General features: G+C 37.0%; 1 protein-coding gene across 1 annotated transcript; it reads left to right on the top strand.

Annotated features, from left to right (window-relative positions):
* Positions 1–55,694: 55,694 nt before the first annotated feature.
* On the top strand, positions 55,695–124,588 carry ST18 (ST18 C2H2C-type zinc finger transcription factor; the record flags this gene model as incomplete). The annotated part of the gene is made up of 20 exons (XM_080610901.1): positions 55,695–55,749; positions 57,641–57,671; positions 75,188–75,378; positions 79,550–80,347; positions 83,104–83,238; positions 85,005–85,095; positions 86,594–86,698; positions 88,089–88,294; positions 91,344–91,555; positions 100,168–100,413; positions 106,434–106,546; positions 109,562–109,624; positions 110,446–110,514; positions 115,575–115,637; positions 115,733–115,813; positions 116,843–117,064; positions 119,070–119,158; positions 120,547–120,650; positions 122,934–123,077; positions 123,875–124,588. 20 exons carry the CDS (start codon positions 55,695–55,697, stop codon positions 124,013–124,015), a joined length of 3,159 nt encoding a protein of 1,052 aa, XP_080467027.1. The 3' UTR covers positions 124,016–124,588.
* Positions 124,589–144,179: the final 19,591 nt, after the last annotated feature.

Here is a 144,179-nt window from a genome sequence, read left to right as displayed (position 1 = left end):
TGGAGGAAAACAAGATCACTTTTCACATCAATAACTCCTTTTTTAAAAATCATTTTGCCTTTATTTACTTTTAAAGGAGTCTCAAAAAATGCCTGCAGCATGACCCAGTGATAGGAAGAATTAAGATCACATTGGAGACAGGGAAAGGGATAGAAAGGAAATAGGGAAAAAATGTGACCTGCTATCATTTTCCTCTTGAATGGGTAGCTCATATTTTCAATCTGTATTCATATATTTAATGCATAAGCTATTGAAAATTTGAAGTCACCTTATGAGCAAGCATGTACATTCTTAATTCTTGTAATAGAGAAACAAATATTACTTAAAGCATCCGAAGGCTGGGTGTACTACGTATAGCCTTGTGTTAGTCTGACAAGGGTTTCATGTCAAACTGGGGAAATTACATTGTCCCAGATTTTCTCCAACAAGACATCACAGTAGATTATCTGGCTGCCACCACTCATCAGGCTGCAGCTGCTACCCTGCTCTGTTTGTCTGAACTAGCTCCCTGTATCTCTGCTGAAGTCAGATGAGATGCAGAGCGTGCTCAGAAGCAGGTTGGATTAGCAGTAATAAGGAGGCAGAATGAGCAGCCAGTAAAGTGTTGAACATGACTGGTAGTGCAAATCCAGGCTCACGGAGGCTTTTGTTTGCTGCTTTGGTACAAGGGCTGCTGGGGTTTATCCATCACAGCATTAAAAAAAAAGAGTACATTGATGGTTTTGACCTCAACATTATCCCTTTGGTTTAAGTTTGACCTCCTAATTTTGCACCAAAGGGATATGGTCCTGCTTAAGCATGCCAAGAACTGAGAATGTAGGGAGTGCTAACTAGAATTTTGTAGTAATGTGCAGAAGCAGTGTATTGCTGGTGAAATGCTACAGACTCTCTGTACTTCAAAAGATTTCATAATTCTGCAGCTGTACACAAATGATCCATTTTGTTAATCTGAATTCCTAGGGTCATTAAATTTTTTTTTCTCTCCTCTCCGAAGTAGTTTATTACTTTGAGAGAAAAAAAACCCGTTTCAAGCCAGGTAAAGGAGGAAAGCTGACAAAAACATAAATTAGAAGAACTTAATTTAAAAAGTGTCAAAAAGGATAGATAGTCTTAGTCCAATAATAAAGCCTGGTTCAAGAGCCTTCTATCTTTAAATAAAGCATTTGAGAACTCTATTACCTGTATACAACCAATCTTTGATTTCCAATCTAAGCCTATTTCTGTTTCTTATGTGATTAGCATACAAATGCAACACACACACAAAAAAAGTGACTACCCTGGTGACACCTAGGGCATGTTTTTGACTTTCATGTCAGTGTCAGTGAGAGATTCTGTATGAGCAATTCTTTTGAAGGTGCATAAAATCCTGTCGTGGTTTAATCCCTGGCCGTAAATTAGAACCACGCAGTCTACTTCCCCCCCACACACCTTTCTTCCCTCCACTCCTGGAGGGATGGGGAGGAGAATCAAAAGAATGCAACTCCCATGGGTTGAGATAAGAGCAGTCAAGTAACTAAGGTATAACACAAATCACTACTGCTACCGCCAATAATAATAATGATAAAGTAAATAACAAGGGAAGAGAATACAACACCTCACCGACCAATACCTCACCCCCACCCCGCCGTGATCCAGCCCTTCCGGGTAACTCTCAGTTACATCCTGGGCATGACATGCTGTGGTATGGAATACTTCTTTGATTAGTTTGGGTCAGATGTCCTGTCCCTGCTTCCTCTCGGCTTCCTCTCCTCACTGGCAAAGCATGAGACTCACAAAGTCCTTGGTTAGACTAAACATTCTGACCAGCAACTGAAAACATCGGTTTTATCAGTACTGTCCCAGGCCAAAAGTCAAAAACACAGCACTGTACCAGCTACTAAGAAGTTAAAAAACCTGACTGCTACTGCTAAACCAGGACAATCCTTCTGTTTTGCTTGAATCAAAATTTCATCGAGTCAGGTTATTTCTATATTCCCTGGAATATATCATGCTGTACCTTGTGTTGCTTTACAGATACACTAAAGAATTTTTGAGAATTTGACCTTTTCTGGGTTACCATACTGTGGGCTGATCCTGAATACCTATTGAAGTCATACATGTGCAAACAAGTCAGCTATACTTGGAGAGTAGAAACAGTATCCACAATTGCATAAGCATCTCTTGCTTTCCATAGGATTTGATGCTTCGTGGAGGTCTCCCTGAAAGAATATCCCTCAAGGTAGTACCTGTAAGTTGCAGCCCATTATGAGACTCTTATTTCAAGATATTATATTCAAGTATAATAAAAGCAGCATGCTACGAAGTTGAGGAGAGATATTTTGCATTATTTTCTGATAAACATTTTGATGGTTCTGGTATTAAAGACTAAGCATAAATTTGCCTCCCAAGCCAAAGATCAGCACCAAAGATCAGAATCTGTAGACCCAGAGGTCAGAATTATTATGCTAAGACAAATCTGAGGTAACTCTATTGGAGTCAGTTGATTTCCTTCGAATATGCATCGATTTATAGTATGTGACTCAGTACATTCACCATAATCAAAATAAGAAAAATAACAGTTTTTGCAATTCCCCAATTTGGTGTAGAGGGATGATAGCCCCTTGAAAGTCAGATGTGTTGTCCACTGCTAACAAACAAAACAAGTTAGTACAGATAGCGAGAACTGTGAATTCCTTCTTCCTGATCCAAGCCATCAGCTTGCTTTTCACATAGTGGGGCCAACTGTAAGGAGCAGAGGTGCATAATTACATCTCTGTGGTTTCTTTTGGCTTTCTGCTGAGATTGAAAATAAAGATGCTTGTTATGATGGTGAGATTTGTGGGGTCTGTCATACTTTGTTTGGAACTGGACTAAGACAACAAATATATTTCACATAGACTATGCATTGAAATTGTTCCTTTTTCAGTACCAAGAGCAGTGGGGCCTGAGGAGTTTGCAGATAACTCTAATCTTCAAATCTCAAAAAAAACCCAACAAACCGAAACCAAAATACAACACCCAAACCAAAATTAAAGCTGTGGGCTATTTGGTTATTTAATTATCTTTATAGCAACAGCTGCATCATTTGCAAACACTCAAATCTGATTAAAATTAAAGATACTGAATTTACTAGCCAAATATTTCAGACTAATGATCACTGAAATGGCAGTTAGCCAAAATATTTAACAATTTAATTTCTGGTAGTGCATGTTGTTTGAATTCTCTAGGATGCCTCATTAATACTTCATTTGTGATGAGTTTCTTAAGTTCTTTGTAGCTAAGTAACAACGTCATCAAGCTGGTTACTCTGTATTTTTTCTTATGAAGGAAATTCTCTTGGGGGATGATAATTAACTACTTGGGTTGGTCTCTGAAGATGTTCAAGGTCTTCCAGTTTTTTTAAAAGCTGCTCTTGTGTCTCTTTGTAATTCCTGTTGTTCTAAAGTCAATATGAGTATCCAAATGGACTTGTGCTCTGAAGTTGCTCTGCTGCAGTGAGGTGGCAACCCTCTTGAGGGAATGCTGAAACCTGCTCTTCAGAAATACGTCCTGTGGTATGGGGGTATTTGCTCTCTTTTTCTCTAGTCTATCAAATCAAGAAATGTAACTGAGAAAGTGATTGCCTTCTGCGAATACCTAGGTCAAAACAGCTTGCATAGGTTCTACCTAAGTTTTATTTAGGTGTCTGTATTATTGTTGCTGTATGCCTTTACCTTACTGCATAGCTTTCGTTGTACAATTTTGTTCTTTCTTTTGCTTTGACTATCTCTTAGTTCCTTAGATCAGGAAATGCGCATGTATTTTTGTTTGTGCACAATGACTGACATAATCAGATGCCCTCAGAAAGAGACAAATAGGTGTTATTAATATAGAGTTCTAAATAATGAATAATGACCTATCTAGCTTCTCCCTTCAATCCTTTTTCCCTATTTCATACACTATTTCACTTCTCAAACATTTACATTTTCAGAGACTAATTTTTAACATTGTTACATTCTTTCATTGGTCCTGTCGTTTTGGTTGAAGGAACTTATGCTGACAGATGCACAACTATAAGAAAATGTGTACTTACAATGGCAGTCTAGCAAAACTTCTTCCGCATTTTTTTTGTTCATTGTTTCTTCTGTTTTTTTTTTAACCCCTAGGATTTTGGTGGTACAGCAAAATGCTGCAACCTTCTTGGCAGCTTGTATGAAAAGGATGGAAAATAGTTTATCTATGGTGTACTTAGGTGGAGACAATATTCTTACTCTGCTCTGTTCTTACCCGGTTTACAGTGAGCTTTACGCTTACTTTTTGCCATTGCACTAGTTGCTGTTTGGGGCTGGGAAGAATTGTCTCCTTGACTGCTGAACTGGTAGATATAGATGAGTCTCCTCTTTTTCTGGGTTTAGATGTGTGAATAGCAAAGGTTACAATCTCTAGCAGAGATGCTTGTTCCTCTATCTAGTATATAAAAAAAAACCCAAACAACCAACAACAATTCAAACAACCTAAAGGTGGGAAAAAACACACAGGGTTTATGACATTCATACTGTCAAGAGACAATCATAAGCAAACTTGCTACAATGGGACTTAAAAGAGCTTACTCTTGTCCTTCCCTGTAACAGCAGCTCATGAGTTCTTACCTGATACAGCAGCTACCTAGCTGTGTAATTCATGGCTTTCACCTAGTCATTCCCATCTGTACCTAACTTGGAAATTTCCCTCTCATTGATATCTTATAAACCAAGTCCATAAGTCAGATGGACTCTTAGAGGACTGGTTAAGGAAACAATATCTTAGAGGGTATGGATGACAGCCAGTTGGCTTTCCCAGATGTGTTACCAAATTTATGGCTTCAGGAAGCTGCATTTTCGGCATCTGAAGGTGCACTGTCAGATTTCTAGTTGCTAATATCTTATAGGATCCTGAATTGTTTGTGGAGGCACCACCATTTTTTGCTGCACAATAGCAAGAGCTTCATCTCTCTTAATTGAAAAATAAAAATAAATCTGTCCAGGTTCTTTGTAGTGGAATATTTTAAGCAGAATATAGAGCCTACTTTCAGTCTGAATAGCTAAGTTTTTTACTGAATACATAGCTAATAATAGTGATTTCTGCATTTACAGTAAACAAGGAAGTTTTTAAATATAATAACCTACCCCATGAATACAATACCATCATGAACAGAATGTAGAACAGAAAAGAGGGTTAATAAGGCAGACATTATAATAAATACAGTTTTATGTGCAAATCAAAAGATCTAAGAAGAAAAAAATTACCATGCGCGAGAATCAGCAGTAGAAACAACAGAGCTTTAATCTAAAGTACACTAATGCAGCCCAAGTATAATCAGGGTTGAATAAATATTCATTACCTGTACTTTATAACACTGTACTCTGAAGAGGAAGGTACAGAAAAAAGTACAGGGCTATATTAAAATTCAGGTTTTGGCTTTGGAAGCTAGTTCAAGTAATTAATTTATATGCAGCTTTATAGCTAAAGGCTGACCAGTATTGCTGCTCAGAGAATGTTGTGTCCTGTTAAAGTCAAAACGCTCCACTAAAGTGGCCAGTTTTGCATGAATTCTATTTGAAAGGGAAAGGTGCAGGGGAAGATTCTATTTCTGTCAGAAAAAAAATGGTTAAAACATTAAATTCAAGCTGATTTTTCTTGTTGACATTTGGCATTGTGCCTTAATACAAAATAATACAGTTGCAACTGAATTTTGAATAATCGGAAATTAGCATTTGAGTTTTTGGTCGTATTAGCCTTTGCTTTTTGGAAAAGAGCTTCACTTACAATCTTAATCTTGTTAGTGTAGTTTTAGTTTCCTCTTCAGATTAAAATAAGGAGACATCTGACCTTATGAGAATAAAACTGGACTTTTTCTCAAGGCCTGAGAAATAATTTCTTTTGTTTCTCAAGGCCTGAGAAATATTTTTTTTTATTTTTATTGTTTTACAACAATGTTGTTCTTTTCTTAATTCTGTTTCCTTGCTGTAGTTCTGGTATCCTCTTTCTGCTGAGTAACAACAAATACCTTGCACCGTTTTAAGTCTATTTTTTGCTTAGAAGCCAAGAACATAAACAGTAGAACTGAGGTTGCTGAAGAGAATCATTCAAGAATCCTTTACAAAAATGACCCAGTACTGTGCCCTGGAAAGCCTTTTTTTATTCACAAGCTGATTAATAATAATTAGAGATGAAGCACAGAGAAAAGTCGTAAAGTTGTTCACCACTTTCCAAGCCCCTACAGACAACATTAATAATGAAATCATACTGCATCTTCCAAAGACTTGTGTGTGCTCATATGAAAGGACATTGAGAGCCTGGAATTTTCAATAAGCTGAGATTCCAGAAAGAAAGGATGTATTCCCTACTGCTTCATCACCTTGGTTCCTGCATTGGCTAAGTGAACCTGAAGAGTGCATAAAACACCAGCTGAGGATGGTTTTCATGGCTTTACATTTGTCCTTCCAACCACTTTGCTCTCATGTGTTTCAGGCTGATTATTTTTTAAAGTGTCAAGTAACATCAACAATAGCTAAAGTTATATACACTTAGTCACTGTTTTCACTCACTGGTGAAAGTTCTTCTCACACAGACCCTTGGGAAGCTGAAGTGTTATACCTCTCAAGAATATTGTTTTTTTCTAGCGTTCTATTCTTCTGAGACTCAGTTAATTATACCCATGTTACTACAGTCGCCCTAACTCAAAGGTAGTTAAAGGGTACTCAGTTATTCACTGGACTATGAATAAAGCTCATAGCTTTTCCTAAGGTGAATGTAATTAGCTCAGAAACGAGTCATTTCTAGGTAGGGAGGTGAAAACACTGTGAAAATAGTTGATGATAGGACTACAAGTAAAAACCAGGTCATCTAGTTCTTGATCCTCTACCTAAAATATGAGATCATTCTTCCTTCTGTGCTTTGAAATGTCATCCCATTCATCAAGTTAAATATACAGTGAATTAATGATATGAGTGTGCTCTAGCCAAATTATTTCCCTTTTGAGGTTCTGTCATTGTTAGTGACAATATTATTCCAGTAAGCTTTCATATTCTTTGAAACAATAGCAAAAAATTTTGGACAATATTACAGATATTCATCAGATCCTTTTAATGCAGGTTTGATTTACAAATTGTTTGTTTCTTTTCTTCTGTAGACAGATGAATCTATTATTGGTGAATAAATGTTTCCATTATTCAATTAGTTGCATAGATAGTCAAATAATATTTAATTATGTGATCTATTCACATTTTTCCATCAATTGATACTAAAATCCTCATGAGTAATTATTTTCATCATTCAACCAGCTCTTTAAAAGATCAAATAATATTATTAAGCTAAATTCAGTTATTATCAGAAAATGAAGCAATGGGTATTAAAGTATTGTTTTTCATTATTTGCCTCAATGCATTTACCTATGCCATGAATGTGCTTTGGTAAAAGTAAAATCTTTTGTACATTCACACCATGTTTCATCTTCAGTTCCACACTAAGATAAACTCAGACCGAGGAGACTGGGGGAGAACTACTTCACTTGTCCGCTGTTGGTATGGAGGTTTGACCATTTCCTCTGACCCATGATTCTGACAGTAGTTTAACTGATACTCTTTTTTCTCCAATATAAAGAACTGTAGAAAATCATTTCAATAGACACCCAACATTTGTATCTTAGTGATGTTAATGTAGTTAGTTGGAAAATTTTATTTAGCCTAAAAGCAGGTTCATATGCAAGTTACAGTCTCTGTTTCGTTTTTCCAGGACAGTTTCCTGGATTTCCCCACCTCTATTTTTATTTGGCATATTTTGTTTTTAGTCTGACATTGTGTTCAAAACCCACTGCTACAAATATGAAATAATATTAGTATAGGACAAGAATGTTGCAGTGCACTTGATGGATGGAAAAGGCTTACAGTGAATCGATCATTACCCTCTGGTGGAGAACAACACTGTTCATAGATTAATGTCCATTTTATTACAGCCACATCTTACCCTCAATCTGTGTATAGAATTCTCTCTGAAGTCTTTTTGATCTGTGAGCACCAATCAAGGGTAGTATATGACACTTAGGACCATATGTCAGCACCTGGAATCTGGAAAGCCTGCATCTCACTTCAAATATTTATTTATATGTGCAAATATGGGTGGTTACAGAATGTTTTAGTGAGTGAGATAGTTAAACTGGTGGGTTTGTAAAATTCACTGATTAACTATCTACATTAAGTTCAGGCACAGACCTAGACAAGGAGTGCCTAATTTGAACAAATGCCACATTTTTTCCACTCACAATTTCATTGATAGCTATTCTATTTCTACATACTTTCATTATTTTACTACAATAGAACCATCCTCTAGCTACGTGGTTCAGGATAATATTTATTGTATAGCAATTTCATATATATATATACACATATATACATATATATACACATGTATACATACATATATACACATGATTATACACTGGTTTTGGTCCCACGTTCGGTGACAAAAAGAACTGTCATGGTTTAAGCCCAGTCAGTCACTGTGTCAGGTGTCCTGTCTCTGCTTCCTCCCCGCTTCCATTTCTCCCTGGCAGAGCATGAGACTCACAAAGTCCTTGGTCAGACTAAACATTACTGACCAGGAACTAAAAATCGGTGTTATCAGCGCTGTTCCCAGGCTGAAAGTCAAAAACACAGCACTGCACCAGCTACTAAGAAGGAGAAAAACACAGCACTGCACCAGCTACTAAGAAGGAGAAAAATGACTGCTACTGCTGAACCCAGGACATACACAAATCCAGTTAGCAATACCACAGTTTTGAACAAAATCTTTGGGTTCTATGAAGGCTTATGTTAACAATTATTTCTCAAAACTCTTGTAAAATTTGAGAATTTGGCAATTCCTATTCTTTTGATACAAGTAACTGCTGTTTATCACCATTGCTGGTAGCTCAGACCTAAGATAATGTTGGTAAAAAAGGGTTCCCTGAGACAAGTCTATGATAATCTCATACTTTATAGCATACAGTGAAATAGAATAACAGTTTTGCCTACACTTGCTTAATACGACCTCTACACTTTTTTAGATCAGCAAAGACATAAGATTTTGTTCTTCTAAATCAATATTACTAGAAAAGTCCTCTAACTGTTGAGTTTTGAGAGAAATAATTTACCGTCAATATAATTTCCTGTATCTCCCTTTGTGATGCTGTAATGAAGTTATTATAGTTTGGGCCTTCAGCCTATGACAGATTGAATTTTCCATGACTTGATGATGTGACAAAGTCATTGCTCAAAGGCAAGTATACTTTGTAACTGATAAGCTAATGCAAATTAATTTATACTTCAACTGAACTTTATAAAAAGGCTTCTCAGTTTATTTTTTAACTTGATTTAAAAGCCAGGCAGCATCATAATTTAATGGTCTCAAGAAAGCCATAAGTACAATCTGTGATGTGAAAAGAAGTATTGCTGCAGGATTAGGGAAGTTTCAGAACTTTAATCTTTCATTTTCTATACTGTTGGACTATGATGATGACCAGTGTGTTTTAAAGAAACTTGAGCTGTATCAGAGGCCTATTTAGTAAAGAATGAAGAACTGGATGCAAAAGTAATTTTCTCTTGTCATGTTCATGCAAAGAATATGTGAATTATTGCTCTCAACAACAAAAGCTTTACCCAGATCGTCAATTTGCTTATTTCATTGCCTTTAGGCCAGAGCTCTGGACAAGGGTTTGGTGCTGTCACATATCCTTTTCCATCTCATTTAAGTGATCTGGCCTCTGTTTTGGGAATGCATTTTTATTGTGTTGTTAAGCCCTGTGTCCCTTACATGAATATTTCATATATCTACTAAGTGCTTTCACTGAATATATTAGCCTCTGTTTTTCTCTGTTTATTTATTTATTTATTTATTGTCATGCCTATTGCCACCAAATAAAATGGTAATCGTGGCCTAAATATACATGAATAATTCTTTATGGGATGGGAATTTTCAGATGCCAATAATAGCTACTTTGTCTGGTTTTGGCTAGGCTATTGAAAATGTTTAAACAAATCTGTCTGTCATATTACGTAAGCATTTTTCTATTTATATCTGCCTTTACCAGTCCACAACAAACATAATGAGCAATAAATGAAGCAGTGGCCAAAAGACACGTTTATGACTCATGCAGATGCCAAGGGACCATCCTAATATGGGCACTGGTTGGCATTTCTGCTTGCAACAGACCAGAGTGTAACTCTGGTTTGACAGCATTTTTTAAGTTTACATTTAAAGCCCTTAAAATTTACTCATCTTAATGTAAAGTAATGTTCAGTTTCAACTGACTTATTCCACTTAATATGACAGATATCAAGGGGCAGACAGCCCTGGCAGTTCAAATTAATATTTTGCATCCAAAGCACAGTATAAACCAGAACAGAATTTGTCCTGTACCATGGTAAAAGGAAAACATGTGAGAGTGTCCATCGCTACTATTCCAACTTCATCCTTTACACTGGACCCAAATTAAATTAACATTGGACTTCAGCCACACCTGTTTTCCAAGCACTTAGTTTGTTTATGGTAGCAGCAAAGATTCATAACATCATTTCACCCATTCTTGTGATAGCTAGACTATTTCTTAACAGCGAATCTGCTGATGATTTATGCAGATTGCATCTGAGCTGAAAATATATGTGCATCTCCAACCAGAGATTTTGAGATAGGGATGGAAATGGAGCAAAGAACAAGTTCATAGAAGTGCAATAAGGATACCTCATATCAATCTGAGAAGAAATGGTCCATGTTTGTCTGCCTATGCAGAAACCTCCTTCCCAGGTATAGTAACCAAAAGTTTACAAAGAATGTGGTAGGGGACTTTCAGCTCTTCTTTTTCCTCCTTTCACATATTGGAATAATGAGTCAAATGTACAAGTGCTCCAAGGGATGTTTTTGGACTATCTGGAAGTGGAGTGCATGAGGGATGAGCAGATTTACATAAGCTTTTTATCCTGTGAAGTATTTCTTATTTTGCAAGCATAGTTAAGCATCTCTTTACTGTTAGAAATGGTGCCAGTCTCCCTCTTCAGAAGGCATTGCAGGAACCACTTCATCATTATTTAAAATGGTAGTCTTCTCTGTTAAATGAAAGCTGCATGTGCAAGGCTTAGAAGTAATACAATGAGTTTACTAATGCACAGTTCTGAAATAACGTATTTCTTGGCTACACAATGGAAACCTATGCAGACTTTGAGTCCTCTTCCATTGGTACAGAACTTCAGAAAAAAGCCAATTATATGATAATACTTCTGTCTGACAAATAAAGTGTTTTGTGTAAAGTCCACTTATGCTGACAGAAACTGCTTGGTTGATTCCCTGTTCTTTCAATGAAACCAACCTCCTTTATTTAACATGCAGAACCCCTTCAGCAAGAAGTTTACATGAAGCTGTACAGTAGAATGTGATCTTCTGTTAGGCAGGGAGTCAACTAAGCAAGACAGTTTGCTGGATAAGAGTCCATATATTTACCACCATCCACGTTCAGAATTAGTTGACATCTCTACTTCAGGCTGGAGTTTTGCAGCCACTTTATACTAAAAGCTTGAAGCATGCTGAGTTCAATAGAAGCTTTTTTCATTAAAACGTGAGTGCTGTGTCTCATGCCCTAGGTGTTTATTTGTTGACTTTTCAGAAATAAACACAAGCCCTCCCTGATTTTAAGGATGATAAGAGGCTCCAAATAATCAAATCACATTTTTATCTATATGTTTTATTTTGTATTTATTTTTCAGTCATCTGCATTTTAACATTTTATTAGCAACTGCTTGTTTAAGAGAGCATATCAGGTTATCTGGCTGGAGATAACAAAGCATGCTTTCCATAGAGGCTTCCAGACTAGAGGCTACACAGATGTGCCTGAGTTAAAAGTATTTCACTGTCTACTTTGAGAAGTGTAGATGGCTTCTGTATTTAGAGAAAACTCATCTGAAGCATCATAAAATAAAATGTACGGAAAATATAATATTCCATAATTAAGATTTCTAATGAATTGCCTTGTTAATCCATACAGTGTATACATGTTGCAAAATTTTCCTGGTTTAATTAGTGCACTTGCTGATTATGTTTATTTCCTCATGTACACACTGATTAAGCATTGTCCACACACTGAAGCTTGAAGCGGGATCGGTCTACAAAACAGTACCTAGTCGTTTAACCGGAGACTCAGAATGCAAATAGATCAACTTATGTAAAATTAAATTAGTTCTAATAGAACCCATTTTGACTGAGCAGCTGGTGACACATTACAAACAGAATTCTCTTGTTATGTGAAATAGAAGGCTTCTGCTAACAGATGCTTATATACTTTTAAGCCACAAAAAAGAATGTCATATTATGTTTAAGGTCTAAAGTTAATGAAACAAAATAAATTCTGAGCTTGTTAGGTAACAGTTCTTCACTGAGTCTCAGCATTGCCATTTAAATAGAGTATAAGGTCAGCTAGTCCTTTGCAATGCCTTATGCCGGGAACTTAAATGTGAGTAGCTGCTAAATCCTTAGTCTCACAGATAGCACATTAAACCTGTTCTCTTCAAAAAACAGTGGTTATCAGCTGACTTTTGAAAAAAAATGCCAATTTTTAAGATGTTGGTACTGTCCCTTAAATCTTAATTATCTTGTTCTTTTGATAGAAAAGGACTACTCTGTCTTTACTATTCTTTAGGAACAAAATTTTGGCCTGGTTATAGCACTCAAACTAGTCATTAAGCGGTAGTGGTGTGATGTTCCTAGTCAATACTTGACAATGAATGGAACTTTTTTTCCTAGGAATGTGTCAACCACACTGAAATATGTTAAAGTCCCAGTGACAGGCCTTTTCTTAGTGACAGAAGGTCTAGTGGAATGTATGAATGAGGTAAGTGTGTTTAAACTCCTGGATGTACAGTTTATTTATTGAAAGTTTAAGCCTCCAAGACAAAGAACAGAATAATTTTGACATAACTAAGTAATTAAGCGAGTAAGACATTAAAACCTAGATGTGCATTTTGTGGCTTTAATGGATGTAACTACGATCATGGATTTATTTGAAGATGACTTTATACTGAAACTTACCAGCTTTTTGGTTCTTGTTCTGTGTTCAAACAGTGAGGTAAGCAGAATTTCTGTCCTTAACTGACTTTCTAAATACAACAGCGTGCAAATTAATGCAAATGGATGCTTTAAAACATCATAAAATTAGTCATATCTTTAGTAAGTTAATTGGGAAAACAATCAAATGCTCCATTTTTATTCCATTCCTGGTGCATTTCTGATTTTATTTTGGTTTTGAGTCAATAGCACCTACTATGCAGAATTAAAAATATCAGTTCATGCATTCACAGTCTGGTAGTTTTTTCTGGCCTTACTCAATTTTACTTTAATATCAGTGGACTCTATGGAGTTAGAGGTTTACAGAGCTTAAATCTTAATTTAGGCAACTCTTGCAGAAACTAGACAAGTATAGATAAATGCAAATTGTAGTGATTTAAGTCTCTAAATCTTACCATCATTTAAATAAATGAGCACTAAATCTGGATTCAAGGAGCTGCACTTGTACTTATTTTCTTAGTGCAAGGTTGAACTACGAAATTGTAGATTTTCAACGAGAATGAATCTTATACTGAATTTGCTATTTTTGGACAACCCGCAAGATATGCTAGCTTCACATTTAAATAATATTATCTGAATTCCTATTTCTTCAATTACTTATTTTGTGCTTTCTTTTTTTTTTTTTTGAAAAGAGAAAGTTATATTTATTTTTTTAGTTAAGGGACTTAAATTTTTACCCTCATAATTTAGGTCACACTGGTTTTATATGGAAATGGGAAGTCAATGTGTTACATACATCATCAGACATTATTTTCACAGTTGTTGCATGAAATTATGCTTTAGATAATTATAAAAAGTGTTGAAACATTCTGCATATAGAACTTATTTATAAAACAAAAAAAGGTATAATGTGGTGCTTGTGTGGTTTAATATTTTATGACTAGTAAACGGTCTTCCAGACATTTGATTTGAACAGAAAAAAAGTTTTATTGCTTCTTCAAGACCTGAGACATTTTTTCTTTTCACTTTGAATGCTTAAACCAGCAAGAAAATATTCTTTTTGGGTATGCAAAAAAGCATGATTCCAGTTTTCTTTGCTAGTAATGTAACAGCACCCTTTTTCAGTGTGAAATGTCACTTTTGTTTTCTGAACAACACTTTTGAACAACATTTCTCTTTTCAGTAATATTTGGAAAGGATAAACTCAGGAAGAAAGAATACTCATGAATACATGGTAACAAAATACATGTATTATAGGTTTAGGAAGTAATGTTAGGAGACATTTTTAGAAGTAAAATGTAAATTTTATCTTCAGATACATTTCTTTATTCCATAGTTTCAATTAATATGTATGTGTGTGATAATTACATTTTTAAACTAATTTCCTCTATAGTCCCTTGCTTAAGATTTTAATACTGCAGAAAAGAATTTAAATGCACTAGTCTTTTAGCAATGTTCACTGCTATATTATTGTTCTGCTCCAGAGTTTCAAATCAATAAGAAAAAACATGCCTCTTTTGTACAAGTGAAGTTTTTTTGTCTACTGTCCCGAAAATGTTGAAAGCCTTTATACTCAATAGGTGTGCTTGTAAGTATCCTAGACTCTTAAACTTAATGCCATAATGCAAAGCTCTTAAATTTGGAAGGATGCTCTGACCTATCAGTATAATGGAAGCATTTAAAAGTGTTAGGTTCACTAATAATAGACATAACATAAATCCTAGCTTGATAGGTTTTTGCAGCTATTAGTAGCAATGCAGCAATAGATAAAAATGGAGCTTAATCTACATCAAAATTTTGGAGACCAAGCCATATGTCTCGCTTTACATGCACTTAAATATTTGCTCAATGGAAGTCTATTTTATCAAATCTTATCTCTTTTGCACTCTCCTGAAGACACAGAAAAAACTAACAAAACAACCTGATTTTAAATTATTTAAAAACAACCTGAATGTATGCTTACATAATCTCATTCACTTAGTTGCTGTTGGTCATTTTTCAGCAGCTTTTAATGATGATGAAGCAACCAGCCAACTAAAAAATATTTAATGTTCGTTAAACCTTTGTGCAATAGAAACTGAGGCTAATAATCTCATACCTGGGCTCTGGTTATTATGATTACAGTTTACATTCCTGAGACAGTCTCTGTGGTCTCCCCCATTTTATGTCCAGAAAAAGTAAAACCAGCCAGCACTCATTCCAGACTGAAATTTAAACAGCCAAAAATCATTCTACCGTTAAGCAAGGAGACAATGCAAAGCAAGCAAACTGAAACCAAATATGTGTAAATTGCTGCTTTAGCCTGCATGGCCTTTTCATGTGTTTCATACAAAAAGAAAAACGAAAAACCAAACTAAATTAGGATCACAGCTCTGACGAAGTGCAAAGCTTCATATTTTTCTTCATTTCTAAAATGTATCAACTGCAAAATGTCTGTCTGCTATATCAAAATTAAAACCACATGAAGTGAAATATCAAACTTCATGCTCAAAAGAGCTAAGAAAGTTCTCAAGACACAACCTTAATTTAAAAAAGCCAAATTACAAGAAGTCATGCAGAGCAGTATTCTCCTCCTCTCCTTGGAAATGCGAAGCTCTTTATTATGGAAAGGCAGTAGCCCCTCTATAGTTAAGGTTGCAATCAGCTTCCATTATAAATCCCTATTTTAGCCCCCTGTAACTTTGGCTTGAAAAATTGGAATACAAATTGCCATATTTTCTCCAAATAAAAGAATAGATGAGGATTTTTTTTTATTTGGTGAGGCGGGAGGATTAGGTTTTATTTTTACTTTTTTTTGTGTGAAATTGATGAAAAATTGCTTGACTGTTACAAAGTTTAAGTCACTATGAAAAATCAGCCTGATGCAATTTTTTTTCTTTCTTTTTTTTTTTTTTTTGTTGCTGCCATAGCTTCCCTTATTAGTTGAAATTATTTGCAAATAATTTCGCAAAACAGTCCCATAGCCTTTTCTCTATTCGCAAAACAGTCCTGTTACCTTTTCTCTAATGGAAGGGATAGGCCTAGTTTTTTCTACTATTAATGACAGTCAGAATATTTTGCTAATGACTGTTATGGATGTAGGATTAGATGATCTGATCAACATTTTCAAAAATCACTCACATCTGATAGTTTAGCATCTACCTCAAAGTGAAGTATAAAGCACATGTTGATCTACCTGGACTTTCTGAGGAGGTACTAGCTTCTGGAACTCTCCACAATATTCTTTGTTGAAATTTTCAGTACTGAGGGAATGACTGAGTGTTAAACTAAAAGACTGCTTTTAGAAAGGCTAGAAGAAAACATATACTTAATTAGTGAGGGCTACTGACTTCAGTCTAGAGATTGCCTAATGACACTGTGGTGAACACTAGCCACTCCCAACATTCAGTGTTATTTATCATGCTTGGCTCATTTCCTAGGATTAGTTCCAGAATAGCCTCTGGCCATGTAGGCTGTTCAACAAACTGTGCAAGAAAAGAAAGCAAGCATAGTCCATGGAAACATACTTCCCTCTTTCCTTAGATAGTTGTTATCCTATTTTGGATCTAAGCATTTAAAATTCTTCATGATCTGGCATTCTTGCAGATCTCATTGATTCATGGAGAAAAAAAAAATAGAGAAAAAAACCACCTTATGTCTCTCCCATACTTACCCATGTTTAGAAAAGGTTTATAGCACTATTTCTATTCCATTCAAATGATCTCTTCAGTGTTGGAAAAAAGATGGGTTTTCCTCCCTGAAGCCTTAGTTATGTTATATGTAAAAAGTTGCATATATTGTGTCCATATAAAATATGCATTTATGTAGAGATACTTGAAATCAGAACTTATATTGCATATATTTATTCATAAGGGTTTGGACAGCCCAAAGCTTGTTGCACACTGTGATATAATATTCATTATTGTAACTATTTAGGGTATTAATATGGTATTTTTAAATGCTGACAAGATGCATTTTGATCCACTTGTGATCATATGCAAACAGCATTGCATACACAGGTGAATCTGACTTTGGGTTCTTTTCATGCAATATTTAAGATGTCTGTGTGAGATCATTGTGTGTCTTATAACTTGAACCTTTGAATATACTATAATAAAGTTATTCAAGTTTAGCAAGACAATTGCAATATTATTAAAAAATACACTATAAGTTTGGAGATTTTAACAAACAATGAATCTTGACAAGTTTTTAAAATTTAATAGAAAAATCTGTACTAGGAAGATGGTTCTTCTGAACAAATCAGAACTTTTTAAAGTAGAATACATCTATAATGTGAATTCTAAATATTTAGGAGCAGAATAAAAGGTATTAATCCTGTGACAAAATACTTAAGAGTGAAAGAAAGAGAAAGATGTTCGTATTTTCTCTCTTTATATGCATAAAAAATATTTTAAAAAGTTATTTTTTTTAATTGGCTGGTTTCATCATGGTAATTAATGTTCAGACCCATTTGAATTTTGCTTTGATATTTAGAACTCTGAAAACCCAAGAACACTAAGATTACTGTTTCTAAAATGTTATTAGGCTTTTCTTTGGATAGTAAGTACATGCTGCATATAAGCAGAGAGAACAAAAAATGTTGTGCAGGATTTCCCTGAAGGAAGCGGCTGTCAGGGATGAGGTAAGATGTTGCTGTCAATAGCTGTTGGAGTTTTGTGTGTGCTGCTGAGAGAGCAGCAGCAGAAGTTGCCTACACACTTTTCCAAGACTTTTCTATTAGAATAAAAAAAAAAAAACCCTCTGAAGAGCCACAACTGGAAGCCTAGGGAGATCTGAGGACAAGAATTCTGGCTGTAAGGCGGGTGTTCAGCAGATGAGTGTTTACTTGTTGATTTCTCAGGTTGATATAACTGGAAAACAGTGGTATTTGAGCAACAGAAAGGAAGGAGCTTGCCTGCAGACAAGTGCAAATCAGAGAAGGGATGTTTCCTGAAGAGAACCTGGAATGCTCATACTTGGAGTCTCATAGGTGGGCTTTAGTGAAAAGGCTGTATATAAGGAAAGATATGAAGGGAACTGAGGGAAAGACACAGTTGTCACAGCTCAGTATATTTATACAACCATGTTGAGTTTTGTACTTCTCAGAACTACATGGACAGTGAGATAAGTGAACTTCATGTTAAGATTTCCAAGGATTTCTGTTGGAAAGAATGATTTTCCCAAACAAGCTTTATTCTGATGATACAAAAACTTATGCTGAAATTTTCAGAGGCTTACACTGGAGGTGTTAGAGGTGTCACCCGTATCTCTACCAACATACATGATGGTGTGTGAAAGGTAGGAATGGCACATACAGACACGAATGCATAACGTTGTCAGCAATCATGTAAATAACTGTATGTAAATAAATCTAGGGAAGTTAAAAGTTTTCTAAAGTAAGGCTGACTGAAACGGTAATTTTGCTTTTTGAGTCAAGACGTGTAATAACTTGAAAACTACTAGAGTATTACGTGATCTGACATGGTGACTCAAAAGAATTTTCTGGCTGACCAGCTATCTAAATTGCAAATGAAAATCTGGCAGTATCCATGATACAGCAATATGACTACTGTGTTGTCGTGGTTTAAGCCCAGGTCGTAAATTAGAACCATGCCGTCTACTTCCCCCCCCACCTTTCTTCCGTCCGCTCCTGGAGGGACAGGGAGGAGAATCGAAAGAATGCAACTCCCATGGGTTGAGATAAGAACAGTTTAATAACTAATGTATAACACAAATCACTACTGCTACCACCAATAATAATAATGATAAATGAAATAACAAGGAAGAGAATACAACCGCTTACCGACCGGTACCTCACCCCCACCCTGCAGCGTTCTAGTCCTTCTGGCACTCTCAGTTCTACATCCTGGCCATGACGTGCTGTGGTATGGAATACCTCTTTGGCTAGTTTGGGTCAGGTGTCCTGTCCTTGCTTCCTCCTGGCTTCTCCTCCTCCCTGGCAGAGCATGAGACTCACAAAGTCCTTGGTCAGGGTAAACATTCTGACCAGCAACTGAAAACATCGGCTTTATCAGTATTATTCCCAGGCCAAAAGTCAAAACCACAGCGCTGCACCAGCTACTAAGAAGGAGAAAAACTGACTGCTGCTGCTGAACCCAGGACATGTGTCTTTTATTTATGCATTTAATAATACAATGATTAGGAGAAAGATGTTTTTGAGGGCTTTTTTTAATTAGGCGCAAGACCTGAGAAGTTTTGTTACTCTTAACACAGCCTTATTATGGCACTTTTTTTTGAAAGGCTTAATCCATATTTGGTATCACCTACACCTAATTTTCAGTGCTTATTCAATAACCACTTTCAGTTACTTATTAAGGCTATATATTAAAATAAATAAGACTGTGAAGAGAAAAATATTTTCATTCCTCAGTTTTAGATCAGCCTGAATTTCATAAAACTGTAATTCAAAAGAGTAATATTCTAATCTCCCTTTCAGTGAAGTATAATTCCAACAACAACACCCATTATGGATGATTTTTTTGCAGCCTTTAAATGGAGAGGTGTCAATAGTCCCTTGAGTATTTTTGTAGGAAGGCCAAGAGACTTGGGAGCATTCCTGCACTAAAAGGTTTTGAGAAAAGTTACCTGAAATGCCTGTTTCCAGCTTTCAGAGGTAGAATCTATTGGCAGATAAGGATTACTCCAAAATTTGCTGGCTTTCTCTAGGGTAAGAAGAATGTGGCTAGAGGGAGAAATCTTTCTGTTATTTCAGGGAATAAAGTATTTCATAGACAACATGCTGAAAACCTTAACATTCCCATAAGCCAATATATAATTTTATTTGAATAATCATTCTCTTGTTAATATTAGGTCATGTATCTTTTCTTCTTCATCCTGTTTATTCCTCTAAATTGATGCTTTTGAAGTAATATGTTGTACAAACATGCTTAGTACATTTTCGAAATGTCATATCAAAGTTGAATGCTTAATGATTTGTAGTTTTTCTGCTATGTATATATCTGGCAGTTTTCCTCAGCACAAGCTTGCTAGCATAACTCACTCCAGGCTGATTTATTGTTTTTATTAAACCAGGTGCTACATGGGTTTGGCAACTTTGGCAATGCTTTTGTCTATAATGACTCTGCACTTGGTGTTTGATGATGGCAACGCGTGCAATCAGTTTACTGGCACTAGCAGAGAATATTTCATTCCCTTACCTCTTTGTAAAGAATCAAGCTTCATCTCCCATATTGCTTGTTATCCAATATGTCTCCTGTAATCTTTCTGATTCCTTTGATACTTCTTGATTTCCAGAATGTTCAGTTATGATTCTGCTGAACTAATAGCTGTTCATAGAAGTAGAAATAGATCTGCTATGTTGAAGTTTCTTTACAATTATTTTAACTGATTATTTTTCCTCTCATGAGATCTCTTAGGTATCTCTATTTTTATTTAGGAGGTAGCATCACAGACAAATTTTTTCTTTTTAATATAGATCTGGAATATCATTTGGCAAGATGCAGGAATACAGGGAATACATTTATTTCTGAAAAGGAGTGAAAACTTTTTTTTTAGTGTAGCAGTCTCTTCTTCCTGACTGTGAAGATAAGGTAAATTCAGGTGAAAACATTGCACACTTTACTACTATTTGATACCATTTTCATAGTACTAATTTCTAGTTTTGTGCCATTTTTGAAGTTTCCCCTGAACCAGAATAGCAGCCAAACAACTGATGTACAGTCTACAAGAAAACTTTCTCTCTCAGCCTTTGATGTGGTTTATTTGGGGTATTACAACCATGAATTTAAAATTTTGTTTATACTTTTTGAAGAGCATTTTATTTATCAATAGAGGACTATAAATACTTGCACCTGAGCATTCATATTAGACCTGCACAATTTCTTACCGCTACAAGTCTGAATGGCAGCTACTACATATTGCAATGCACATTTATTTCTTTTGTATTTCTGCAACAAGTCATCACTCTCCTAATAGATTTAATTTTTTTTCCAAAGAAAGCAGTCTGAGGAGTAATTTAACACTTTCTTTATAATTTTCTTGTTATTCTTGTAAACTTCAAATGTCCTATTGTTTAGATGGTCAAAATAGGATAGCTGTTGCAACTTAGTTTTTCTAATTTTGGAGCACTTACATCCTAAGTACATATTTTGGTTTTTTTAAATGAATTCTCAATGCAAACAATCCAGTCTTTGCCACTGTGCCATTACTTGCGAGATGGTAAACAATGAAAAAAACCCCAAAGTTGTGCTAAATCTGAACTTACTTAAGACTGATTTAATGGCAAAGATTTTTCTCCTACTTATGTGTTCCAGTAGAATGTAAAAATACCTTCTGAATCCTATTTTTCAGCAAGCATTTTTTAATGTGCATAGCACCACAACCATATAGAAAAGAATCAGAGAAGAAAAGATAAACTTTATCTACAAATTTTACTCATCTCCTCATCCCATGTTCTTCTCATGATGTGAGAGGATCTGATTAACTTTGTTAAAAGAGCTGTACCTTTAAGGTAAATGAGACAGTTCACAACCCAGGACTATACTTAACACAGGAAAATATGAAGACTGTGACCTAAATGCCAATCTCACTCCATGATCAATTAGGGCCATGCACAGCAGATCACGCGCGCGCACACACACACACACACACACACACAAAAAAAAAAGCTAGGAAAAAAACTCCATCTGGTTCAGAAGATTGTGGCCAGTCCCATAAATAACACAAGCTGTCAGGAAAACATCATTCCTATAGTACTCTGTGTATTAGCTTTCTGTCCAACTACAGATCCACTACAAAGAGCTTCAGAGCTTTGCATAAGCTTGGACCACACTTACCTCTTGAGCTCACCATAACAGCCACATTCATGAGTTATTCCCAGATTAGCAGGGTGGGATATGAAAATGTACAGAAGTAGAGAAAATGGACATACACAATACTAGAATCCTATTGCACACACATGCACACACAGACATACACAAGAACAATAAAAGAAAAAAAGAAAAAAAAGAAAAAGGAAAAGTCCAGGTTTTTATTTCAGCTGAGCTTTTCCAAAACAGGAAAATAAAGCTCAACAGTAACATTCTTTTTTGGAAAATTTAATTGCAAACTCCACACAAGAACCTTTACTTTACACCTGTATGTATTTTAAATACTTCTGTCGGCAGCTAATAAGTGGTTGGCAATATTAAAGATAGAAAAGAAACACCTCTGGTTTTAACTGGCTTAAACCAGCTGCACATTATTTTCATATTCAGATTTTTTTTACAGCGGAAAGAGAAAGACCATTCGGCACTGAACATTCATATTCTGGTAACACCTGTCACTAGGTCAGAAGGTAAGAGTGCTGGGTGCTGTACAGGTGTATAGTAAGTAGTTCTAGAAGTTTTTAATACTGATGCACAGCAGAAATGTGCCTGCTTTTTTAGGTGGAAGTTTTGCCTTTGTAAAAATTGACAACTTTTGACAACAATTTGTCAATTTACTTAACCATCCTTCCCTGTACTGCAGAGGGAGACAAAGGAATCTTGCTTTTTCCAAAGTCTCCCCTGGGAAAAGAACAAAAGACAGAGTTTCTGTATGTATATTTTCTCAGTTAAACATCCAGTTCATAGCTGAACTTTATTTATGAGGAATTAAATGGTCACTCACATGCTCAAAACATGAAAGGATATAGAAGTTGTGGCATGGACAGGGTGAAGAGAGGCCGTGGATATTTTGTTTGCTCAGAGGTAAAATGGTGATCACTACTCCTTCTTGTTAATCTGTATGAGGACACACAGAAAATTCACTTTGAAACACTTTCTTAAAGGCACATGATAAATCCCTAGGGAGAAATCCACAGCCTGAAGAAAACCTTGTGCTTGGGTTCGATAGTGACAGATAGTGGAAATACAGTACTTGGTGCTCTGAACTGAGACCATTATGTGTGCAACTCACAGTCAGACTATGGCAGAATAAAGCTTCCCCCAGCCCCACCCAGAAGTGTGGCTGCCTTTGTAATTTTAATTGGTCTGTGTTTGTGGAGTGGGGCCTCTATTTACTTATGGCTTGGGGCTTGTGTTTACCAAGCCTGGTGGAGGCCAAGTGTCATATCACTGAAGCTTAGTTCCTGCAAGCTCTCCTGCTATATCTTGAGGCACTTTTCTTTTCAGTATCTGCGCCTGTCTAATTCGCGAGCTTCTGTGAAACAAGCACAGGAGGGTACAAGGCCTACAGGGAGGAATTACACCTAATTACTCAAATAATTGCTAGGCTGTTGCCTTCTTAGTCACTGAAAATAATTTCCAGGTCCCTGGCTTTTATAGATAGTCTTCTAGAGGCAGGAGGACACAGCCCCCTTTTTAACTCAGCCCATTCACTCACAAAATCAGAACACTCGAGCCTGCAAAATTAATAAGCACCACTTCCATTACATATATTTTAGGTTGTTGTTGCCGTGGCGATAAAGTCAGGGACATTGAATCTCCTCTGTTGAGCCATTGTTATCATCCCTGGCCATCTGCTGCAGAGGAGTGATATTCCATCTCATTTGCATGATGACTGATATATGGGAGGTTTGGAAGGACATATGCCACAGCAATCATGTGATGAAAATTAAAGTGAAAGTTTTGGGCCCAGAGCCGAAAAAAATCTGTGTATGCGCATGAGGCTGTTGATGTGCAAATGTGAATCATATTGAGAAGGTTTGAATAGGGAGGTGTGACGTAAAGAGGGGACACAAACGCAGGTGCTTATCTCTAGGCAGTCAAAGGCACTGGATGTCATATCATGGGAACTACCTTTCAAAGACACAGCTTTAGTGCACAGTTCAGCACACAAGGGAGGAGAAACATATAAGTTTTGGAAACAAAAATAAAGTAAGTTTAACAACTTTTTCACACTATTCTAAACCCATTTATGTTTAAGCAACTTGTACTATTAGTAACTTTCTGTCTTTTCTATTGTTTGTGCTCTTATTTTTGCAAAAGTAAAAAAAAAATTCTGTACATATATCAATGTTTAAAGCTTGAGAGATTTGCATTAAGAACTTTGCGGGGTTTTAATCTATGTTTAGAATGTTCTTTGCAAACTTTTCTTTTTGTTTAAATGACACTAATTCTGTTTCTTCTACAATGTATGCTTGGTCATTATCTTAAATGCTATTTTGGGCCTCAATTAAAAAATAGCTACTTGTAACTGCTTTGAGAAAGCCTTCTGAATAAAATGTCATGGTGTAATTGCATTTATACTGCCTCAGTAAAGCCTTTGTTCATATACATTTTACAATTGTGCAAATTTGCAGCTCTAGCCATTTGATTTGAGGAAATGATCACAAGGACACTTTTCCTCTCATTTTGAAAAGTTACTGAACTTAAATACGACCATTGAAAAAATAGAGAGGGGAAAAAAACGAGACGGGAGAGCGAGAGAGTGGGACCAGTGTATTTGTAGGAACTGTTCGATAGATGCAGGTTCACTTGCAGTTATGTATTGCACACCAAAGAGCTTTCTCATTCTGTTTTTGAATGCTTTAAAATAATGTGTAATGTTTTTAAAATGAAGACTGTTGATCAACATATTTAATAGCATCGTTCTAAGTGAAAAAAGGTCTTTCAAAGCGTTACATTTCAGTCCTTTAAATTATTTGGTATTCAGAGAATGAATTGAGAGCTTCTGATTAAAAAAGCGAATAGTATAGTTTAGAATGAATGCCTGTGTCAGGAAAATCTTTAGAAAGTTAAATGACAGTAATATCAGGCAAGGTTGATGAATGAAATGGACCTTCTGGGACAACATTTTGCAGGAGGATGATTTTTATGAAATAGCATTTAATGCTAGAGAAAGTCTGTTTAACACTGATCAGTAATAGCTCTCTCCCTCTCTCTCTGACTTTCTTTTGTCTTTAACAAAGAACTTTGTTCAGATGTTTGTCTTCCTTCATATGTAAATAGCAAGACAATGTTCTGCAAGGTGCTGTGAATTTTTCATTTAGTAGATTATAAAATCATAAATTCCAGATTTTATCTTTAAACTGTATTGGGTGAACTTTGTCAGCTAAGGATCTTTTTAGGATTCAGAATGACCATTTCTTATCTCTTTTGTCAATCAAATTAGTTAAGTTAATTGCGTAGATGTGTCTTCTTTGGTTTGGCAGTTTTGTAATTCTTTGTAAAAGTGTTTGTGATGAAAGGTTTCTCTGAGACAATAATATATTTCTGCTATAAGGTGGCTAACAGATAATCCAGATTTGGAATGAGGAATTTCTAAATATAGGCTTTTTCTCTTAACTTCTGAGTTTGGAGCTTTTTATTTTTACTTTTAAATATCATCTGCATATTATAGTACTTTCATGCCTGCAGGCTAAGATTACCAGTCTTCCTTTTTTTCCTTCTCCTTCTAAATATTCAATTACTCAATGGTAATTATTATTATGTGGTCTTCTTGGCTTACTACATTATTAGATTAATATAGATTTCTTGTGCCAAATTAGCGGAAATCACTGTTACACACAAGAATGAATAACTTTTTTTTTTTTCCTCAGTTTTATTTGCTTTGTTGAATAACAGGAAGACTTTGACATCATGAGGTTTTATTCTTCAGACTTTTAATATAATATGCCTTTCAAAGCTAAGCGGGAGGGGCGTATTTTTGATTTGCTTTTTCTTCTGTAAGTATAGTAGAAACTTTGGGTAAATTCATTTAGTTCATTCAAAGATCTATAAATAGGGACCTTTGTGAATGAAGTGACAGTTCAAGTTCCCTGATCCCTGGTTACTAATGCAGAGGTGTGCAGTAGAGGTAAGAAAACCGAAAATGAAAGAAAAGGAGCTGTCCAGGGTACTGCAGCTAATTAGTATTTCCTGTTACTGTACAGGAAAAATTCTTTACTGAAGTGTTCACGAAACTGCCACCGTTTGTTACTTCCCCCCACCTTGAAACTAGACAAACCTTCCATAAATGTTAACTATTAAAAAAAAAAAAAGTGTATGAAAAACTTATTTCAGGAGTATGCTGAGATTCTGTGAGTGGCAAATACACTTTAAGAGCACAATAACTTTCAAAAAGTGCTTATTAAAACTAAAGTTTTACATGAAGGTTTTTGTCAAAGTTACAGACTATGAAACTTTTCCAGTCTAAACTGAGCCTTGAGTATAACACAAATGGTTTCTATGGTAGTGCTGTAATATAAACAAAGCAAACAAGCACAAAAAAACCCAGATCCCAATCTTGCACTACTTGATTGCTTTAGAAATGAATTCTTGTCCTTATGTGACCTGAAATGTGTGGTTACAAAGCTATAGAAATCCAAACGATCATATTTGTTTGATATGAAATGAAAAAAATAGTTAAATCGAAAGTTTAACATCATGAAATTCAAAATCCCTAGCGGTATATAAACATTAAAAGAAACTTTGGACTGCTAATCCTAGGAAATGAGTTTTATGGATTGAATTCAACAAGGCTTCAGAAATGGTTCCATCTGCTGCCTAGCAGCTGGTGAAAGGATAAATTTAATTCATTAATTCATTTGGAAAAAAGGATCCAAGTAGTAAAGACTTCATTGCTCATAATGCATATAGGTGGAAATCAAAACTGAAATTAGGTCCAGTTCATCATCTTTGATAATGAAGAACATTTTCTTTGAGCTGTTATAATGATCTTGATCAGGGAGTTGAAGGTATATTGACTATATGCTGTTAACTGGCATTTTTATGTCTCAAAAAGTTGAGAACAGTTCTGAAAGCATAACTCCTCTTCTGGGAGGAACATCCCTACTTTGGGAGTTACAGATTATGTAGGTTTAAAAAGCTGCAATGTTTCACTGGAGCAATATTGCTGTCGTTCTGTGAATATTTGCAATTTCTTTCCTATTTTCTTACAAAATAAGGTACTATTAAGATTAGAAAATAAACTTATTCACTGTCACTGTTATAATCCAAAACCAGAATGTCAAATGTGTAGAGTTTATTACTTTCCTTTTCTCTTAGTCACATGCTTCATCTTTTCTTTCTTGTCTTCACCCATTTTCTTTTCATAGTAAGTGTTAAAAGCTTAGAGTAAGAGGGAAAAACATAACTTTAGGATTGAGAAAGGGCAATATTGAAATATCCAGAGTTTTAAAGGAAAAATTAATTGGACAACTGCTTCAATAATGACTTGACATTTAAGTTCTAGCTATAAAGTTATCTAAATTATCACAACGTCCAGATACAGATTTTTTTCCTTGGGTGTTTGCCTCTTTTTCTTTTAATCTAAACTACAGGCAGTGAGTACAAAGTCATCTAAGGCTTTTGAACCATGAGATGGTCAAGCAGCAAAGGCTTTTCTTCACCTTATACATAGGTAAAAGTGTACTTCAGCGTTTGCTGAGGGATACACAAGATGAAGCTGTTATCCTAAAACCAGTAAATAACTGCCTGTGCCTTTTTTCAATGTTTCTGCTTGAGATGATGATTTCATGAATGATATTTGGCTTTTCCCATTTCCTCTGTAGCCCATAGCTCACTGTGGTGGGTTTGTTGGATTTGCTATAAAGGTTCTGTTCGCACCCTGTGGGTTGGGTTAAGAATTAGGATTTATGCATTTACTTCTACTGTTGCATTGTTTATACAGCTTTGGTTTAGTTTTGATCCCTTTTTTTTTGCCTTTGAGGCTCTTCCACAGTGTCAGCTGCTGACTGATAGTAGGAGAACGGCCTCGTGGTGTGAATGAAAGGGACCTAGCGGTTGGTAAACAGAGATAAGGAATAAATAGAGCACAGGCAAAAGGAGATAGTTCTGTGGGAGCCCAGATTGCTGCCAGTCTGTTCAAGTGAGATGCAGTGCCTGTCCTTTTCCCAGATTAAATTAGTGTGCGAAATCTCCAGTGACCTCCTCCCCTTCTCCCCATACTCTTTAGCCAAGCTGAACAGCCTCTGCTGTAAAGTATTCATTTTATCCAGGGACAAGTTGGACAATAGAACTCTCCCTGTTACTTATGGACAGCTGTCGTGATTCATAGGGCTTTTCAGCATTTAATTTTTCGTAAGAGTTAAAAGGGTTTTACCTTGTAACTGACAAGAGGTTAGAAATGCAAAGACACCAGCCCTGAGATTGCCTGTAGTAAGGAAGTTAATAAATAAATATCACCCCCCACACACACATGTCCCCTCCCCAATGTGTGAAAGGCGGTGTATTTTGTTAGTGCTGCTCTTCTTATTTAAAGGGGTTTAATTGTGATAATGTGATTACACTGAAGCATGAACTGCATGGAGAAATTAACAAGCAGAGCAACAGTGATATGCAGGGCCCCCAAGGTTCCCTAAATTGAAGGTGACCAGTGCAAACCCAGTGAGTATCCTTTTCCCTTCTTTGCCCTTGCTTTTGCCTTCATCTCCTATCACTTTATTACCTGAAAATAACTCCCAGGAAAGAGTAAACCCTCATGAGATACCTCTATGGTCCTGTATTTTTTTTAGTGATTTACTGCAAATATATTCAGCATTTTGACTGATTAAATAGACCTTCTGCAACCTTGAGGGTCACTGTGTAGAGTATGTACATAGAAAATGCATCAGCCCATTGTACCCTGGCAGCTAATGAGATTGGTCGTTAAGTAAATGACACAAAGCCTACAAAAAAAGCTTAGCAGCTCACTAGAGTATCACAGAGTGTCCCTGCACACCACACAACGACACAAACAGTGGACTAACCTAGCCCACCCCTGCTTTATTCTACATCACTGCTTCCCTGATGTCAGCGTGAGAGGCAGAACAAAGGCTAAAAGGCACACGGTAAGTCAGTCTGACAATTATGCCCTAGGGAGAAAGTAGAGCAAATCTTAGCCTAACCATGGGGTTGAAAGTCCATTTCTAGACAAGTAGGTCATAATGAAGGGATCTTCCCCCCCCCCCCCCCCCCCCGTCACTTCACGAAGGGGAGAAAAATGTCTCTGGAATTAAGGATGGGTTTGTTTCTTGTTTGTTTGTTTTGTTTTCTCTCTGTCTGTTTTGCCAGCTTACAAAAGTTTGTGGAATTCTGAAAGTAATGTGAAACAGTACGTTTTGTGATCTAGATATTGCAATTATAGTGTAATGGAATAAATATTCTTTGAAAGAACTGCCACACAATAAGCACTGCCTCAGATGTACATCAACATCTGACAAACTTTGCAAACAGAAAGTTTCTTTTTACTTCTCTGTAAAATTCTGCTGAAAATGTGTTCTATGTATGAATACACATTTAAATCCACTAGCCTGCTACTTACCCTCTTAAATACCTGGTACAGTTTTTACAACTATGCATATATAAATGAAGTTGTTATTGTAATTTTGGAGTGTTTTTTTAAAGCAGATTTTTACATGCTATCTCTCTCAGTGTTGATTTTTATGTGCGCTGAAATTAAAAAGTTGCAGATTGCTGTTAAACAGACAATACTTATTTTCTTTGCATAGGAGCAAAATATTCAGCTGATAACTTAGAACAACAGATGCCTGCCTGTGTAACCAATAATAAAATCATTTCTAGCTGTGTTTCAGTTTAGTATCTTAGGTGTCTTTATTTTCCTGAAAAATGGCAACAGGAAGTTGCTGGAAAGTCTTGTTTGCATTGCTAAAATGTTTCTGTCTGCTTTGCACTCTAGAGGCTCAGGGGATCTTCAGTTCAAAATAGCATGATATTACTGATATTATTGCAAGACGCCTGTGTGAATTAAGTAATGCTTCTCCCCTCCTCCCCCTACCTAAACCACTGAAAACCATATATATTAAGAATGCTTTATCAAATGCAGACAGTTAAAGAAGTGGGGTTTAGATATAAGCCTGTGTTACAGTTGGTTTTGTGGTGTTTATTTTTGTTGTTTTATTTTGGAAGAGTTATTTAACTCAGGAAAACACTTGCCAATGTATATGTATTTAGATGTGTCAGGATAACCTGTGCACTTAATGAAAACTCTGCATAGGTCACAGAAGTCAGTTCATTGGGATATTTTGCTTACCCAGGGACATACTTTTTACTGTATGGACAATAAAAGTGCCATCACAGCTTATAGGAACTGAGATAAAGCACAATATTTTAAGATATGCATTTGATGATTCCTTGCAAAAGTGCATATGTTTATGCATATATAAAAATCTGCATGTGCATAATTATATAAAACCTGTAGATAAGCAAAAACCTATGTTTGTCTATACGATATCCCAGTTCACTTCAACTTAACATATTAAGTAAGAGTTATATCTGCTTTTGCATTTCAGAATAATTCCAACTAAGGAAATTTGATGAAGAAGTAAATAAACTTGAGTAATATTTTGTGTTTAATTTTATTTTCCATGTTTTTAAGATGTGTGTATCTCAGCAACATATTTTCCTTATGTTAACTCAGAAAATATGAGATATGCAGGCATCAGAAAACGAGCTTGCTTTCTTAGCTAAGTCCTATAATTCAGACCTAATTGCTAGATCAGCAGAGATTTAATAAGCTATAGAGTTAAAACAAAGTTTTGCTTTGAACTTTGTAATTGATCGTAAGCTTTCAGATCATTTTAGCAGGTAATATTTAAGGATATTTTATGTTCAGGTGCATCACCACAGCTTTTTAAAAATGAGCATATCCTTATCACAGTCGTCACGGTTTTTATATGTCTATGTGAATGAGAATAAAGGGTATTTGATATTTTAGCATTTACTACATTACTGATTAAGTTCAGCTGTCCTTTATCGTATTAAAAGAAGAGAGTGATTTTATAGGGGTAACACACATGCAGCAGAGATACAAAAATCATACTGCTACTGCAATCCGACAGGTTGAGCCACAGTGAGCTCCAGTAGTTTTCTATAACTTCATTGCATTTTCTCTTGTCTGTCATTTCTTTGGTACTCCTAAGAGAAAAAAAAAGCTTGATTTCTGATAATTAATGCTGCACATGTGATCTTCTTGATAAACTAAGTAACACATCAGATTTTCAGAAACCACTTTTCAATAGACTTTTGGGACCTTACAGTCCAAGGCCTTTGCACATACCTTTGTGCACAGTTCCAGGGGACAACAGTGTGAGTTGTGCATGTGGGTCTGAGGAACTTTATGGCATTACAGTGTTGATTCTAATGAATGGTTCTAATTCAGGTTTTGCATGCTTATAGATTTTCAAGACAGTAATCCCAAAATATCTGATAATCCTGATAAGCAAGTATCTCTAGGGTCAGTCACAGACAATACTCCCAAAGGTCTTGGTCTCTCCAAAAGAAAACATATCAAATACCATACAAAGTAAACTTTATACTCTAGTACATCCATATCTATATGGAGCATCTAGACCAAAATCTATTTGTTACTCAATCGTTTAATTTTGGAAGTATATATATACGTAACTGGGACTGGGTCAGTTCTTGTAGTTTATGTTCTTGTAGTTGTGGATTATTAAAAACTGCATAAGCAGAATTTTAATTATATTGAATCATTTCAGACTAAAGATACTGTTTAATTAGTGATAAAAAAAGATTATCTTCCTCTTAACTTTTTTTAGTGCTTGCATAAAACCTCTTTGGAGAAGAATCGCTCTCATTTATGTTTGTAGAAGACTTCTATTAATACTAGAAATTCTAAATGACAGATTTCTGGTTCAAAAAGGTGATAACCTAGCAGCAAAATTTATTTTATGATGAAAAAGAGGCTTACCTTCTTGGGTAGGTGAGCACTGACAGGAGCATTCATACAAATGATTCCACTGAGGTAAGGTCGATGTCTCACTTCAATACAGTAAAGCAGGTGTGTAAGTGTTTCGAAGATGGGGGGTTTATTGATTTGCTTAATTAAATTCAGGTAACATTTTGCTAGCTCACTTTTCAGGTTTGGTTTCATATGTTAACTTTTCCCTTCATTAAGGAACTTCGGTTAAAAGGAGCTAGCTTTTCATTTAAAGGCATGTATTTGAACTATGCTTCATAAGGAATTAGATTAAAAAAAAAAAAAAAGCTTTAGAACTTTTCCAAAATATAATTTCATATGAGGTCTGGAAATCCCAAATTGTTCTTAACAATGTTCCTTCAGGTGATAGGAAAAGTCACTAGGTCAGCTTCCTAAATCTCAGGAGAAAATTTGACACCTTCAGTGTATGTCCCCCCCGCAGCACATGTACAGCAGCTGGATTGACACAACATAGTTGTAATGGCTCCAAAGGCAATGTTATGGACTATCAGGTCAATAATCTTTATACTAAGAAGGATTTGCATGATGCAGAGTAATGGCTTTGCCATTTCTGAAGTAAAAATCTGCTTTTTAGTGAACATTGAAATACTCTTCACATCAGAGATATTACAGTAGTTAAAAAAACCCAACACACTGCCTTCTTCCAATAAGAGTTTATATTTAAATGTTTGAATAAAATAAACGTTAAAATACTGTAGGTACCCGGCTACAGTATCCCAAAGAAAGACTTCTGTGAAAATGTTCTTATTACTGCTTTCACATATTTTCTTCTTTGTTGTAGTAGAAGAGTGTAGAATATTTTCATCCTGTCTTCAAAGAGCATTTTTATGATGCAGACCAGAAATAGACTGGGCTTAGGGGGCTTTTCGGTTGTTTTGTTTAATTTTTCTCCCGTGTGATTTTCTCCTACTTCAGGCAGAAGTTGGACATAATCTAACACACACAATCTAAATCTTGTTACAAAAGTAAGTTTGAAAGTAAGGAGAGTGGTCATAGAAATCCAAGGTTGTTATCTTTGTCTTAATTTATTTTCTTTTCTGTAATTCAATGTCTTGTGACATCAGAAACATTTAATAAATTTCCCACATTTTGGGGAAAAATATTTTGTTCCTTAATAATGTGGTTAACTCAGCCTCCATACAAGGTATGGAAAGTCACAAAATCCTAAACAGAAAGAATGACCATCATAGTACAAATGAAGAGGCTGAGTACACATGACATTTTCATTGTATCTATCTATCTATTTATCTATCTATCTATCTATCTATCTCTAACATTTTATAAAATTAAACACCGTTTTGAAGTATGGGTTTGTTGGGAATCATCCTATATATAAGTATTCGATATTTAGTGAACAAAGTGCAACTGAACACATAAATCACTCTAAATAACATTAACACTTGTTCAGAAGAAACACGTATTTAAGGCTCAAGTGTATGGTCAAGCTACTTTATGGAGAGCTTTCCTATTATATTTGTGAGAAACAGTAGTGTCTACAAAAAGGGTTAAAGAAAATGCATTCTGTTGCATCTGCTTACTAAATCCCTTACTTTAGTAGAAATTCAAATTTTGTAAAGATTATTCGTTTTATTGATGCATATAATTATAATCACAAGCCATCTGCTGATTTGGCAGGCATGGTTAAAATTCTCTAACTCTCATAACCTTTCAAGTACAGTGCCCTTGGGACTCTATTTCACTTTTATATTTTGGAAAACATGTAGGGACAAACAAGAGAGGTCATCTGTCGAAAGTCAGACCTGTAAAGCATTAAAAGAATAAAGATCATGATGACTGCTCTTGTTTTAATAGCAAAGAAAGCATTTTCTATTCTATTTCTGACTTCAGGAAGGATTATACTGGTTTCCATCACGCACTTTGGGAATTTGAATTTTTTCTAGGGATTAAAGCTCTCTCCTAGCACTCCTGGGATCTGGGTTCCAAGTCCAAACTAGAAGAACAAATATTGTTCATTTTGGTTGTCACAGGTGAATTAAACATATTTGACCTTGTCCTTAATTTTTCTTTACATGCTATTTCTATTACCTTTCTATTTGAAATGTTTTAATAAACACTATTCTCTGTTTCATTTTTTTTTAGAACTTAGTTGTATTGAGTTTCACAGAGAAGCACCTATCACATATTTAGCTTTTACCCATGAAGCTCAAAAGAAAATTTTAATTTAAAGGGCTACGTACAGTAAGATACAACATGAGTGGCTAAATTTCTTTGCCCTTGTCCTTTATAAATGCGTGCCTTTATTTATATTAGCCAAACACTGACTGGTGGCTAACCACAGTTCCAAATGTTTGGACTTTTTGCCTATGAGAAGTCTTCATCTACATTTCCTTGTGTTCTTCACCATGTTTAGACAAACTATTTTATACTTGACAATTTTTTCTTTTCTTAATCTTTGTTGTTGTTGTTGTATCACACGTGGTGTTACTGTGCTGCTTCTAGCAGAAAACGTCCACGGGGGGGGGGGGAAACAATCTGGGAGATATTTTCTCATAGTACAAAAATGATCTCATTTCACTGAGTTGTAAGGTATTATCAAAGCTCTGAATTAAGATAAAGGGTGTTTTAGAAAGAAAACAGATTAAGGTGGAAAAACTTGGTGCAGAATGGGATAGTCCATTGACTTCCTGATATTAGCAGAAGGCAAAGACAACCATCCCTCAACAGAACTGTCTTGCTGAACGTTGTATTGATGTGTATCTTGCAGGAACAAAAGATGCAGCTCACTTCTGTTTAATTAGTGTATCTGAAGGTCTGTATACAACATGCATGCTGCTTTACTCCTTTTGGAGGTTTGATTCTCACCCTACACCCTCATTATGACAAGCAGGAGGGAAATGCACATGTTTGAAAGTGTCTTCATAGCTGAAACTACGGAAACAGGCCGAGAGTAGCTCTGGTTTATTTCACAACCAATTAAGTATGACATCTGTTGAAACTCAGGAAATAAGTCTCCCTTCCCCCTGTTCATATACTTACTTAAGCTGCCAGTCTTTTGTTTGGATATACTGAATTTTACTCACAAGACTTTTTTTTTTTTTTTTTTTTTTTTTTTTTGAATAAACACACAAAATAAGGAAAATGACATAAAGGCTAATTCTTTTACAAAACTAGATTTCACTGACTGCATGTGAAAAAGCCCTGCTTGACTCACAAATCAAGCAAATAATTGCGTCAATAGTTCTTTGCCTAAACACTCACCTTATACGCTGAATAAAAGTACACGTTTGTTCCAGGCAATGTAGGCACAATTACCTTTTCATTTTTTAAAATCTGGCTCTTTTTGGCTCCCAAGGGCCTGTAAAAGTTGCTAGAAGGAATAAGGACTTTAATTTCTTTAATTTTATGGTTGAAAACTTGGTGCAGAACAGAAAACACCAAAGTAGGACAGGCTAAAGAAAACCTGTTGGTTGCTTAAAACAACCAACCAAACAATCAGAATTAAATGCAGAGCCGCTGTCACTGGTAATGCTGGTTTTCTCACGTATACAATAGCTCATAGTAAACCAAGCAAAAAACATGGGTAAACTTCAATAGCCAACTCAGACTTAAGAAAACTACAGTATTCAGTATCATATAATAATAGTTCAAATTGAGAGACACTTCCCATTAACAGACACTAATCCATGTGATGCATTTATTTACGAGGAACTTCTATTCCTTCATAAAAGACTGTCCAATCCTAATATTAAAAAGATGGTATTTCAGTCCATATCAACTCTCGAGAGTTCAGTTTTCCTCTGTTGTGCTTGGAACTTGATTGTCTTCATTCTTCCATATCTAGATAAAGAAATATTTGCTATGACCTTTTTCTTTCTCTGCCTCTTGACACTGTATTCTCCTGTGCCTCTGAAGCCACATTCTTCATAGGAAAGCTGTGGCTAACTCTCCTTTTCTTTAATTTACACCATCCACTGGTGCTCTTTTTTATTTGTTCATCAGCTTAATTTTGTTTGCCAGTTCTTTCCAACAAGGACTGGCACTGCCTTCGTTCCTGGAGGATGGTTCCTTACTTTATTTCTCTTGCTTTTTCAGCCCTATTTTAAAATACAGCTCAAAGCTACATAGCATATGAGTTATTTAAGCTTTAAGATGCTGCTCAGTGATTGTCATAGCTTGCTTGGTTAGAAACCTTTTGGTGAAATATCAGTGTGCACTGTAGAAGTGTCCAGACCTGAGCCAGTCATCCAGATTCTCTTTACAGTCAGTAGAAAGAAAAAGACATTTCTTAGATGCAATTCATCTCACCCTGAAGTAGAGGTATGAAGTAAGATCACACATCTATACAGCAGCAGAAATGCCTGCAGGTTTCCTACACGCTACCCAGCGCTGATGGGAAGCCAGCGGTTATCACTCAGAAATATGTATCTGCATTTCAGGCATGTGAAGGTAGCAAGGTGAATCCTATATTTTCTGTACAGACTACTAGTGGAGAGCAGAAAAGCAAAACTGAATAGTGCTGTGCAGTTCAGAGGATCAAATTTTGCCTCTGAAATGTGATATTTACAAAAGAGAAAGGGGATAATTCCCTGCTTTTCTTAGAAGTCTCTATATATACTTTCAGAAAAGGGTTTCTTTTCTCAAAACTAATTCTTGAAAAATAAGAAGAAACTATCTGTAAAGATTTAGTGATATCTATTAATTTCAAAATGCAGTAGAGATTCTACATTAAATCAGCTGGATTTTTTTTAAATACTGCCGGTAGAAACATTTCCAGACTCAGCTTCACATTCTCTTTCTCCTGTTGGTCTCTACTCGAGCTCTGCAGGAACATGCAGTGATGCCTTTGATTTCTTTCTCTCCTCAGGCTTTCAAGACTGTTTCTCAAGCTTCAAGGTAGCAGAAGAATAGATTAGATGATGGTTTTGAGCTATATCTATGGGTGATTATAGTGATTCAATGTTCCTCATGCTATCATAAAAACTACAAGCAACCTTTAAATTCAAAACTTCAGTTGCTGTGTATCCGTTTCATAGATATCAATTATTGCTTTCTATGTTTGAAAAGATTTGGTGACACAAATTTTTATTTTTGGAGGGTTATTTTTTATACCCATAGCTTTAGCAGATAGGTGTGGGGTTTTTTTAAGCAAATCTTCATCTTTTAAAGCTCTAGGGACAGGTTTGCAAAGTTTCTTCAGATTGAGATGAAGTGCTTAAATTGTATTTCTAAGCAAGCAACTCAGAATTTCTTCAAGAATCAGAGCTGGATGGAGCTCCATTAAGCTGTGCTAACCCTTATGTAGTGAATGGTCACTGTGGAACATCATGTGGCTATATACTACCCTAATTTATACCATGAGAGACACAGGCTGGCCTTGGAAATAGGGCTGTATAGATAGGTCTCTGTCAGTCCTTTGCTTTTTCATATTCTTTCCCTGAGAGGAGCATAGCCATAGCAGTAAACTCTGCTGTAAGATTACATTTAGCTTGATCTAATTTTATAACAACGAATTTTACAAAAGGTTAGTAGCCATTTGTCTCCAGTAGCACTTTCACAGATGAGATTCAAAGAAAATCATGCCCAAAATTGTGGGCATGCAAAGTTCATTACAGAATAAATTGTCACCGGTTCAATAAACATAACTCTTTAGACTTATTTAACATTTATTCTGAAAAGCTTAACCTGCTCAGATATAATATTCTCAGAATTTTCTTCCCAACAGTCAACATTTTATTGGCTGCCATTAAAGAGTGTCTTAAATATCCCTAACTCATTTTGAGTAGCTTGAGTAAATAAACAGCTTTGGCCTTGAATGCTTTGGACCCAATGTTATTTATAGCACCAACATTAGTAATAACTCTTATTTTTATTGTTATTAATGTGAATATTGTTCTACTATGTTGGGATCACAGGGAATAATATTGTAATATTGAAGAATTGCAAGTTGCTTTCAGCCTCAAACAACAGGTTCAGCATTGTAGACACCTTTTAAGTTATGTAGCTTGCTTCCGTATATATTTGTGGGGTTTTGGTATTTGTTGTGTGAAGATTCTTATCTTTCAAATTTATAAACTGCACAGCTCTTTTGATGATATTTTAAAAATAAAGTAATCAAGTTTTTAAGTGGACACAGTCTGGAAAATAGGATTTTTAACCCTAAATTTGTTTCAAAGATACCATTTAATTTGCTTCCTCCCTCTTGAATCTCCAAGAGGGATCTGCATAGTAGACTATCACCAACCCCACTGGCTCTTTAGAGAAGCTGTCTTCTAGCATCCCAGGTGCTTCAGTGTACTGCATGAAGCCTACTTCTAGCACAGAGCCAGTAAGCCTTGTTACTGACAGCTCAAGTTGAGCAGACTTCACCTCAGGAAACGGTGAAACTCAGTCTAAGGGTTAAGTTTTCATATTCACTAAATGGACTTGTTCCCTGTTTTTCTGCCTGTGGATGAAGAAGGCATAATCTTGAGAACTCACGAAAGACAAACCGCTAACACATGAAGGCCGTCGAGTAGATGGAAAATGCCCATGCTATCCCTGAGAATTCTTCCTTTAACATTAAGAGTGAGTGAGATAGTGTATTGGAAGAAGAAATAGTCTCTTAAGCAAAGGGAGAAACTGAGACAAAATGGGCATTGTATAACAACAGTTTTCTGGCCTGACCTGAGTGGTCAGAGGTTTCTGTGAATCGTTAAGCTCAGTTAATGCATCTTCAGGAAATTCACTTTCACATAAAATTCCGACACTGAACAGAATTGCTTCTAATAAAGCAATAAATATCTCCCTTTTAAAAGACTATAATTGCACAGCTCACATTTTCTCATTGCTTAGAGTGTCTGAGGTTGTCAGCATAGCTTACACAATTTCAGGTGCCCAAGAGAAAGGTGGTTAGCTATAGTAACGTTCAAAGGAAATACTACTACTCCTTTTCCAGATGACTTTTCAAGCAATCCCTTGAAATCCCATGGTGGTTTTGCCTTGGTATATTCAAAAGCAAATTTATCATATTTTGAGCTACCAGTCCTGCAAGGTTAATCTGGACCTGGAAAGCTGAAGTTTCTTCATATTTCTTCTTTCTTCATATTTCTTTCATATTCAGATGACCATATTCCTGCCTTAGATTTTTCAGTCACCATTATCTGATATGACAGCTAGCAAGGAATTCAGACTCAAAAAATATCTTCATGACCAAGCCTGTTGCAGATACAACTGCAAGTAGTTTAGCTCATTCTCACATAACATGTACTGTGTTGTGTCCCTGTGGTGTATTGTGAAAATTTACTTTCTGTACTAACAGCTACAGATCTCACTCCTAGGAAATCTGCTCAAATCAGGGCAACCTCTATATAGAAAGCTTTAGCATAGAATCATGTTTTGAAGACCATGCTAGCTTAGAGTCCTGTCTTCAGTTGTATGAAACCCAAGCATTTTCTGATTGTTGACCCAAACAAGCTCTGTCACATTGACTGTCTTTAGCCATAGCCTTTGAAGCCTCCCAAAGGAATCTGGAATAACAGTGAGTAACTGTAGGTGCTCACTGCTGCCATGGAGGAGCTCACACTCTTAATTTCTTGACAATAAAAGGCATGAATCCCCTCCCTGTTAAAAAAGCTAGCCTTTCTAAATAGCCCCTAGATTTTTTAAAGCCCTTTAAGAGAACATATGAAAATCATACATGATGACCACTTTTGATCTTTTACAGCTATAAAGAATACATATACTCTGTTCACCCCAGCTAGAAAATTATGTTCTATTTAATTGTTACTAAATTACCTTCTGGAATTATGTGAAAACATTAGCAGGTTACTGAAAGCTTTAGATCATTGTCTCATTAGAGTTTGCCACAAAAATAATACAAACGCTTTCCTTAAATGCATTAATTTTTGCACTATTATCTCTTCTACCTCTTAAAACAATAGTTTATAAAGAATAAATAAACATCCTCACCTAACAATCAGGTAAGACAAGCCAGATAGCTATGTGGATATAATCTTCCTTATATGAGCTATTATGCAATAGTACAAAACAATGAATTTTCATTATTTTTCATGTCCTTAGATTTCTACTTTTGTTTATTAACTCAGTAACTTTCAGAACATGGTGTTGGTCTGAAAAATACAGTTGTTTCCATGAAAGGAGACATGGGAATGGAAGGAGTTTTCTGTATTTTTTTAAAAACTGCTTTGCAAATTCTTTGCACAACAAACCTCGCCAATATGTAAACAGGGCTCCAGCTACTGTGTTTGTCCACAGCTAGAGCTACAGATGAACACAGTGTAGTTGTGTGATGACAGGAACAGCTGACTCATTAGTAGGGAGCAGTGAAAGGTAATTAACCCTGGGAAAAGTACAGCTGCCATGCGAGCTGTTCCTTTCTGTAGGATCTGATTAGAAATTAGTGTTAAACCACTGATTCTTTAAAAAAATGTCATTGATAATTCACTTTCTCTCTCAGGTGTGGCCCCTAAAAAAGGCCTAAGAAAGAGCTGGTGTACAAAAGCTCTTCTATCTAAAAAGGCCTTTTCTGAGAGAAGTACACACCTGTTTGGCTGCTTTTGGACTTTTCTTAACCATGAATATTGTCCCAGCTTTGAATGCTTTAAGGACACCCTTGCAGTCTATGGCCAGTGCAAAGAATGCATTGTCAAAATGATTTAAGGTAAAACATCGCTGATTGCCATAATGGCACTTTTAGTGAGGCTGATTAAAACTCACAGCTACTACTTCTTGTGTCAGGACGTAGTTCTGATGCAAAATGATGCAGACCTCTTCAAAAGAAAACAAAAATCAGTCTCCTGGGGTAGGTGCACACAGGATAGGAAAAAAAGGATTATGCCCTGAGCATGAAAGCCACCCCTCAAGCCCACCCCTTTTTCTACACGTCTTGACATTTGAGGTGCCAACAGGAGAGGCAGAACCCATGATTTAATGTGACATCCAAACAACAAACCAGCCTATGACATATATATTCAGACACCTGATACAGGGCTACTTATCAAGAATGACATAACTATCAACTATAATGGCCAAATTTCATTAATGTGCTATTGGAATTTCTAAACCACTGTTTATTATTTACAGTTGTTGTATTCAAAATAATTTTTAATCATCTTACTTTGCGAGATCTTCTGGCCAAGACTGTGTCTTTGTATACCTGTGCAATTAACACTAAGTGTATGTGACTGCTTTCACATGCAAATTACATGTATTATTGAAGTCCATGAGAGTTTTCTGGGTGTTTTCAATGGAGCCAGGCTTCAACTAGGGAGCCTGAAGAGTAACTGTGTTTAAAATGGCAAAGTTTGTAAGACATCTCTCCATAGGATTCTGTTTTTCATTTTGCTTAAGTCAAATTTGCTGAAATGGGATGAGTAATGGATTAGTATTATTTTACCAGTATACAGTAATCTTACAAAGATATTTTTTCTGTAGTGTTATTTTTAATTCAGTATTGTTTAGTGGTACAATGGGCCATTTTCTCACCATGCATCTAATATTTTCCCATTGAAAGAAACTTTTCTCTTTCAGTTTCTTTTAAATAAAATGTGGTGCTTACTGGGTACGATATTTGAACTTAATGTCACCATGAACAGAAGTTTATATATATATAATAAGTATATATATATAAATATACACACACCTTATTGAAATTTTTAATGCTGAAAACAAAACCTCTCAAAGCAAAATGGTTAAAGTTATTTCCTAGGAGAATATTTCTCTTCATAGGAAAACAAGTGAAACAGATTTTTAAGAAAAAGATCTGACATGCCAAGAGTACAGTGATCTCTGGATTGCAAATAGTTAGAATAGAAATATGTTTTAAATTATTTTGCCGTTCAACATGCATTAGTTAGTACCCATTCTTCTCAGAACTGTCCTTTTTTTTTTTTTTTTTTTTTTTTTTTTGATAAAAAAGCTTGAAAAGAAAGAGGAAACAATATTTTTCTTGGAAATCCCAAGCAATAGCATAGGCTTGAAGTACCAGGTTGGGCTTCAGAAGAAGTGAAAGGATGAGCAAGCTGTTAAATTGATGAATGCATGAGGATGAAAATAATATTCACTACCTTAAAGCATGGTTAGAAATGCACAAAAGCACTTCACAGCACTCTACATCGTTATCCTCATTTAGCTGAAAGGTGAAGAGACTTGCTGAAGGTCACAGAACAGATCAGTGGCAGAGGCAGGAAGAGAGTTCCAAAATTCCTTTTTTTTTTTTTTTCCAGCTATTACCCATGGTGCCTCCTATTTATGCCTCTAGCAGAAGACAGGTAACATTTTAAGAAATAACTTCATCCTACTTCATAATCATATGAGGGTCTAAAAAGAGAATTTAAACTGCCATCCCTGGTGCCACTGATCTCTAAACATAACTTTGAACCCCCTTTTCATTGCTTCACACACCTGACCCAAATATTCGCTGAGCAAAACATTTTCAGATAAGAAGTCTGTCCCACTGAACCTTTTACATGCACATTGGTATCTGACAAATTTTAATCTATTTTTTTGCATATCCTATACTACTTTGATTTTCAACATGTTATTTTTGTTCTTGGTCTGTTTTTTCCTGTGCTGTTCAGCATGTTCCCAGGATCTCCAAGGGCAGTGCATAGTGCAAGCAAGCCCCATTATCTTTAGCAGTTAGGGTCATTACAAGTCTTTTAGATGGTGGCAGACCGTACTTCACATGGCACTCTTGAAGTTAATGAACATATGTGATTTGCATGTTGAGGGAAGGCACACTTCTTCCCTTTGTGTGACTTTCCCTTTCTTGGGACATGTCTGTCATGCTTAATGAAGAGACCTTGTTCAGAAAGGGGAGGATGAATGCATAGGGTAGCAGAATGGTAGCTATATTTCTTTTTATAAAAACAGTTTGTATTTTTAAGTTCATTGTTGCTTTTGATTCCATGTCAGAGAATGTTCAATGAGCTAATTAGCTGTGGGTTTTGTCCAGTATAAGAACTGCAATGTCCTAATTCTGGGTATTAAATCATTCCCAAAAAAATTTGTCTGGAACCGTCAGAAATCACAGGGAAAGAATATAGCAACCTAGATTAAGCTTGTAGGTATTTGAGAAGTAACCACTTTTACTCAAATCTAACCAGCTTCAACACTTCTGTAGAGGTTCAATGCAATTATAACAACACCCCTGTAAAATCACCCTTCAAACTCACTGATTCATGTGATTAGCTTGCTGGAAACAGTGTACGGTACAAGGACTGTAGTAGTGGTGGCTAATAGCAGGTGTGTAGCAATACCACAACTGGACCAGAGTCTTTCTGGTGTTGAAGGAGGTTATAGCAGAGTAAGTAAAATGACATAATTTCATAGTTCTTAGTTAGACTTATCAGGCATCTCCCACTGGCCTCAATCCCGAAACTACTGAGCACCCCTTTGGCGAGCAGAGCATGGTCATCTTTAGATGAAGTCAGCAGCAGCCATGTTCTCCCAAAGTATCTCACAACAGAGATGACTCCAGGCAGGAAAAGTCGTCTAGGCTGAAAAACAGTAAACATGTTTTAAAAGAAAACAAACCCTGTGTTCCAGAGTCAATGATGCATGCTCTTTGAACTTTCTTTTAAAATTGCTCTGAAATCATAAGGTTGTTATGGTGTGGTTTTACTCAAAATAATGCATATCATTGTAACACAAGCCTTGAAGTTAAGTGGCTACTTTAATGAAGCATAGTTACCATAGTTACAGCAGCAGAACAGAGAATAACTTTTAGTTCTTTTGAAGCTATGAATTAGTTTAAAAAGAGGGAAAAGAATAAACAGGCATGCAGAAGTTTATTATTCAGTGTTTCATGCCTGATCAACTCTAAAAAAGAAAAACTCTCCCTAGACTAGGCCATTAACATTTTCCAACTGAAATCTATAATTGCCCATCAACAAACACAAAATTGCATTTCAACACTTCAGTATGTCTATTTCCAATTTTTTTTTCTTTTTTTTTTTTCATTTTTTCCCCTGAAGAAACAGGTTTTTCCAAATTTCTGCTTTCAGCATTTTTTTAATAACTGACACTTTACAGCACCTTGCAAAAAAAAAAAAAAAAAAAAAAAAAAAAGTCCTAAATGCAAAAATACATTGATAAAGACAAACCGTGAAAGCTATGGCCTAGCTCTATTATTCATTATAAACATTATCTTAAGGCTGTGAGAGGGAAGTGAGAATTTGTCATAGTGAAGATGTCTTCTAGGACCAGCTTTCTTGTTTTTCAGTTTAGCATTGAGATGTGCTCTATCCCTGAAGTGTTAATGGAGGTCACTGCTGTTACTCTCCTTTACTCTGTCAAAGCAAAGGAGTTCCTACTTAGTTGACTATTGAGAAACAAAATGATGTTCATTCCAGTATATCACCTTCAGCTTATGTGCCTCAAGAGCAGTGGTGATTAACAGGACTTTTACAAAGTTTCTGTGTAGTTACAAGGACAGCTTCAATCTTCTGTCATTTTTTTGCATTAGCTATGATTATGCTTTTACCACCAAAATGCGTTTATTTTAAAGGTAACAATACAGACTCAGAGAATAGCTTATGTTTCATCTATATTTATCAGCACTCACTGTACATTTGTGTCTTCATTACCAGGAAATATTAAGGGACATTGTGCCATCTATTCCTGTTTACAGTTTATTATGCAGAGATAGGAAACACTTAGCATGTAAAATGAATGTAGAAATTATTCCTGGATAGAAACACGGACATTTCCCACTCGTTGGCTCTTTCTCCTCCATCACCGGATCAGAGTGTAATTGTCAGTAATCAGGCCTGCTTGCTGCTGATAAAACCACTCTGAATGCTAGCAGCCTTCTTTGTGTGATGACTCAATTATTCCAGAAGTGCCTCATCAAATCTGCCCCATCAGCTGGGCTAATAAATAAGGAGAAGAAACTGGCCCCCCAAAGCAAATTATAAATCCATTTGCATTAACCATTTCACTGGTCCATGATCTAGGCAGAAATAAGCATGGCAGATTGTGTTAAGCTTATTTGAATATGTTTATAATGTTTACAGCGTGCAACCTTTTTTTTTTTTTTTTTTTCACAAGGTGTTGGAATTATCGGTCATGAATAGCATCTAAATGCAGTTATGTTAATTACAGCAAAGCCTCAGGCATCTTTGAGGAATAGTTTGTTGCTTAAACCAGGTGAAAGTTAAACCCTTCTGCTAGGCAAAATACGATCTTGCACATGGATTGGAATTACTGCTATGTTTAAAAGACAGGATGAGTGCACGAGATGTGATTTTACAGGTACTGGAAGAACAAATACCTGTGTTAACAGGCTGTCTGCATTGGTAACATGACATGCTCTTCAAATCATAGTAGAAGTAAGTAAGAAAGATAAAGTTTAGCATTACACTTGGGGAAAGAAAATACAAGTTGAAACAGCAATAATTCTGATTCAAGTATACTATGTACCTAATGAAACAAGTGGAAAGAGAAGTACTCTGCCCCAAGGAAATTCCTTTCTGAAGCTCAAATTGTATAAAAGATGTTTCCAAGTAGACTGCTTCAGATTTCCAAGGCGGCCCATGTAGTAGTAGTGTAGTGAGGGTGTTATAGTGAAGCACTGGAAGGCCAAATAAAAGTCATTTGTTTATTCATGTGCTGAACATCACACACACACTTAAGGATCTCGGGGAGGTGACCCATAGGTTTGTGCAGAACTTCATGTGTAAAGTTACGTACTTCAATCTGTTCAGGATAAAGATCCAACTGCACTCAAAAGCTCAATATTATCTTCATTCATTTGTAATGACATCTTTTGCTTTCACACATAATACTAAATGCAAATACTAAATATCTTGTGTTATTTTATCTTGAGAAAGAGAAATCACTGTCCCTGTAGAAACACGAAAAATGTTCAGGGCTCATAGTGGTGACCACACTGGATTTGGTTTCCATTCTCAGTTAACAAATCACAAACTGTTGTGATTGTTCACTTTCATATTTGCAATATACCAAGTAGTGAGATGGTAAATGAGAGAAAATCAGATTCATCTGTTGGAAATGATATTCATTATACTTGAAAAAGTTCTTTTTTGGTCTTTTACAGATGTAGTACAGCTTTGTGTACTGCAACTCTGGTAGAGAATACAACCTCAGACTTCTGGTGAGATAATTTTTTAATGTACAGTATTGTCTTTATTCATTATTAAATGCTTAGGAACTCTCTATTAATCTGACATGAATGAATGGACTTTTACCCATAGATGATGGGTCAACAAGAATGGTTGCTGGAAGGGATTTGTCACACACATCAAATGTTACAGGATCAGGGCCCAAATGGTGATTCACATCAGTATCCCGAAATGACTCACAGATCTCAGTAGGATGGCACTTCAGAGTCAGTACAAAATCACGTTGCACTGGAAATGGATATAAACTTAAGTACGAATTGCAAACGTTCCAGGTGAATTCAATTACATTGACAAATCAAGCAACTAATTTATTCCATATTTTGGGGTTTATAAAGTTTATTATTCTAGTTAAATTGAGGTGCTGGTTGAAAAGAGTGAAGGTTTTCTTTGCACGAAGGCAAACTTCACCTTCAGCATTAAAAAAAAAAAACCTGTTCAGATGTATAAATCCTTTTGAATTCTTTACTAAAACAGACAAATGAGTTAATGTGAGCTGTGACTAAATTGGGCCAAATTAAGATACATGTAGACTGAAGTGGAGTGATCCCATGAGAGAACCTTGGTTGACAAATAAGTAAGTTACCTCTACCAGATTTCCATCAACAACAATTTTATCATCAAAGTCTCCTATAACATAGATAGATGTTCTTTATGGGCTTTTGAGGCTGATATCTTAATTTTTTTGAGTTGTTATTCCAGACTTTTATCTGCATTTCTTGCAATGCCCCAATGCCCAGGATTAATTTTATAGTTCATAAAATTCATCAAAAGAAAGTGTTTCACAGTAATTTATTGTATAAGATCTTGATGTTGCAGTGAAATCAACACTAACTCTTGTTTGTTACCTGAAGTATTAGATTTGAAATGTAAGTTGGTTCTTGGAGTGTGGAGAGGTGACACACAGTTTATATTCCATTAGGGTATGTCACATCCCATGACACAGCATAATCCTACACACTCTGTTTATAACATGACAGATGCATGACATTGTATTAGACTTTTTGTGAAACACCGTACTTTCTAATGTGGGTACTCACCCACAAATCAGCTGTATGGCAGCCAGACCTGTTATGTGAAAGAAACAAAAAATAGCACACTTAAATTTGCTGACCAGTAACTTCTGTTGTGATTAAACACAGAGAGGTTCAGGTTTTACAGGTTTTATAAAGTCTCACTTTTGTCCTACTGTAGCAGTCTTTATTTTACTAGATATCTGATGATGTTGCATACAAGGCAGATGGGAGTAAAATAACAAATGGCACTGTTGCATGTAGTTTTACAGCACAATCTTAAAATCTTTGCTCCAGCCCTGCCCATCCCAGCCTCCTTTTCTTAAAAGGAGGATTTTCAATTTATTAGTTTATCATGCTAAGTTAAATGTGAAAAGTTTTGTATATTTTACTGTCCTTTGTGCACTTTTGCAAGTGGATCTCAGCTGTACTCTCAGTCCCTTAGGATGAGAGAGACAGCAGATGGGGTTAGGGCAGAGGGCTGATGATTCTGACAGCAAACGGCCGGGTTGTTGAGTGGAAGCTGTGAGCGTCAGGAAGCTCCTTTTCCCCAGAGAACCAACTAACCACTAAAGAAAGTTGAAAATGAGCCCTTTGAGAAACGCTATTAAAAGTAGTAAAAAAATGCAATAGTGCAGATGATGTGCTGCTGTGTGGTTATTCGGATGCTAATGAGTTTGACATTAGGCAACTCAAAGGGTTTACAGCTACTCCCTTATGTGATTTACTGCTTTATTGGCAGTCTTTGAGAAAATAAATGAAAAATATATTGCTAATAGATACATAACATGATAGGATTTTACACAAAAATACTGCAAAGTTTTAGGCTTTAAAAAGAGCTTTGCTCCCCATTGTAGCTATTTTCAGAACTTTTTTTTAGGTTAGTGTGTTTTGAACAAAGAGGAAAGGGTAGGTAGAAGGCTTTAAGACTTATTTTTGTTTTGTTATGGGGTTTGTTTGGGTTTTCTTCCATGGATGTTGAAATAGGGTAACGGGAAAAGAACCCTTTGAGGATAAACATCTTTTTCAAGCACCATATTGGCTAGAAAACTGCTTTAAAACATCTTTCCAGTATTGGGCGGTTTTATTCTAGGTTTTCCCCCTTCTTTATGATCTTGCATCTGTTGTCTGCTTTCCTATATGATAAAAGTGTACTTTTTTTTAATTAAAAGTTATTGATGGAATGCAATTAATATTCTATCTATTGGGACTCAAGCAGAAATTAGTCACTCAGTAAACTCTAGCTTCCCTGAAAATCTGTTTAGAATAAGCCTTCTCCAATTTCAGAAATGTAACATCACAAATTTTACTGACAAAACTTCATCAGGTATCATTAAATAAATAGTTAAAGTTTCACCTTCAAGTTCCAAAACTTTATCTACAAACTTTAGCATAATTGGAATACATTAACTGAATAAATAATTTTTACTAAATACACTGTATACTTTGAATTTGCAGGTGACAGTAACCTGTAAGTACCTGCAATGTACCTTTGAATTTGCAGATGATGGTAATTTTTTTATATTTTGGTCACTAATGTCAGGAGTGTTGCTAAAATAAAGCCTGTCCCTAATAACTGCTCATGGTCAGATTTTTCCAGGCTGCAAGTGCCTACAACTTTAAATGTTTGAAGTGTTTGGGTATTCATTGTTTCTGAGTATGAGATTCTCAGTATTGTACACTCAGATATAAACTTCTATAGCTCTTCTTCCCCCTTTGTTACTGTTTTAGCCTGAGTTTCCTCACTAAAAGTAATAAAAATTGGGCATGGAAAAATGTCAAGGATTTTCTTCAGTTTGATTATGGTGAAAACATTATTGGTCTTCCAAACCTTAAACTCTGATATTCAAAACTGGAAAAAAAGAAAACTGAGGGGTTTTCTGCTATTACTAAAATATTTCAGAATGTTTCATATTTATTTCATAGCATGTACCAAATTGTTCTACTCAGTCAAAGGGGTTCTTATGCAGTAAAAACATTTGACTAAAGATTTCTACAGATAGAAAGAGGATATTTGTCTGTGCAAGAAGAAAAGATTTTTTTTGAGCAGGTCTATTTCAAGCTATTGTAAAGGGCATTAAAATATAAAGAAAGTACCATGGCAAAAGAAAAATTGCTATTCTTTATTTTAGAAGCATCATCGATGCCTTTATACTACATCTATAAAACCACACAAGAAAACAGTGCATTTAATTTAAAGTGTCCTGCTTCACCTGTTACATCTATGTTTTATTTAGTATAGCTGGTTTTTGGTTTTCTTTCTCTTTTTTTTTTTTTTTTTTTTTTTTTCCCAGAGAATGAGTTTCAGGATTATCTGTTAAATCAGCCAAGGCATCTTGGGCTGAGTGACGAATTTGGTCCTTTAGAATCTGCACATATTTTCACCTGTAAACACACAAAGGTGGGATAATATATTTACAAAAATTAATTCAAAATATATCTATATTAACACTAGAATATTATTTGGTTTTATGTATAGTATCTTGTACACTAGGACTACTTTTCTTGCAGACCATTTACTGTTCTGAGAACAGCAATCTTCAAGAGTTAGGTATAACAATATTGAACAGTTGAAAAAGATATGAATCTTTGTAAATACCTCAAAATTCTAGTTTTGAATTTTCAGAACTACACTGTTGGCATTACATACTGAGAGGAACACAATTATCTTTGAATCTGTAAGACTCCAGGAGTAAGGATATATTTCATAATGTACTGCCTAAATTTAATCTGAGAGAGATAGTATATTTGTGATTTTTCTTTTTAATGATGCTTATTAAGTTTTTTTACTATACATCAGTTGGTTGGGATAAAAACTTTGGTGCATTTGTAAAAGATGTCATGATGCCAAAGCATTTCTTTCTTTTTGAATACTGACAGTTTCTCTCTTCTAAAAAAATATATTTAGTACTTAGCCTAGGAAATAGTGACTAGACCTTGAAGTATGTACAAAATAAAAATCCAGAAAAAAAACCCTCCAGAAAGTATGATTGCACATTGGCCTGGGTTGAGCTGCATTTCAGCATTGTAAACTATATAATTTTTCTCTACATTTAAAAAGCTAGCTGTTGCCCCTTAATTTCACAAAGCTGTGACTCTGCCCTCTAAACCCTTGGTAAAGAAGACTAATAGAAATACTTGGCACACGTTGGTTACCTAAGGGAATAATAGAACTATTTGCTGTAGTAGTTTGGCAAAAGGACATAAACATATGGCTTTGGTTTATATTCAGCACTGCCAGTTGTGCAAAGTTGCATGGATGAAGTATAAAACAGCAGTGACAACTCAGAAATCAGAAGTGAGAATCAAAATAAATCATCCTCATTACAAAGCTGCTCAAGCTTGTCTGTTATTTAAGGTTTATTTTGTTTCTACATATTTTCATGCAGTGACTACAATTAAAAAAATCTATTTCTCAAAAATATGCATACCATTAAATCACACTATAAAATGCAAAATTCTTGATGACATATATGTATTATAAGCATGCTTTAAAGTTTATATTCAGTAGATGTACTTACCTATTTTAATTCATGTGAATGAATATATCTGAACCAATTATTCACATGTTGTTCAACTTTCACCTAGGGAAATTAGGAATAACATTGTGTAAACTGAAGCAAAATTTTAAAAAATAAAAAATGAGATGACTTTTTTGTTAAGAATGATTAAAATCACAAAACAGGGCATATATTTAGTAATAGTGTTTAAGAACACTTAGTGTGCAAACATTTTTTCTCCTTCTGGCCATAAATATGTTATTAATAGAAAAAAGAACAAGAAACTTCAACTATGGCACAAGCAATGTTCCTAAAAATTTTGTGTTTGGATGTTGGATTTTTTTTATTGTTAGTAATAAGAATATATAAGCTTTATCTAGAAGTTGCTTTATATGTACTTTGAATTTCTTTTTTTCAGACCATAGTTCTCAGTCTGCCATCAATACTTCATATTAAAATACTCTATTGTAGAGCGAAAGAAAGATTCAGTTATCACATATATATAGAAAGAGACAACCAAACAGTGCTCCATACTTCTGGACAGGCTATAGGAAATGTTCTTGCTTTCAGATTTGTTTCAAAAAATATTTTCTTTATGACATATTTCTGTGTATTAGATTCTTAAAGGAGTTATTGAAAAAAAACATTGCCAAAAGCGCTGAAAAGCTTGCTCTGAGGTTATTAATTATTGTGGGGAGAGGCACACACAGCATCGTGTCACCCTAGGACACAGTAGAGCACCAACTTGTTTGAAGTGTTTAGCAGCGTTTGACTTCAGCTTTACAATTTGAGACTTGAGGATGGATTTGTGTGCCTTAAAAATCATCAAGGTGTGAAGGTTTATGCTTAAGTTCAGTAGTCTTGTGTCAGATGTAGCTGTTGCTGCAATACAAACATTAGTAGTTTACAAATTAGAAATAGTAAAGACCTCTCAAAATCAGTTAAACTTTGTCCTAGAGAAAGAAAACGATGGCCAATTTCATTTTGAAAATAAGATGTAAATTTTAGCTGGAAAATCACAACAAAATGTCAGCTTTTATACTCCTTACCTCTAGATAAACTGGTGATTTCTTTTCTTCTAGCTAGTTATGTAAAAGGAAACAGACTGCCACTCCAGCAGTGTGAAACCCACTTCAGTAAAGTCATGCTTGTATAAAGATTACAATAAAAATTAGAAAGTACACTGCTCTTATATTACCTCTTTCTGGGAGATGCATTTCACTTTAACCTATGTCAGCAACACTGGCTTCCCCAAGTCATAGTTTATTTCACAGTAATGTGCTTTAAAACTATCTATCTCACCAAAATAGTGGCATCAATTTAGGTTTTGAAATTCAAAACTAAAAATGTGCAATAAAACTAAAATAGTTGCTGTTATTGTTACTATTATAATTTATTGCATATGCCCTCTTTTCAGCTGCTAGTCATATTCTTGGATCCCATTATAATATCAGTACATGCACATGTGCACAGATAGACTCCAGGCACAGAAAAACCAAACTCAGAGCCAAATCCTTATTCTTTCACTCAGGGAAGTATTTCCAGGTGCTGCTCTCGAGTCTGCTGACTGCAGTGGGATGATACAAACAGAAGAAGTAACATTTGGTTTCTGCAGCCAGAAACTCTGAAACAGTTTGCTCAGAAAGTATGATTGCTGCTATTCCACCAGTAAATTCATCTGGAGAAACATGAATACCCTGTAGCAGCCACACAGCAAGTTACTCCAGTTTCAGCCAAGCAGAATTTGTGGTGACTCAGTTAATTTTGTGGGATCCGGTTATTGACTTACCCTGAAGTCTCAACCAGCATTGAAGGAAAGGTGGAGAGAGGATCAAATTGAAATTCACAAAGTCAGACAGAAAGCATTCATAAACTTAGAGAGATTTGTTGGAACATGCTTTAAGAAAATAATTCAACACTAATGTCCTCACAGGCACAACTGAAGCAATTCTAAGGCAAACATTTATTTCTTAGCCTGGTTCCTAATGATTTGGGACTTCATAACGACCCCTCTGTCACTGTGTTTCTGACTGTGTACCTCTTGTTAATTCCTTTTGAGCCTATTAGCTAGTTTCAACTAATTTTGAAAAGAAAATGTTTAGATAGCTTTAAAACCTATCAAATCAGAGAATGTAGGTACAAGACACAAAGATAAAGTGGAATTAATTCCACTATTCACTTGTCATTTTTGCGAAGCTTGCCCTTAAAAAAATTATTATAACTCTGATAAGAATTTCTGGGCAAGGACTTAGATATTATCCCAATAGTCCTGATGGCTAAAAGAATTAGTAGTGAGACATTGTGCGAAGATTTTGTGCAAGTCATTCTATTTCTCTCTTATGGCTTCTTGTCTCAAGATAGTGTGTGTACTGGGAGGGTTGACCATTCCCAGCTTTGAAATCATGATGCACCTTTCAAAATCCATCCAATCTTTAGAGTACACAGCAGCAAGAAGATATGCCTCTCAAATTAACACCTTGGTAACAATTACCTTGGATGGAATTCCTCAGAGTATAATTCTTTTGTTGTTGCATGGGTGATCTGAAAGTTTGAATGCTTCTTGCTGACCATCTGTGGTTGGAACTTAATATATAACGATCACTCTGTAGATACAAATCAGAAATAAGAAACTTTGTTCACTTTTCACAGTCTCTGAAAGAACTCTGGAAACCCAAAGGTATTACATTTAAATTTTGAGCAAGTCAGGTCTTTTGGCTGACACACTTAAAAGATTTCACAGTTTTATTCAATTCCTTCTGTATAATTCTCAAGTTAATGCATTGGAATTTTTGTAAGTTGCTTTTTATGCAAGAGAGACATGATGATTATTTTAATATAGGATATGGACCAGGCTAAATAGTCCTATAAATTTTAGGTTGGAGCTTAGTAAACATCATTCATAGTTTCAAATTATTACAAGAAAAGAAAATTGATAGAAAAATCACCTGCATTGATTTTGTTGTTGGTTTTCACTCATTGTGCAGTTTTTAAATATTCATCACAATGCACCATGCTATTTAGACCAAAGTAACTGCTGTTCAGTAGAAGCAGAGGACACTTTTTGTTTCATAATTAAAAGAACAGCACTGTGATTGGTGTGGTATTTATTATGAAATGATGACAAAGGAGTACCAGTGGTTTTAATAGTTTTAGCTTACAGGAGCTGTTGTTAATTTTGTCTGTAGAGTTGCAGGTGAAATAATGCACAGTGGATAAATAGTCTATATTGGTTTAACTGAACATAATATATAGTGTGTTCTGGAGTTGTTTGTCTCAATAGACTATAGTAATCAAAAGTAATGAACCTATTATGTGCAGGACCTTGGAGAGCATAGAATGGCAGTAAAAGTGTGGCACATAAAAGGTTTATTAAAGGAAATTAAAGTCCATCATTGCCACACCTGCTCCCCTATTATAAGTCTATGGCAGGTCAGTGCCTTCAATCACAACTCGGCATCAGAGAACAGAGCCATGTTTCCCATTACCATTGCAGTCACATTGCAAAAACTCATTCTCCAGGTTTTAAGGATAGTAACAAGTAAAGGTTGCCATCAGCCCCACTACATAAACACAAGCCACTTATGTTCCTTCTCTGCTAATAATCAGCATTGGATGTAAATTTAAACAGATAGAAGATATCATTGTCTGGCTTTGAGGTGCATTTTGATCAATCTATACTTCCATTTTAGATATTGCTTACCTGTGTTCTAGAATTAAGCTTCTTCAAGTACATGAATACCCTTTTCAAACGTTTGTTTTCTCTCCTGAAAATAGGTATTTTGATTCCAGTAGTTGTATGCAATGTGCAATCATATATAAGAACAAACAGAAAAAAACAGGAAATTAGAGAAATGTTTTTCTTTACTTTTTTTTTCTTTCTCAGGTCTATTTGTCATATTCTTCAATGTTCTTTCAAATAAGACCTTCAAAATATCTTAGTTGTCTGAGTCATAAAGCTGAAAATAAAGCACCTTCAGATCCTCAGACCCTGTAAATGGAAAGAGACACAAACAGAGCGTCTTGCATCTTCCCTCAGTAGGCAAATCAGTTCTGCTGATCCTGAGAAAAATGAAATAACAGACAGAATCTTTTGTTGACATTATTTTTTATTTTGTGACTTATTGCAGGGAAAGATGCAAGGCATAGGCAACTTCTGGTATCCACAGAATACATTTATCTATTGCTCAGCACAGTTATACATATCAGATACATGTCTCTATTTGTTCCTGCATATTGATCTGCGGAAGCACATGGGAATTGCTTCATTTACAGTACGTTTGATGATCACGTTCTTTCTTACAAACAGGAAAAATGAGATTCAAAGCAAAGATAGAAAGTAACATATTAACAGAGACTGAAGAACTTTAGAGTTCCTGATATTTTTCAAGACAAAAATTCCTCATAAGAGAAACCTCCTTATGCAAAAATTAAGAGTTACTTTTAGAAAGAAGAGGATTTTGCCTCCCTGGACATGGTCAAAGTTACACCATTGTACAATCTGTTGTATGTCACTGCAGATCTCCACATCAGAACATGAAATCTTAATCCCTTTGAATTTCAGGGGTTTTTAATAAAATCCATGGATTGAAAACCTGCCCCTACAATTATGGGTCTGGGCCAGATCCAAGAGCAGAAGGTGCATATTTCCAGTGCTGGTTTAGATGTAGCCGAAAGTTTCATGAGAACAGCTGATCTTGAAAGGTCTTTCTTATGTCAGTTAGAAATCTTACAGCAATAGCTGACTTTTGCAGGAGGGGTGGTAGTGGTGGATTTTTGGTTTTTTGGTTTTGATTTTTTTCATATGAAATACAAACCTGGACACTACATTCTCCCAAAACTTCTTACAAATGTTTAACTGTCACTTTGACCAAAACTTCTGTAAGAAAGAGTTGATTAAGTGGTGAAGTAATTCAAAGCTGCACATGTGCAATTATGAACATGCAAGCAAGAAGGTTTCACATTTTGAAGATGAAGTTTTCAGAAATGCAGGTTCTAATGCAGCTATTAAGATATGCTTCAGTTGCAACAATAATGCAGAGTGCCTCTAGGCACTGTGGCTTATTCGGACTTTTTCTTCCAGGAGGTGGATGCTGAAAGCAGCACTCAGACAGCATTGCCATTTCTAACCTTATGCCTTCAGCTAACACCTGTAGACCTTCTCATTAAACCTTGCAGAGTCACTCATAACCATCACTTTATTAAACAAATCTCTATCGTTAAAGGTATCTCTTAGGTATTTACTAGATATTCACAGATGGCTTTTTATCTCTTTGACAAGATTAATAAGGCATGATTATTCTTCTTTCTATTACTGTCTAGCCTTTGGAAATGTGGGGGAAAAAAAAAAAAAAAAGGCTTTGGAGACCTGGGTTGTTTTTTTTTTTCCTCAATGGCAAAAGGAATGAATTAAAGACTTTGTGTTAATATTACAGATGGATGCAGATGGGGAAAATAAAAAGCTGCGCACACGCTCAAAAGGAACCAAGGGTGAGTTACTAAGCACGTTCCACAACCCTGTGCCCAGCACACCATGAAATGTGATAGTTCCTGTGCACTGTCCCTAATGTGCAGTAACAGAGTGTGTAGCTTCCTTAGGGCTGCTTTTTTAATCAAAGCAGGACACAGACTGCCGGCATTAAGAGGCATGATGTTATTAGCTATTGTTTAAAGAAAAACAGAAAAAAATCTACTATACACTATTTTCTTTGAGCTATTTCTGAAAGAAAATAAAGATAATGCTTTTTATCATGTAAAGATTTTCTATACAGGGTAGACCCAGACAATATTGATAGATGCTTTCAAAATAATTTATAAAAGTTTGTTTCAGCCACCTGAACATTTTTATATCTATTGTCATTAATTATCTGTAAATTAGTTGCATAAATGGTCCAGCAGTAAATTTACTTTAATCAAAAGGTACAGCTGTATGGAGCAGAGGAGAACCCTGTACTTTTTCTAAGTACTGGTGGTCATGTTTCTTTTTGCAAAGTTATAGCATGGTTGTATTTCCTAGCTATTCTTCTCTTTTTCTAAGGAACAGATGGAAATGCAGTACTGAGAGATAAACAGGCCCTTAATGATCTCAACATCTGGAAAACATGATTGACTAGCAACACAGCCCTTCCAGGAAAATAACTTTTTATTTTAATTCATAACGCATTTTGTGACTCTTGATAATGAGTGAAAAATAGAGATATTTAAAAATAAATGTCAAAGTTTTGCCTGCCCTGTGAACATTTTTGCTTATGACTGTTTTCAGAGTTGCAAAGCACCCATTCTTCACACTGATTTTTTGTGTGAATTGTCACTCTCAGGATTCTGTAAAACAGACAGATTTAATTCATTGTCAAAACTCATATGTTCTGGATTGTTAATATTGTGCCTTCAGCTTCAAGTTGTGGTAGGAATGAAAAATTAAAGTGTGGTTTGTCTTAGTTCTCTAGCTTCAAATTACCGAAGAGGTGAAAAGTGCCAGACTTCACTCAGTAAAAGGCAGAGAAAGGAGGTGGGAGTGTCACAAACCACCTGCAGACAAACGGATAAATACAGACAAGCCTTACTAAAGAAACTATCATATCAAAGTTTTGATGCATCCTTAAGTAATGTTCTCTGAAATGAATGTAAAATTCATATATATTTCAGAAGTACCAAAACAAAGGATTTGAACAAAGTTATTGAATAAGGAAGTTATTCACATCTTAGCATTACAGCACGTCTTCTCTGTTTGTCAGGACTATGAGTTAAAACATTCTGGCTGACTTAGCAGACTTTAATTGTATTTAAAAAGGGATTCATACCCTTTCCACTAAAAAATCCAATAACATATTTTTTAAATGTATGGATTTTCTTTGTATTTTTTGTTTTTATATTTTTATATATATTTTTGTATTTAACGCATGCACACACAATTGTAGGAATTAATACATCAGGAACATTTTCCAAGTATTGGGAACAATAAACATTACCTGTGAGATGTGAATAATCCTTAGAACCACCTGTTGGCTTTGTCAGTATGCTCTATATCCTTATGTGTGTAGGTATCTCTAAACACCAGCCTTTGTCATTCCCAGATTTAATTAAAATTCAGAAAAAGCAAAGGCTTGTCCTTCTATTTTCAATAAAACCAGGTGCCTTCTGGTTTAGTTTTCTAAATTATTGTTCCACTGAACATTAAACTCCAGGTTTTATGCATCCTAAAATAGCTGAGATGTTCAGTTAATGTTTGCCACTAGTAGCTACAATCCTGTGGTCAGCATGAAATAATCACCTGTGTTTTGATAGCCACTCCTCTGTCATCACAGATAGGCAGGTGCAAGGTTGCAGAAAGTGCAAGTCTGGAAGTGTAAACTAATTAATTCTTTCCTGCTTTTATTAACAGTTCAAGTGGACTCTATAGCTCAAGAGCTCAGGTAAGAACTCAAGCTGTTTATTTTTCAGTATTATTTTCTGATTATATTGATAAATTCATGCCAGTGGTGTTGTTATAAAATAAAGAATCCAGCAAATGATGCATTATGTAGAGATTTAGCATAAATCTGAAAAGGAGTATTTGTTGCAGATTCATTTTTTAAGTATACCTAGAAAAAATCAAAATGTTTGCAATAATTATACAAGCATAATCAAAAGTAACGCGAAGTGTGCAGGATTTCCATATGCTGTCTTTATTTTCAGCTTGTGACAGGACACAAAACAAAAGTGTATTTTCTGATCAGTCTTCAGTCTTCTTTTTCCTGTAATAAGTATCATATTAATTTCAACACCTGAGCATTCTAAGAGGTAATAACATTTATAAGTTTTTGTTAGATGGCTTTTATAAGTCTCATAGTCTCTGTAAATTAATGTAAATTGTAAATGTACTAATGGCTCATTGTTTCTTAACTTGCTGAGGCTTCATATTTTATTGAAGTAACAGACAGTACTTTTCAAAATTTGCATAAAGCCTGGCAGTCCACTCAAACCCAGAAACTGAACAAGGATATTTCATATCACAAATAATCTAGTTAAATTTTAACATTGCTACTTTAATCTTACTAATGTGTGCACCAACTGTTAATAACTGTTCCAGAACCTTAGAACAAACTCTGGAAAGACTGGCATATTATTCAGAATCAAATCATCAAGAAAGAACATGTACAATCAGATTCCAGTTTTCTCTGGGTCAAGTTCATTCTTCATGTCCATCAAGAAAAATATTTACAGGTAGCTGCAAATTTTTAGAGCTATTAATCAAAATTACAATGGGCTACAGCTGCTATATAAGCACTTAAAATATCTTTGCAGAAACTCTTAAGAGTTTTTCTTAAATTTACTTATTTTGCCTACACTCACTTTTTGTCACTCGATACTGAACTGCTTTCTTACCCAGGCAGGCATATGAAGGACGTGTTTGTTGGGTTCATCCATCTAGGGAACAGAAACTTCATCATGTGATTTATTTGACCAAAATGCCACTCTGTCTTAAGATAAGACATGAAATATTTAGAGAAAGTTATCTGCAGTGAAGATATACAGTATTTTAAGGGGTTTTTTTAATAATAAAACTGAGAAAATTATAAGCTTCTTGTAGATATTCCATGAACAGAAGTGGAGGCTAACTTTCTGGATAAATTATTCTTAGTGAGTCAGTCATTCAGTTCTACTGTGAATCTCATTTTTCTCTATGGCTTCAGTTTCCTCAGATTTAGTGCTTCTCTTTCCTCTGTGAATCCCTAATTTATGCACCAGAAGGATGCATTAATCCGAAGAGGCAGTCATCCAAAATTGAGGATGGTCCATGTGTTCCTAAGAGAAAAATGTTTGAAAAATAGAAGATGTGTAAGTTTCTGCAACATCAGGGAAGCTGTAATTTATACATTATCAATTACTATAGTTTTTCTGAAGCAATTTTGCTTTTCCCTGTGAAATACATGGCATCTTAGGAACTGCTGTGTAACAGATTACTCTCTGCCAGAGGTGTAGGCTACCTCCATAAGGAAACATACATTGATATAAAACAGTGAGCTAAATAGCCAAAAAAGCCATTGCCCAGTCATCAACTTAGTATCTGTAATTTTGCCAGTACCAAATTCCATACTGGGTATCTTCATAGTCAGGTGGCTTTACTGGCATACAAGTCAGATGATCAACTTTCACGAATATATTTGTTTATGAAAAACTAGATGAAGAGAGGCAGGAGCTACCTTTTGGAAATGTAGTCTATGAACTGAGTTCCTATTACTCATATACATATTATTGAGGAAAAACTACTGAACATCCCTCAAGAATTAAAGACTGAAATAGTCTGTTGTATTCCCTGGATACAGATATTGGAACCACTGTATTTTCTGACCAAGGTTCTAATGCTGTGTTGGCTGACAAATTTAAATCCACGCTTAATTAATTTCCCTTTTTCCCCTGGCTTATCCTATCTGACAAAGCACTTTTGCACTCCTTATTGAGTTTCTTTTACAAAGTGCCTTGGGATACTTCTACATGAAAGGCACTATATAAGCTTACATGCTTATATTGTATTATTATTAGTTTCATAACATTGATTAGTTCTAGAGCAATTGTTAGCCTTTTCTTATTCTGCAAGTTGTGTTTCACAAAAGTAGAGAATTAAATAAGTGAAAAGCAAGACAAAGAGTGGCATCCACTAGTTAGACTCAATAATGAATGAAAACGTCTCTCTTCTAAATTTCAGGGGTTGTATTCTTGCTTAAGGGAATTCAATGCCGAAAAATCGATTGATTTCAAGAAAGCAAAGATTTTACCCAGAAATGTGGCTACTGGTGTTGCTATCATCCATCTTTTCCAGAGAAATAGATCCACCTTTCTGCTTAAAATTTTCAGAAAAACATGAACCTAAGGGAGAAATTGAGTTTTATTTTTTTTTATGTCGAGTAAATTAACTAAAAGTTCTCTTTCACTACACTGAGTTTTCAAGGGATGGCATGTCTAAATACTGACCACCTATATACAACTCCTATTTAAGTGTCAAACTTGCACAGATTTCAAGTAATTATATGCTTTAAGGAATCCCAGATTTCAGTATCATATGAATAATTTTCTGTATACATGGTTATTATTAATTCTGCTGTGTTATTAGTTCAGATTTATGAGACTTTAACTGTATCTACTGTATCCGCTGTACTGGTGAAGTGTAATATGACAAACTTAATAAGTCCTTCAAAACAGACTTACCCGTTCAGTCTTAATTATTTACTTATGAAAAATCTGGTTTAATTTTTCATTTACGAGTTAGTGCTGTGGTTATTTCACTGGTAGCTAAACTACCCACAGGAAGAGATGAACCTTTTATCACAACCTAAACATAGCAAAACACTATGTTGTAGAAGTGAATGCTGAAGACAGGGGATCTCTCTCCCATACGTTCAAGTTGGAATCTGACACCTCTTGGGCATAACAACTGTTGTATCTATCTTCTGCAGAAGCAGAAAGAAGAGGTCTTCTCTTAGGTGATTTAGTCATGGACCACTGAAAGGACCAGGACCTTCAGCTGTGTTCAGGATTAGAATGAAAACCAAAGGGAAGTGAAGAATATTGGTGTGATGTATTCTCATTACTGTGTTCCATTTAACAGATGGGATACAGTACGATGAGCCATCTGTAGGTTATAGAGTGGCATCTGGGTCAGACCATGGAAGAGCAAATTGGATCGATCCAAGCATGGGAGTACAAAAGCATAGATCATGTCCATATCTGAACAGAAAGGGTACCTTTTCTGCATTAGGTACAGGTGGAACCAAGTCTTTCTGGCTTATATCACTTATGATTAATGAAGACTCCACAAGGTACTGGTGTTTCAACTCATGGAAAACAGTCGTGGTCTTTGGTGGGAATAGTTACACCTCCTTTACTCTCTGTAGTGTTGGATCACTTTTTCTGAAGGACCATTTCTTCAAAAGTAAGGAAAGTTACTTCTTATCTGGAACTCTTGTTCCAGACATTGTGAGACATTTTAGATATTCAGATAAGTTGAACTGTTCAGTGTGAATATATAGAGATTTGAGTATCTTGAATGTTTTAAAAGAGAGAGAAGTAATCAAGCAGAGCCTTCTGGATGTCTCTTTGATAGAAGGAGTAAATGGACATGTCACCCTTTGCTGCTGTCTTGATTAGGACATTTAGAAACCAGCAAAACAACCCTGCAGTCAATGGTGCTGAAATATTTCAGAAGGTTATGTTACTAAAGTATATTCTTTAACTTTATCCAAAATGTCTGAAAGGTATGTTAATGTAAGTAACAGTATTGACAGCATACTAAAAAACTATTCTGCTAACTGAAGTACTTATTCTACATTCTGCTAATGGAAGTAGTTATTACTTACTCTAGAATTATATGTATCTAATTATATCTGAACTCTTGTTTCAGACAGTAATGAACTGAAGGTAGACAGTTTAGAAGACAGAAGATTCAGGAAAGATTCATACATAGCTGCATTTAGAAAGGAATGATTCATTGGTAACTCTTTTTCTGAGCTTCATAAAATAAGCAGGTTTTTAAGAAGTATTGGTATGAAAAGAAAGCAGTAGTCTGGCAGATGACCTGAGAAGGAGGTGAAAGCACTACTTAAGTGATGGAAGAAATGGACAAATGAAACAAAATCATACAAAAAGGCTAAAAGATTTTCCTCAAAGAACTTAGATTACAATCGATTTGTTAGCTATCACCTTCACAGTACTCTTGCCCCATAGCATTGCTTAAAAGTGAGATAGAGACTGAGAAACCTGTTTGTTCCTAGCCTTCATTTGGAAAAATCTTCAGGTTTGTCCCTTGGGCTTGGCTTCTGTTTCCACTGGAGTTGGTCATACGCTGATTTTCTAGAAACCACTGGCAAAATGCACGTTTGTCATAATCCCAAATAATCACATTTGGAATAAAACCAAGGTGGACTCTTGCATTTCCTGGTGACTCATCTGTCTCCCACTGGCAGAGATTGTGGGACCCTTGCTGTCTTTCATGTTCTTTGTGGAGAAAAGTGTGTGTCTGAGTCCAAATAGTAGTAAATGCTAAATGAAGATGGTCAATAGTTACACCTAATGCTAGGGGATTCTGATTTTGTGCAGACATATCTAAGCTTGACAAAAAGCTTTCTTTAGCAATTGAAGATTAGGTGCTGACAGCTTTCCTCCCCACTGTTGCACATGATGGCAGCTGGTTGGAACAGGGTTTGCCACCTTGTCATTTAAATATTTCTCTATGACACATCTAGATTAGGTATTTCACCTGAGACAAAGATCTATGTCACACTGTTTCTATTGATAACTGGTCTTCTATTACAAAATGAGCATTAATCATAAGAGTACCTATTCCCAAGATCTGTTAACTGAATGAATTAAGAGTATCTACTAGAGTATCTACTGCTTACTCTTTAGCTTTGAAAAGGAACTTCCTCCCTAGCCATTGTAGGAATTGAAATTATAAGGCTTCGAAAATATTAACCTCTGCCTCTTATTCCATGATTTCTGGTGTAATCCAGTCTGTCATGTTGTCATCAATCATACTTTCTTAAATTCCCAATAAATCTTGTTAATTTTTTTTTCTGACAGCACTGTTAGGTTCTTAAGGCATTTAGGCTGGCATGCTGGTCAGTATTCGCCTTAAAGAATCTGTAGAAATCTATGTTTTATGCTAAGGAAAAAAGATTTTGTAATTGATGTTTGATAGAAAACATTGAACAGTCAAGCATAAACAAACACTGAACAATCAGTTCATGGTACAGTTTACATGGTGAAGAAAAGGTAAGTATATGCTGGTCAAAGAACTAATAAAATAATAACATTGGAATTCACCTATCATCATTGTATCCTGCATGTCAACCATTCTCATCATGACTAATAAAACAAGCATTAATCTAAATTGCAATGGCAATCAAATTTATAGGTCTGTCATGTTTAAGTTCCTCCTTTGTTTTCTTTTTCGTCTTTCAGGCCCCCTCTAATTAGCTATCAACCTGTGAAATATACAGTGCTGTCATTATTCCTATCCCTTCACTCTACTTCTCCGTTTCCTCCGCTCCCTTACCTAGAGCTCTGATAAGTTGATGGACTGCAAACTTTTTGCTTTTTTTGTACTCCCATATGCTTAAATACTTCAGAAATAGCTTGTTATTTCTGTAATCTTAACACAATAAAAAAGAAACAGTAAACAAGAAACAAGCACAAAAAGACATTCAAAACTCAAACATTTCCCACGTCAAGCTTTCTACTTTCAAACATTCATGTGAGGGGGTTAAGGCTTGCGTAAAATGTTTGGAACTGGTATATAGAGAACATCAGGTAAAAGGTTTTTCTTCCATTAAAATTTCATATTTTGAGTGAGATTATAAGAGTTAATAAGAACCTCCACGCTTAAAAATATTGTCATTGTTTCTGTGAAGAGAAATAACACTGTATAGTTCTGGGTGACCACAAATAATGACTTTAATATTTTGCAGTTAACTCTGAGGTTGACAGTTATTTGACTTAAATATTCAGTGGAACGTTCGCAGTAACCACTAAGATGGTTGAAATAGTAACTGTATCTCATAATCATTTTGAGACACCTGTGGTTGAAGTGTTAATTGTGATGAATCATTTGCCAAATTCCTGTAGATATGAAGACCTTTAGAGGTATGAACCGTGACTTCTACCTTTACCTCCTGGATTTATTTAGAACATTTAAAAATTGTATTTTACATTCATATTTCTATTTTAGTTTGCATTAGTTGATACTTCATGTGCATTTGTTTTATAGGTGAGTTTTATAGCTTTCTTCAATAAGAAATGCATTAGATAAGTTTCCAGCATTTTATAGGCCTCTTTTAACATCTACTATGTTCATTTCTAGTCAATACATGCAGTCTCAGGGTCTCATTTCACTCTAGGGTTTTTTTTATTTGATTGTGATTTTACAATTTTTCTACTTAAAGTGTCTGCTTAATACATGTATATACACACTGTCAGTTGCCAGCACCTACAATAAATGCTCGGAGCAATGCAGAGATATTCCAGCCTCTCCAGCCAATGAGCCGTCTTCATTTGGAGCTTGGCTCAGATGCTTCTATACAAACATCCGTAGGATGGGGAACAAACAAGAGGAATTAGAGACATGTGCACGTCTGCGGGGGTATGATAGAATAGGCATCACAGAAACATGGTGGGATGGCTCCTACAACTGGAGTGTTGGAATGGAAGGTTACAAGCTCTTTAGAAAATACAGGCTTGGCAGGCGGGGAGGGGGAGCTGCTATTTATGTTAGGGATAGGCTGGAGAGTATGGAACTCTGACTGGGGACAGGTGAGCAGTTGACAGAGAGTTTGTGGGTCAGGGTTAAAGGGAGAACAGCGGTGGGGGACATTACTGTGGGGATCTGTCACAGACCTCCTGATCAAGAGGAATCTGTGGATGCAGTGCTCTATAGGCAGATAAGAACAGCCTCACGCTCACAGGCCCTTGTTCTCATGGGAGACTTCAACCACCCTGACATCTGTTGGAGTGAAGGTATGGCCCGGCACAAGCAATCTAGAAAATTCCTCGATTGTGTGGAAGACAACTTCCTTCTGCAAGTAATAGAGGAGCCGACAAGGAGAGGTGCCATGCTTGACCTCATGCTCACCAACAGGGAAGGGCTGGTTGGAAATATGACGCTCCAGGGCAGCCTTGGTTGCAGTGACCATGAGATGGTCGAATTCGAGATCCTCGGGACAGTGAGAAGAGTGTGCAGCAAGCTCAGTGCCCTGGACTTCAAGAGAGCAGACTTTGGCCTCTTCAGGAACCTGCTTAGTAAGGTTCCATGGGATATAGCCCGAGAGGGCAGGGGGGGCCAAAACTGTTGGTTGTTATTCAAGGATCACCTACTGCAAGCTCAGGAGTGTTGCATCCCAACTAGAAGGAAGTGCAGCAGGAGGGCCAGGAGACCTCCTTGGATGGACAAGGAGCTGCTCAGGAAAATTCAAAGGAAAAAAGAGGCTTCTAGAAGGTGGAAGCAGGGACAGGCGGCCTGGGAAGAATACAGGGATGTTGTCGGGGAAGCTAGGGACCAGGTTAAGAAAGCTAAGGCCCACTTAGAATTAAACTTGGCTAGGGATGTTAAGGATAACAGGAAGGGATTCTATAGGTACGTAGCAAATAAAAGACAGACTAGGGACAACATAGGCCCCCTCCGGAAGGTATCAGGAAAACTGGATACCCAGGATTTGGAGAAGGCTCAGGTTCTTAATGACTTCTTTGCCTCAGTCTTCACTGGCAAAGTCTCTGACCGCACCACCCAAGTCTTGGAAGCCAGATGCAGGGACTGTGAGAATGAAGACCCCAGGCCCACTGTAGGAGAGGATCTGGATCGAGACCATCTTAAAAACCTAAACGTACACAAGTCTATGGGACCTGATGAAATCCATCTGCGGGTCCTGAAGAAGCTGACGAATGAAGTTACTAAGCCACTGGCAATCATATTTGACAAATCATGGTGGTCAGGTGAAGTTCCCGACAACTGGAAAAAGGGAAATATAACCCCCATTTTCAAGAAGGGGAAAATGGATAACCCGGGGAATTACAGACCAGTCAGTCTCACCTCTGTGCCTGGCAAACTCTTGGAGCAGATTCTCCTGGAAGGCATGCTAAGGCACATGAAAAACAAGGAGGTGGTTGGTGACAGCCAGCATGGCTTCACTAAGGGGAAATCCTACCTGACCAATTTGGTGGCCTTCTATGATGGGGCTATGAAACTGATGGACAGGGGCAGAGCAGTTGACGTCATCTACCTGGACTTGTGCAAAGCGCTCAGCACTGTCCCACGCGACATCCTTGTCTCTAAATTGGAGAGAGATCAATTTGATTGGTGGACCACTCGGTGGATAAAGAACTGGCTGGATGGCCGCATGCAAAGAGCTGTGGTCAATGGCTCGATGTCTGGCTGGAGACCAGTAACGAGTGGTGTCCCTCAGGGATCGGTGTTGGGACCGGTCTTGTTCAACATCTTTGTCAGTGACATGGACACTGGGATTGAGTGTGCCCTCAGCAATTTTTGCCAATGACACCAAGCTGTGTGGTTCGGTTGATACACCGGAGGGAAGGGATGCCATCCAGAGGGACCTCGACATGCTTGTGAGGTGGGCTGATGCCAACCTGATGAAGTTTAACCATGCCAAGTGCAAGGTCCTACACCTGCATTGGAGCAATGCCAGGCACAGCTACAGGTTGGGCAGAGAAGAGATTCAGAGCAGCCCTGCAGAGAAGTACTTGGGGGTGTTGGTCGATGAGAGAATGAACATGAGCCAGCAGTGTGTGCTCACAGCCCAGAAAGCCAACCGTATCCTGGGCTGCATCAAGAGGAGCGTGACCAGCAGGTCGAAGGAGGTGATCCTGCCCCTCTACTCGCTCTTGTGAGACCTCACTTGGAGTATTGTGTGCAGTTCTGGTGTCCTCAACATAAAAAGGACATGGAACTGTTGGAACAAGTCCAGAGGAGGGCCACGAGGATGATCAGGGGTACTGGAGCACCTCCTGTATGAAGATAGGCTGAGAAAGTTGGGGCTGTTCAGCCTGGAGAAGAGAAGGCTGCGTGGAGACCTCATAGCAGCCTTCCAGTATCTGAAGGGGGCCTACAAGGATGCTGGGGAGGGACTCTTCATCAGGGACTGTAGTGACAGGACAAGGGGTAATGGGTTCAAACTTAAACAGGGGAAGTTTAGATTGGATATAAGGAAGAAATTCTTTACTGAGAGGGTGGTGAGGCACTGGAATGGGTTGCCCAAGGAGGTAGAATGCTTCATCCGTGGCAGTGTTCAAGGCCAGGTTGGATGAGGCCTTGGGTGGCGTGGTTTAATGTGAGGTGTCCCTGCCCATGACAGAGGGATTGGAACTAGATGATCTTAAGGTCCTTTCCAATCCTAATTATTCTATGATTCTATTCTATAAAAAAGCAACTAATTTGTTTCAATGTATGTTTCTCTGTAATAGTTTTATAACATATGTCAAATCCACATCACTTTAATTGTGTCTGCTAGATTGGTAGATAGTTATTTGCATTTTTTTTCTACTTGAGAGCTTGTTGCATTTTAGAATGTCTCTTGCCTTGAACTAAAATTTGTACATTATTTAATATATTACATGTGTCATCATGTTCCCCATCACAACTTCTGTGTTCATCAGCACACAGTAAATGTTATCCTCCCAACCCTATACAGGAATTTAAATTTGCTTATGCTTTAATGCCTTCTGCTGCATGACAGAATGCATCAGAACTTTATAGCCCCAAATGGTTGTTTCCTCTATGGCAGATCTTTTCTCTGTAGATGACCACAAGCCATACAGAGATGGAAATGCCAACTGCTGACTTCTGTCTCATATATATCAATCATGAGTTAAATATTATGGCTGGCTGAATTGCTCTGACTGATGTCAAGGGTGTATACAGCCAAGCAAAAGCAAGCTGAAACAGACTGTGGCCAGCCTGGAGATAGCAAGGAAAGGTAAAGAATGCAACCATGGGACCTCCTGCTACATTAAAAGGAGGTACTGGCCCCTAACAATGCATTACTTACAGTCCCATTCTCTGTTGCAAAAAAAATAAATAAATAAAAAGAGCTTATCTCCTTTATATCTTCTCTAACCAGACTGTAGTTACCAATATGCTTTTTATTTAGCATTTACTGGTATTATCAGGATGACCACTCACGTGCAATACTTTCTGGATGTAAAGGTTGTGTGGATGATCTGTAGATTTGCCTAGAAACTTAATCCATTCTAAGCCAAATTCTTGGCTTGGGTCCCACTGGAATTTATTGACCTACTGAACCTGGACAGATTGAGTGAGTAAATGAAAAAGAGGCTAGGTAGGCTGGATTCGGCACAGCTCTTGGGCATTCATTCATATTATTGTGTTTAAGAACATCTTGAGCTCCACACAATAAAAATTAAGTTTCCTTCAAACTGTCTTTTACTAAAAATAACTTATCTCTTAGAAAAAGGTCCAAATATACAACTCTATCTATATAGAGAGTTCTTAATCTATGAGCTATAGAATGGCACCATGAAGAAGTCATCCATTTCATTAACATAGTATTTCAGTTAAAGGCTTTATGTGTTATTTTTTATTTGATCTGAATATCCTTATGAACCTACAAGCTTGCAAACTGAAAACAAGAAAAACCAGAAAACAGAATTTAAATCTGTGCTGTCCTGCTCTGAGTTGCATTTCCTGTGAAGACAACCCTGCTAAAACAGTAAACTAGAGTTATAAAAGAAAAATAGGTTTTTAAAAAAATCCATTTCATGAGCCTACTGCAGCCTTTATCGTCCTTTAGCCTCAAGCATCACAATGAGTTTGAAACATGGGTAGATTTCACCATAACTGCATGCCTTTTCCTATGGTATTGCTGACATGCCAATGCTCCACTCTTTTTGCATGCTTCTTTTCATTTGCTCAATTATTTCACAGTTCGGTTGTTCTTTTTGGTCAGCTGGCCTACAATATTTAGTTAACTGTCTGAAACTTCTCCAAGCTTAGTACATAATGACTCAACACCATTCCCCATTTCCTCCCAACCTCTTCTTATGGGGGCTAAAAAATCCTCTTTCACCAACAAGGCAATGACAGCTCTTTTGCTTTTCTTATATGTCTTTTTTAAATAAAATATATTTTTTAACATCATGCTGCAGCCATCTTTCAGTTATGATACTGCATTTTCTCCACATTATTATCTGTCTAGTTCTGTTCATCTTTTCCTAGGTAAACCTTTCGTGTATATGGACAGACACTTTAATACCCCTAAGTTACTGAGCTTATTTTGCTCTTTATTGATGTTCATAATAAAATGTCTCTTTTAACTTTCTTTCCATCTATACCCCACGTGCATTCTTTTCATCTTGGTCCAGCCCTGGCCTGAACTTCTCACAACTTTGGCATTTTAGGAAAAGAGCATTGCTCAAGTACGGCAATAAACTTTTCCATTTGCAGAAAGCCCTTTTACCATGGAATGATTGCTACAGTGGCCAAGAAAAGCCTCTGTCCCTTTCCCAGATACAACTTGTAAGCCAAGTGTATGATTTTGTTAGAAAGAGGTAAATGAATCTTTTTTGTTGTATGTTATGGTAAAAAAATGAGGAACAGACTTTCTTTTATTATTGTTGGAGTAAGTTGTGTTAGTTCTGAGTTTGTAGTAAAAACTGATTCAAGGGGAGTGAATGACTGATTTTTTTCAACACAGTTTATTGGTAGAAGTTCTTACAATTTTAATGCTTAAATTTTGATGGAAGGAAATTACTTTTGCCTAATGAATTATCTCCCAAATGCTTTTTCAGGAATTCCCAGCTGGAGCAATTTTTCCAGATTATTTTTCATCAGCTAGGCTGAATCAGTGAAATACAACAAACTCAGTTATAGATTATCTAAAAGTTACTGAGGCTCAGTTTTACTTTTTAAAGTACAAGAAAACATTAATTTCAATAACTCTGACTCCAGAGTAGCAATCAGGGCAAACACATGTTCAGCTTCTTGTCAGTAATAAGAATTTAGTGGTTGTTTCTGGGACTAGCCTCCAAAATTGTATCTGCTAAAACTCACATCACAGTTCTGTTAACAAATGGCCTTTTAAAATATTTTTACATAAAACTATTATTTTTTATTGGCAGAATTTCTAATGTATTTTAATAATTATAAGAATTATGTAAACTAAATAGAAAGAAAACTATTTTTCCTTGTTTAGCTCAGTCTTAGATTGCCAACAAACTGTAGCTCAACCTTTGATTACAATTTTCTCAGTTGTGCAGTCTTACTGGGTTAGTTAAGGAAATGGAACATAAATCTGAGTGTCTTAACCTGAAGACAAACATGATGAAGACAAGCAATTGAATTATAGTCTCTCTCTGCCTGCCCTGCTAACCACTCTTATCCATCTGAAGTTGCTGAATTAACAGCACTCATTTGGGTGTTCCATTGCAGTGATCAGACTACCAACACTCTTTCTGCTCCTTTTATGAGCCTCTGGCATTCCTGCTTGATGTAAATAATAACATCAATGTCATTTCAATTGGCATGCGGTCCATCCTAGGAGCAAATCATCTTCTTTCTTTATCCAGTGCTAGTGATTTCTCGTGTTCATCATCAAATTATAAGGAGCTCAGAATTATTTATGTTTTCAGGGAATCAGATCCTTTCAGCTAAAGCCTAAACCTTTGGAAACCATTGTGCTAGAGTGTTAGACAGAATCTAGATCATCTGTTTCTTAGAGAAAAAGCTGACATAAAAGAGGAGTAAGAAGGGAAGACATTCAGAATTTCTGTTCTTTTTAAGTACCTGTGATTCAGTATGGTCTTAAAATTCTTAGAAGAAAGCCCAGCTATGACAGACATTTGTAAGCTACCGGTTCACCTGTGAGTGGCAAGTATCCCTGAATTTTCTAATAACAACTTTTCCCTCCTGTATTATCTGGCTTCCACAGCGTCCTAGGGCATCTGCAAGTTGTGAACAAAACCTGACTGAGGACTAAAGCATCTGACAACATCTTTAATTGTAATGTGATTAAGGAGTAATTAGACTAACCTTCTCCTTGTAACTATTAGTATGAAGTTAAATTGTTCTGCAGACCAGAAGATGATATCTTCTTTAATTGTAATTCAATAGGCTAATGCTTACTTTTGTAGTATAGTTAAGCAAAGAGTCAAAAGGCAATTCAGGTAAAGAACTTAAAATTTTCTCAACAATTAAAATGTACCACTAATTATTCTTTCACAAACTCACATGAAGAGCAGGCTCCTTAAGTAGTGTTAGACAATAAATGTAAGTGCCTTGATATTCAAAGACATTTATTTTCTCACTTGAAGCTAAGGACAGTACGTGAGATTAAGTGTGTTCTGGTTTTATTATTTTATATGGCATTCATTACAGGCATTAGTAAACACCAGTTGTCAGGCTGTATGCACCTATGGTTTTACCCATTATGGCAATTCTTTGCTCTGTTATCATGCTTTACCAATCGGTAGGATGCTGTGAATAAGAAAAAAATCCCTAGAGATCTGAAAGTCTTGCCAGCAGATTAACAACAACAAATCCTTGCTGGCTATAAAGTGGTTAAAGGTCAGGTTAAAGGCTTGACAAACACATCACTTAGATGAACCAATTACAAAAAAAGTCTAGCATGACAATTTCTAGCATTAAGAAAAGCTGTACATGGTTAGGATTGCTTAAAACCTCTCTCTTTCTTCTGAGGCATTGCACTGTAGTGGAGATTTAATGTACTGTTCTGCCTGTATACTACCACTGTCTACAAAATATACTTTCAGCAGATGAAAGAATGCAGTAAATTCCCCAAAAAAAGTGTTTAAGTGTGAAATACATACGAAAGATTTCTCAAGATGAACACATGCAACCAAGTCCTCTTGGTTAATTTTAACCAAGATTTTAACCTCTTGGCTCACACTCTGATAAATGACACAATTCTGTTTTTAGTAACTGAGTCACTGACTAAAAAAATAATAGTAAAAGAAACTGCTTATTATAGATAGTACTAAAGTGATTTATTATTCCTAAAATTTAAGTACAGTTAAACTGGGGGGAAAAAAAAAACGTATTGGCTTTGGGCTCATAACAAAAAGAGCTTCTCCTGTTTTATGAGCTTCAGATTACCAAATAACCTTGACAGCTGAATCAGTGTTCCATGACAACAAGCAGGCTATTGATAAATAGCAACAAAACTATTAGACGCTGAATTTAAGAGATGAGTAATAGAGAAGCTAAATTATAGGTTTACCATTTGACAAACTGCAGCTTGACAAATCTGTGCTAACTTACATGAGTGTATTTGTGAATGTACGTAAGCAGAAGAGAGCAATAGAAACTTTTAAAGGCAAAGGTGAAATCGACATGCCATGAATGTTAAAAAGGCATAAATATATTCTTTTCCTAGTAGTTAAATTCTCAGTGTCCTTTAGCAAATATTTAATAATATGTGTAAGTACTTGAAAAAGCTACGACTTGTAAAGTTGTTTTTATGGTTTTATTTTCAGTTTTAATTTTGAGCACTGTAAGGTAGAAAAGAAAGGAAATTGCTGATACATGGTAGGTCTTTAAATTGGTTCTTGCAAACTGTAAGAATCCAGTTAAAACTCAAAACCAGCAATCCAAAAAGTCTACAGCAAAAGCAAGAATATATTCTGCTGGAGCTGAGAAATATATTCCTGGCCTATGGAGAGCAATTTGCAAGTAAAAAAACCCCTGTGTTTTGTCATTTTCCTGTAATCAGAAGATAAGATGTCAGGAATAATTTTACTTTAAGTTGTATCTCATATATTCACTTATTTTAAAACGGTGGGAACTAAAGAGAAGATCTGGGTGAGTTGCTGCTGTCATACAGAAAAAAATACAGTTAAACAGAAGTTAGTGCATCAATCTTTCATAGAGGAGAAACTTTCTACCATGAACAATGAGCTTCCAAGCAGATTTGTGGGCCTCCTGTCCTGACACTGATGTAGCAGCTTTTGATTTACTGCTGCAAACTGCAGTGGTTACAGTCAAGTGGTGTTATCATTTCCCAGAGCAGATCTGCAGGTGGCAGGTGGCAGCAATACCCCTGCACTGGTCTTGACCATGATCTGAACATCTGAGTTTGACTGTCTTTCCACAGTTGTGGTGAAAAACTGACATGTTTAATAGCTGTTATGCTAGCCCACAGTAGTGGGATTAAAACATTACATCACTAGATAAAGACTGTACTTAGTGAGCAAGAATATTGCAATCAACTTACTGGTTTTACTGCATTTTCCCTTAACTTGACTGGAAGATACACAATAGTCAGACAAATTGCAGGATTAAAGCTGAAGAGCTAGATGAAGTCCTGTGACCTCTGTTGCACAGGGGGCATACTACATGATCTAATTGTATCTTCTGTTCTAAAAATCTATTAATTATGCTTGTGTAAGAAACAGCTGTAACTTCGTCACAGGGGAATTAAACACTGTAAATTCATCTTGTCCTAAATAGTCTCACTACTACTAATAGCTACTGGAGGTAAACTTGAAGCTTGACAAATAAATGAGAAAGATCAACAGCAAACGTAGTGAAAGTTTTGGTTGGTAAAAACAATTTTGTGTGAAAGGTTTAAAACATTTGTAATTTATTCAGTTTTCCTGAAACAACATGAGTGGTGTGAACTGTCATTTCACAAATACAAACCAAGAAACTTTTGATTGTGTTTTCTTAGAAATAAATTATGCATATTTGTTCACACTACACCCATCCCTTATATCTGTTATATAGGCATCATTTCCAACAGGAGGCTTACACCATTGCGATTCTGACCTTTAATATGATATTCATGCTATCCTTTATTCATAAACAGAAACACAGAAGTCATAATATATTCAACTACAGCAGGTGCTTAGCAGCCAGCATTTCTAATGCCCATAGCATTTTAGGTTTGAGAAGATCAAGAATATTCAGTATTTAAGATGCATATGGCAGAATTTTAACATTCCCCCTAAAATGCAGATGTTCATATTTCCATGTCCTTCATGTTTGCAATGATGGATAGCCAAAAAAGGTGCTTAGCCAAAAATGGGTATTTTTTTAACAAAAAGCTCAAGTTAGTCATATGCTTTCATCCAAAACAATCAGAACCTGAGCCAATTCAGTGCACATAAGATACCTTGGAAGGATTAATTTATGCTGTTAAGCTTGTAATATGTGTAACCAATAGGAGTTCTCTGCATACATGGATTTTTTGCAAATCTTGCAGCTAAGACAGTGAGCAAAATGCAAAATCCAACACCTAAGGGTATCATGTAGATTTGTAATACACCCTAAGGGTGCCTAAGGTCGAGAAACCACTGAGTGGATTACACAGATTCATATATGTAGTTTTTTCATCTCTGACAGATATATGAGCACTGTTATTTGTACTACATAAATTTCTTAGAATACTGTGTGTGAGAGAACAATGAGATCATGCCAAGTCACACAAAAAGGTTATTAAAAAAAAAAAAGGGTTGAAAGTTCAATCCTCTTTAGTGAGGTATCGAATGATGTAGCATCTATATGCCATAAAGATCAGCTGCATGGTAGCAAAGGCTTTGCTAAATATCTGTAGAAGAAAATCAATAGCAGATCAATATATAGATCTTAAATTGGAACAGAAAGTATATAAACTCTGCTAAAAATCTTCCTCTCCAAAATATTGCACTCACGGCAGTCGTCTGAAAGTTAGGCATCTAGACTGAGTAAGGCATTTCCCAGGGGATGGCTCACACTGCTTAACGCATAGATCTAGTTTTAAGTCAGATGAATAGCCTTCTGAAGGAACCTTTTTTCAGGTCTATATAGAGACCTGAGAAGAGCTTAAACTGGGTGTTTATGGCTGGTGTCCATTAAATGAAATCAGCACCTGAGACTGAGATTGAAAGAAGGACCCATATCGCAAAATGTTCTGAAGGGACAGTGTTTCGTACAGGGTTTCTGCTGTTGAGCTCAAGGTGCATGATTTGATATCCATACTGATGTAAAGGTAATGGAGCCAAAGGCTCAGGATGTCATAGTATAACTGGATTTCAGTTTCTCTGGATTATCAACCCAGGCCACAGTTTTGTTCATCCTTTCCTGGGTATATTTATTTTACTGCAGACCAGGGCTTGGATTAGGTTATGCTTATTTAGGATTAAGAATGTTAGGTCATGTGTTTTTTGATGTTGTCTTCTTCCTCATTCTGCTTTCCCCAAACAGATTTTAGCAGCAGTGAAAAGCAATGGCACTTGCCTGTGCCCTGAACTTCGAGTACATGAGCTAAAATTAAATATTCACTAAACACAACTTGCTGAATCTGCGAGTGAATCAAAATTTTTTCAGTCCTAACTTTTAAACTTAGAACTAAATTAGAGGAAGGTACTATTTTTTAAACAATTTACCCCTCACTTCTCCCTCTTTTTTTCTCTGTCTGGCTACTGATCATTGCAGTGCCTACAAATGCTCCATGGCTAAGAAGAGAAAAGCTGAAGAATTGATATCAGGTGTTCCCGTCAACAAAAGGAAGTCCCTGTTAATGAAACCCCGCCACTACAGCCCCAGCTTGGAATGCAAAGAAGAAAATGAAGACAGGACTGATTTACAGGAAGAGATCAGTGTCCTTGAAAGCAGCTCAACTCCAGGTAGTCGTGCAGTATGTCTCTGCTTGAAGCTGAATTCCACAGGAAGGGAGATAAGGAACAGTATTTTGAAAGAGGATGTGGAAAGTATCTGGCTTCTAACAGAGTTGGAATGGTGCATTTCTGTCTAGGATTAACCATCATACTTCAGATTATTTTGCACAATAACTCCTCCTGGGATCTAGTAAACACTTTGTAGGTCACACAGAGAGACAAGTACTGCAGCAGGTCAGATATGGAGCAACATCTGCTTCTTCACTAGCTCTGTGAAAGAACAAGGTTCAGCCCACCACTAAGAAAAACATATTTGTGAAGAGCAGATTTTTGGAATACATAGAGCTCTTACAAATAAAAAAACCCAAAAAAACCTCAAAAAATCCCGCTTAGCAAAACATTGTTGACTTTAACATTTAGCAAAGCAATTTCATGTGGGTGACTGCTGTGTGTGTTCTGTTTAACACGATTATTAGACTCAGCACTTTTATACTTATTCCTACTCTGCTAAGCCAAACATGTCCAATAGTTTATAGAAATTTCTACAACATGCATAATAATAAATATGGAAGAGAATAGGGAGACAGAAAGTTATAGCTACAGTATGTCTTTATTGCTCTTTCTTTCTATGTTGAGATATGTTCAAGATTAACAAAAAAATATCAAACTAAATTGGTTGTCACATATTGGTTTAAGATGTCCCACACAAATCATTAATCAGGCAAGTGAGAAGGTATCAGTGGAACACCTTCTGCATTTGTTTTAATGGCAGGTGTCATCAGTAGATACCAAATATCAATGTGATCTGGCACTGGGAAATTAGTAATCACAGATGATATGAAAACAGAATTAATTCATATTCCTTTCAGTTGCTGGTTGCTATGGGAGTTTAAAGGTAATATATTTTCCCCTCAGCTTCTTCTTAGGAAGTATTTTGGAAAGATGGGGTTTTTAATAATTTCATCTATGCTCCCTTTCCCACAAAAGGTTGGACCAGATGACCTTTGAAGATCCCTGGGCTGTTCAATGATTCTATGAGAAACTGAGATTAGGAATTTATATTTTTATCCACTCAAAATAAAATTCCCTTAAAAACAAAACAAAACAAACTTTATACATATGAACATCATAAAACACAGAGAAGAAGTCTCTCTCTCAAATTAGAGAGTCAAATCCTGGTTTTACTGAAATCAGTGAGTGTATCATTTCTATACTGCCGAGATTTCATTCAGTTGTCACTTGTAAATTTTCCAGGGGTCTGCACCACATCAGTGTGAAAGCCTAGAAGGGAGCTCCTTCTTTAAACAGAACATTAATTAACAAGGTGATACCCAATGTCTTTTTGGCGATACCCCTGTCTTTTGGGTGACTATTTTTTTTTGGGGGGGGGGAGGGGGGGAGTGTTGGGGTGGTTGCTGTGCTTTTTTTATTTTTTTAGATATATAGATTTTAGCCAGTTTTTCTTTTATTGATTCAGCCTGCTTCCTGGCCATCCAGAGCCAGGAACTCAGTAATGTGTTTATTTTATCCTGTGTCTGTCCTCTGCACAGCTTGAAGAACTTGGTGAAGGAAAGGTCTTATGATGGGTGTAAAGGTAGAACTTGTGCCATCTACAGATGAACAAAAGTTATTTAACTGGTTCTGTTTTTAAAAAAGGGCAAATGTTGGGCCAGATTCATTGATATAAATGTAGGGGAACCTTGTTTGCACAAAGGCTTTCAGTCAAAAATAAAAAACCACATTAATTCAAAATGATTTGTTTGATACCAGTGATATTTCTCCCAACCTGCTTGTGTTAGTGATAATACAACTTATCCATTTTGCAGTAATTTTTCCAGCTACAAAACAAATTTCATTTAAAGCATACAGCTGATCTGGGAAGGTGAGTTTATTTGTAATTTCTCAGTGTAATATTGCTCATTTTATTATGGTCTTATGACTCTTGTCTGTTCACCAGTTAATGCTGGTCCAGTACATGGATTGATGCAACTGTAAACCAAGCTGAGTTTTGGTTATTTTTAAAGTAAATTTACAGCCTGTGGAAGTGAAAAGCAAAGCTGGGACAGCTGAGCCATTAAGACTGGTTCAATAACAAATTTGCAAACACAACATTTAAAAATCACTGATTATTAAAGGAGTAAAACTCTCTTATCATGCATTTATTTATATTGCATTTCATGCCTCACAAAAATAGCTGAAAAGACCTGTTACTGTTACCAACTTTGGTTTGTTTCCTTTGGAAGGGTGGGAGATTTCTTTTAAAATTAGAATTTCTTACTTTGTCAAAGGATGCACTGATGGGATTCTGTTATTTTCCAAATGGCAGAGGAGAAAATAATAAAACCTCATCAGACTAAAGTTAGTTATAGAGCCAAATCATCATTCTTACTTGCTGAGATGTGAAAAGAGAGCAGACTTCTTTATTCAGAATACTGCAATGTGTGTGGTACTAGGCCAGCTGCTAAAAAGTTACACCAAGGTTTACAGACATTATATTTAAACACAACTTTATGCACACAGTGCACAAGGCCACCTCTCCCTGCATGAGTCCAATTTTCTGAAGAAGAATAAGAATTAATCAATATTTTCTTTTAACATATAACAAACAGTTGAACCAAACAATTATGTAAACTGGAAATGACCCAAAATGCTAACAGTTTGGCAGCAGTAAAGTGAAATGCATTGTGGTGCACATGTGCATTTTTGTCCCCCTTTTCCCCTCCACAATAATCTGCACTTAATAGGAATATTTTAAACTATGTAGCTAAGCAACAGAGGTAATTGTTGCTTTCTAGAGCTTTTGTTAGGCACTCTAACACAGCCCAAATATGCATAATTAGGTATAATGTCTATAAATCATTATTGTACACATGTGGGTAGTTAAATGGATTGAGAGAATAGTTCAATGAATTGGACATATTCACTGAAAATGCTTTTTATTTGTTTTCTGTAGTTCATAATACTTTAAAATTATCATAACCCTTTACACTTTCTCTTAATAGCTCACTGTGCTATTGAGAGAAACTTCATTTGCATTTTAGACTATGCTTAATTTATTATTTAAACCTGGAGTTCTTCTGATTCAGGAGAGGACAGGCACATCTTATGAAATAGTCTGTGCATGTTTGTTCATCCTCCTTTCTAGGAAGTAAAATGTTAAATTTTTCAGTTTATGTTGAATAGATCCCAACAAAAGAATGTACCCTATAATCAGCATTATTGAAGGGGCTAGTGTTGTGACTAAATTCTTCCCTTCATCCAAAAATGCTTTTAGTTACTATGGCAATATTTACTTGATCCTGGCAAACCAGTGTTGATTTTAGAGAGATAATTACCAGAAAGGAAGATGATGGAGATGTATTTTTGAGTGTCCTTGTCAGAGGAAATGTTTATAAAAAATTAAATGAAATACAAAAGGCGCATTGTCTTCCACACCGACAACCTCTCTTGCATGCAGCCTCTATTACCTGCTGGCTGCTGCTTTTCTTCTGAAGAAAGATGTTGATAAAGACAGGATGCACTTCAGTGGTGTCTTTAACAAGTCCTTTATGAGTCTGTACATAACAACCATTTCTGTTTGCCTGTGCATGACCTGATCTATCACTTAATGTGGCAATTGCAATGGTGACCAGGAGTTTGCCTTTTGTGAAGGACTGAGGTTTTTTCCATCAAGGTCTTTCATGGGATTTGGGGTGACTGGGAAAGTAATTAGGATATATTATGAGAAAATATTTGAGAATCTTAGATGAAGGAAAAGTGAAAATAGGTCAGAGGAATTTTAAAATGTGTGTGTGTGTGTGCATGTATATATGCATACAGTATATAGACTGTGTGTATTTATAATATTTATCTATATATGGCACATCATATTTATATAAATGTGCATGAATGTGCATGACTTTAAAGGTAATATATGTCTTCACCATCAGTGAAAAATAGCAACGTATTTCTTTCTCATATATCTTTGAAGTTATAATATAAAGTAGACATAATCTTAGAAGGGCTTTTCATGATACCACAAGCAGTCATTTCGAAGACAGCCTTGGTGTGAATTCAGTCATTTCACATTACTTCTGAGTAACGAAATGATGACTGGTAAATAAATATCTCCATATCACTTAAAAAAGATACAAAAAGAAGTTATTCTTATGTATTTTTCTCTTACCTTTTTCTCATGCAGAAGAAAGTGCTCCAAAATCATCTGAGGAAACCCCTCATTTGGGTGAGCAAGAAAATTCCAGTCAAAGAAAAGATAAGTACTCCAGCTATCAAGATTCCATGGCCAAATCTTTGATGAACGTGGGAAAATTAACAAAAGATGCACCCAGTCAAAGAGTAGGAGAGAAGCTAAATGATAGTGGCATTCAATCCTTAAAAACAGAAAGTGATGACACTGATGAATGTTACATGATTAACTCAGCTGAAGGAAAGGAAAAGACTGTCATTTCTGACCCAAAATACTGTTCATCTGAGGAAAATGAAAGTACCTCTGAAATTATGGACAATGAGTGGGATAGCTCCTCAAATTTCTCAGAAGAAACTAGTGTAAAGCTCCATGTAACTCAGAAGTATACTGTAGAGTGTACTCAACCTAGCATCCTGGAAGTCCCAGAAATTAAGAAGGAAGAGGTAGAATTTGGCCTCTGTGAAACACTTTGTGACTCAGAAACAGAGCTAAGAACATCCCAGGAGTCTCACCCAGAGCCTTTCGAGAAGAGAATTCAGAATCCCTTCCCTGAAAGTGAAGAAGATGACAACGAGTGCCTGTCAGAAACCACAGATGTGTCGGTTGAGCTGGACAAAACAAAAGGGAACTTGAGTTTGCTAGAACAAGCAATTGCTCTGCAGGCAGAGCAAGGGCATGTGTTTCACAGCACGTACAAGGAACTGGATAGGTTTCTCCTGGAGCATCTAGCAGGGGAAAGGAGACAAACCAAAGTTATTGACATTGGTGGGAGACAGATATACAGCAACAAAAGTAAGGAAGCATTTTTGGCTGTTCTTACTGGCTTAAGCATTTATCCCATGGCTGATAGAGGTTTCTGAGCTGGGGTTTATAGCAACAGTAAAGAATCTGGAATTTAGCTGGTAATTTTGTTAATTATGTACCTTCACACTAGTGCCTTATAGCTAACCAGGTTAAACGGTAGGCACTTGGCTTCCTGCCAAACCGCTATGTGAAATGATCAGTAATGGGTACTAAAAGGGCTGTGTAGCTGGCACTGACACTCCTTCTCCTCCTTTTCCTCCTCCTCTGCCTCCTCCTCCATAGGGCGCTAATACATACCTCCTACATTTCAGCAGCCAAAAGAGAAGGCATTAAAACATTGTTTAAGGAAATCTTAGGGTGAAAAATTGTCCTCTTCCATATATACCACCTAATTCCTAAGCCATATTTTTTCTCAGTTCAGTCTACTTCACATATCAACATTACATTTTGCTACAGCCAGCATTTCTGAGCCAGGAAAGCGTAAGCCATGCTCTTCTGCCTCACTCACCATCAACAGAATTACCAGTAAGTTCCAAAATCTTTATTGTTTCTGCTGGTTTGTGGCATCCTACAAAGATGTAGGAGCATTGCTCCATTTGTGGTACTTTATCAGGCTTCCAGAAATGGAGATTTAAAAGATTTAGGTTTGATATGTAAACCAGGCTCTCTTGCATGAAACTCCTCAATTGAGGATAATTACAGAACATCAAGAGATGTCATTTTATAAGCACACTCTCTGCTGTAGTAAGTGACTACATTCATCTGTCCTTTGACTTTTCCTTTTAGGCTTCCAAATATACTGAGGTCACCCTAGAATTGCTGCAATTTCTGGTTTTCATAAATGATTTTTGTTTCTAATGTTACTTTAGAGTAGTCCCTGTGGCCATGGCAAATATTATAGTAGTTTAGTTATCCAAAGCATTTAGTGTATAACTGACTAGTTTTTCTAGGAGATGCAACTGTAAAACATCACTTGTAGTATTTGGGAGGAATATGTATGCATCTAATTTTTCTGTCTCAAGCAGTATTTTCATTAGCATGTCTAAACCTGTGCATGCATGGTATTAATCTACCTCCTTGCTAAAGTACATGAACCTTCATTTGCTCAGATGACTATGATATATGCAGGAATTTGACAGATACTTTTTCTTATCCTGAGACCTGCTGTGCTCACCAGGTTCACATTGGGGTCAATGTGACTTTCTCACAGCACACATAGGAAGGAACAGTGGTGGTAAGCATGGCAGAACCTGGCCCTTCCTGATTTGCCTAATAATAATTATTAGCTGTAGTTTGCAGGTGAATTAAGAGGTAACACTCTTGGAGGAACAAATTCAACTTTGTTCATGTTGCATAAACAACACATGTTTTTAGTCAAAGTAGCATCAGGCACATAATTTTTCCACTTTACATAGTAAACTGGGTTTTATTTCTAAAAAATCCACCATCAAACCCCTCAGCTCTTACTTTCCTTTCTTAGGTGCTGCATCAGAAAAATATGGCTGAAGTTTACATTTTTCCATATTTTTAATGATAAACCTTTCTAATCAGTGGTGGGAAATTTAAATCATATTTCAGGGTATCTCTTTAGTTCCTATCCACTGTTGCAGCACTTCCATTTGCAGTGATTCTAAAAAGTCTCCTGTTGATGCCTAGACTATTTTCTTTCCTCCCTATTAATTTTTTTTCTTTCTTTTTTTACCTAAAAACTTTCCAGGAAGTTTAACCCTCAGCTGTCTCTGGTGATCCTGTCCCTGAGCAAGTCCTACCTCACAGTCCAACAAAATGAGCTTGAAGGAGGCTGCTCTCTGTGCTGGCTACAGCTGTTTTCTCCTCCGGCGCAGAATGCTGTTGGCAGCCAATCACAGATGGAGCTAAAACCATCCTCAGCAATTTATGAAGCCACTTCCTCCAGATTTCTCACAAGAGAATTTCTGGACCAGAATTCATTCCTTTCTCGCCCAGACTTTTGATCCTGCATTGGATGTCCAATAAAGGCTTTCTGACCTGTGCTTCTTGCACAATTCTAGGTGCTTGAAATAAAAATTGGGAATGCACTGTGGCCATTACAGAGTGGTAGCTGTGGGGCTGGGCTGAGACCTCGCCTTTGAAAGGGTATCGGCTGCTCCATGTTTTCACTGTCATTGTGGGCTGCTCCACAAAGCAGAATTGCCATGTGTACCGGAGGGAGCTGCTTGCACTGCCTCTCAAATGTAAAGTGGCATGTATTCAGTTTCCTAACAAAGAACCTACAGCCTAGAGATCTGTGATATTTAAGGAATGGCTTCTGGTTGAGATGCTTTTTGTTTGTTTATTTGTTTCACACCTCAGCTTTTATTTGGTTGTCCCCGCTTCCCAGAGTCTGACATTAACAGAGTAAAAGATTGTTTCTGCTTTTTGTATTTATTCCTTTATAGATCTGGCTGTTGGCTGATGATGCAAGTTTTCTGGCTTATTGGATTGTGGCTTCTGTCCTGTTTGAGGCTCTGAATGGAATAAATGACACTGCAATCCTAACGCTCTACAGTTTAGTACATAAATGGCATATTGGGAGGGGGGAACCATTGTTCAAAGGACACTGTGAAAACCAAAAGTGATGCTTAAATCACATATGTCTCTGTTAAAACTCTGTGTAGGAATTACATCTGAAATATAAAATAGAGAATATCACACTGCTAGGATCACTCAGCTGAGTGCAGACAGCAGCTAAAACCAAACGAAAACCTTATCTGATTTCTCTGCAGATTCACCCAGGCCTGAAAAGAGAGAAACCAAATGTCCCATCCCAGGATGTGATGGCACAGGGCATGTGACTGGGCTGTACCCTCACCACCGCAGTCTCTCAGGCTGTCCACATAAAGTTAGAGTGCCACTAGAAAGTGAGTATCATCACCCTGCAGTCCAGAATTAACAGCTGGATCTGGCCTCATCTTGTGGGTAGTATGTGCTCACACTGGAGAAGAAACCCACTTTTTCTGGGTGATATTGCAGAATGAGGCTGAGAGAAGATATCACCCCTTCTTTGCTGTCCAGGTCTTAGTTACAGTGCTACTTTTCACACTTGTGAAGCTGAAATACTCCTTAGCAGTAGAGCATTTCAAACAGCAGTAGGTTCCTCGGACGGCCTGGGAAGAAGAATATCAGAGTCTAACTATACTCACTCTGCCAGCAGACCTGCTTGCTGGGGTCTCATGGCTCTTCAAGATCTTGCTTGCCCATGCTTTTGCTAAGGCATGCCCACAGAAGTCACCTGCTTGTTTTAGAGCTGCTGGTTTTCATAGCCAATAAGTGATAGCCCTGGGCATGCCTATTCAGAGATATTCCCAGTGTCTTCCTTACCATTGAGCTTAAAAAGGTTACTTCCATCAGTACGTCCCAGCATCAGTCCACAGCACATCTCTCTTGTATGACTGTGTCATGCTAACCCTTTTTTGTCCAGTCTAGCCTGTTTCCCTGCTTATTTCTAACTGTGCTGATCTGATTACATTGGTTTGTGTGTGCGTGTAATCCTGCGATGTGATACAATGAAATGCTGCATAATAAGCCAAAACCTGATGTGAAACTATTTGTTTAAACAATCTAGTTAGTCAGATTTTTTTATTTTTGTTTTGTGGTGACGTGCATAACAACAAATTAAAAGGATACTTGCACTTTACCAATGTCCTGGTCCTAACTGTAGCTCTCTCTGTTCTTAAATCTGACAGTAAACTGTATTTATGGAAGCACCGGCTGAGTTAAGCAGGCTGCTGCATTTGGAAGGACTTAGCAACATTAGCTTTCTAAAAAGTTAAAATTAACAGGTCTTTGTTAATTATTGTACTTCCAATCAATGTGTTCTGCTGAACAAAAAACCCCAAAACATTATAATTTTGTTTCTGGCAAAACAAACCAGTCAACTGATCAGTCAGCTTTTTTGAAGCACTGTGCACCCAAAGGGGTAACACAGTACTGAAGTCATAAGGGCGGACATACAAGAAGTTATTCTGTTTAACACAGATGTATATCTCAGTCTTAGTAAAGATGATCCATACCAAAGGGCATAGGAAATGTACATGCAAGAAGTTGTAACCACTGCTGAGAGTATAAGCCACTGCTTGGGAGCATGACCAATTGGTATAAAGTAGTTTCAGCACAGCTCAGATATCAGAAGGTATCTAACAGGATACACTCAGATCAGATCATCTTTCTCATTTGTGAGGCATAAAAAGCTTTCCTGTACCTGAAAGGTCATCTTCCCTGAGCCAAGAGGGTCTGCAGCTATATGCTATATGTAGCATGACTATGTGGCCCAGGGCTATTCTATCACACTCATCTTCTAGTTGCCTGTGTTAGTTATATATGAATCAGAAGGAAAGAGCTTCATGTTGTAACATTCTTGCTAACTTCCACCTTTATTCTTTTAAAGTCCCCAGAAACAATGATATGCATGTGGAATGCCACATTACAGCAATATAGGGATAAACTGGTATATGCTGGAGGCACCAGCTGTGCTGTGTTGTAGGTTCTTTGCTTCTCATTTTGTTTTGTGATCAAAATGTGGCAGAATTGAGAATCTGAGTCCAAAGAAGAAATGTTTATTTTTTCAATATATGTATTTTTAATTGATGTATGTTATTATCACTTTTTTTTTTTTTCTTCCCTTTAGTTCTTGCCATGCATGAAAATGTTTTAAAGTGCCCCACCCCGGGATGCACTGGAAGAGGACATGTTAACAGCAATCGCAACACACACAGAAGGTAGATGGAAAAGTTCCTGTCCACTTAAAATATAACATGTTCTGGAGAGTAAACTGATGGGCATATCTTGGAATTAGATGTCATGTAACTACACTGCAGAATGCCTATGAAATGCAAGGGAAGCCTGTATTATTTATAACCAAATAATTGTGTTAAATTTCATTGCATAAAAAATGGCTGCAGCACTGAGGATGATAAATTCCACTAGTATTTTTCACAGATGAGATTTCAAGCTACAATTTCATCACAGTCTTCACAGTGAAACATCATCATGTACAAGGGCTAGGAATGAAATTATTATTGCTACAACTGGAAAATGGAGAGGAAATCAAAGCTTCTTCATTCTGCATCACATACATGGTAGCCCTTGGCAGGAACTTCCCAACAAGGCACATTGCCCTTCAGCAAAACAGAAAATTTTAAGTGGAATATTTTAGAATCATTTTAAAAACTGCCTCCATTTATTACCCTCAGGAATGCCATCTTCTTGCTTTGAACACTCCTGTCTGTTTAACTTACTTCCTCAGGGATAAAGTAAAATTGAGAAAAGCCTTCCAAACAGACAGCTGGGGAACCACAGCTGGGCTGCAGGTGAGGCAGAGAGCCGACACGCTCTATCTTCAGCAAGCCACTGCTGTCAGCACGGCTCTTGTCGGTACAGATTTCTGATGGAAGCCAGCAAGCTAAAACATTCCATCAGTGCTTCTTGAAAAATATAATGTCAATCTTGCAATCAAACTCGGGACATAAAAATTTCAAAACCAGCTTTCTTTGTTGAGCTGATTTTTTTTGGGATTTGCTTTTTTTTGCTGCTTATTGATTTATTTGTTATTGTGTGAGTGTACAAAACCCAAGGATTATCATATTATGTTACTGTCTTTAATACTAGAAGTTAGTCTTTACCAGAGAGATTGCAAACTCATATATAAGAATAAATAAGGAATATTTTTTCACCATGTTTCCTGTCATCTTTGCAGCACATCAGCTGTATCGTAAGCAACTCAAGAATAGGAAAAGAAAACATGTTCTAACTTAATAAAGCAAATAGAAAAAAAAGCAGGCACAACCTGAAATGACAAAATATGTTATTTGGTAACAGTTGCTCTTATACCCCTATTTTTTTCCCAAATTCACTTTACTTCTAGTCAGCAGGAGGCTTATATGCATGGTTTAGCTGACTAAATGTCCTTTATCAAAAAATTTACTAGTGACTTGCCAGCCACAAAACATCAAAGCCAAACTGTAGAAAACTCCTCCATGATTCAGTTTCCAGACATATCACCTCAGATATAGAGATTTCACATCCTTTGCATTAAGGATTGCAAAACATATGAATCTGGACTATAGTAGCAGCAGCTCTCATTGACGCACAGAGCACCAGAAAAGTTCAATGTCAGTGGGTTCCACAGCACACATTTCCTTTACTTAAGATTTTATTTTAACATGTGTTTGTGGTTTTTTCCTTCTTTTTTCTTTTCTTCACCTTGCTTTTAAACAGCCTTTCTGGTTGTCCAATCGCTGCAGCTGAAAAGTTGGCAATGTCACAGGAAAAGAGCCAGCTCGATTCTTCAAAAGCTGGGCAGTGCCACGAACAGACTCACAGGTAGGAACTCTCAGAAACTAGTCTATCCAAAGTATTTCTGCACAAATTCTGTTGATCAGACCTCAGTCTTTTTTCCATTTCAGATTTCAGCTGCAGAGAGTAACTCGGTTTGCCAAGATGAAGCTCTGTAAAGCTAAATAACTTTCTGTATCTCAAAATTCATCATCAGTTTTCTGCTGGTTCTTGTGCATGTGGCTGGCATTAAAGACCATGAATCTTTTGAAAAACAATCAAATCTGGTGTACTAAATCTTACTTTAACACACATAGCCTACTTAATGGTTCTCAAATGTCTTTCTTTTTTAAACCAAATTTCTCATCTTACCGAAATGTTTTAAATAATTTTCAAGAAGTGTTCCTTGACCAAAATATTATGGCCACTGAAACTTGATTAAAGATCACTTTGACCTTACTGAACTTTTAGCAGCTCAGTCCTCATCTATTTTGTGATCCTTTTTGGAGATATCTTCCAGTGATCCCGTAAGTAGAATGTTACCTGAAAGGGTTGAGAACTCTGCTCATTCTGTTTCCTCACCATTAAATAATTCATATTTTGAGTTTCTTTATTTTAAGTTTATTGGTTTAATTAGTTTAATTTATTTTTCATATAATGGCATCAAAAAGAGGAAACATTTTTTATTGCAATTGTATTTTGTTTGAGAGTTATATGGACCCTACAGACATGCATAATTTGCACATCATTGGCACCACGACCATTACAACCTATTATATTCAGGTCTATTTAGGGACACTTTAATTTGTGGATTATTGACATGATCAGCTCTAATGGTTCCTTCAGAGCCATTACAGAATATTATGTCCATGTGTCTGCCAACTGCACGTGCCTTAACTCTGCATGTGAAAAGTCCTTAGGAAATTACTAAAGACAAGTAGTTACTGAACAGTAGCTAAATGGAATAACACACGTCTATCATATGTTCCTCCCAAATAACAGAAGCAATTATTTTGGATCATCTTATGTTATATTTATACCATACTCGTTCACAGTAACGTGAGAACAACAGTGATCCATAAAACCACAAGTCCTTTGCCTAGTAAAAATACAGACAATTTTTAGAAATAAAGGAAGCACCATGCTGCAGTAGTAATCTAGAAGTAAGTATCTTTCTTGTAAGTAGTCCACATCATTACTAGAGGGTACTAAACTTTTTTATGTCCTCAGCTTTGAACTTTTATAAAGTCAAAATACTCTAACTACCAGGTCAGCCACCACATGTACGTTATTTGTTTCTTATATACACCTACCATTAAGTTTTACATGTAACAATACACTTTCTGATACTGAGATGCAACTGTATCCTATTTTACAAGAAAAGGTTAATTAAAGATATTCTTGTCTTTCTCATCCATTCTTTTCCTCCTCTCTGCAGGACAAATTTAGCAAAGCAGCCTGAGGTATCTCAGTACAATTACAGAACTTCACAGCCAGTCACCTCCTCCAGAGCCACTCTGGCGAAAGAGCAGGAGAAATTTGGGAAAGTACCATTTGATTATGCCAGCTTTGATGCACAAGTCTTCGGCAAACGCACAACAGCACCTGCTGCACAAGGACGAAAAACACCCCAGTTCCTTGAATGTAAGCTTGAAAATCTATTATCTCTTGGAAAATGGGCAAACTGTTAATGATGGTTTTTGTTGTCATTGTTTGTTTTGCTTTCAAACTCCTAGAATTCAAAAAATCTCAGTAGGTAGCATATTTAACCACTTGTGTCCACAATGCTAAATGTAATAACTTGTTTGTTAAATATAGAATGCTAGAATGCCATGTGATTGATAGGATGCTGCCACGAGGAGTCCCATGGAATGTGTCTGCACAACACATAATGAATTGTAGCACAAAGAAATCTAAGTTAGGTTTTAAAGGCATTTCAAATACCTTTTAGATGTATTCATACAGGTATTATTCCTCCTAGATGACCATGCACTTTGGCTGCATTACTTCCAGGCCTGGATTGAATTAATTTTCAAATCTCGTATTTCTGTACTACATCATATTTGTATTGCAGACATATTCAATGCATCAAATTGTTACCAAGTTTCTTCTGCTTGCATCACTTACAAATTTGCTGAGGTACTACTCTGTACAAATGAGATACCACGGTGTGAACACTGATTACTTATTGCAGATGCTATTCACTATCTCCACGGGAAACTTCAGCAAGATTCTGTCATTGTATTTACCATTATAAAATACTTTTTAGTTCAGAGAAACAAAGGATTCTGTTGCCATGAGGGAAATGGAAAAAAAGTGTTTCATTGCACTGTATTTGTGTTTAGAAGAAAATAGATCCAAAACAATGTGACAAAAGACACTTTAGTTGGTTCTTCTTTCGTTCATGACAAAAAAAATCATAAAGAGAAGCAAAAAAGAAAAACAAATTGCGTCCCACTTATCCCATCAAAGGACAACATTTATAGGTGAACAGAAAAGCAGAAAATTATGTATAAGTACATATGCATATATAATTAATATAATTAGTAATATATAATTAATGCAATTAATACAGTAGGCTTCTAATTCAATATAATATTATATATGTTTTATATATTTATAAAATTTATATATCTATATATTTATTAGTGTATCTCTCCAAGTACACACACACACACATATATGTTTGTAGGTATCTATGTGTTTGTGTATATATGTAAATACCCTCTTTAAAATTGCAAATGAAAAGTAGATATTTATCTGGTGTGGAAAATAGGCTTGTTCAAATGAAAGCAAATATGTGCATTGCCAGTTTCTTGGGTGGCAGATTTTCCAATTTTGTTTGTAAAATTGAATATCCTCTATTAGCTGTCTCTTTGCACAGATGTATGTCTATTTCACAGGTTCATTTCAAGGACAAAATTATTGAAATGTTTTTATACAAACGCAAATGCATACATATGCAATTTATGGATAATGTATATTAGGGCTGAAGTTTGCAGCCTGTTGTTCTTGCAAAGATTGCAGTGTGCAGCTATTATTTTAATGGAAAGGTGAAAGTGAAAGAGCAGGTGAGTGCTTTAACTATGCAGATATACAAAAGTTGACAATAAGAAGCTGATGATGCGGTGATTGGTTTAGTGTACTATGTAAATATGTAGCTAGCCAAAAGCCCATCATTAGCCCTGTGTAGATTCTGCACTTACAAACTTGATTTGTTAACAAAACATTCACCTTTCATAGCATGCTTTTTTAAAATTTCTTTTTATCTTTTAGGGTGCATAACGGAACATGCACTTTTTTTTGTTCTTTAATTATAATTTGAAGTTAGGTGTGGTAACTGCTAAAAATGTAGACCTTCTTGCTTGTGCTTCAGTTTTACAGCAGCACTGGAGAAAGGGAGAACTGAATCATGAGGCTTTTATGTATTGCTCTACTGAGATGCCTCTAGTACTTGGAACAACTGAATATGGCATTCAGCTACAGTCAGTACGCACAAACAAGCATTTCTTTTCGAGCATCCCAAGTTTGAGGATAGATGAGTTCTTCAGTGACTTGTGTAGGGTTTAGCATTAAAATGCACTTGTCTAAAGCTCTACATCCAAAGGGATACAGAGCTTTGGGGCTCAGATCTTTACAGAGCAAGCAGATGGCCATACACAGAAATGTTCTTGTTTTATCTGGGTGTAGGCTGAGAAATTGGATTTTGCTTAGTTTATCTTTGTAGGATGCTGTGAGAGCTACAGACAAAAGAAGTAGTTATTGCTTCCTAAAAGCTGAAACCATGGTGCTGAGCTTTTCCTGTAACAGTTAGCAACATCTCAAAATCTAAAATCCAGAGAGCAGAGTTCTTTCTACCTGTTTTAGAATAAATATTTACGATGGAGAAAAAAAACAAAGAGCTACACATACCGCTTCTGTCTGTGAAAGTGCTTTTCTGTTCACCTGTTAATTTTTATTCTCAACTGACCTCTTTGTGCCTAATAAATCTGCATATTATTCAAAATAATAACCAACATAAGACAGAGAGCCAAGATCAGTTATATTCTGGTTCTTAATTGTCAATATATTTTTTTAATTTATTAAAGTGTAGACATAAATTCCTAAAAATTTCCACAAAATCAGAACTGAATATTCCTACAAGTAATGTTCTTATCTGGATTGCTCTGGTTCATTCAAGAGCGTGGTCTTGTTCTCCTTACTTACATAAGCAAAACTATTTAAATAACAGTCTTACTCATTTAAGTAGGGTAAGCAGTGTTTGTTTTAGCTAAGACTGGACAAGCCATTGCTGTTTTTTTACACAATAGACCTCCAAGAGAAATCCTTTATAAGCATACATTTACAATTGCATTTGCCCACCAGTGTTTTCAGGTCATGATGGATAACACACTAAGGCTTGTTCAGTCTTTCTTTGGACATCATTGCTTTCAGTGCATGAGTAAAGAATGAGTAAAATCTAACTAAAAGTCTTGGGCTTTTTGTTGAAAAATGTGTATTTGTCAGATAGAAATGAAATTATTGTGTTTCTGAAGACATTTTTGCAGCAAACCCTTACTGCCAATAGGAAATGGATTGTCTTAAATGTATTCTTTGAACATTTTAATGCTATGAAATCGTAGTCTGAGAAACAAAACTATTTAATGGGAAAAATCTCATACGTGCGATTGCTAATCAAATCTCTCTTCAACAGCAAAGCATTTTTCAAATCCAGTGAAATTTTCTAATCGACTGCCTAGTGCTAGCGCCCACACACAGAGCCCTTGCCATGCCAACTCTTATAGCTACGGTCAATGTAGTGAAGACACCCACATAGCAGCAGCTGCTGCTATCCTGAACCTTTCCACCCGCTGCAGGGAAGCAGCAGAGATCCTCTCCAACAAACCACAGAGTCTGTCTGCCAAGGTAGGGTAGTCCAAGAACCTGGAGGGTGTGCTAGCTACTGAACTGTGCGAATAAACTGTCTTTCATGTTAGTGACTGCATTAAATCCCCAAAAAAAGAGGCTTCTGTTTGCATGCTCTTTTGAAGAGAGACAGAGAAAAAATTAGTAATGCAGTGACCAGTTCTGATAAAAATAAATAAATAGCAGGAATTATGTTGTTAATTCTTTTTGTAATTGAGCCTTAAATACAAGGGGGGAATTTTGTGGGAGGAAAAAAGAAGGTTATTTGAAATCCATCAACAATCTGTGGTAGATAATGAGTTAGAACTATTTCAAGAGGGAATTTTCCTCCCTCAGAAACCTGCCATAAGCAATCAATTTGGAGGTTGGTTAAAAAAAACGAAAAAAATCCTGTTCTTAATTAAAATGATACTTTGCTAGAAATGGAACAGAATTACACCTATCGAGTCTGTTGTATTTGGAGTTCATGTCAGTTTAACAAGGTGTATGGAGGGAAATAACAACTGACTGGTAAAATTCTCCTTTCTGCTGGCAAGAAAGGAGAATCAGGCCCACAGCGTTTGGAGATAGATAATTTGGGCAAGTCTGTCATAATGGAAAGCTGCCTAATATTGTAGATGTTTGTGTGGCTTTCATGTTTTAGTTTCTGCTCTGCGTTTCCTCACAGATCTTTATGATTTACAAATGGTACTGTGTGAGCTATGAGCCTTAGTTTCTGTGCCATTACACAGTATTATGTTGCTGATCGAAATAGACAAGATTTTCTTCTGATGACTGTGGTTGTGGGACCACTGTTGATTATTTTTTCTAGTAAAGTCACACATGCTCCACTGCAAGGAAACTTTTTAAAGCTCTGTGTAGATGAGAGGGTGCCATTACAAGAACTTGAGAAGAAACCACTGGGAAATAAAAAGGGGAGTATCTGTTGAAACACAGAGTAGCAAGTGTGCTTCTGCTGTGGGACTCTGAGTCATTATGTGTGCTCCACAAGACGAATGACCTATTTCTCTGTAAGTCAGTGTCACTTTACCTAGTCTATTTTAGCTCAGTGTGTCTTAGAGGTGGCTTCCACAGCTGCCGGTCTGCAGTTTAGTTGGGCTTTCATTCACCATTGCTAAGAGGTTGGCAATTATTCTTTGAGTGGAACCATTATTTTTACCATCAGAGCAACACCTTGTTAGGTATTCCAAGCCTTGAACCTTTGCAGAGTGTTATCCCTTGTTTTGCTGCATTTGATTTCTACTTGTGAAGTCTTGGATCCTGAGGTTGATGTTGGGACATGTCAAGGGGTAGACTTTTCAGGGTGTGTCCACATGCATTCCCTGTAATCCCAACAAGTGCTCACAGAACCTTTCTCAGATGACTGATCCATGCCTGATATCTGCTGCAAAAATCTCCTTCCACCAGTCTTCAGTAGAGACTTCTAGCAAGGAAATGGAAACTGATGCCAATGGCTGGATTAAATTGCTGCTGCAGCCTTTGGCTGACCTCAGCAATAGACCTTTCTTGCCAGAGAAGAGCAGTAAAGGGACCAGGCATAACCCAAAGATTTTCTCCTCTGTACCTGCTTCACAGTTGCCAAATCATGGGGAAGGTTTGAATAGAAGTGAACATAGTCGTAACGATATGTAGGGACACTTGGGGCACATAGCTTACTCCTTTTTCACAGCCGGGAATCCAGTCTAAAAGAAAATCACCTCCATACCTTGCTGTCTCCCTGCCTCCACTTTTGCCAGACTTTCTAGAGGGCATAGTGCTACAAAACATCTGACAGAAGAATTGGAATTAGCTTCTGGCCAGAACACAGGCAAGTAAGTCCCAAACAGATTGGGTGGCCAAAACCAGACAAAACCCTTTTTTATTTGGTTTTGGCTATCTATTAGCTTTATCATACAGGATTCAAACAAAAAATTGTGGAAATAGATCATCAGGCCCTTTTCAATGAATATGCTTTCTGATTTATAATATGAAGGACAAAATAAGGCTATTTTTTTTTCTACAGGCTACTATCTATTTATTGATGTTTCTGATTTTTTTTTTTTTTTTTTTTTTGTGTGGCTGGTATTGGCCACAAGGGTAAATGTTTAACTGTTAGAATATCTTACAAATTTTTAGATTATAAAAAACATCTCTTGATACTTTATCAGTGCTTGGACTCAAACAAAGCAGCATCAACAGATGACTACAGAGTTAATGATTTCTCTTTCTGATCCTGATAGCACACACGTTCACCGTCTGAAAATACCTGTGAGGTGGCTGTGTTCAGAGCCCCATAAAACCAGACCTCTCAGCCCTGCCCTTTGCCACAATCTTTTGTTCCTTTCATAAGAAAGACTGATTAGCATCATCTATATTTTAGCAGGTCAAAACTGCTGACTTGTAAAGGTGTTTGCTCTTATAGCAGTAGCATTAGGCAGTCTCCCAGCAATCCAAGCCATGACACTTTGTAGGTGGAAGGCAGTGTGGTGGTAGAGCAAGGACAAGGGGGCGGCAGAGGGTTTCCTGGACTTGGTGGAAATCCTTTGCAAGTTATGCAATTGTCAGAGCTTTAAAGGTTTTGCTTCTACGTTTTAAAAGCAGAAGTTGAACTACAAACATTTAAAGAAAGTGTCATTTTCTTGAATTCACTCAGGGCATGCTTATGTCGCCTTGCTTAAACAGATGAGGAAAACACCAAAACATTTTTTAGCACAAGTGTATTTCATAAGTAGGTTTTTTCTCTTTCTGTCTCAAATTTTATTTCTTGACCTCCAGTGCTGTCCATTTTTTAGTAAGAATTGGATTTTTTTACCTTGAATATTAACTACTTTTCTGTAAATATAGGTAATGCTGAGATGAAGAAGTATGGTTTTACAGCACAGTTCCAAATTTCATTACTTTGAGAGACTTTCAAATACATTATGTATCAGTTCGAAAGGGAGAGTTTAAGCCAAAAAAAGAAAGGGAAGGGTAGCAAGGATAGAGAAAACAGATTGCACATTAACAGTACCAGTGGGAAGCAAAACTTCCAAAACTATCTAATGTACAAAGGTGATCTGCCAACTATCTCAAGATTAAAATTATGAATTTATAAATTAAGCAATTTAAAGAATAAATTTGTTTTGGAATGAGTATTAAAATGGATCTTAAATTTTATCTATGAATTATCTATCAGCTGCATACAAAATACTAGCATCATCAGATACCTTGATGATACTGCTTTCAAAAAATAATTAAAACCACATTAATCTTACATTATCAGCCTTTCAATCTCCACCTGGTACTGGAGTAAACTATTCCCCTGAATATAATCCTGATCAGCCTAATTATCATACAACCAGTACCCCTAACCAGTCTCCTGATTGCATTTGATTTGCAGTTTATGTAGCTTGATTCAGCTTGCATTGAAGTTAGAAGGATTGCCCTCAACAGCTTAGCCTGCAACTTCTAGCATAGTGCAAGAGTCTACATCATTGTAACATCCACGGATCTTCCCTATTTACAACCCTCACCACATTCATGCCTCACAGAGGTAGCTGCAAGCAATACAGTTTATCTGTATCCTCATCATTAGTGCTTGCCAAACATTTTGTTGACTGTTTTGGTGTTTTTTCCACCTGTCTAGACAAAACGGCTTATGCACTCTATGCATTGAAAGAAAACAAAAAAAATGACAATTGCTAAAATCGTTTAAAGTTCAAATTCTCGTTTTCAACAAAATTATGTCATCTCTCCATTCTTGGATATTGATGATGGTGATAATCACATCAATTATTTCAACAATGTAGTTAGTACTCAGCACGTTTGTCAGCTAGTCCTTTACTCCAAATACCTAAAAACCTAAATACAGGATGAAAAATCAGCCAAGAGTATCACTAGGTACCATCCTGTTATACTGCTGTGCATATTGCTCCTCGAGTACATTCTGGGCTGGCATTTTTTAATTTGTGAATTGCTCTGAGCTGAAGCTGTGACTTCATTTTTTGTCTCAGATGTTTCTGGGCAGTTACAAATTTTCTTATTTTGACTCAAATTAGTATTTTAATTTGCTGCAGAAGAACTCAATTGCTTAAATATAAGTCAGAAGAACTGAGGTTCAGGTGCATGTATATTTATTGGCTGGGCATAAAAAAACTGTACTCTTTTGGATGGTGTTGTATTAAGAATAGTATTCATATACATGGCAAGATACTAGTTTCTGAATTACTCCAAATACCAGAACTGAAGAGCTCTTTCGAGCTTTCCCAACTAGACTGAACTGCTAATGGAAATGCAGAATCACTGATGATGATGTATCTTTGCACTCACTTAGTATTAGGTTGCATGGCTGATGCTTGACCAAAGGATACATAAACCCCCTTATATGTAATGATACAATCTCTGTAAGGTCACAGATTTGAAATAAGACACAATAATTCACTCTTTCTGGTCCAGATATGAGATAAAGCTTAACTTGTAATCATTACTAGAGACATACTACAGAGTATTAAATGTTGTGAGTGATCAGATGGACCAAAAGCATATGAAAAAATGCAGGAGTAATTTGCCACAAAACCCTACTTCCTTTATTGTTCTAGTTGATGTAGTTCAGTTCTAAGAACAAGACTTAAGAACGTACTCAAAAATATTCTGTAATATATATGTCATAAAAGGGAGGCTGAAAAAGTTTTATGTTGAAGTACAAAGCACTTGAAGAAGGTAGAGACCATTTTTTGTTTACACAGAATCACAGAATCATAGAATAGTTAGGGTTGGAAAGGACTTTAAGATCATTTAGTTCCAGCCCCCCTGCCGTGGGCAGGGACACCTCACACTAAACCATGTCACGCAAGGCTCTGTCCAACCTGGCCTTGAACACCACCACAGATGGAGCATATTTATATTAGTCTTCATTTTAGACATATATTCATAGTATAGTGCTACTTGTACTCTATCTTTTCACTGAATAGATACTGGAATAAAGAAAATATGTTTCTGTCTTTTTTCTCTCCTTTTTAATTCTGGAATCTTTTTTATAGCTGCTTGTGAAAACTGTGGGGGTGATTACACTGTCACTGATGTGGGAGTAGATAAGGAGTAACCTGAATTTAATTATTGTGTGTATCCTCTCACCCTCATTGATTTTTCATCATTGCTTCAGTGGATTTTTTTCCTGGTTTACACCAGTGTAAATGTAAATAAGATCAAAATCAGACTCCCAAGATTTACACAGCCTCAAACTTACATAAGTTAGGAAATAATAAGATACATTTGCATCTTTATTTTACTTATGCTTTTAAGGAAGAATCAAAACAGTTTACATTGTTTTGGTAGCTATATTTTAAATATGTCATGCTAAATGGATAAATATAGGCCTGTTCACACATGCAGTAGAGTCAACAGTAACAAGATCTTGCCTTCACTGAGAACACAGCCTTTACAAGTCTGAGCTAAGCATAGTAAATGCCATTTTCTGTCAGCATGTCATAGCACTGCTCTAGGGTTTTTTGCCATTTGCCATTTTTGTCTTTTTAGTTCCATTTTAAAAATAATGTAAAAATAAACGTGGTAAAACAAGCAAAGGAGACATATTGAGAGGAGGGTGGAATGAGAGTAGGAATGAAAACTGGAGTAGTATCTCTGACTATCCTTTCTTTTTGCTCTGCCATTTGGAGTTTGCTATGAAGGCAGCAAAGTGGTAGCTCTTTTATACTATTCTGAATAAAAAGCCATGCCATAAACCTGTGATCCATCTTGTGATGGGCAAAAGGGGATATTTTTCCATTACTATATTTAATTGTTGTGTGCATCTGTGAGCTCACTTAAACCCCATCTGTACACTACTTCACAAACACACAACCCAGCCTTCCCTGATCAGAATTAGGTACACGTTGGACAGCCCAACTTCTATGTGAATTTCAGGAAAGTGCTGAGAAAGCTTTAAATATCCACATTAGTTAACGTTCTGCTTATCAGCCAGAACTCCTTGTTGTGGCTAATGGTACCTGTTTCTCAGACACAAAGCATTTCCTGTTATTTTTTGATGTCTAGGTTCACCAAGGAGGGGACCTTGATTCTTTTGGATCCTTTTTGTTGTCTCTATTGCCCTCTGAGTAGCTGATATTTTGTCAGCAACAGAGAATCTGCACTATTTATGGGGTTTGCACTATAAAACTACTGCAGCCCAGTCACATGGCTTCCTTTCCTAAGCCATCTGTCACAGAGGTCTGGAATTTTATGAGGATGTTGGTTGTGCAGACTTAACCCAAGTTTTTTTATTATGAAAAATGTCATCAACTACAATATTTAGCATTTTACTTTACATTGGCCATTAAACTTGATTACTGTAGCTCTGTTTCATTGCTATAGTTACATATCAAGTATGAAGCCAAAAAACACTGGGGCGATCATAGCAGAGCTATATTGTTGGATCCTGGAGTATGTACTTGGCACTGATATAGTTAATATCTTGGATTTTTGTAACTAAGGTTTATTAATGCTGGTATAAAAATGTATTTGATATTATACAGATGGCATAAGATGTTGTGGTTACTAAGTTATTATCCAGGATAAGCTTCACTGTCAAATTCAGGGCTTAAAACTATCACAGGAGATTAAACTATTTACTAAAAAGGGGCAGAAAGATATAACCAAAGCGTCTTAGTATGAACATATTAGAAGTGTGTTTACTTCCCATCAATATAATAAAACATCTCTCTCTTTAAGCTGTATGATTGAAAATGTGAACTTTGCTATGCAGGAGAAGCAAACAAGAGATGCCTGAGTTTCTGAATGGGGGACAAGCAGATGGCTTGGTAGTGCTTTAGTCTAGGTGGGCATCTGTCTTAGACCCATAGATCTAAAATGGAATCAAGCTGTCTGGGTAAGAAGAGATCGTTGGGCCTTAAATTTTCATTTTCTACCAACATTTTCCTTCTGATTAAAAAGATTTCATCAGGCACATTTTACCTTTAAATGGGTCACCACTGGCAGTGGTAGAAGACAAGGCTGCATGAAGGAAGCTTGTGTTTTTAGTCCAACCAGGGTGGCCATGTCACACTTTCAGCACAGGGGAAGAATTCCTAGTTTCACCACAACTGTTTTTAAGATCTTCAAGCAAGGAGAAGTTTCACTCCCTTTCTTTGGCTATTAAATGGTTAACTAATCACCAAGCTCCAGCAACAGTTCATGGGAAAAAAGAGAAAGGGACCCTTTGTGCCAGTGTCTAATCTATTCCTAAGGAAGAGGTCTAATAATGATGGGAAAACTTGTGCCCTGGACATACATGTCTCTTTTCCATTTCCCAGAGAGGCTAGGTGACTGACTTACGTTAGTGGTTTACTTTTACATTACTCAAGGTAGAAAGTCTCAATGTGGCTTTATGCGACTGTCTCTTCCAGTTAAGCAGCACCTAACATACCTTGCCCCAAATTTTCAAGTTGTATTTGAGTTTTGTGATGATGCAAATAAAAAATAGTAGTGAGGACAATAACAGAAAAACACATAGCAATGTTAATTACAGCATTTTACATTGCGGATCTATGACATTACCTCTATAGTCTTAATGTTTTCCACCTTATTCAGGACAACACACAGAACTAGTCTATCAGGTGCTCCTCCAGAAGCCACCTCTTTCACCTCTCCCTGTTCTCGACTTCAGTAATTGTTGGCAAGGGCTAGTATTACGCTCATCCTTATATACACAGGATGTCAATATGAAATTTTGGTAGCCTGCACTAGTAAGTTGCACTTTCAGGAGCTTTTCACCATTTCAAGAAGAGGAGTTTACAGTCTTTTTGTGTGGTCAGACAGGGTGAGGCAGAACAGTGAGCTTTCCTTCCATTGTTGTTCTTGTACAGCTAAGTAGGAGCTCCTCTGAGATCTTCTCCCAGACTGGAAAGAGCAGTTGAGTCTATCCCCTAACTGCACACACCCTTGCAATCAAAGGCTGCTTTTTGATGCAATTCCCAGGTAGTAAAGGCTTTGGCAGCTCATGCTTCAGGTCACCATCAGGGAGAAACTCCTAAAGAGCATTTTATAGCTCCCAGTCTAGTGGTCTCAGTACAGACTTGTGCCTTAGTGGCCTAGGCAAACAATGATTAAAGCATTATGTTATCTTGAGTGATGTACAAAACCCTAGTGAAATTTTTTCCTACTGTTCTACTTTTAGGTATATTTCTTTCCCCCTCCTTCTCTCCATCATGCTGCAGATGTTGTAACGTTTCGGTGGTGTGGGGGGAAGGGAGGATACATAATAGTATTGCTGTTGGTGACCTAAACAATGCATTAATGCTTTTAACTGTGAATTGGGGTCATAGTTCTCTATAAGAGTGAAAAGATCAAGAAGATTTAAAGCTAAACTTTTTTTAAATAAAACTAGATTTAGGGTGTATGGGTTGTGGTTAAGAGGCATCTTATTTAAATTCTACTTGCTATGTTTAAGCTGAGATGCAGGGATATCATTACTGAAGCTACGCTTAAGTCTGCCTAAGAGTTGGACATTAACTGATATAAATCGAAAAGCTGGTTTTAGATTCAGACAAATTTAAATAAAAGCATACATTTATATTTATCCTTTAAAAGCACCACATGGTTATGTTGCAGCCTCACCATGTCCGTGTCTGAACATGTCTCTGTTTCCTGTTGCATGTCAGGGAGCTGAGATAGAAGTGGATGAAAATGGCACTCTGGATTTGAGCATGAAAAAGAACCGAAGCCAAGACAAAGTTATGCCTCTCACTTCTTCCAGCATAGTGCTTCCCACTCCTTCCTCTTCTCCTTTCAAAACAAGCAGCATCCTGGTAAATGCAGCCTTCTACCAGGCTCTTTGTGAACAGGAAGGCTGGGATACACCAATCAACTACAGCAAGACCCATGGCAGGAAAGAAGAAGAAAAAGAGGTATTTTTATCTGTTTCTGGATGACTTTTTCCCTTGGATGGGTGGCCATATGATGGTCTTTAGGATGACCAGTCTAGTGCATTTTAAAGGGAATCAATTTCCATGGGTAGAAGTTTGTGAACATTGAGCTGGCTTTAAATCCATCTTGGACGTGACATAAAAAATCACTACTCACTTTGAAAAATCTTGCTCTCAGAGCCTACTTGTGAATGTCTATTAGTCTCTAAGATCAGGAAATCAAAGGTATCCATCAACAGAAAATGATTTTTTTTTTTCCTGATGGCTCAATTTTGTAGCACATACACTCAAATGGCCTAGGGGAAAAAGAAAAAAAAGCAAAAAACCAAAAACTAAAGAAAACCCAAACCAAAGCAGCTTTTTACATGCTGAAACAAAAAGTAATTTTTCCACATCAACTCTTTCTAATTGTAGATAATTTATTATCTAAGTATTTAAACACATGCTTAGAACCATGCCTACAATATTATTTCAGTAGAAAACTTTTCCTTTTACATGTAACATACTTCAAGAAATCTCTTCCAGTGAGTCTTAGATTTAACTAGTGAGTCCAGTGGTCCAGAAAACAGTCTGAAAGCACAAATTCAGAAATTCAAAATAGTTAGGAATTTCTGAAGCTCTTGATTATAAAAAATAACACAAGAGGATATATACGTAATTTCCTCTAGTTGAGATATTTTGTATCTGATAAGCAAACAACATAGAAAACTAGATGAGCATGTAAGGTGTCTTCCCTTTTCAACCTGTCCTAGGAAATGTAAAAGCACAAATTTGAAAGTGCAGTTGCAGGAACAAAGAAGAGCAACTAAAATTTCAGCAAATATTTCTATTTAGCAATTCTCCAACTTTAATGTCTAATCTTCTAGACTGCTACTTTGAACTTGATAGTTGTTCTGGTTTTGGTTTTGTTTCTGTTTTGTTCTTTCATGTCTGTTTATCCTATCTTGGCAACAAGGCAGCATAGTTTCCTTTTGTCTTTCTTTCTTATTCCTCTGATTTCCTGGTGAGTTTGGGTTCATTTTTTTTTCTGTTTAGCCTGGCTATCAGCATATCGATTGCTTGCATTTTTCCTAAATCAAGAAGGGACCACCAGCACCTTTAAAGGCTAATTAGATAAAATCTTGATAGTTAACAAGCCTAAGTGATAACTTTCTGAAACAGACTAAAAGATGTCCCAAATGGGAGATTTTATGCAGTTTCAAATACTCTTCCTTCCTATTTGGTTTTATATATCAAATAATAGCATTTTTACATTATGTTTATTACAAAATGATCTTTTGTTCAAAACCAGCACTTCAAGAAAACATAGGGGTAAATTTATTTAGGGCTGAGGTTAGGGGATCCAGGCCACCAATTCAAAAAATACCTGGAAATAAAAGATAATTCAGTTGTGTGGAGAAAAATATCTGGGAGCACTGCTGACACATCTGTCATAATGTGACTTCTGAAACAGCTTGCACCACGGAGAATAATTTCTTGGAGTCTGAGTTGTCTTGAAGAGCCCTTTGCAGTCACCTCTGTGGGCTGATGATTCTCCTTACCTCAGCAATGAGACCATGATCTCTGCATCAGGGTTGTGGAGTGAGTTTAACACAAGGCAGTAAGCTGAGGGCTCATGCTCTTCCGCATTCATGCCACATAGTGAGCAAGCACATCCAGCTTTGAGAGAATGCCTTGCTGCAGGGGATCAATTGGTGTCACAGACTTGGCAGGGGACCTATCTTGCTACTCCTCCTTCCTGCTGCCACTGTAGCTTAGTGAAAGAGCCATGACAGGAGCACCTCCACATCCTCTCCAGTCCCTGCTTGACTTTCAGAAGGCTGTAATGGGTGACTGGCTGTTTCCCTGCCCCTTCCTGGTACAGGGAGCTGGAGGCATCGGCAAGCTACCTGACAGGACATAAAGGTCTGTGTTCAGGCAATCTTGCCCCTTGCTTTGACACTCAGTGCTTTTCATCCCTAATCGATGATCTGGCCCCAAACCTTTTTTGTGAGTTTTTGCCATCCTGGGGAGTGTTGACATGTCCAGTGATCTCAGGGCCAGAGGCTCTGTTTTCAAAACCGAAGACTGGCAGTTATCCTCATGCAAAGAAAATGACTGATTATATCTATTTCTAATTCATTGTTATCTGCTTCATATGCACAACAGTTGCTTAATTTTGGTGGTAATTTCCAGAAAATATTGTCTCTCTCTCTCTCAGAAAAATAGCCTGTCCAGATGCCCCTTAGAAAAAAAAAAAATCTGAATTTGGAAAAAGCTCAAAATCTCTCCAAAAGGAAAGCGCTGAGAAATAACTAGAGCTGTCAGTTAGTTCAACTGTCAGTTCTCCAAAGATTTCAGGGCTTAAAAATGTTAAAAGTGCCAGATGCTATTATCTGTTATTCATGTTACCATTATGTTCTGGTCTTTGCTGAAATCAATATAAACTTCCATCTGTACATTAATGGAGTTTCATCGCTTGCTTTCTTTCTGTAGTGTGCATGCATGAATGCACACATGCTTTTTGCAGAAAATAGTAGTTTCGGACCACTTGGGCTGGTTCTGATTTTTCTTTTAGTCTGGAATTCTTCAGAATTTTATTGCCATTTAATTGTAAATCCATTCAAATGGGAAAGGAAAAATTATACATATGGTTGGACTTGACTAGCTGTAATGATCATCACCTAATAGACCAAAAAGTGGGAAGTGCTAAAGGTGTTTTTTCGAAGCATTATTTCTCCCTCTAAAATTAAATTGCTAGAGAAGCATGCAAGCCAATACATGAAGCTCTACATTCAGTCTGAAGTGTAGAGGATAAAAAAATATTTAGTCTTTAGGTCCAACCTACTCTTTTCAGACAGACGCAACCCCTTTTGGGCCACATATACTGGTGCAAGTTTGTAGAAAGTCGGAGTTTAATTATTCCTTTGCCTACATTCCCTTTACACTTTCTTCCTTTTGCAGCTTTTTCACATTTGAAGATTTCATACTGCTTGAATAATACCAAGAGTTGCACAAGTTACAAGCACATTACTCAATGTTGAAGAAATCCCCTGCTTAAATGTCTATATGTCTCCCTCATTCTTAGGAAATATATTAAAGGATGCCAGCTACGAAACAAACTGTTTTCCCACTTTGGTCCTTACTAGATTCTTTCTTTTTTGAAAGAGCAGTTACTATGAAATTGTAGCTGTTTGTGTATGTATATATGTGTATAACTATTGATTAAAAAAAAAATAAAAAATTTAATAAGTCAATTCAGGAAGTTTACAATTAAAATTTGAAAAAAAATGAATTATTTCAAAGATAGAAAATGAAAATACTGGAATTCTAAGCCCTCTACTATCAGTTATACCGGTGGCTGTAAAAATACTCATGGCAAACTTCATCTTACAATCTTATTTTTGTTAAATGATTCAATGAAACATTTTTAAATGGAGCTGTGAACTACAATACTGTAGCATTGTTGCAAGCATTGTTATACATAATTCTTGATCAGTCTTCTCTGTGCAGCAAGTGTCAGAGAGTGTCATGATGAATACCTCACACACACACACAAGTTTCTGGTCCATCACTAGGAAAAGATCAAGAGATATCTTTCATTTGAGCACATATATATGAAACTATTAATATACCTTGCAGCACAAAAAGGGATGGCTACCCTTGTTTGCTGCAGGTGCATCCTGAGGTACATCACACATCTCAGGATCCCAGTGGAGAGCCAGAGTGATCTTTTCATCACCCTTTGCTCCAGGTTCCTCTCAGCTGTACCATTGACAAGAAATGGAAGAGACTGACGAGTGCCTGGTTTTGATACATAGTTAGGGTCCAGGCAAGACATGCACTAAATTTTTGGAGACACAGCATTGGTCTTCCATTCAGCGATACAGATGTAGCCTGACAGAGTAGCTGTTAGAGAGGAAACTGAGAAGCCAGACTTCCTCAATTTCCATTCTGTTAGGTGTAAACCGTTTTACCTGTGGGTTTTTTTGTTTTTTTTTTTTTTTTTTAAGTTATTTTGACATCTGATCCCTTCCAGCTGGCAACAAAGTGTTACTATTTTCTTTTTTTTTTGGCACTTTTGATTTTACAATGACTTACACTGCTGCTGATCCCTCTAGGACCCTGCAATTTACGTGTATAGAAAAAAGGTTTGTCAGAACTTGTGGACAGAGAATCAGGAACTCAAATCCCCATTCTGTGGATTCCAGTGGCAAAAACAACCCCTCATCCTACTGGAACCAGGATTTAACTCAACACTGGAAAAAAGCCTTTGATGTATCTTGAATCTTGAGCAAAACCGACACCCATTTTTTTCACTTTTAGTTTTTAGCATTTTAGTTTCCATGTTTGGAGGACTTTCAACTCTTTATTATTTCTGTACTAACATTTTAGCACCATCTTTCATTGCTTTAAATTTCTGTATTACTCCTTATCTGATATTTTCCTTTACAAATAAAATTCTAAAAGCCTGAAATAGATCAGGGGTTTTTTATTTAAATTAATCAATTGATAATTTCTATAAAAGAGTGTTTAGAAAAGCTGTATATATGTATTTTTTATTTCCATATTTGTAGCAGATTAGATTATTTTGAAACAAAATAACCCCACAAATGTGGTTGCAAAAATTGGTAGTAATTGATATAGCAATAATATGGCATGGTATCTATATGTATGTGTAGTGTGAGTTTCGGAAGACAGTAGGTAGCCAGTACCAGAAAACAGAAGGAAGTCATATTGAGGATCCAGTCTCCAAATAGGCAAAGATGAGTGCCAGAATCGAGGACCATATGGAAGCTTTATCAGAAGAAACACCCCTGCAGAGCTTACAAGTTCTGTTAGGCAGAATCTCCATTTTCAGTCCAGATTCTCCTCAGCCCTCTGCTCTGCTTTAACAGCTCTGCAGACATCCCTGACTCTCTGTCCTGGCATGTTCGTCAGCTGCACAAGCTTAGAGCATCAATGGCACCAGCCCTGTAAGTTTAGCAGGAGCTGGGAGCTTCTCTTCTCAACCACAGGCAGCAGTTTCTGCTCCTACAGACAGCAATCTCTGGGTGATACATACATGAGTATTGGAACAGAGTCACAAAAACAACATGAAGTCCCAGAAGGGATTAATTGAGATTCAATAATTGATGCTGTGGGTTTTGGAGAATTCTTGAATGATACAATATCCACAGAGCATCCCTCCAGAAAGGAAATACTTATATATCATAAAAATAATAATAATTAATTCTCAAAACAGTATAAACCAAGTTATTTCTGAGCAATCAAAGAAGATTTTTTAGAAAGCAAAAATGAATTTCCTTCCAGGACTCCAAATTTCCAAACTCCTTCTTGAGGGATTGAACGTTCATGGTCCATATCATCCATCAAACAGCACTGTAGCAGTGATGATTTTAATCTATGAACAGTAGAAATCAAGAATTACCCTTAGCAGTCTGCTACTAAGAAAATTCCAAAGCAGTTTGTTCTTATCACTTTTATTTTAACAAGAATCTGTTCTTTGAATAGGATAAGTCATTCCAATCTACAGACCTGAAAAGCTTTGTATTTACATATGTTTACATAAAATAGGGGAGTTTTAATTTATGCTTGCAATTTTCTAATTCACAGTACAATAGGACTCACTTCAACTCTATACAAAACTTAGTGATGTACTTGCTCAGAAAAAACCCAAGAGCATACTTGCCAAAGTCTGTTTTGGCTCTATATATTCAACAACAACTTCTATTTTCTCCATGTATTTTTCTTTCTCTTTTATCACCATTTTATAAATCTAAATAAAATTTTGCTTATATATGACTTAATCAAGCATCTGCCTTTAAAAATACTTGCACAACATTTTTAAAAGTCTACCAATGAGAACCTGAAACTATGAGGTACTAAACTTTATTTCTCAAGACTTTTTTCTTATTAATATTTTCCAAGAGGTTCTCCTCTTGTCACAGTAAGCTATTCATTGAACATTTGGGAGGTTTGAAGAAAGAAACTTTTTGTCACATTCTTATCTAATATTTCAGAAAGATCCAGTGAGCTCTCCAGAAAACATGGAGGAAAAGAAGTATCCAGATGTCTCCATACCAAGTCCTAAACCCAAGCTTCATTCAAGAGATCTCAAAAAGGAACTCATCACGTGAGTCACAAAAAATGCCATGCTTTTCTCTGCCCTGGTAAAGGCTGACTATGTTGTTGTTCTGAGTGGTGGTTTTGAGTAGATTTGCAGGAGCTGAACAGGGAGACGCACATGATTATTCACTCTTGGGGTATGCAACTGTCCCAGGGTTTTCCAGACTGTAGGCAATCTATGGGTAAGTCCTTTATCTGCTTCTTTCAAAGCTGAGTTAGTTATTCTATCATGCCTAAAATCCAGTGGATGCACAAATTTACACTCTGAGAGAATAGGCTAATACTGTCTTTTCCTAAGTACAAAGACTCACTTGCTCTGTTTTAAATTCCAAAACTTTACTATCTAAAATTGCAAAGAAATTCCATTAAATTTTTCTGCATGCAACAGCTTGTTTCAGTTTAGAATTTGTCAGTAAAATTGTCCCACCCAGCTCCTAACACTAGTCACTTTTTAAACTCTCATCTAGACTCTTCACAAAACCCCCTTGGATTCATGTCAGTACCATTTTGATATCAATATGGTGTTTTCACTCTAATAGTCATCTACAGCTTAGTAATCATTTATGACACTATTCTTTTTGTCCCAACCCACAGTAGGTCTTTCTAGGAAAATGCACTCCCTATCGCTTAGTGATGACAGTCCATAACACATCACTGCAGACTCACCCATAAATAAATGTGTAGCATCTCATCACCTTGTGGCACTAAAGCTGTTAGATCTGCCTCTGTCTCTAGAATTTACATTTCCTCATGCAAGCTGCTGTGGAGAGAGGTTCTTTCCCCTCAGGCCATGCAGTCTACATGTTGTCTACTCACCGGATTGTATCTGTAATTGTAGTTCACAATCTAAATTGCCACAGGTCAGGTTTGTTTTGCCCCTTCTAAATCAAACGCATACAAAAATCACTGTGAATTTTTTTTTGTTGAAGACTAAGGCTTTTCTTTTGTAATAGTTATTCCTTTGTGATATTGAACTGTTTTGAGATGTCTGTAAAATACTTTTCTACTTTCCTAAATAATAATACTAGGGCAATGGTCAGCTTACAGTGGTTTTACTGTATTTTTTTAAACAGTGAGTAGAAATAGGTATCTAAAATGTAACTGTGCATAAAATTAAATAAGAAATAATTTTAATTTATTAGAAAACTCTATAGATAATATAGGGATCATACTGTATCTCTATGGTCCCATTGAGCTCACAACTTGTACAGAACAATTCAATACAGTTGGCTCCATCATGAGGAAGTTTTTAAAATGACATAAGCACTTACATAGAAAAACTTTCTGACATGGTTAGCTTAGCTGCAGTGAACTATTGTGTGAAGACCATTTCCTAGCATGTGCTTTTTAGTTTTTCATGTTAATTGTCTTGCCCATAGCTGCATTGCTCATATTGAAATGTACTGTGAAAATGGAGCTGTTTCTTAAGGCTTTTTAACAGATTTGAAAAACTTCCTAACACTCTGCCAGCTCAGAGAAAATAGCCAAGTGGAGATTTCAGTACTCCTTATTCATTGGTATGAAACGCTAGCTAGAAGTATTTGTACAGCTTCTGCTTGCCCTTCTTATCCAAGTGCCCAATGAAAGAAACACAGCTCTTTATTAAGTGACTCTGCAGGGTTGGTGTTTTAGAATATTGTAGAAAGGTATAATTAATTCACTTCCCTCTCTCCCTCCATGCAAAAATTGCATTTCTTGGTATCTCTGTCCTCTTGCAGAGAACTGTATCCAAGTTTGATAAATGAGCTCAGTGCTATGACTGAAGGGCTGAGTCAAAACAGAAGCTATAACGTCTTCTCCAAGTCAAACGTATTTCCATCTCTTAGCAAAAGAAGTGTGATATAATAATATATAAGTGAGCCTATCTGTCCTGCTAAATGTATATCACTTATCATTCACCTCTTATCACTTCTCAGTTCAGCTGACAAACATCTTGGGAAACTTTTGCTCCTATTCTGTAGTTCAGCTATATGAGCTTGATGTTGTCATGGTTTAACCCCAGCTGGCAACTAAATACCACTCAGCCCATTCAGGATGGGGAGGAGAACTGGAAAAGGTAAAAAAAGTGGGTTGGGATAAGAACAGTTAAATAATTGAAATAAAATAAAATATAACAACAACAATAATAATAACAATAATAGTAATAAAAGGAAATATATAAAGAGAGGGATAAAACAAATAACAAAAACCCCAACAGAAAACAAAACAAAAAACCAAAACCAAAGCACTCAAGTACTGCACAATACAATTGCTCACCACACTGACGGATACCCAGCCTGACCTGAGCAGCAATCAGTCCCTTCCAGGTAACTCCACCAGTTTATAGGCCAAGCATGATGTGCTGTGGTATGGAATACCCCTTTGGTTAGTTCGGGTCAGCTGTCCTGGTTCTACTCCTTCCTAATATCAATGTTAATAAACATCGAAAATACAGCACTGCACCAGCCACTAGCAACAAAATTAACTCTAACCCAGCTGAAATGAGAACAGATGTGCTTTCTGTTCTGCAACCGTAACACATAATTTCTCACTTGTGTCAGCAAATAAATATTGGATGTGTTTCTAAAGAAGGTGCTTTATTTTAGTCAGAACTCAAGGGAATTATTTTGGATATTACTTTTATTTGGCTTGTGTTATAGGGAGATCAGCCCTAATGTTTATGAATTGTTGTCAAAATTTGGTACTGGTAATGAAACTGTCATTTTAAGAACCCAGTTAGTGACCCAAAACATTTATGCAAAGCATGGTGGTTTAACGTTACATACATGAAAAAAAACCCAAACATTTTGACTCACTTGCATAGTGGAAATAGGATTTTTTTTCCATCTATGCTTCAAGTAGTAATTGAAAACTAGAGGTGTAATGTAAGTTTTACTAGTTTTCTGCAGTGTCATGACAGTCTTGAGATGTGTAAAGATGAAAATGATTGCCCTAAGTATCATTACATCATTCACTGCAGTATAGTGTGAGCTATGTGGTGTCTTATATATGTTCTAATTTCTAATTCATGTTCTTTGCATAGTTGTCCAACTCCAGGATGTGATGGTAGCGGTCATGTAACAGGAAACTATGCCTCACACCGCAGGTAAGAAACAGCAGGAAGCCTAAAACAGGAAATAGAGCTACTTTTAGCTATTGTCATCTTTGAATATTTTTATAGTACCCATGGATGAATATTCAAAAGTAATTTGCAGAAAGAATACATACAGAAATGTGTCTGGTTTTCCTGGTTTTGTAATATTTTCTGAAGGTCTGGTCTCAATTGACTGATGCAGTTAAGCAGCATATGCTTAGTGCTGTAGCTTCATTTCTCAGTTAAGAACTATAGATAAGTCATTTAGTAAAGTCTGCATTTTCCTAACTGTACAAGCATTCTCTGTACAGATGCTGGTACATGAGATTTTAAATTAAGTTTCTGCAGATATCTTCATGAATGGCTTTGTTTCTGCAGATATCTCTATGAAAAGCTTTGAAATTTATAGATCTGCTAACATAATCTGTGAATGTTAAATATTTTCCTTAGAATGTGCAACTGTCAACCAAGGGGTTGAAATAATAATATCCTGTCTTTCCCTTTGGGAGCAAGTTGGAAGTGGTTGCTGCTTTTTCTGAGCCACATGGACCAGGTGCCCCGCCTGCCATTCATGTAGACAACAGAAGGGCAGGAGTCTGTGTCCCATTGCTTCCCCATGCAAAACTTTGCAGGGGCTTATTAACCTTTGGCCCTAACCATGTATCTTTCCAGCAGTTTAAGAACTACAGCCTAATATTGGCTGCTCCTCTTTTGCCATTATTTAAGGACTTCTTTTTTCCCATTTTAAGTCATAGATTGTCTGGATGTTGCTGTTTGAGGAAAAAGAAAAAGGTTCTGTTTTAGTAAAACATTTTACATCGGGTTTTTTTCAGTGTTTCTGGATGCCCATTAGCTGACAAGACATTAAAATCCCTTATGGCTGCTAACTCGCAGGAGCTTAAGTAAGTGTTGATAATAGCACAGATGTTATTGTAATTTATCTTCGATCAACATGTTCCCAACATTAATGCAGTTGTTCATTTTAATTGCTCTGAGCTACATCAAACTGTTGTCTGAAACTTGAAGTAGTTTGAAAGCTTTTGAGGGAAAAAGAGTTTACTCTTCTCCATTTCTCTTTTTCATTTATGTAAAGCTTCATTTTCATGAATAAACCAGGACCTGGGGAAAAAATTGTAAACCCTAGGAGAAATGCTGTTCTATACTATTTCTGAATCAGAGAGAAATAGAAAATACCTAATGTGAGAGACTGATCTGACGAATAACTCAGTCTGATCCAGTTAGAATAAATCTAGTTAGAATAAGTCTAAAAATGAGACAACTCCTGCAAATCATTTTTTATCATTCATTACCATATACTATGAGTTTAATGTCACTGAAGCAGACATCAAGTCATATGATTTTGTGCTGGCATTATTCTCACCATGAAATGTCACTTACAAAAGGACTGTGCAGGCTGTGCTATATAGACAGATGTATAGGGACATATGAATATTTCAAAAATCTGTAGTCAAGAGAGGCACTGGCAACCAGTCATCTAGTTATTGAATTGGCTTTGTCAATAAGGATGTGGGGAAGAGGAAAGGATAATTAGAGTTCTTTCATAGCTTTCCCTCTGCAACTTGTAAATTGGATCACATAATAGATGGCTTGGAAAAACTCATGAATACATGTAAAAAGGGGAGAATCCTGTGACTGTCCTTTATGTCCTTTGGGTTCATCCTTAGACCAGATAGAAGAAAATAAACTTTGATCATGGCACTATTAAGCTGTTCTGATGGTATTACTAGCAGAAGTGACTACATTTACCTTTGACTCAGTGTTTAGCTTCCCCAGATCATCTGTTAGTGGTCTTATTCCCCAGTCTGTCAACTTGAATTATAAACAAAATGCTGAATTGATGGTAACTACAGAGTTGAACCTACTGGAGATGCAGCAAAACGGCAAAGAAAGGCCATTTGTACGGGCAACTGTTCAAAGCAGTTCCCAAAGCCAGTAGGTAAACTGACACATTGGCACAGTGCTTCAGTTTTTCCATTGCTGAGTCTCAAAGGTATAAAATTCAGTTTTAGCTTGTTTTAAAAGAAGCAGCACAAATAGCAAGGAACCGACTTGCAAAAATGCTGACAAATTTGAAATCATTTGCTGAGTCATATATATTTGTCCCTGCTTTTGTTGGCTTTCTGCCATATATAGACACTCACACAAATATTTTGAATAGTTGCTCTTCATGCAGCCCCCCCCCCCCATATTCATGTGTGAACAAGGAAATTTGCATACCAATATGGTTATTTTTCCACTAAAGCTTCTAGAGTTTTGGTCATGCCATAAGGAAAGAGGAGCAACAGCATATGACTTAAATGACAAACTGCACACTGTACGACATGTATAATAAGTGAGTTGTGAAAGGCAAAGTCAAAGTTCGTGGACATTTCACAGACAGAAATATGTTGCATAACGCACTTAGCATTTAATTTCAATTAACTAGAAAAAGAGCAAAAATCAAAATCTGTTCACAGACAATTCGCAAAAAGAAAAAGGGCTAAATAAAATTATTTTCTACAAGCATACCACCTTATTTCATCTCCTGCGAACATGGTGCAGGTGAAATTTTAAACAAAACTCTGCTTCTGATAAACATTGCTTAAATGGAATCTTATGCCAAAAACTGCAGTCACGCTTGCACTGGTATGCTATATGATGTAAATAGTTAATTTTACTATTGCTATGTGAACAGAGGGCATAAACGCTCATAGAATCAGGCCACGAAAATACTCTCATGTAGTTAGGCAGGAATATGAAAAAACTGTGTATTTTTTCCAAATGTTATTCATGTTTAATTTGCCAGAATCAAGATATGATTTTGGCATTAATTATGAAACTCTAAGCCAGCAAAGATACAAGGCTTCCATGTGATCTACAGTTTGGAAATAAGGAAGATCTGTTCAGAAAGCGAGCCTTTGACTCAGATTCAAAAAATATTTTATCTGAGTATTCTTACTGCACAGAGCAATCTAAAGTGGTCAAATAAAACCACACCGAAATTAGTGACGACTCAGATTTTATAGCTGTAAGGTATAATTATGATTGATTATCCTATTTCATCAAAGAGCTTGCTTATCAAGCCTTAACGAATTTTAGAAGTATGCTTTAGAAAGATATTTATCTGCAGTTCAGAAAATTTGAAGAATAAGTAGTCAGTCTTATCCTTAGACATGTTTGTTGCACTGTCCATTTTTTAGGAGAGATCTAGCAGTTTTTCTCAATAGGTTTCACACAACATATAGATACTGATGCATATTGCCTAGGCAGCACGACATATTTCATTCAGTAGTTTTCTTAACTGACCTCCATGGTGAGTTGGCTTAACTACAGCTAACTACAGTTAACTACAACCATCCTTGTGATCTTTCTAGGCACTAAAAGTACCAGAAAGGCTCTTAGATCTGCAGCATAGTGTACCAATTTTATGTGTAATTGCAGTTCATCTATTTAAAGACAAAGCAACCTTCTTAGAGAAGGGAACAAAATTGCATGTATACGATGCACAGTTACTAGAATTTCTATGTGAAATAACTGAGAGACTTGTTCTTGGAAAAAAACTTGATGAATTGTAGAAGAATCTGTAACCTACATCCACCTGAGAATTGACACCTTTTAGCTAGAGCTCCTGGGGCCTTTGGTCCTCCAATGTGAATCTGATTTTCTTGGCTCTGCATGGGAATCCATAACAGGGGATGACTCCCTAAGCTGGGGCACTAGTCCAAACTCATCAGCCAGTTAAAAGCTGATGAAGATTCACAGTATTACTGACTATAAGGCAATACTTTGTTTGTCGGTGTATCTTGTATGGTGGAATTTCACAGTCCATACAAAGATATAACAAATATTCTGAAAACCCAACCCAGTGATCAAGCTTAGCAGTCTTGCTAGTGAAGCTTCTTATTAATTTGTCAGCAGCCCATCTGAAATATCATCTTATAATTTTATCAGTATAGATGAAATCTCAGCCTCAAATCTTTAATGACCTCAAGAATACCTTGGACCCTAACTTGGTTGTGAAATCTGTGTGGTACCAGAAGTGATAAATACAGATGGGGAGATTTAAATTTAGTTCAGTGTCTTTTTTGAGTCCGTAACACTCTGATTCTCCCGTAAAGAGCTCTTACGGAATTAAAGCCCATGTCTAGTCTATGCAGAGAACCCTTCCATCTGTGATCATCTGATAAAACAAGTAGCCAAAATTAATACCCATAGTATTTGGCAGATATTCTGGATTTGCTTGTGAGCATTCTCATTCTCCAGACATCTGCCCTTGCTGCCTGCTCCACATGACATTGTGCCCAGTCCCTGTCCCACACTTAGACAGGTCAACATTAAGCTCTACACAGTTGAGCATATCTGGCACTCTGCAACCCACACCTCTACCTTTGCTGTCAGTGTGAGGCATGTCATTCTGCCAAAATATTTTGTTCAGAAAACGTCATTATGAAATGTTTTGACATTATGTTTAGGAAAAAAAAAAAAAGTCTCCTTTTTCTTCAATTGAAATTATTTCCTGAATTCTACTTGAATCTGTGAATAAATTTGGTCATGTCCAAAAGAAATCACATTTTTGACAAATTAATTGTTCACAGAAAAATAGTTTTAAATATTCTGTGAAGAGATACACCTGCACACTCAGATGTGCTATTACAATTCTATTTGTAGGTGTTTCGTACGGCAGTCTACCAGTGACGAGATTAAATCACCCATCAGGAAAGATACAGTAATAACTGAGACCCTTAAAAGAGTACTGAGCAATGCAAGTTTCCTTAATGGTTCAGTACAAGATTATTTGCCACAACTTTCTGTAATTCTGACACTCTGTAAAAAGCATAGCATTCAGAAGGCCCCTAGGGATGCTTAGAATAAGAACTTTGTGCTGCATAATACAGAAACATAGAAATGGCTGGCATGATTTTTAAAGGTAGATATTTTTTTGTGCTGATTTGTGTGCTGAGGTGTGTTTCTCTTCTCTTAAAAACAAACAAACCAACCAACCAACCAACAAACAAAATTGAAACCAAACCACAAGACAAAACCGAAAAAAACCCACAAAAAAAAAAGAATGGCTTTAAATAAAATAAATAAATGAATTAATAGAAAAAAAAAAAAAGAACTTCTTAGAAGGAAGGTGCTACCAGTAAGGCCCCGCTCCAAACTACATAAAAATCAGCAGAAAGACCTACTGAATCCAGTAGGCTTTTGGAGCACATTCTTCATATACGAGCAGCAAGGCCACCCTCACAAACCACTGGCAAAAACAGAGTAACAGGCAGGTTTGTTTCTTGTCATTGTATGGATGTTTTAGTATTAAACATTCATACTTAAAAATGCTTGTTTTTTTCACACACACACAGAGAAACCCCTTAACTGTGAGAATGAAGTATAATCCAATTGCCAAGCTGAATACCCAATCGAATCTAGTGCTAGAAAGACCTGGTCCTGTCATATACTTACAGTGCTAGAATATACAGATTACTAAATTCAAATTCTGGCTATCATCTACTGATGCCCAAAAGAGAAACTGCTTCTCTGCTTCTGTTTTCCCTTCTGTAAATACTGGCAAAGTGCTTATTTATATCTGTACCTGAGAACATCAGAGGAATAACAAACAAACACATAACAGTAAATTTACAAATTGATCTATATCAAGCTGGTTTTTTTTCTTTTTTGTAATATTGATCATATACAAAGAAACATGTTTGGTGCAAACAGTGTTACAAACCAATAAAATCTACATATGATATGCAATATATTTCATATTTCTTACTAAAACTCTTAGAAAAAAAAAATATGAAAGGAGTCTGCTCATTTAAAGGAAAATCAGCAAAACCTTGTTTTAATTATTCAGCAAAGCTCTGCTGTTCTTTCTTCCATCCTACAAAAAAAGGAAAATGTATGTGTATTTCCTGTGTGTTTTAGAAGCTGTATTTTGTAAGCTCTCTGTATTATTCCATAGGTGCCCGACACCTGGCTGTGATGGCTCAGGCCACGTGACAGGGAACTATGCATCCCACAGAAGGTAAAAACCATCCCACCATACGGAGCTACAGAGCTCAGGAATCTTGACAAGCAGCAGCAGAAAAAGGTAGTTTTTATTCTGTGTGTTTCTTTCAGCTTATCTGGTTGTCCTCGTGCCAGGAAAGGAGGTATCAAAGTGACTCCTACCAAGGAAGAAAAGGAAGACCCTGAACTTAAGTGAGTACTTAAGCAGTGCTCTAGCAGAGAAGGGGGGAAAAAAGCCCATAAAAGCTCAGGAATTGAGGGATCATATGAGATGCTCCAGCCATGAGAGAATAGGGCCTAGAGCTGGAGCTGAACCAAGTGTTTCTGCTTCTAGCAATGGTGGTGAAGTTCATTATCTTGGAGATCGAACAGTGAAGAGCAACTGCTATCCCTGCTTGCATTGTTCCAATTACTTTAAACAGTGCTAAGAAAGTGCCACTTGGTTGAAGAATTTGGCAAAACAAAGGAAAACAAATTATTTCTGCCTGTAGTGAAACGTGTCAGTTAATTAAATCAGAGTGACACATTCAAGTCATATTCCAGATAATTTAAATATATGTAAGTCTCATGTCTTTTCTGTATGCATAAATTAAAATTTCACTTAAAGCGAAACGTGGAAGCTAATAGAGATCACTGCATTCCTGGCCTGCATACATATTCCATTAAAATCAGTGAACTATAGCTAACAGAATATAGTTATGAAGATTTAATTGTTGTTTTTAATATGTGCTAATGACACAAGAGAAGCTACATAATACTGACAGAGCAGCACAAAAAAAATCACAAACCTTTACTTTGCAAGTATTTGCATGAATTGGTACAAGTTGTCCAGGTACAGGTACCTGTCTTCTGCTTCATAGCAGAAACCTAGATAGAGAGGAGAGATGCTGACTTGCCATACACTTTAAGAAGTGTGATTTACTGCCTGTGATAGAATTTAAATTTTCTTTCTTTCCTGGTAAAATATTATCTAAATTAATGTTTCAGTTTCTTAGGCTGTACAACTGTATTTTAAATTGCCTGATCTTAAAATTAGCTGAACCCCCACAATTCAGCTTGATGTAAATTGGATGCTCAGATACAGGGTGCCACCAGGGACCAAGTCTTAATCCGTTAACACAAAGTGGCACAGGCACCTGAAATTATTTTCTCAGACTTTCTTGAGACTATCTTTGCATGCTCTCTCCAGTGAAAATGGGTTTTTTTGGTTTGTTTCTGTAGATGTCCAGTGATAGGCTGTGATGGCCAAGGTCACATATCAGGTAAATACACTTCTCACCGCACTGCTTCTGGTTGTCCTTTGGCTGCCAAGAGACAGAAGGAGAGTCCTGTCCATGGGTCTTCACTATCCTGGAAACTGAACAAACAAGAGCTGCCACACTGTCCTTTGCCAGGCTGCAACGGGCTGGGTCATGTTAATAATGTTTTTGTCACCCACAGAAGGTATAACTTTGTGTTTTCTCTTCTCATTTTTCCTTAATGTTCCACTGTTGAATTGGCAACATGTGGGGTTACAGTCTGAATAAATTGTGCTGAAGTCTTTTGAGTAACAACATAGTTTACATTGCAGCTGAAGTAATACAGATCAGAATAACTTTCAGAGAGCTGGAATCAACTTTTAACCTCTTTTTCCATGTTCCCAGGACTTTTCTTTAGATTAGCACAGTGTCTGTACAGTTTAAAATTTAAGAGAGTTCTTTCCTAGGCAAATAGCTGTATATCTTTTACAGAAACTGCAAATATCATTGAAATGTCACCAGAAAAGATTAAGTAAGAGCAATGGCTGTGTTAGTTTCATCTTTCTACCAGTGGAAAAGCTGTTTTCATAAACTTTGAATAGCTATAACCACACAAAGAAGTAAACATGAATTACACAAGTTTGAATTTACAACAGTCTAACAAAGAAAACTATCCTAAGCAGGAACACACATATAACACCACACATAAGTAACAATAAACACCATGATTTTATATATCATTGTAAAAACATTTGACCACATTCAGTCAATACTTACTTAAAGAATTTGTCTATAGAACCTGAATTACTACCTGGCAAAATTTGGTATTCTGCCTGTAGAAGGAATTAAGTCTACATTCTATATCTCCTTTGCTTGCTTTCTTACACTCTGAACCAACTTATCAAATACACGGATGTACAAAGTGACATGAACAAATTCAGAGTCCAGTGCTACCCTGACTTTATAATCCCACATTAAAGTCTTTACATTAGGACATTTCTGTAAACTGGGGCTAATTAAGCAAATAACATAAATAGTACACTGTCTGGTTGCAACACATCTTACAGATGATTTCTGTCCTACATAATGCTGGAACACACTCAAGATCATGCTAGTTAAAATAAGGAAGTAAATATAGCTTTATGATATGATATCCTTTCCAAGGAGATCTGAAACATAAGAAAACCATGGCTTTGAGACATTCTTCCAGTTAGTTGTCTGTTTTGAACAGAGATACTAAAGGAGAATATTAGAACTGGAGAACTAGCACCTTTCCTATGTAACTTTTAACTAAACCAGTGTGAAGGTAACTTTAACCTGCAAAGATCGTTTCCTTTTTTTCTCAATGTGGAAACACCATGTCTGCTAGGACTTTTTGTTTCAGTTTTTACACAAAACCAAAAATTAACCTTTTTCCTGTGGAACAAAATTTTCCTTCACTCCTTACTTGGCTACATCTCAATACATATCTCTCTGCCAGTTCTTCAGCATATGGGTATTTTTTCTTTGTTATTTATAAAGATAGTATTAAGACAGTGCAATTCATCTTAGCCCTTTAGTGGGCTATAAAAATTGCCTCGGATAATTATCAGTTGATGAAATTGTAAGCTTTAAAATAGCAAAATGTAATTTCATGTGAACAGTAGTTAAAAAGCAAACTGACTATATAATAGAACCATTCAAAAAAAAAATTATAGTCTATAGGGTATATTCAGAGTTATTATTGTATTGATCATTATTATGTATCAAAAAACCGATGTAATAGTTGTACACCGTGGAAATTGTCCCATTAACCAAATATTTTTAGGATAGTAAATTTGCCATTTTAAAGGACCCATATTGGCCCTCTCCTCTGGAGCATGAGCCATTAATAAAAACAATATAGAGATTTTATTTGTAAGTGTTGGAACTTCAAGAATTCTGTAAATGTATCTTCACATAGCAGTGTCTGCCACTGCTATTTTGATTATTCTGAAATATACTTAAGAGTTGTTTGCTTATAGGCTGAGATTTCTGTGCCAATTTTCAAGCTGGAATATACAGTTAAATGGCTCTTTATGAGTTTTGTCATTCTCAGAAGCTATGCTATAATGGAGATACTGATATGACCTTAGGTACAAAGGTCTTTCCAAGTGCATGATAATATTGCCTGAAAGGATTGTTGTCATTTTCAAGTGGGTGCTAATGTTTTTTTTTCCTATCTGTTTCAGCCTGTCTGGTTGTCCTCTGAATGCACAAACCATAAAAAAGGGCAAAATTTCGGAAGAATTAATGACTATCAAGCTTAAAGCAAGTGGCGGTAAGGAGATTTGTAAAAGATGATGACATTTATTTAGATAGAAGGGCCCTGACTCCCATTTATTCTTATGCCCCTTTGTGCCATTCTGGCATTAATTCTCACTCCTTTCAGTTGTCTCCTCCAATAACAAAATCTTTGCATGAGAGATTATAAAATTATTCTCATTTACATCATGATAAATCAGCATTAAGGGTATGCTCTCATCTTGTATTAGAGCATTTTTTTTATTTGGAGATACTTTCTGTATTGTTATTACTAATAAATTATTAGTTACAGATCAGGAAGATTTAGCTGTCTGATGACTAAGGTAAGAAGGTATAAATATTGTGTGCAAAAATTGACTCTTCTCCTTAACTTGAATACTACATGGTTTAGTATCTGTGCAGAACTTGGACAATTTTGCAAACCCAAGTGTACAGGAACAATAACCAAATAGTTATAAGGGGAAATATGTAGCATTCTCTTTTCTTTTACGGCATGATTTAGAAAGTTGGGTATTGAGCCAGGATTCAGGGAACTTAGTCTTTATGCCTTCAACTGCGGAGCAAAACAGCAGTTACATTAAGCAAAAGTTTGCTTCCATGTATCTATGTTTTCACTGCGGCAGGGACTACTTCTTACAGTTTTCCCAAGCTGGCTCTGCAGCAGACTCAGTTCAGGGCTCTAGGCTTTAAGACAGGAACAACAGTGGCACAAATCTCTAGGCAGAGTTGGTCTCAGAGTGATACTAAGACAAAAGAGAGACGCGCTGCCAGCAGCTGTAGCTGCTCAGTATTTTTCAGAACAAGTCTTTCATTAAAGACCTGAGATTTTCATTCTTTGTAATTGCTCTTTGCTGCTATTTAAATTTCACTGTTTATCACATGTAACCAAGGCTGTGCTTTTTGAAGTTATTCTGCATTGAGACTTGCCCCCACAGAACTTCTTGCAAGATCAGAAGCAGATACATAAGAGCATACTAAAGTCAGCAATTACACTAGTGGAAATGTTACCCTGGAGCGTTGCCTACAAAAGATGGATTGCTGTTCCATTTCTTTTAAAGCAGAAAAAAACTCAAACAACATTGTAAATATCCCCTCATGTTTTTTAATAAAATTTTTCTGGGCTATTTTTCCTTTCTGTGCCCTCCAACTTGCAGTTGCCTGTTGCACTGAAAAAAAAGAATTGTGAAACATGAAGATTCAAAAAACATCTATATTTCTGCTCATGTATATAGGAAACAATTTTGACAGTAAAAGGAAAGTAAGAGGCAACTTAAGGATCAATCATTTGATCAAAAGCTTGTTATCTTCCTCTTGATCAGTAAAAGGTAATGCAGTTTGTTGCTCATACATCCATTTATATGTGGACACTTTAAATCTGATATTGGTATTTTCAATGATTTGCAGGTATTGAGAGTGATGAAGAAATTAGACACCTGGATGAGGAAATAAAAGAACTGAATGAATCCAATCTTAAAATTGAAGCTGACATGATGAAACTTCAAACCCAGGTATGACACTGACATGAAAGTTTTACCTTTTCTTACGCTACGCTTAAGCAAAATCAATAAATGAAATGCTATGCAAATGCATGCTTACACACAGCTAGTTTCCTGTGCACTTGTTTTCCATCCTTCTGTGGCACTTAAAAATACCAAAGTCCTACATGCTATTTTGTCAAGTTTCTCTTTGCTTGTTATCTGCAAATAAGCAGCATATTCCTGGGTATTGTCTTAAAGATCTGGTGAATGACAAATTCAGGGCAGTTTGTAGCTAATCTTGTCAAGCAGAAAAACTGTATTTACTGAACAAAACATTCCTTTTTCTTTGTTGACCAAACTGTGAAGAATCCCATGACTGTACTTTTTGGGAGGATATTGCCTCTTACCTGCACACTATAATTCTTAATAAAAGTTGACTTTGTTCTTATGTGTAGCTAAGAAAATCTCCCTAGTTCAGTTCACCCACTGTCAGTTATTCAAATAGTTTGAATTTTGCCTCCAGGTAACACCTGGTAAAGAATGCATGCCTTTTGCTAATTTGTGTAGCAGAGGAGTTTGAAGGGACCTATGGAAAAGAGTAATTCTCTTTCATTTTTTTTTATACTGGAGAGATTAAATTGGCTTTAAGATGCTGATAGTGGTTCTACAGAGTGAGCTTAATACGCTCATCGCCATAGGGGCTCCTATATGCACCTGGGAGTTCACCTGGGAAAAGCAGGTAAAAGCAAGAGCTGAAGCTTAGTCAATATTTTAGGAATAAGAGTTTAAGAATAAAGTTCCTAAATGAGATCTAGCAACTGAATATAAGTCTAAACTGATCTAAACCAAGATGAGTGTAACCATACTCCTCTGTATTTGTACAACACTGGAATGTACAGTGTTGATTGTTTCTGCAACAACCACTGTGTGTATGCTCTAAATGCGGGTGAAGTGTACGGCAGCTATGCTGGATCTAAATGACCAGGGTTCACACTGCAAAGGTTGTGGGGATATCTATCCCAAATTGCACTGTGTGGAGGGTGGTGTTTAGTGTCTCAGGACACTTCAGTTCTCTCTGATCACTATGCTGTTTGCACAGAGATTGCACAATTTATGCAGACAGATTTCTTATCCTCAGACTTGCTCCTTGGTGAAGGCAGTCTGACCAGCAAAGCCTGAACTGAGCTACAGCTGAAGCAACACATCCCTACCTGGTTTCCTCTATTGCTTATAATCTAGCCTGGGCAGGTGTTAGGCCATGCTGCTGCAAACACCTTCCAAAGAAGTGGCTGTAGTGGATTGCAGGCAGACAAAAAGGGATCCCTGAGGATTGTTTTGCTGTGTCACAGTGTGTAAGGAAATGAAGTGTCAACAGCAAGGGACATTTAAGCAGTGCAGAGAACCTAACAAGGACGGGGTGGGTATAATAGCTGTGGATGTGACTCCGTCGCTCTGTGCCTTGTGGGGCTGTGGCCAGGCACAGGGATGGCAGTCCATGGTTCTGCCCTGCCCCGCTGCCTCGCTGCCTGCTGCAGGGCAAGGAGATGGGCAGCAGGGAACCATACGCAGCCGCTGATGCCTTCTGCTTTTCAGCACTGCTTTTGACATATAAGCCTTCAGAGCTGAATATATTCCCAGGAGGGTCATGCTAAAAATATATCATTTTGTTACCTTGGACCCTTTTTCCTGCTCTTTCCAAAACCCTGGGTTCCATTCTGTTGATTGAACATCACCTTTGTGATGATCGGTGTGCACTCAACCGCTCAGTTTCCTTTGCACTCCCATTTTTCTCTTACTGTTTCCAGTGCCAGTCCTGTTGCTTATCCCAGCCATCCCACAGCTCTACCCTCCCTCCAAGAGCAGAGCAGGAAAGTAGCCTGACAACTAATACCCATGACCTTGCTATTATGGTCGATCAGCAGGGACGATGTAGGAGCCCGGCAGCAATGTAAACATCGGTCTCCTTTCTCCTCCCCTTCACCAGCCCTGAAGGCACACTCTCCATCCCAACTCCACACTGACCTTCCCATCTGAGCTCAATTCCTTCCTCCCAGTGCCCAGCACTCTCCAGTGCCTCGTTGCCACAAGGTTTCTTTGTGAACCAGCATCAGAGTCCATCAATTCACAGCAAATACAACCTTCTCCTTGCTCTGAATATTCTGTGGATAAATTATAATTATCCTAAAAAGAACATACCTGAGTTTTAGATCCATCATGGCCCCTCTTACTACTGCCTTTTGGAGTTCAAACTGCAGTTGCAGTGCTGCCAAGAGTCTGTCTGTTTGCGTGTTTGTACCTGCCTGTGTCTTTTAGATCACATCTATGGAGAGCAATTTGAAAACAATAGAAGAAGAGAACAAACTCATAGAGCAGAACAACGAGAGCCTGTTGAAGGAGTTAGCTGGCCTTAGCCAAGCTCTCATCTCCAGCCTCGCTGACATTCAGCTTCCACAGATGGTAAGACCACAGACAGCAGCTTCCCACCTTCTTTGAGACTCTTTTGCCAGCATTTGAAGCAGATGACCAAGCTCAGGGACCAGCAGAAGCACTGGAGCTGCATTAACAGAGAGCTCTTTTAGGCTAATTTACTTTGCAGAGATGCTGCATCATGAAATCTGTGGGATAGCAAGCACAGTTTCTTCCAGGACTGAACCAGCCCTGGTATCTCTGCCGTTTCACATGGTGCAGGACAGGCTTTTCCCTCATCCCTCTCTATCTGTCTGTCCATCCTGCACAAAGAGTGAAAACTTCACACAAAGAATCCTTATTTACTCTGCTTGTAGATCAAAACTTAAACCTATTTCATACAAGTGATTTTCCTGGAGCCAACAAAGCTCTACCTTTTCAAAACTCCATGTACTCTGTCTTAGTTGCAAGCACAGGCCAGACCCACAGAGGTACTTGGGTTTCCAGAGTTACAGCGCCCTTGCCCAGTTTCAAAAGCGTCACTGGAAGATTGCATGATTACAGTTAAGGGGATGTCAGCCACAATCTCAGAGCCAAACCAGTCACAGTAAAAAGCAAGTTACACTGACAATAATATCTCCAACCCCTTTTCTTGCTTGGAGAGTGTGTGGTTCCCTCAGCACATGCAACAACCTTAATTTCTACAACCCCTCCATTCATCTGGACGGCTGCCCTGACTTCTCCCCAGTTGCCATATCGCTGCTTTTCCATGCTTTGGGATTGGGTGTTTGGGTTTTTTGGCCTTAATTTTCTCTCTTACAATTATAATCTGTTTTGTCTTCATTTAGGGACCAATCAGTGAGCAGAATTTCGAAGCATATGTAAATACACTCACAGACATGTACAGCAATCTGGAACGGGACTATTCCCCTGAATGCAAAGCTCTGCTGGAAAGTATCAAACAGGCAGTGAAGGGCATCCATGTGTAGGATGTGAAAGCTGCTGGGCAACAGAAATTACTTAACAGCAGTAAACTCCAGATGGATCTGTTAGGAGTTCATGTACTGCTAAGGGGTGTAGGTTGCCATGCTGCATTTACAATTGCAACATTGCACTAATTTTTTTCCCAGCTGACATAAAAAAATAAAAGAATAAAAACACAACAGACTATTTGTATTAACAGCAATGCACTCTGTTAGTATATTGTATTTATTTCAGTACGATTCCTTTTTTTTTCTTCTTTTGCACTCAGTTTTTGTAAAGTGAATGTAAAAAGTGTGTGTGACTATTTTTTATATTTTTTATTTATTTCTAATCAAAGAGTTGTTTTTTTTATCTTTTAACAGCATTTTTGTGGCCTGCCATATTTTTACAAATGTGTTTATTAATTTATTTTCCAATGGGATTTTAAATAGACTGAAAGTTATACTGTAAATTATATAACTTGCTGGGTTTGTACAGGAAGAAAAAAAAACCTATGAAAGTAACAAATGACTGAACCGTGGTTCTAATTTTATTTTCCTCACATCCTGCTTTTTTATAATGGCTTTGTATCAGAAATGGGTTTGCAGTAACATGAGATGTGAAGATGCATGGGATGAAAAGATAAATGGTGCCCACTAGTGGGGAACTTGGGCTCTTAAAAGCACAGTATGCTGGAAAACAGTGTGTTAAAGAATACGTTAGCAATAATGAAATATAGCAATCCGCAAAGCACTTGACTTGGCTGTGTGATTTAGCCTATGCGAATGATTATTTAAAATGTTTCAAGAGAACTTCAGATTTATTTTACCACTGCAGTTTTTTTCAGAGTTAGTTCGTGGAGGGAAATGACAATTATTTCTAAACAAGAAGGATAATTTGATAGGACTGGTACTTTTTTAGTACAAAACATTGAGATTTTAAACAAGTGACCAGTATTGCTATGGATTTGGATTTGAAAAATGCAAACACATCCCAGGCTGAAGTCTTTGCACATAATGAATCAAACGCCTCTCCCCTGAAATAGCATTTAATACTGGTTTGAACTTAACAGCAGCTGAGAAGGCAGTGGTCTGGAGAGGAATAATACCACTCCAGAGCAATGGTGGTTGCTTTTCCCTTTGAATGAAAAGTAGCAACACCGTGACTGGTTTCTCCCATCCTTCTTCACTAAGACTAGGCTGATACTAAATTTGTTACCAGTCTTTTGGTAGGGTACCAAGTGCTACAGAGCATACAGACAGATGGAGGTGTGGACAGACGAGCACTTGCACAGAGGTGCTGGCATGTGCCTCAGTATCTGATTAGCCTGGATGAGGAATTTCTGAATCTGTCAGAAAGAAGCAGTTGCTATAACAGAGGCAATGTCTATTTCAGGGATTGTAAGTAACTAAGCATTGTTTCAGAAGTTTTTTTTATATTTATTTTTTTTAAGAAAAAGGTATAAACAACCAGCTAAACTGCCTTTTTTGTATGCACACACACCTCATGTGCATATGTGCCTCAGTGTAAATGTATACATGGATCTAGCGTGTGTTTAATTTTTCCGTGCTATAATGAAAGTGTTTATTTTTATTAGCTGCATTTATATTTAGATTGAATATGATGGCATTCACAGGCTTGACATATACAATTATATTATTACTGTTCCTGCACAAAAGTACTATTCAAAAGTGATTCGACTCTCATGCACTGTGGTCACTGTTCTGCGTTAGGTGGGGCTTGCTTTTTGTTTGAGGGTTGATTCAACTCTCCGATCCTAGTTTAGACAGGGGAAAATGTATGTTCTTAGGAGCTGTGTTTATTTTTAAATTGATTTTTTGAAAGCTACCATACGTGCTGTCTAATATAAATAGGAGGACACCAAACAAAAATTTGTTATTAAAGTTATTGTTCTTGCTAAAATAACAAAAAGCGAGCATTTGTTATACTTGTTAAATGCATACAAAATGAGTTCACTCATTACAAAGACTAAAATTTAATTTACTAAATATTTTAACAAATTTGTTATATATTTTATTTAAGTAAAAAAAAAATCTCTTACTGACTTATGTATTTATTATTATGATTTATTATGGCTTCAGGTTAATTTATCTGTGTTTGGTTGTTTGCTCAGGATGTTCTGTGAAGTATGTATTTATTTGCCTCCTTTGTACTTGATGTGTTTTGTAACGTGCACTGATTTTTTTTCTTTTTTTTTTCCTTTTTTTTTGTGTTTAAATGCATTGATGAGCTATACTGTAAATTAGACCTTTTGTAAAGAGCAATGATGTATGCATTTTTTAATTTGGAGTAGTTTGTATACTGTTTCTTCATACAATTAATATTTCTTACATCAAAACAACAAAATTGTGTTCTGTGCTGTACATTTGGTGTATGGTAGAAAATAAAATTGATAATGAAACATTGCAGCAAGTTTGTTGGGTTTTTAGCCTCTAGATGCCGACTTGTATTACACTTTCTTAACTGCACCTGGCACTATACAATGTGTCAGATGTTTTTCTTGCTTTGTGTACAAAATGTGTCATCCCTGTAAGTAAATTTCTGGTATAAATAATTTAATTAGTGTTTTACTTTGTCAATTTTAAATAAGGCGGAAAAAAAAAATGAAACTGCTTAAGGGGTCCTTTTCACTTCTGAATGGAAAAAAAAAAATCAAGATTATAATCACTGCGTTATTTAATGCATTCTTTTCTTGGCAGCTATAGACTTCATTTATACTGATAAAGTACAAGATTTGTGCTGCCCTTTAACAGCTGCTAAATGATGTTTAAACATAAAAGCCATTGTAAAGTTTCCAGCAATTTGGAAGCGCCCACAGTTCCAGTGCAATTTTCTGCTGAGATTTGCAACGCTTAGATTTTGCACAAATAAAAATCTGCTGGTTTTAGAAAGACAATATTTCCAGTATCTAATGGACTTTCTTTTTTCACTGCCCATTGTAGCAAACACAGGCCAGATTTATTTAGAATGCATGCTAATGGATTGAGGAGCATTTCTTGCCTCAGGTTCCAGCTTCCACGGATAGACCAAGCATAATTTTCATTTAGAATACATGGTAAATTTACAGCCCATAAAGTACCTGGTAATTATTTATTTGAATAGACATAGATAAACTAAAATGGACTCTGACACAGAAAAACTAACATACATTGCATTTAAATAGAGTAGAGGTTCAATTTGGATCATGACACGAATCCTGACTTGTCTTTTGACAAATCTTTCTGACTTTGGAGCCATAGAGTCAGCAAGAGGCTGGGATGGAGACAAACTTGTCCTAGGAAGCTCGGTGCAGAGTCTGCTTTAGGACACTAATCCAAGGACAGCACAAACTAGTTCTTAAGTGATTAATAGTTACTTAAGTACTATTTCTTAATAATTCTTAATGAATATAAAATAATATTTTTTCAGGATCCTTTAAAATTACTGTTCCTGCATTCATTATTAAACACTTGCTTTGACAATGTTTATTCAATGTTGAAATGATGGTCTTTCTCCATAAAAAAGAATAATGTGGACAGTCAATCCATATTTGTTACTAAACTAATGCAAGACATTTATGGGGTGGAGGGGAGAGAGGAACAACAAAACCTGTTGTGCTTGAAATAAACTTTCAAACCATTTCCATCTTTTTCCATTTTTAATAACTGTGCTTCATCCTTGTCTGTAGAAGGGGGGAAAGTGCTTAATTCAATAAAAATATATAGATTCCATTGACTGAATTACCTTGAATGGAATTAAAGATTTAAATATCAAAAAGAAGGAAGGGAAACAAGAACAGTCAACATTTGCTGTCCTATAAGCTCAGGAAGTCAGGAAGTGTGTATAAATATATAAAGGAGGAGTGTCACGAGGATGGATCCAGGCTCTTCTCAGTGGCAAACAATGATAGGACAAGGGGTAATGGGTACAAACTGGAACACAAGAGGTTCCACTTAAACTTGAGAAGAAACTTCTTCTCAGTGAGGGTGACAGAACACTGGAACAGGCTGCCCAGGGAGGTTGTGGAGTCTCCTTCTCTGGAGACATTCAAAACCCGCCTGGACACATTCCTGTGTAACCTCATCTAGGTATTCCTGCTCTGGCAGGGGGATTGGACTAGATGATCTTTTGAGGTCCCTTCCAATCTCTAACATACTGTGATACTGTGATACTGTGAAGTCTACCCTGTAACTAGTCATGACAAAAGTTTCTGAGCCTATGGTGTAGAAAACAGATTCTGTTTTTTACTGCAATTTTATTTCTGTTTACTAATTAAGCACTTGTCTCCTGCTCACTTAGTGAATCTATCTGATTATGTCATGGCTTTTCCACTCAGCACCCTTTCATCCTACTCATATTGTACTTAATATTTTTCTTTTATTTAATAAGTCACAGGATTTCTTGATGGAAATTTGGTATCAGGCAACGATGCAGAGTTACAACAGAACCCATCCCCTTTCTTTCTTCCTGTGTTCCTCCATTTCTATACATTCTACCTGTCCTGGCATTTCTGCTATGCTTTAAGTTTTTTTATGATTTATGCAGCTGTATAACTTGGATGCTGCTAGGAGATTTCACCAGACAATTCCTTTGTTCATCTCACTTGGGATATTGTGGGATGATAGAGCTTCATTTAGCTTTTGTGTAATGTAGGACAGTGACCTAGTTTCAATACTTTTCAATATCTCATCCTGGCTTGGTTTTCTTCTGTCTCTTTTGCTCTAGTAAATCTTAGACAGCCAAGCTTACACATAATTTCATCAAGGATTAGTTTGATTTCCTATCTGACTTCATGGTACAAATTGCTTCAACTGCATTTCATTCCTAATGAATGCTCCCAGGGACACTGTCCAAGTAAATCTCAGGACTTTCCAGTTATGTGATAATAATTACTATTTAGGTTGCTTCTATCTGCTCCTTAAACTGTTACTGCACAAGATTTTTCCAAACCAGCTTCTGGTGCCCAGCACCAGATTTTGGTGCTCAGCTTCACATCCCTTGAAGGGGCCTCATTTTTAGAAGCTAAAAGCAGAGCTATTTTTGCCAAGCAGGTCTTCTTCAAGATTCCCTTTTCTGACCAATTGAAATGACTAGCTACTAAGTTTTTGTATTTATTATTTGATAGAATTGTTATATATATCTTCTTAACACCTATTTGCATGTACTATGCATCATAAAATTCCAGGTGGGTACTTTTACCCGTTCCAGGCATTGACAAATAAAACATCGTTGATGTTACCCCAAGCTTAATTCTGATCCTTACCAAACTCCTCTTTTACTCAGTGCACAATTGTTTTTTTTAAGTTTTAAGGTTTATTAAGGAAAATAATACGAGAAGAAAAAACAAAGGACCAAATGTAATTCTTTATTTAACTGAAGATATTATCTGTCTCAACAGTCCCCTGTCACTGCTGCTGAAGCTGAAGCTGGGGCTTAAAGTATCTGGCCTTCAATCTTCTTTAATTACAGTCATATGCAGCATCTCATGTGCACCTTCTGCTTACTTCTGACACAGTATGCAAAATCTGAATTAGGAGCTGGGTTCTATGCTGATTTCAGCTTTACTGAGATGAAATTTATTTGATCCTTTAGAAGCAGGATGAGCTTGGTTCCCTTGGGAAGGAATTGCCTAGAACTGGGAGACAGTTTCTTTAATCCTGATGTCTGATCAAAAAGATTTTAGGGAAGGTATGAAGGCTTTTAAAAGTTCACAAAAAACTATCAGGAAAACATGTATAAATCGAATTCCCACAAAGAAAAATGCAGTGCCATCTCCATAGACTAAAGAGCTCAGCTCTTTGCACAGACTTATGGCAGAAGCATCGCATGCAAACAGCATTGGTTTTGAAGGCTGTGAGGGGATGTCTTGTGTTTCCCACCTGGCAGGAGACAAAACAGCACATGAGGAAACCAATCTCTAGGCCCCAATCAACCCTCGTCTAGACCTTTTGGGTAACTCTTGGCAAGTCACTTGATTCTTGCTCTGTTTTTATATCTGTGAAGACTGAAGTGTACCAGGAATGAGCAATACGTCTTACACAGAAGTATGCAGTACATGCATGCACATACAGTGAGGGAGAAAAAGCACAGCATGTGTAAGAGCATATAGCAGATATGACTGGCAGTATACTATCAATTTCAAAATAGTAATTTCTGTGTTTGAGAAGAGATATCTACCATACCACACTACATATTAAATGCCTTGATGGTGGTCATTATAACCCTGATGCAATCACTTCGTCCCCTGCATTTTAGAGGCACTGTGTGGTACCAAGATTATTCAGATCTGCTGTTTCTGGTTTAGTTCCTCTGCCTCTCAGAACTGGTTCTGCTCTACACACCACAGATTCACTAGAAATCCACACATTTCCTATTTCAAACTCATTCAAATATTTCCTATTTCAGCTTTTATGCTGAGCCCACAATGTAGATTTAGCTCTTTTTTTCCCCTCTCCTAAGACATTATTACAGTCTTCATTTTATTCCTATGTTTCTTACATTGTTTCCCTTAAAGATATCTTCTAGTTAGAGTTGCTGATCTGTCTGAAACTAAATTTTCAAAATGCAGAAGCTAAATTTCAAAACAACAGAAGCAAAGGCTATAAAAACAGAAGCACTTTTATTGAGATAATGGAGCTCCTACAGATTTTGTGAAAAATCAGCTGATTGCTATGAGAGCAAAATTATGATTCACCGTAAGAGGGAAGAGGAGGGAGGCTCAGCTGTTACATATTCTGTTTGGCAAAGGCCAGCTCCTGATTAGCAAGATGTACAACACAGACTAGCAGCAAGAGTTAGAGCAAGGCTGGCCGTAGAACTGCACTTTTATGCCTGGTGTGGTGTCAAAGTGTATAAACCGTACAAGTCTTAGGCATGAGTATAAATATTTGAGCAAGGAAGCAGGTGGGCAAGCAGTGACTAAAGCCCCTATGTTTATAACAACACTGATAGGGTCAGATGCAGAGGGCAGAAATCCATAGGAGTCTATTGGGTGCCATGCTACATCAGCTCCCCTCATTGCAGAACTGGTTCATTTTCCAAATATGGGGTTTTTCTTGTTTCAAACTGAATACTCTCTCCAGCTTCCCATGGTACCATCATGAGCAGTGTTACTAACTCACCTCTCTGGGGAAACACGTACTACCTTCGAGCTCTGACTCATCCTGGGATGGGTTTATATCTGGGAGAACGAAGGTGAATATTTCACAGCAGCTGCTAGGAAGGCAAAGGCTTGCTGGGAGAACTCCCCAGCAGTGCGGAACTCCTACTGACAGTGCGTCTGCTTTCACAGGCTGAGATTCCGTGGGGATGGCTTGTGGTAGGGAGGAACCAAGGTGCTTGCTACGTGCCTTTTCTACTCTGCCTGTTAGCACCTCCCAGGTGCTGCTGTCCCCAGACCGGTAGCAGCAGCCCAGCTGTTCTTCCTCCCTTTTCCCCACTCCCTATTCAGGCCAGACTGAGGCAACCCTTGTGTTTTTCCTTTCTGCAAGAAGCTTGAATCTCCTTTCACCATCTTGGGAGCATAGTGTGACTGCAGCCGTTGCTGGCTGGCCCGGCTGCCACCGTTCATGATGCCCTTTTTATTACCAGATTAGAGGACATTGTCACGATTCGTATGAGGCCTTTCAGATAAGGCACTGTACAAGTTCCAGCAGGTTCCAAATACAACAGCATGGCTTTCGCATCCAGCCTACGGGATCAGAGTTTATTTCCCCAATGCAGACAGCTTTGCACTGCCTTCCTGTTAATTAAAGTAGTGATTACAGTACCACACTGTTTACATGCAAGATTTTGCATGGTCTTGGCCATTCACGTGCAAATGAACTTGTAAGCCTTTCTGTGCTCTAAAATCTGCTGATGTCAGTCTTCCAATTCTAACTCCACGTTGTAGGACATGTGGCTTTCTATAGCTTAGCTTTGATGCCCCCAAGTCATATTATCTCAGTTCTAAGGTTCATTATGATAAATCTTTCACTGGTTTTAAATAAAAAACTTTAATTGTACCGTACTTATTCAGCTTAGGGTTTGGCTCCTGAAGGCAGCAGTTTTAATTGCATCATTTGTATAGTGGCCCAATATGTTTTGGTGTGAAAAGTGCATTATCACGTTTAATTTTGCATTATTTTTCCCATATGTTTTAGTTACACTAAAACTTCAGATGAGAAGTGATGAGGCCTTCCCACTGCTGTCTCATTCTCTCTTCAGCATTTTTTAATGAGCTCAGGCCACACTATTTTCTTTTGTTCTCATCAGTTGAGGTTTTAGGGAGCTGTTTATTTGTAGGGTAATTCTTGTATTTATGTAGAGCAAGGCATTAGACATTTTTATCCTCTACTTATTAACAAGCCAGATGGTACCGGCTGCTACCCACACAATTCCAATTATCAGATGGCAAACTGAAATATATGTGGGGCAAATGAGAAGATGTATATTAAAGAAGCATCAAGGAGAATTGGCTTCTCAGAGATGTTGATTCACAAAGGGGTACTAGCAATTAGGGTATGACAGCCTTCTGCTGAACATACAGCATTGGCTTGGGGGCACAAGTGTTCAGCCACCAAAATTTTAATACTATCTCTCTTTCCCTTGCGGTATGAATACTTTGAAATCTGATTGAGGTCTTTTGTCCTTTAGATTTCTTTGTCCACTTCAGATGTATATGTACTATCAAAGTCAGTCAGTAAGATAAGGTATCCCAGAAAGATGCAGAAAAGGTGAAAATTAACATAAAGTTTGTGCATCAGCTCTCCTAATACACCCTCAGGCACCTCTTGGCATGCACCTCAGTAAGAAAGGTATAGCTCTAACACTGAAATGTAGGACCCAGCCATGTATTGCTATTCTAGGTCTCAAACTGACCTAGAAATTACAATTTACACATGGATTTTTGCTTAAGGTCAACTTTCAGCTTAAGGTTTAAATATAAGGTCTGGTCATGCTTATGGTTGGCTTCATGATCTGAAGCCAATGTTCTGAAGCCATGTTCTGAATTTACAACTTTTGTAAATTCAGAACCTAGACCTAGTGCTTACTTAGGACTGCATCAATGACACATGATAGTAATAAAGCTCCCTTCAATTAAAGGTTTTATAATGTTTTTGTTGGTTTTGGCTTTTTGTTTGTTTTTTTCTGGCCAGAATATACAACCAATATAGGAAATATTTTGGGGTAAAAACTGTTCTCTGTTGTCAAAACAACTCCTTTGTTTTGACATGGAAATCGTACACGAGTTGGCTGGGAAGATGGTGAATTATATGTGAAACATTTTGTAGGGCATTTCTATTCCTTGTCCTCACTGGCTCAAGCTGAAAACACTAATCCAAATCAAACTGTAGAGAAATTGATGTCCTCAGGTCAGATCAGCTGAAGGAAAGAGTTATTTAAGCTAAAGTAATAGCTTTCTAGTGTCCTTCAGTTGTTCATATGGGCTACCAGGAGGTTAATCATCTATGTGAGAAGATTCTGCAAAAGTTCTACTGTGAAACATTTCAGATTATCTCTAGTTTCTGTTTATAGTATCTAATCAATAGAACGCCTTCTCTTTCAGCAGCTGCTCTCATGATGCCAGGGAAAACCTAGTCTCTTTGCAGCTGTTCCTTGCTCTAACACTTAAACCTACAGATCTTGCAGAAGTCTCTTAACAGGATGAGTCTTAAAAACAAATATGCATGGTTTAAACACCATTTACACTTCACTAGGTTTACTGGGTGCAAATAAACCTATAAAATGAACCTAGGTGCACCTAGGTTTACTAGGTGCAAATGGTGCATGTGCAAATTCTCACTCCTATTGATGAAGAAGTGAAAATGTGTGCAGGCGTTTGTCTGCCATTTGGTTACACAAGTGCATGAATCTGCAACTGCAAAGAAGCAGGTCATTCTTGTGTCTCACCTTCCAGTTGTGAAATGGGGGGACTAATAATGCTCCTTTCAGTTCGCTGTTAGCAACAGACTTGAGCAAGATCTGCAGTAGTCTTTAGGGTGCTCTCAATGAGATCCTAAGTGTAAATCAGTAACAGCAATTCACAGAGACTGTTAGAGTTCAGACAGAGCTTTTGTACCTGGTTTACCAGATACAAAAAAACCAAAACCACTGTCCAATGCTTGTTCAATAAATGCCCATTCCAGTGAAAGCAGACCATTGCTTACTTTATGTTACTGATGTTCCTCAGAAAGGTTAGGCAAAGCAGAAAAATTCAAAATAAGCATCTCATTGAAGTTCCAAGGTGCAACTGCCAGTCTCTCCCATTCTACACAGTTGACACAGAGGTTCACATTTTTGCTTTAGTTCCTTAAAATCTGCAAGGCCAAAACTTGATTTGATTTCTCAAAATAAGAAAGCCAACACTGTATCAGATGCTTGAAGATCACTGACATCCAAATTATTGTCAGGTCTGGATTGCAAAGAAGTGATTCAATAGCTGAACATCTGTGTACTCACTCACGTAGAGTTGCTGTTTTACCCACAAGCAGCTGTGGAGTAGACAGGCAAAATTCTCTGATAATTACAGTGTGCATTACAAAGCAGGCATAGTCATAAGAGCATGCAATCAGTTTAGGTTTTTTTAACTTTGGAACAGGGTAACACTGCTAGATCCAAGGCTAATAAACATAAAATAGGTTTCCCAGCCAACACAGAGGAACATTTAGTCAGATCTGAACAAGATTAGGAAATTTACTTACTAAGCAGGACACTTTTTCTAGTCTCTGTTTGGCTTCCATAGAAGCAATGGTTAAGAAGTACCCGAGGCACCCAAACTCTTCCAGAAACTCAAATACAATTTATTCTTTATGGATTTGCAGTTTGCTTTAATACACTTTTATTGCTCACTACATGTGCCTCCCTGCTTTATCTTAGGCAGTGGCATCAGCCATTGTATTATCATTACTTATCAGGTTAGTGGTGACAGCTGAGTATCCTTATCAGAACTCATTATCTTTTCATCTTTTATCTTATGCTCTTTCAGCCTCCTGGTCATATCTTCATATGAACACTATTGTACGCAAGACAGAAAAAAAAAAAAAAAAAAGAAAAAGAAAAAGAAGAAAAAAGAGAAAAAAAAGGGGGGGGGGGGGGAGCCTACAATGACATCTTTCTCTCACCCAAGGCAAAAGCCTATGGAGGAGAGCTTAAATAAGTCAAAATGGGATTTAATTAATGCATAAACCTTGTGTGCTTGTACAGGACTGCCTCTTCCCTGCGTTCTGGGTTTATGAGCTCAACTTTCTTTTTCACAGCTAGGAGCTGAAAGGTATTAAAGTATAAAACAGTGCCTTCCTCGGGTTAATTCTGACACTTTGTGCTTGTTGTTTCAAGGTTCACACATAAATATCAGTGTTCTGGTGTGATATTTTGAGAATCACTGCTTGTGCAGCCAGAGAGAACAGTCTTACCACAGGTAAACAGAGCAGCCTAGACTATGGCAGGACTGAATATATCATAAAACATAAGGATTATGACAAAGTACAAAAAGATTAAACTATGTTGGGAGTTCAATCATGTATCTTATTATAAAATTATTATCACAGTGGGTTCTGGTACAGTAGTGACTACATAGCAAATTCCTTTTCGAAGCAGTAGTTTGGTTCATTGTGTTTACAGGACATGTGTGGTGAAGAGAATAGGAATCAAGTTATTAGTGTGGGGTTTTCTTTCATCAAAAGCAATCCTTGTTTTTGCACCTGAAATATCCAGTAACTATTTTATCCATTATCTGAACAGGTTCCAAAATTTCACAAATTTTTCTCCAAGGGAAGATACTAGGCACAGCAAGACTTGTGAGGGAAAAAAATGATAGGTCACTCTATAAAAGCAAACCAGCTGTCAAGGTTTTGCTTGTTCCCTTAATAGGTAGCCGTGCAAAAGCATTGTTTGGATAGAATTATTGCAAATCTGGGATTGTGGCATTATGTGACGTGCACAGGAGGAAAATAAAGAAATTAAAAGTTTAATTTAAAATGAAAAAATTAATTTAAAGGGAAACCCACTAGAGAAGGAAAGGGAGTGAGCTGAAGAGTGGTAATGGAAACATTGCTCCTGCCTGCAGTTGGTTAGGTAGAACACATAGGTTGGGCACAGACTAAGGATAATTGGTCTTTGCTGAGCCTAAATATAATTTTCTGACAAACCTGGCACAAAGGTGTTTGGGCAATGGGCATCTATTGATGACTCTGGCTGTTTAAAGCACAAGACACCTGGCATTCATGGTGTTCCTGCCCCACGCGGGAAAAGCTTATGGGGTGGGTGCAAGCAACCTCTTGCTCCTGGGACAAGCAGGCTGGGTTTGTTGGCACGGGAACAGATCTCCAGTGCCCTGGTTTGGCCCAGAGGGCAACCCGCTTGCTTAAAGCCTTCAGAGAAACATTGGTCCACCATTGCCCATGCACATGGTCATGTCCTGAGCGGCACTTGAGACTCTAACAGCAGCAGTCCCCAGGGCTCCAAGGGGCTTGTAAGAATTTCCACAAGTGGGGATTCATCCCCATGTATTTTAAATCCCACAACAGAGAACAAAAATTTGGCAAGATGCTTAAATATATTAGTGTGAGTTGAACACAGTTGTTCTGCTGACCTTAATGGCGCTATTCACACGCTTGTAGCAAGGCATGCACTGAAGTACATTGCTGAATCAGCTCTTATGTGTGTACTAAAATATAACAGTGATTTCTGCAATCAAGGCCAGTGCCAAGCTCTGGTACATGCCTGCGTAGAGTCAAGATATCAGACCATTGCTGCTGTGTGTAGTAGCTGGCATTGTAGCTCCTCTTCCCGGGCCTGCTGAAGATGAGCAGGAAGCATCCACACAAATTGGCTCATGACGCTTCTTTAATAATTCATGTATTTTTGCTCTCTTCTATAGTTAATGAACCTCCCCCACTTTCACCCTCATTCTCTCTCCCTCTCCCATTCAGTCAGTTTGTTGTGGTTTCATGTATCTAATCCATCTGTCACTCGATTATAGCTATCGAGCACCTGTTATGGATTTCTAGAGTTTCATTCAAGCTGTTGACAAGTTATTCACAAATTGGCCCTTGTCACACTGTCATCGTGTGGAGTGCACTTTAGTGAATTCTTTTGGGTACACAAAATAATGAACAGAAGACAGCAAGGCTTGTGAATTAAGCAGTTTCATATCCCCCAAAAAAAACCTGCTAACGGATTGGAAGGTTCTTGTTGGTGATATATTTTTCAAGACCTTTTCTTAAAATATTTTGTCTTCTCCATCCAGACCCTTTTTCATTAACAATCACAACACAAGTTGCTTGAGTTTTCCCAGCAAGCTATGTGCCTTATTTTATACAGCCTATGTTGCAGCTGCAGCAAGTTGATCATTGCTTCATTTGCACAACCATCCTTGCCTGCGCTGCTTTGGTACTAGCAGGGAAAGCAGAGGGCTGGCTGGCTAGCCCTCATTAGCTGCAAAGATCATCTCCTCTGCTGATTATTTGTTTTATTTTGCCTTGGGGGACCCCGGGCAGAAATCAGGTATCAAAGCTAACAAAGGTCACTATCCAAACGTGAAACATCTGCACAAAGCCGCACAAAAACTTGATGCTGAAAGCAGGTTCAGCTATGTCTTGAAAAATTCTCACTTTCCTAATAAAATTTCAAAAATCTCAGTACCAGAAGGTCTAGAAATAAACTTTTTCACCAAATTTTTACTTCTAATTCCATACAGTTATTGCTTAATCCTTACTGCTTAGATTTCTGTACTGCACTGCTCATGTACCTCTTAGCTTCTGTCTCTGCTCTGTTGTTATTCCCCAAGTGCTCTTGACATTGTGAACAGTTTTTAAGTGTGTAGTAAGGACCCTGAAAGTAATGTGGTACCAAGACAACATAAGCTAAAAGAGAATTCTAAAATATTCTCACAGTGCAGCATGCTGGTGGCATAGAAGAATGCATTTTCAAATAAAAGCAGAGTGATTGATCTGTTTGCAGCTATGAAATAAGTTATTTATGTGCAACTTAGCTCAGAACAAGTAAATGTAGTGCATGCATAGCTGCATATTTAAATCTATTTTTCATCAATAAATATGTACACTTTTCTAGTGTAGTCTGTAAATCCTGTGAATAAGATTCCAGGGCTTCAGTATTTCAGTCTTTGAAGAGGATTTGTTTATTTTCCAAATTTAAAAGGACAGAAACTAAAGTTTAGCAATTGCTTTGTCCATATCGGGTGCTAATATAGCAGTAGAAAATTATCTGGAAATTGCAAAGGGGCTAAATTACTTCTGATCTCTTACTAGATTTCTTACTGCTTGGGGGTTTAATGTTGTAAGATGCATTTTCCCTTTTGGTTTCACAGGGAGAAATCCAGTCGGTCTGATCATTGCTGTGATAAACCAATAGGTGGCAGAACTTCAAAGCAAACTGTGAAATAATGAAGTCGTCCACCATTATAACGAAGCTTAAAATAGAAAGTGCGGATGTCTCAATAGTTAACAATTTAACAGTTAACTCAGAGAAGAAGTTCTTAGAGTATTTGGAATATATTCATATTTATTCAATGTTCAGTTAGTGAACTGCAGTTCAAATATTTACAAAAACTTCCTGCTATTTTGACAAAACAGTTTCAGGGGTATTATGTGCTGAGTTTGTAAGGGCTTTTAGGTATTAGAGGACGCTGATAGGCACCCATGATTTTTAAAGCATGTAACGTTCAGATTCACAGAAATATTTTGGTACTGCAGTGTTCAAGGCCAGGTTGGACAGAGCCTTGGGTGACACAGTCTAGAGTGAGGCATCCCTGCCCATGGTGGGGGGGCTGGAACTAGATAATCTGAAGGTCCTTTCCAACCCCAACTGTTCTGTGATTCTGTTTAGTTACTTATGCTGATGTGGTACTGATCACCTCTAGGGGTCCCAGCAAAAATAGTTTATGATAATAAATCCCAGTTTCAAAACCAATTTATTTCCCTTGAGCCAGATCACAAGACCAAGTTATGCACCTGAAAAGGCTTCACTGGGAGTTTTAAAACCACATCACAGTGAAGCCATCATTGCAAATCAGTAATAATACCTCTCCACCTGCTGCTACAAATGCATTCAAATCAGCCTAATCACAACTTCAACACCACAGTAATGAGCTGCTCTGAGTCCTGCCTCAAACTGAGGTCCTGCAAGCCCTGACACAAGGGTTTTATCCCGGATACAAAACCAGTCCTTTCATTAGTGGCTTACTCATCCAGCAGTGTCCTCAGCATGCCTGAGGCATGCTGTCTCCCAGGAGCACAGCAGAAAAACAAATACGGACCACCTCTAGATGGAAGGAAAGCCCAAATCCAGTCTATGACATGGCTGAGGAATGATGAGAATAATAGAATAAGCTCAGCAGAAATGGCTTGCAAGACAGGCAGAGGCTTTGACAACTAGGCTGCTTAAGTAGTTGACTTGGCTGCAGTGTCCGTGTCCGGCAGACAGCTCACAGCCAAAGATCCTGAGCAAGGGGAGCCACCTCTAAACTGGCAGCACATCAGTTGCTTAGACACATAAGCCTTATTCTTCAGCCTTACACTACTGGCTAATTTAGGCAGCTCCCTGCTCAGCTGTTTGCCTTAAAAAGCTGAAAATCCCTTTCTTACCAGCTTAACAATTCCCATATAGGGATCACAAGCTGCAAACAGGCACTCAAGTTGGTGCTGAAATTCCAAGCTGCAAGCAGCTGAGGAGTTGTGTTATACTCCTCTGCCAAACAACGCTGAAAACCATCTAAATAAATCCCTTCAAATCCTAAATCTTGCTGGCTGTGAGAAAACTAGGCTAGGGAGGCTTAAATCACTTCTGAAAATTATGTAGGATCCTAAGTCACTTTTGTGCCTTTGAAAAATTTACCCTTAAAAGGGGATGCTACAAAGTGATTTCCTTCCCAAGCACCACTGTTAACTTTGTGAAATTATTCCTGAAGTGTGCATGAATAAAAATTATTCATAGATATAAGGGTATCACCATCTGTCTAAATAAAAAGGAAGCATAAAACAGGTCCAAAACCATATTGGTGTTTGGGCTTTTCCAATGAATCACTTTAAAATAAATAGGTTTTTTTATTGGGTTTATAAAAAAGCATAATATGTTCCTTCTATTTTTTTTTTTTTTTAACATAGAAAGCCAGCATGTTTTCCAGGTATCTCTGATGGGTGATCTGGGAATTCAATTAAAGGATCCTGGAAAGGATATCTTGGACCTTTGAATTGTTTTCTTGGGTGATGCCAAAAAGAAGTCTCAGGTGTTTTATAACTGCTCAAGCATTTTACTGCAAGAACAGTGCCAAAACCCCAAGTCTTATTCTGTGTGAAGAAAATAATAAAGGTCTATAAAAATTACACATTTTACCTCCATTGCAGTTGGTGCTAGTCTTCTGTCTTCAATGACATAGGGGTGCTCCTTGCTGCTCTGAAATGGTTCAAGGAATTAGTATTTTTGAGTAAAAGAAGTATCATTCCCATAAGTAGCTGCTGAATATCATTGAAAGAAATTGATAAATTTGGGATAGATTCAAGTGTTGGCTACACCACTGAAAAGTCAGCAGAAGTCTGATTTTTACACATGCTCCTAATGTTGCTGCATTTCCATAATCATAGAGTCATAGAATCATAGAATCATAGAATAGTTAGAGTTGGAAAGGACCTTAAGATCATCTAGTTCCAACCCCCCTGCCATGGGCAGGGAAACCTCACACTAAACCATGTCACCCAAGGCCTCATCCAGCCTGGCCTTGAACACCGCCAGGGATGGAGCACTCACAGCCTCCACCCGTTCCAGCGCCTCACCACTCTAACAGTAAAGAATTTTTTCTTTATATCCACTCTAAACTTCCCCTGTTTAAGTTTGAACCCGTTACCCCTTGTCCTGTCACTACAGTCCCTGATAAAAAGTCCATCCCCAGCATCCTTGTAGGCCCCCTTCAGGTACTGGAAGGCTGCTAGGAGGTCTCCATGCAGCCTTCTCTTCTCCAGGCTGAGCAGCCCCAACTTTCTCAGCCTCTCTTCATACGGGAGGTGCTCCAGTCCCCTGATCATCCTCGCGGGCCTACTCTGGACTTGTTCCAACAGTTCCATGTCCTTTTTACGTTGAGGACACCAGAACTGTACACAATACTCCAAGTGAGGTCTCCCGAGAGCAGAGTAGAGAGGCAGGATCACCTCCTTCGACCTGCTGGTCACGCTCCTCTTGATGCAGCCCAGGATACGGTTGGTTTTCTGGGCTGCGAGCGCACACTGAAGCTGGCTCGTGTTCATTTTCTCATCAGTCAAGACCCCCAAGTCCTTCTCCACAGGGGTGCTCTGAATCTCTTCTCTGCCCAACCTGTAGCTGTGCTTGGGATTGCTCCAACCCAGGTGAAGGACCTTGCACTTGGCACGGTTAAACTTCATCAGGTTGGCATCAGCCCACCTCACAAGCGTGTCAAGGTCCCTCTGGATGGCATCCCTTCCCTCCAGTGTATCAACCGAACCACACAGCTTGGTGTCATCAGCAAACTTGTTGAGGGCGCACTCAATCCCACTGTCCACGTCACCGACAAAGATGTTGAACAAGACCGGTCTCAACACTGATCCCTGAGGGACACCACTCGTTACTGGTCTCCAGCCGGACATCGAGCCATTGACCACAACTCTTTGCGTGCGGCCATCCAGCCAGTTCTTTATCCACCGAGTGGTCCACCCATCAAATATATACCATCATAATATGCACCTGTGATAGGATATGAGGCTGAGTAGAGCACCTTGTCTTAGTATTGCTTAGTTTCCTGCTCTCTTGAAAAAAAGCAGCCTTTGTACATCCACTAATTTCCCCCAAATACTTCACTTCTCAGCAGCTCTTTAACATTTTAAAATGCGGTGCTTTTTTTCTTTAATAATTTGGGGCTCCCTTATGGTCTCCTATGTGAATATAGTACATGTACTGTCATCTCTAGCACACCCCAAACTCTACATCTCAAACTCCACCTCACTTCCCATTTTCGCAGTGTCTATTCCCCCTAAAAGGACCTTTTTTTTCAATACTTTAGGAAAGCTACCAATGCCAAAGCAATGTGCTCTGTTCTCTCCTGCATTCCACGTGGCTCTCAGCAACCTAGCTTAGGTCCACCTTTGAGAAGAGAAATCTGTGAGAAGGTTGGTAGTATAAAGTAGGAGGGCAAAGTGAGCCAAGACAAAAAAAAAAAAAAACCAAAGAAAATGCTTCTCAGGTCTTCTCCTGCTCTGAAGATTTATGGAGTTTTTCCTGTACAACACCGTTTCAAGCACCGTTAGTCTAAGTTGTTGTCTCTTTGAGCCGTACAGATGCTCATGGGGCTGATGTTGCTCTGTGGCAAGCAGTTGTACTATTTCTTCCACTTGACAAATATAATCTTCTGCCATGTCTTGTTCCATTTGCTTATTTTATTACTGAAGAGATGCTCAGTCTCATAAAAGCTGACATGCCCTGAGAAATTTTGTGTGCTCTTTCTTTTACAGAGCTTGTGCATGTCAATCTCTGAAGGCACGTAGTAGTTGTTTGACTTTGTGTAGAACAAAGTCTCCTAAAATCATTGCTGGGAATACCTGTGAGGGAAAATTACACCAACAAAAATCATTCTACTGGCCTTTTGACATGTACTATAAAATGACTGAGTTAGTAAGAAATAGCTTATGCGCACAAAATAAAAATGTACTGTATCAGCTTTTTTTCTTTGGAGATTAGCAACGAGAAAATTGATTTATTTTTGGTGGCATTTCCTCCCCTGGGCCCAGAGAAAATCAAACCTCCAGATTATGCTTAGGTAAGGGTTTTAAAAATGTGTATTTTTTATTCTAGTCAATATTGCTAAATGTAAAGCTTGCATTAACTAACTGCTATGCCTTACATGTGGACTACTTGTTCATAAAACTACTAAAAATCTTATTGTCATTTAAATAAACATTGAAATAAATGTTTGCTATAGTGCTTATTTACCTTATTTCATTCAGCTTCAACCACAGTCTTAGCGAGGTTCATAGTAACGGAAATATGTAACAGCTGAGGACTAGAACTACTTCTATGCAGATGGCAGAATGTATCATTGTTTACAAATATATGTATGTATACATTGGCTAAACAACTATGGTATATGTATCAGTTATGGTAGTTTCCTAGTTTTATATATAAGTATAAATAAATATATTTTGGTTTTGATGAAAATTATTTTTATTCCATCTGTACCTTAGACAGTTGTCAACAGTTACACAAATAGAACAGCACCAGAGTGGTAAATTCTTGCTTGTTCTGCACAAAGGAATATAAACAAGATCAAATCCCACACAAGAATGATGAATCATGCCTGTCAGAGGAATTTTGACTCATTAGTGGAGCAGGCATACAGGAGGACTAGTGCATTTTTCTAATAAAATTTGAGAGTCATTTAAAGCCGATGTACAAAGTATTAAATTTAACTCAGTTGCATAAAAGCACAGCGTTAAAATCAGTCAGGTATTGGCAAAATTCTCTTTCAAATGATTTCTTGTATCAAAAAGCTGCATTTCTAAATAAATCCCCTTGCAAAAGGCTTTAACTGTCTTTATGCATTGACCTTTCAGCAAACATAGGGTGAGCTGTCATTAAAGGGTTTTTAGGACATTATTGGTGAGTGCGATTTTTTTACTTTAATTTTCATGCTACTTTGCTTTTGACTATGCACCAGGGATATTTTTAGATTATTGATGACTGCACCATCTGGCTGTATTCTATTAATACCAGTATAACTGAGTTTTGCAAACTCTTTCTCCTTCAGTTCAAATCCTTAGGCAACTTCCACAGCTACAGCAGGTACTCAAGTGAATGACCTTGGTTGCATTCAGCACAGAAAGTATTTGCTCATGGTTTAAGCAGTATTTCTACCTGTAGTTTCTGACAGTTGAGAATGTAAGACTTCAAAGTAAGAGGACAGAAACAGATTTCAAGGTTAATTATCTCATATCCTTGAATTGTGAATCCATCTGGATTTTGCTGAATGCAGAAACATCACATTTGGGGGTTTGGTGGTGGTGTCATGATCCAAAGACATGCTGAAGGCTCTTGCCTAGTATGAACAGCTCCAAGAGGGCCCTCACCAAAGGAGTGGGAGGTCAGATTTTTTGGAGGTCTGAGGTTTTTGTAAACTTTTTTCCTCATGGTTTCAAACCACTACCTTAAGAGAAGGATTCAAGTATTTCAGTGTTCACTTCTTTGCTTTCA

This window comes from Psittacula echo, assembly GCF_963264785.1.
Source record: "Psittacula echo genome assembly, chromosome: 2".
NCBI lineage: Eukaryota > Metazoa > Chordata > Aves > Psittaciformes > Psittacidae > Psittacula > Psittacula echo.
The sequence above is the reverse complement of the archived record's forward strand: the minus strand, read 5'-3'. Positions and strand labels throughout refer to the sequence as shown.